The sequence below is a fragment of the Antechinus flavipes genome, chromosome 5 (genome assembly GCF_016432865.1).
Source record: "Antechinus flavipes isolate AdamAnt ecotype Samford, QLD, Australia chromosome 5, AdamAnt_v2, whole genome shotgun sequence".
In the NCBI taxonomy this organism is placed as follows: Eukaryota; Metazoa; Chordata; class Mammalia; order Dasyuromorphia; family Dasyuridae; genus Antechinus; species Antechinus flavipes.
This window is the reverse complement of record NC_067402.1, coordinates 178,667,694-178,805,437: the sequence shown is the minus strand read 5'-3', so window position 1 is coordinate 178,805,437 and position 137,744 is coordinate 178,667,694. Positions and strand designations below refer to the sequence as shown.

Sequence of the window (137,744 nt, the reverse complement as noted above, 5' to 3'; positions counted from 1 at the left end):
AGCAAAGTTGCAAAAAAAAATCCACATAATTGAATACCAAATAGATAATTTTGATTATATTAAGTTAAAAAAAACTTTAAAAGTTTTGTACAAACAAAAACTAATGCAGAGAAGATCAGAAGGGAAACAATAAATTGGAAAAATATTTTTACAAGGAAGCATTCTGATAAAGCCTCATTTCTAAAATATAAAGAGAATTGACTCAAATTTGATAAGAAGTCCAGACATTCTCCAACTGATAAATGGTCAAAGGAAATGAAGAGACTATTTTCAGATGTAGAAATTAAAACCATTTCTAGTCACATAAAAAGGTTTTTAAAATCACTATTGATAAGAGAAATACAAATTAAGACAAGTCTGAGACAGCACTACACACATCTCAGATTGGCTAAGATGACTGGAACAGATAATGATGAATGTTGGAGAGGTTATGGGAAAACTGGGACACTAATTATTGGTGGTGGAATTGTGAATGGATTCAGCCATTCTGAAGAGCAATTTGGAACTATGCTCAAAACATTATCAAACTGTGCATATCCTTTGATCCAGAAATGTTTTTACTGGGCTTATATCCCAAATAGATCTTAAAGGAGGGAAAGGAACCCACAAGTGCAAAAATGTTTGTGGCAACCCTTTTCATAGTGGCAAAAAACAGGAAACAATATTATACGATGATCAGTTCTGGTGGATGCAACTCTTTCCAACAATGAAATGATTGAAACTAGTTTTAGTGATCTCATGATGAAGAGAACCATCTACACCAAGAGAGAGGACTGCAGGAACTGGCTGTGAATCATAACATAACATTCTCACTCTTTTTATTGTTGTTTGTTTGCATTTTGTTTTCTCATTCATTTTCTTTTCTTTTTGATATGATCTTTCTTGTGCAGCAAGGTAATTGTATAAATGTTTATTTATATATGTTGGATTTAACATATATTTTAACATGTGTAACATATTGGATTGCTTGCCATCTAGGGGAAGGGGTGGAAGGAAGGAGAGGAAAATTTGGAACACAAAACTATGCAAGGATCAATGTTGAAAAATTATCTGTGCATATGTTTTGAAAATAAAAAGCTTTAATAATAAAAAATAAAATTCATTAAAATTATCCCATACTAAATCTCCTTGAATAAACATAATGAAAAACATTCTCACAAAAGCAATTCACATATTAGTTGCATGTGAGAACAGTCTTTTTCTGTACATAGATTTTATTACCTCTCTGTTAAAAGGTGAAAAGAATGATCATTAATACTCTAAAATCCTGCTTGGTTGATCATAGTTCTATATTTTTAATCATTGTTTTCCTTTATAATGTTGTAGCTATTTTATGAATAGTTTTCTTAATTATTCTCACTTCACACAGTTCTTTCTCACTGCTACAAATACATTTATACATGTGAGTTATTTCCCTTCTTTGTTCTCTTATTGATTTATGTCTAGTAAAACTGGTATCATTGGGTCAAAGGATATATGAACAGTTTAGTGACTTTGGGGTATGGTTCAAAATATTTTCTGGAATGACTGGACAAGTTCACAACTCCACTAACTGTATTTATCTACCCATTTGTTCTCCCACATCCTACCAAATAGTGTCATTTTTGCTCATCTTTGCCAATCTGGTAAATATGAAGTGGAAGATTAGAATTACTTAATATGCATTTCTTTTTATATTAGGAGCTTTTTTCATATAGTTGTTGGTAGTTTGCATTTTTTTGCTATGAACTGCCTATTCATATCTATTAATATTTTAAATTTTGAGGCATTCATTTTTCAATTGATAAATGGTCAAAAGGTATGAACGGACAATTTTCAGACAGAGAAATTGAAAACATTTCTCATCATATGAAAAGGTGCTCTAATTCATTATTGATCAAAGAAATACAAATTAAAACAACTCAGAGACAGCACTATACACCTCTTAGATTGGTTAAGATGACAGGAAAAGATAATAACGAATGTTAGAGGGAATGTGGGAAAACTGGGAAACTAACACATTGTTGGTGGAACTTTGAACAGATACAATAATTCTGGAGAACAATTTGGAACTATGCTCAAAGGACTATCAAACTGTGAATACCCTTTGATGCAGCAGTGTTTCTACTGGGCCTATATATCAAAGATATCTTAAAGGAGGGAAAGATATCCACATGTGCAAAATGTTTGTGAGAGTCCTTTTTGTGTGGCAAGAAACTGGAAACTGAGTGGATGCCCATCAGCTGGAGAATGGCTGAATAAGTTATGATATATGAATGTTATGAAATATTATTGTTCTGTAAGAAATGATAAGTAGGATGATTTCAGAGAGGCCTGGAGAGACTTACATGAACTGATGCTAAGTGAAATGAGCAGAACCAGGATTTCATTGCACACAGCAACAAGTTTATTTATAGTCAATTATGATGGATGTGGCACTCTTCAACAATGAGATGATTCAGACCAGTCCCAATAGTCTTGTAATGGAGATAGCCATCTACACCCAGTGAGAGGACTGTGGGAACTGAGTGTGGTTTATAATATAGCATTTCACTCTTTTTATTATTATTTACTTGCATCTTATTTTCTTTCTCATTTTTTTCCAGTTTCATTTTATTTTTCTTGTGCAGCAAGATAATTGTATAAATATGCATTTATATATTGAATTTAACATATATTTCTACCATATTTAACAAATATTGGATTACTTGCCATCTAGGGGAGAGGATGGGGGGGAAGAGAGGGATTAGTGTAAAAGAATTATCCATGCATATGTTTTGAAAAATAAAAAGCTTTAATAAAAAAAAATTTGAGGCATACTTTATTTTTTCTAAATCTCAATCAATTCCCTATATGACTTAGATTTTGATGAAGAAATTAAGACTATGTATAGTCATGTGAAAAAATGCTATTGATTAAAGAAAAGCAAATTAGAGCAACTCTGAGGAATTACTTCACATTTATCAGATTGGCTAAGATGACAGGAAGAGATAATAATTATTGAAGTGAATGTTGGAAAAATGGGACACTAATACATTGTGGAGTCCTGAAATGATACAGTGATTCTGGAGAGCCCTTTGGATTTATGTTCAAAGGGCTGTAAAACTGTCCATATCTTTTGATCCAATATTGTCACTACTGGATCTATATCTAAAAGAAATCATAAAAGAAGGGAAAAACACATATATGAAAAAATGTTTGCTCTCTTTGTGGTGGCAAGAAATTGGATATTAAGAGGATGCCCATCAATTAATTTATGATGGAGCAAATTGTAGTATATAATTGTGATGGAATACTATTTTGATAAAAGAAATGATGAGCAGGATGCTTTCAGAAGAACCTGGAAAGATTTACATGAAATGATGCAAAATGAAATGAGCAAAATTGAGACAACATTATGCACAGCTATGTTAATATTGTACAGTGATCAATTGTGAAAGACTGCTATTTTTAGAAATAAAATTATCTAAGACAATTCTGTGAGGGATGTAGAAGACCCTTACCCAAAATGACTACTCAGAAATAACTCAGTAGAAAGCAGAAAGGTTGTTTATTAAAACCTCTGGAGGATGAATCATCTCATCACAAGATAAGAAAGAGAAAGCTAGTGGTAGGAGGGCTAAAGAAGTAGTAAAGATACACAGCTTTTATATAAGTGATTACATCACAATTAAGAGAGCATTGAGAAGGGGAGGGGGAGGCATCTAATTGGTTGTTGCTATCTGGAGAGATTGGAATGGAAGGTTTATGTTTCCCCAAAATCACCTGATTTCTAGGAAACAGAAAATCAGGTCTTCAGTCTTTTAGATAATTAAATAGACAATGGTCAAGCAAATATGGGCCCGTACATATTATACAGGTCATAGAGGTCACAGAAATAATGAAAATAAAATACAGAAAAAGAATTCATACATTCCTGTAATTCATACATTCACCTTATCTCTCTATTCCACACAATTCAGGACTCATGATAAAAAAAAATGCTATCTCCAAAGAAAGAATTGTTAGAATCTGAATGCTGTTCCAAACATATTTTAAGACCTTTTTTTGGGGAGGGGGTCTTTTTATTTTTAATACATGATTAATATAGAAATATGTTTTATTTGACTTCATATTGTAATATATCAAATTGTTTGTCTTTTCAGTGAGGGGAAACAAGAGGGAGGGAGGCAGGAAGAAAGAGAAAAGACAGATACTTTGGAACTCAAAATTTTTTTAAAAAATTTTACATTTAACTAGAAAGATATAAAATATTTGTAAAAGAATCCTACACGGAAGGATAAGCGATTAGACTTGTGATTTCATTGGAATTGGCAATGCCCAGATGAGGAAACTCCATCTACACATGTAATTCAATATTTTATTATTTGAAAGCTTATGACAAGCAAATGAATATTTTTCAACCAAAGAATCATTTGATGAAAGCATTGATGAATAAGGCTAGTATGGTGACTGTGTGAAAGATGTGTTGGAAAGTAGATACACTAGAAATAGAGACTATAATAGAACTATTGAAATATCTCTTATCTGAGTAATGTTTGAAAATTGTGTGTGTGTGTGTGTGTGTGTGTGTGTGTGTGTGTGTGTGTGTGTTAAAGGATTTTGGTGGTTGGCCTGATCACCTGAAATGACATCACCTATGTGAGAGATAGGAAAGACCTACTCTAGAAGACAGAAGAACTGATAAGTGTACATTCCACATTGGCCAATAATGTGGATCTTTCACATTGGCTACTTAGCCAAAATTGGCTGTGCCTTTACAATTACATGACTGCTTTTAGAGGTATAAGCTCATTTATTCACAGCAGGTAATATTATGTGTTTAGGAGAACAAGGCCTGAGGGTCACCTTTCTACAAGCTAACTGGACTTATTTTGTTAACTGTAACTAAGACATTTGCTTATCTAGGATTACTTGTTACTTTAAAATTAAGGAAACACAATCAGTGGGGGCCTTTAGCCAATGATTTAATAGAACCAATTCCTTCTCAGGGTTTCAGGGTCCTGTTGAATTCTACAGGGAGTAATTAAATGCAACACATTTGACTTTCATGAAGGGGAGATGTGGATGCAGAATCATTGATCATATAATTACATACTTCAAAGCTTACCATATTCACCTTATCTGAAATCTGATTCTCTCTTCTGGAGCTAAAAAGAACAAATCAAATCCTTCTTCCAATATGACAACCCTTTAAATATTGATGACCATTTCCCTCTCTCTCTCTCGTGAGTCTTTCTTTTTAGTGGGGTGAAAATATTGTTTCTTTTACAAATATTAATAAGATCCTTAATCTTAAGTTTCTTCTGAACCCTAGTCAATTTTTTTTGGATGTCCTTAAAAATCTTGCTAAAACTAGTACCCAGCAATGAACATAAAATTACAGATGTAACTTAACAAGTGATTCCTTTGGATGTTGTGTATGTTTTTTTTGTTTGTTTGTTTGTTTGTTTTTAGCACAGCCTAAACGTAACGGGTTTTTGTCAGTGCTAAGTCTTATTGAACATAGAACATATAAAACCAATTATACCTGTTTCAGGAAAATGCTATTTACTCATAGTTTTCCCAGTATTTGTCCATGAAGCTTATCATTTGAGCCAAAATGATTCCATTTTATTTGGTCTGATATAGCAGTTCATAAAGATGATTTTGGATATTATTTCTGTAATATAGTTTATTATCTATCCACCTCAGTTCTGTGTAATGTGAAATTTTGATACAGTTACCATGTCATATACCCTTATCCAACCCACTGATAAAATGTCAAACAGAATAGGAACAAGGATGGATTCCTAGGCTAGCTACTTAGAAACTTGCTTTCAAAATGGCACCGAGCCATCAATAACTGCCTTCAAAATACTGCCAAATAGTTTGATAAAAATCAAATGAAACTGGAAAAAAATGAACAAGAAAATAAGATGCAAGTAAACAACAACAAAAAGAGTGAAATGCTGTTGTGAACCGCACTCAGTTCCCATAGTCCTCTTGCAGGAGGCAGATGGCTCTCTTCAACACAGGACCATTGGGATATGAATCATCTCATTGAAGAGATCCATGTCCATCAAAATTGATCATTATATAATCTTGTTGTTGCCATGTACAATGATCTCCTGGTTCTGCTCATTTCACTTAGCATCACTTCATGTAAGTGTCTCCAAACCTCTCTGAAATCATCCTGCTAACTGTTTCTTTAGAACAATAATATTCCATAACACTCATATAACATAACTTATTCAGCCATTCTCCAATTGATGGGCATCCACTCAGTTTCCAGTTTCTTGTCACTACAGAAAGGGCTGCCACAAACATTTTTGCACATGTGGGTCCTTTTCCCTTTTTAAAGCTCTCTTTAGGATATAATCTCACTAGAAACACTGCTGGATCAAAGGGTTTGCAGAGTTCAATAGCCCTCTGGGTAAAGTTCCAAATTGCTCTTTAGAATGCTGTATTAAAGTGGAAAAGCATCCTAGATGGGACCCTGACAAACATAATCTTGAAACTCTGTAGTTAGAAGTTTATTACTAGCTCTTCATACCCTAATGTAGATAGTATTTTTACACCCCCAAATGTGCTGCCCTAAAAAACCCAAGACTTTGACAACTTGATAAACATAAAGAAATACTGTCTTAATGCTGTCTAGAAATGGTACCCTTATCTGATAACCTTTAAAGGCCTTGTGTCTAGAATAGAAATTTCTTTTATTATGACAAATGTATCAAAAACATTTTGATCTCTCTCTTTTCTTTCTATAAATGTGTGGCCCTGAGACCACTCATTCACTGACCCCTCCCATCCTGGTGTTGGGGGAATTAATACTGACCAGTCATTATTTTGGCTGTCCTGTATTTTTTCTCATGTGGGCACTTCATTTGGAGGCTCCCCAGTGAAATAGCCTTTGGCTCTGTTCAATAGCCAGTCCCTTTCCCTGGAGGGCAAAGGGGATTACCATCTCTAGGGGGTGGCCACCTAGAGATATTCCTTGGCCTTGGACCTTGGTAACCAACTTTTGCGGACCAGGTGAGGAGACATAAATTTGACTCAATTAGCTTTGTGCGTTCTGGGAACTGGGTCAGTTTTGGAGTACTCGGGGATAGTAGGTGGTTATGCTGGACACAACCATAATAATGCCTACTGGCCTCCACAGGACACCATTAAAATGCCTTGGCTGGTTGGTTGGATGTTGTGTTCTGGAATTGTTTGCCTACTGTCTCTTTGTGTTTAAATGTACTTGTGTCTATCTGGTTCTGTGTGCCAGTGGCACAACTCTGGTTCTCAGTGCCTTTTGGAACTATCTGGTTCTCTGGGCATTCTATGTGAAGGCAGAGAAATGCACCAACAGGGGCTTGGAAGCCTACAAAGCTGTTTGGATTCTGGGACGGAAGACTCTTGAGCTGCAATAACTTCCCTCAGGGTTTTAAGGTTTCCAAATAGCCCCTAGTCTGTATATGTTAAATATTTTGTTTAATGTTGTAATTGTGCCGTGTATGCCTGTGTGATTTGTGTTCTGTGTTGTGACTTGCCTGTCTATTGTGTTGATTTAAAGAGCTCTGTTAAGGTTTAAGAACAATGATTAAGAAATTTGGCATTTGGTTATTTCAGTGTTGCAACTGTGATGGGTATAAAAATTTGCTTATGATTTTAAACTTTTTAACCTGTTGTACTAATTTGTAAGTAAAAGAACAAAAAAAGCTTGACTATTTTAAAGTGGTGGGGAAGTTTTCCCTGAAAAGCAGATTTTCAAAGCCTGCTAGAGAGGAGTAATGGCACTAAAACCTTATCTGCTTGTCACTGCCTGGGAAAAGAAGTTTTTGCTAGTGGCCTTGAAACACTCAAGCAGAAGGAAGAAAAGCTTTAGAAAAACTATTTGATTTGCTTCTGAAATATTGGATAATTTGTTAACACTATAAATTATGTTTTGCTAGGCATGTGGGTTTTATGGAGTTATTTAGCTACTCACTGTCTTGAGAATCTTAAAACTTCTGAAGAGAAAAGTAAAGGAGAATTAAGGTTGATTTTTGAAAGATTGATTTCTAGGCGCAGTTGTAGGTTTGAAAAGTTTTAGGAGTAAGGAAGAGAAGAGGTGGGGGAAAGAGAAATGGGAGAGGATCTTTTGTCTTAAAAGGTAAAGATTCAACTCACCTTCCCTCCCTCCCCCACTGCTTCTGCTACTTTAGCAATGGAGCATCTAGTAGAAGGGTTATTAGAATTTTTTTTAAGTATGTAGCTGAGGGAAAGAAGTAGGAAGAGAAAAAGGAAAGTTTTTAATAGAAGAATTTCTGTGTGGAGAAACTTGAGTGGGAGCAGGAGGGAATCTTTTGTGCAGATTTAGCTCACCTTCTTTTCCTCCTCCTTTCCCTCTTCCCCCCCAAGTGTGTTCCAGCATTTTTTTTTTATCAATTCTCAGCCAGCTAACAGGAGCAAACTGTGATTTTAAAGAAACAACCTGTGTTTGTTTGGGGTTTTTTTTTTAGATACATAATGGTTTCCTTGGTTGAGGAATATAGTCATAAACGTGACCTATAATTTGGTAAAGTTATTTTTAAAAGTTTAATTGATATTTTTGAGAATTTTTCAGATTCTTTTATGTGGTATTAGGATATTCTGTATAAGTTTTAATTGATTGTACTGATTGTATCCTGAGGTTATGTCCATCATTTAAGAGGCTTCTGAAAATAATAGTTTTTTTTTTCCTTTGTCCTTTTGAAAATGTTTCTGATATGATATGATATGAAAGATAAGTTGTGAACTTACTGGGACAAATTTCTTTCTGTTATCAATATAAGGTGATGGTAATACTTATTTGGGATTTATTTGGAACTTTGGTCAATGAAATTTGTTATTGGAAGTACAATTTCTTGGGCTTATAATTAATATTTATAGGGAATTTTAAAGCTCCACCCTCTGATAGTTAGTGGGACACTTACCTGGAGTAAAACTAGATTATGGCTACTTTATCCTGTGTCCTGTATATGCTGAATAATCAGTTTTTATATTATATTATAGTCATATTCCTGCAAATTTTTTCGCCTATGCCTAATAAGAGCCAATGGTCAATAGAATTTGTTAATGCAATTCAATTATGTTATATCTTGCTGTTTCCAATCTAGTTTTACGTAATCATTATATCCTAAATACTTAGGCAAATGAGGGTTTAACCTGGTCATCTATCTGTTATTAGATATTTGTGTCTGTGGATATTCAGGTTTTTAAAGGTTCCTAAATGAGGAGAGAACAATTAACAGTGGTCTGTGAAACCTAACTGCTGTTTTTATTGGGACTATAGCTGAAGTTGTTTGCTTGACCTGTGAGACAAGCATGTTTCTTTATATGGCAAGCTGCTGGCCAATCTATTTTGGCTTCCCTATATCTTGCAGCAGTCCTTGTGGACCATTCTTTCTACCTCAGACCATTTTTGTCCCTTATCAGCATGAAGCAGTTTTTGAATGAGACACTTCACCCTCTGCCCCTGATATACTGATATGGGGAATTGGAAAATAGTTGATAAATGACTGTTAAACTCTGAATGGGTCATTTATTACTATGTGTTTGAGATTGGGATGGAAATTGTTAAAATTGTGTAACTCTTGCTGTTATGAGTATATTTTTTTTAAAGGAAATCCTACTGTGATGTGTACAGGAATTCACTCTAGGGATTTATATGAGGGGTGGTTATTTGACAATTTATTTGCTTTTTTGGATCATTCCATTTGTCTGAGAGAAAAAGGGAGGAAAGAAGAGATAGGAAATTGGGGAAACTGGTGGATTCTTCTCAAAAATACCTGGAAGAATGGGCACCTCTAGTTTCCTGTTCACTTTGCCCTGGGCACTTCTGCCCCACCCCCTATCTCACTAGTTCAGATTGAATTGGAAGTCCTTTAAGCAGTCCTTTTTCATTTTTACTCCTTGCTTAAACCAACTGGGATGTGAATGCTGGTTATACTTTAACTTTGAAACCCCTTAATCTGTTGGAGTTGCCCTGGCAGACTCAGTTTTAGGAACTTATTCTTTGAAACAACCAGAAATCAGGCACCGTGGGACTTGGTTCCAGTCCTATAACTCCAATTTCTTAATTAGTATTTCAGCATTCTCACAGGACATTGCAGTTTGGTATCAAACCTCTAAAAATCTGGGGTATGCCTGCCTTGATGGTCTAACTGGACACACTCTGATTGTTCTGCTCAGAAATCTATATCCTAATAGCAGCTCTCTCTGTTCCTCTGGATAGGGACAGGTGGAGCTACTCCAGGCCTCATCCTTCTCCCCTGGAGTGGTTTGCCCCTCTGACTGGGCTCCAGCATGAGTATTGAGCCCTGCTACTCCCTATATAAGCAGAAGCTGAGTTAAATGCACAAATGACCAAAGACCACCTAATTCACAGTGAACTGTCCATCTCAAACTGGATTCTCTGGTTGAGATGTTCCCCAACTTCTGAGGACCTGACATGCGCTTAGCAACAGGGAATTTTTGTACTGCTGAAAACTCCAATGTTGTCAGGGAGAGACTTGCCCTTGCCATATAAGTCTTTGCATTTTTCTAGTTCTATTTTGGTTTATTTGCCTCAGTTCCCTGTTTGCAAATCCCCTCCTGTTCATTAGGACTGCTATAACTTAGGGCTACTTACTTGTACATGTGCCAACTCCAGATAAGGGGGAGTTAAACAAAATCTATGGGCAATCAACCCTCCTGTGGACTTCAAGTTCCTCCTGGCCTGGCTGGCAGTGCCCTTCAGAAGGATGTGTGATTCTTCCAAAATCCTTGAGCTATCCTTTGTTTCACAAACGCACTCTCTAACTCACTTAGGGGGGACTCCCTTATAATCATCTGCTTTGCCATTTCTTTTTCTTGCTTGGAATGAACTCCCTCACTGAGACTGCTGCCTGACAATGCCTGACCTGTGCCAAGGTGAACCTTGTCCATCCCCCCACTGTGCCTGTTCTGTGTCCCAAGGACACACAAACACTGGCAAGTCAATTTTATGGACATGGAAATCTGGGTTCGAGGACATTGTTATCTTTTGCTTTTTGTTGACAGCTTCTCAGGTTGGCCCAAAGTCTTTCCTATAAAATCGAAATCTGCCTTGGCCATAGCCTGAAATTATCTCCTGGTTTGGATGCCCTTTCTCCTCAGGTCTGACAATGGCCAGGCTTTTGTTTGTAATGTTGTTCAGTCCCTGGCACAGGGTCTCAGATTCAAGTGGTGCCTTCACTGTGCCTATGGACCACAGAATTCAGGTCAGGTAGAAGGCATGAATAGGACACTTAAGAAGCACATTTCTAAGCTGCATTTGGGAACTGGTGAGATCTGGGTAGGAGCCTATTCAGTGCTCTATTCCCATCCTTCCCCACATGGGGCAGGATGGCTCTTATGATGTTACTAAAGATTCCTTTTTCAAGTCCCTATAGGCTCTCCAGGACATCCAGGCATCAGTCAGAGCTCTATATCCTACCTCTGCCCAGCCTCCCCCACCCCAGTTGCTGGACTGGACCTCCAACTGGGTGATTGGATCGTGACCAGGAAATTTCCTCATGGCTCTGCATTGGAACCCCTCTTGACTGGCCCTCACCAGGTCATCCTCTCCAATCCCTCAGCAGTGAAGGTCACCCACCGTAAAGCTTGGATCTATCGTTCACATATGAGGCCTCGCCCTGCTCCTGACATACCTACAGGACCCGACTCAGGAAAATGATGTTCTCGTATATAATCCTATTTTATGGCCTGCTCCTTTCTCTTGCTTCCCCCTTCCTATTGGGGAAGCCCAGCTACTATTCTCTCTATAGATATGTGTGGAACCCAATAAGAACTACTAGGGGGAGGTGGAGGCCCGAAATGAGACTTATGGGCAGCCATGATTCTATTATCTATGCCAGCTCTTGGGAAGCTCTTGGAATTCCCCTCCCTCCCACTAATGTTGTATTACAGGACTCATGAAAAACAGTCCCTCCAAGTTAAGGAAAGGAAGTGTGGGAACACGGCCTTCCCCGCATACAGATGTGAGTCCTTGAGCATGGAGAAAAGATTGGGGAAAACCTAGTACTATATATGCCTGGTGGATGGACTAAGTTTCAGGGGTTGAGCCAGTACCCCTGAAGAGCATGGGGCTGTGAGACCATAGCAGAGTGGCTCTCTGAGGGAGGCCAGGACTCCTACGTTAAGGTGCATAGGTTACCACCACCACAACAATGCCAGAAGGAATGTGCACTCCCATTGCAGTCACAATGAAAGAATGGTACAATAGAGTGGGGGATTGGGGAGAACCTGGGGTACCAGATTTTATGTGACAGGAAGAGATTTGGGGGCCCTGCTCACAATCCAAAGAAGTTATTGCAGTTATTAATTCCCCTCATTTATCCCTGAGACCAGCCACGACCACTTCTCATTTAGGAGGGGAAACCACGACAGTTGTCCCCACATCCCCTCAGCCTCCACTCCCTGGATGACCGCTGTCTCCCTATGGAACCTTTATGTCAGCCCTTGATGGAATACACCGGCTAATAAACTCGACCAGCCCCATCCTTGCCACAAGCTGTTGGCTCAGACTGAACCTCCCCCCCTTACTTTGTGGGCATAGGTACCATCTGGGGGACAGAGACCCTCTCTATCCTGAATCTTTCACTCTTGGCTGAAAACCTGCCCCCAGGGTGCACCATCCACAGGGTGGGGCATGGTGCATCAAACCGGAAGGCTACTATCTGGGGAGCTCCCCATACAGAAAGCACTGTTTAGCAATTACCAAGGTTCCCCCATACAAGAATACTGTAAACTCTCTAATATGGGCCCGACACGGTTCTATTTTTGCAAGTACCATGGGACTAACCCCTTGTATCAGTGAATTTGCTTTAGCCTTGAAAGAAACCCCGGAGCTTTGCTTGCTTGTGTATGGGGTCCCTCAGGTCTCTCTGTATTCTGAAGAAGGGGCCAAAGGACATTTTGGTCTGACAGATAGGGTAAGGAGGGCTGCTCCTACTCTTGTCCCCCTTCTAGTGGGACTAGGAATAGCAGGGTCCATGGCTGCTGGGATAGCTGCTAGACTAGGAATAGCAGGGTCCATGGCTGCTGGGACAGCTGCTGGATTAGGAATAGCAGGGTACATGGCTGTTGGAACAGCTGCTTTGATCCATGGTAACAGCCAGCTGTTGGCTCTGGGTTCCCAGGTGGACCAGAATTTAAAGGACCTGGAAAATCACAGATCCTTCTCGGAGAACTCCCTATACTCCTTGGCAGAGGTGGTCCTACAGAATCATTGTGAGCTAGATTTACTCTATCTTAAACAAGGAGGGGTATGTATGGCCCTTGGGGAAGCTTGTTGTTTCTATGCTAACAACTCTGGGGTAATAAGAGAGTCCCTCTTTACAGTTAGATAGCGGATCAAGGACCAGGAGAAGGCTCAACGCCAATCAATGTCTTGGTACCAGTCACTTTTCAATTAATCCCCTGGGTAACCTCTCTTGTGACCTACCTGATAGACCCTCTTACCCTATTTCTGCTGGCTTTACTGATTGCCCCTTGTTTGATTAATTGTTTAACCTTGTATATCAGGAAAAGGATCCAAGCTGTTAAGTCGTTTGTCATCAGGGTCACTTACTCTACCCTGGCCTCTGATGAATCCAGTCTCTAAACAGTCTCAAGAAAAGTGGGGAGTGAAGTGGAAAAGCACCCCAGATGAGAGAATGAGAAACATAATCTTGAATCTTTGTAGTTAGAAGTTTGTTACTGGCTCTTCATGCCCTTTTGTAGATGTATTTTTACACCCCCAGATGTGCTGCCCTAAAAAAAACCCTAAGACCTTGACAACTTGATAAATATAAAGAAATACTAGTCTTATTGCTGTCTGGAAATGGCACCCCTAGTGTGATAACCTTTGCCCTCTCTCTAGAATAGAAATCCCTTTTATTATGACAAATGTATCAAGAAACATTTTGATAAATATATGGCTCTGAGACCACTCATTCACTGATCCCTCCTGTCCTGGTGTTGGGGAATCAATCCTGGCCAGTAATAAACACTCTTAAAAACTTTCATTATTTTGACTGTCCTGTATTTTCTCTTGCGTGGGCACTTCAAAATCAGTTCACAACTCCATCAACAATGTGTTAGTGTCCCAGTTTTTCCACATCCCCTCCAACATTTATCATTATTTTTTCCTGTCATCTTAGCCAATCTGAGGTAGTACCCTCAGAGGTGTCTTAATTTGCATTTCTCTGATTAATAATGATTTAAAGCATCTTTTCATAGGACAAGAAATCAGCCAATCACTTCTGCATCAATCTAAACTTGTGTTTGTTCCTACCTCATCTCTGTCTAATTTATTCATAATTACATAAGAGAATTGAGTGAATTCCACTGAATCTATCTCATGACTAAATTCTAGAGTTAACTCAGTTCCCTTTCCATTTAATTATGGGTTAATGCAACTGACTGGTGAGAAATTTTATTCAACTATGGAAAATGTGGAAAATCTTCATTGCATTGTTTGAACCCAATCTATATGGTCCAAAAGTAGGACCTTTTCTATCTATTGCATGAGACTCTTAACTGAGGACTTAAATTATGCTTCCCAGAAACCCAATCAAATTCAAAGTTTGGTGGAAGGAATTTCCTCACAATTGTCCCTCCAAGAAATCCATATGCCTTATCTCAAACTGGCCATGTACTGGACAATCAGTCCCTATTTCTTTGTTCCTTTGATGAAATAAATAGGGGAATGGGGCACCTCTTTTTCTTTCTTTCTCCCTTTAAAATTATTTTATATTTAGGTTGTATGTGTACATTCATTTTTAACATGTTTCCATAAGATTCAAGTTGAGGAAGAACAATCAGAACTAAAGAGGAAATCCATGAGAAAGAATCTAAAAAAGAAAAGAAAAGAAAAATGTTGCTATCTGCATCCAGTCTCTAGGGTTCTTTCTCTGGATGCTGATGAAATTTTACATCCAAAGGTTTTTTTTTTTTTTAATTGTCTTGGATCACTGAATTGTGGAAAAGAGTTAAGTCTATCATAGATGGCCATCATACAAATTCCTTTCCACCATAAAAGAGGTCCATGTAGGACCTTTTCCTGTTGAAAAATATATTTGGGATATAGACTTAGTTGTAGTATTTCTGAGTTAAAGGGGATACACAATTTTATAGAATTTTGTACAAAGTTCCAGATTGTTCTTTCACAAATTTTTACTCTTGTTTTTAGCATTCCAAACCATCCACAATATGTTTTAACATTACCTTTCTAGTATCATCTCTACCCCAAAATCCACTACTATAGGATCTTCTCCTTATTGGTACAGATAAATGTCCTGCATGTATTAGGGGGTGGAGTTGGTGAGTGACAAGCAAGTAAGAAGTAATTTGATGAGCTTCAGCCTTTATTACTATCCAAAGGCAGTTCCCCTTCAATATTTCTTGTGGTTTGTCCTGCTCAGAATTGATGTGTCTTCAAAACACATCAAATCTTCAGAACTCTTCAAGTTGAGATTTTGATTCATGAGCCATTGAGCTGCCCAGAGAAGTAGTCTTAACTACACAAAAGATATAGTCAATTACAAAAGTAAAACACTTGACTTGGACTACATGAACCTCCCCCCCCCAAAAAAAAAAAAAAATTCTGCAGAATGTCCAAATACATTTAGGAAAAAAAATGGAGCAATAAAGGGGAAATAACACTTCCACATCTCAAGCTATATAATAAAGCAATATTGATCAAAAGCATCCAATATTTCTTAAGAATAGAAATCAATGTAACTGATAAGGGAGAATCAGAAACTGTGAAATTCAATAAGCTTTTGTTTCATAAAGTAGAAAACATAAATTATCAGGGAAAAAATTTCTTATTTGATTGGAAAATCTGGGGAAACTTGAAAGCAATCTGGAGAAAATTAGGCTTTGACCAATATTTTATACTACTTTTCACATTATGTTCTAAATGAACATGCGACTTTAATATTGAAAATATTTCAATCAATCATTGATTCAATCAAATCAAACCTGATATGTCCTGTCCAGCAGGACATCAACAGTGGGTCATCGAGTGGAGCCGGGGCCGAGGGGGAGCAAAGGCTCTGTAAGACAACAGTCTGTAAAACACGCCGTGTTTGGGAACAGGATCGGAGAGACAGAGAGGCAACTCAAGATTTAAGATGGTGAATGTCTCTGTTTAATGAATGAAGAGGGTTTAATTAAATATGATTTCTGAGTGGGGGGTTACAATGAGAAGAATGTCGGACCATAGGTGTGGCAGAAATCCTGTTATCTAGATCTTGGGCGGAGATGACCGATTTCTTGGGACACACATTATCTAATCTCAGGAATTTAGGGTGTTTGCTACTCTTCTTAGCTCTTTGTCTCCTGCCTCCAAGGACATGGTCTCTGGCAGTGTTCAAGGACATGGTTACCTGCTTCTCAAAGGAACTCAGTTTCCCTAGAATGGCTTTCTTGCCTTAGAACAGTGGCTGCTCTGACCCTTTAAATTGAAGAAGCCTCAGAACTTATCCTAGCGCATAAGAGCATTTTAGAAGCCAAAGGGCATCAATGGCTTTCTAGAGGATGGCTTGCAATCAATACTACCCTGGAAGCTAAACCATTGCCCACTGGAACTTTTGCCCAGAAGCTGAACTTGTTGCCCTAACCAGATCTTTGGAACTGGGGAAGGGAATAAGAGTAAACATCTATGCTGATTCCAAATATACTTTTCACAGTTTGCATGCTCATGGAGCTATATAGAAAGAAAGAGGATTTCTGACAGCAATGAATTCTCCTATTAAATACACAGGAGAAATTCTACAGCTCCTACAAGCTGTCCACAAACCCAGAGAGGTTTCAGTCATATTTTGTAAAGGAGACCAGAAGGGAGATTCACTTCAAGCCATGGAGAATAGGTTTGCAGATTCAGTTGCTCGAGCTCCTGCCAATTCATCCCTGACTATGGCAACTTTAATCCCCCAGCCTTGCAAAATAAAGAAAAACCCTTTCATCCTTTTTCCTTCTGGATGGTTTCAAAGACCCTCAAACCAATTTTAGTCCCAGAGACAAGTAAGTGGAAACTTATTTTTGGTCTTCATCAGGCTACACACTTGGGAAGAAATGCTCTTTAATCCCTTGTGAAACACATTTTACTGGTCACAAGCTGGGAGAAACAGAGAGGTCTGCCAGGGCTGCCCAATTTGTGCCCAAGTAAATCCTGAAGGAGCTGTTAAACCTTCCCCTTTCCTGAAGCCTGTTCAGAGAAGAAGCACATACCCAGGGAAGATTGGCAAAGAGACTTTACACATATACCCCCTTGCAGAGGTTTCAAGTTGCTTTTGGTCTTTTCTGACACCTTTATTAATTGGATAAAAGCTTTTTCCTGCAGGATTGAGAAGGCTCAGGAGGTATCAAGGTGCTTGCTAAAAGAGATCATACCCTGCCTAAATCTGCCTAGCTCCTTGCAGAGCAACAATAATCCAGCTTCTACTTCTCAGATATTTCAGAATATTCCTGTGAATTCATAGAGGACAAAACTATTTTTAGGTCCCCTGAAAACACTTTGAAGAAGGGTGACATTGTCTGTGTCCTTCTTTCTCTCACCATAATCTCCTTCCTTCCTTTTTCCCACTTCAAGGATGACAATTTTGCTCCTACCGGTTTTTTCTCCTACTTTTCTTGATGTGTTCTATGGTCCCTACCAATAGTTAACTCCTTAGTCTTTCAGCTAGGGAGCTCCATGGTCAGTGGGAGCATTCAGAATTGTTGGGTGTGCCATCAGCCACCAAATGTTGAGGTATGAGAAATGAGGGTTGAGAGATCCTCCGACAACAATGGGTTCCCCTGGCCAGTGTCACAGGCTTTGTGAAAGAATTCACAAACCCTAATGAATGAGGCAAGGCTTGTGGCAAAAATGGTTTTGATACACTGAGAAAACAACTTTCTCAAAGGACTTTTTGCAAAAGTTTGGGCATGCAGCCTTTGATTATATTGTTTGTTTGTTTGTTTGTTTGTCTTTTGCCTCGAGCTGAGGACCAATCTCCAGATGAATTTGAGGGACTAATTTTCAGTTCAATAGAGGGTAGTGATTATGGATCAGAACAAGATGTCCAATTGAATTGAATGAGATTACCATCTTGGAGTTTCCCCTATGAATAGGAGGGGGGGGGGGCCCTCCCAAAGGTGGGAGGGTTTGAGACCCAGCATTACCCTTTCCCCAAAGATCAAAGGGGACACAGTTTACATCATTATGATTACTTGGAGATCTTATCCCATGGGTAAACTTCCTTATATTTCTATCAGGTACCTAAGTATTTATCAGTATCCTAAAGGCATTTAGAATTGCAGAAGGCATTAGATTGAATTTGTTTTCTAAAAACATTTTGATGCTAGTGTTTTTAGTATTTTTCATTTACTTTATCATCATGTTTTGCTTTATGCATTTAAAGCACTTTTCTAAAAAGAGGTCCATAGGGTATCACCAAATTTCCAAAGTGATCTTTGACACAAAAAATTTCACAACATCTTCAGGGGAATCTTAAGAGGAAAAAAACAGTTAATTGTATATTTCTAAGAGCTAAAAGAACTTGCAGAGGCACTATTTTTTTTCAAATTGAAGTCTTTTCTATATTGAACAACTCAAAATAATTAGGAGAATTTGAGAGAGATATTATCTTGGAATAGCAATACAAGGTAAATAATATAACTTGCCAAAACTGACCAGTGGTACTCGATACATAAGTCCTAGCACTAAAGTCAACTCAGCAAGTTTTAGTTAATGCTTATTGCCTTTTGGTCACTGTGTAAATCTTAAGTGCCAAGCTTCATTGTATTTTAATATTCTTTAAAATTTTCAATATGACCATTTTATTAACAAAAATTATAAGTGGAAAAATTTGGAAAACAAAGAAATGTTTATTTTCAAAGTTTTTTTTTAATTAATGAGACATTTTATATTTATTTAGGACTATGGCCAGACAAATAGTTAATGATCACTGGGCTAGTGGGGAAAAAAAAAGACAGAAAAGAAGCTGACTCTTTAAATACAATACATTCTCTATCAGTAGATAAAGGCATGGATGTGGAGTTGCTGAATTTTAATTCTAAATCCAGGTAAGAACCTATGTATTTGTTAATCTAAATATATTTATATCCAACCATTTTGGATAAGCCCTTTAAATGATAGTGGAAAAGTTTTAATTTTATGTAGCTGATATTCCTTTTATAAGTATTTACCCATTTACTTAATACTTTTTAGAAGTGCATCTATACTCTGCTTTTATTTTTTTCCTTAAAATTGAGAATTGTATATGAATCAATCTTGAAGTGACAAGCACAATGTATGTTCTTTATTAGAAAATTTAGAGAGTTATTTTGGGTACTAATTCTAACTCTCCTTGCAAGTGATTCCTAATACATCCAACCACAATCTCCTACATGCATACATTTTATTCAGCTTAATTATTCATAAAAAAGTTCACCCATGGCTTTGATAATATCCCATGTCATATCTGAATAGATTCCAGGGAGTAAAAGCATAAAAGATATGAAGGTAATTATGAGGATAAAAAGATGGCAGGCAAAACCTGAACTCATTTTTCTGGGAGAAAGCAATTTTTTTTTCATTTTGACAGCAGTTAATATGAGCATAAAAATAATTAAAATTTCAAAGTAAACAACACGCAAAAAGTAAGAATATCTCTTTTCCATTCACTTCAACTTCCAGAGATTCAGGGCATTTTCTTTGCGGGATTCTCAACATTGTAATTAAATTTCATCTAGTTACTCTTTGGGTTTTAGGAAATTTTTATATGGGAGTGTAAATGTACAGATGGCATGTTTCTGAAAAGGTATTTAGACTGAAGAAAAAGAATTGAAATTGCTAGGTAACAGTGCAAGCTATGCTGCTAACAAACTATACATACTTGAAAAAGTCATTTAACCTGTCACCTTGAATCAATATGTTTGATATGTCATCTAAGTACTTGCCTAGCTCTACAACTTAAATTGCACACTTCATTTTTTTGAAATTAAATTTAGGAAAAAGGGCTCAGGCGACTTCCGGTTAAGATGGTGGAGAGGAGGCACACAGCTGCATAAGCTCCATGCTTTCTCTCACTATCCATTTCATTACAAGCCTCTGAATTAATGCTTGACTGAAAAAAAAAACCACAAATAGTTACCAAGAGAAGCCATCCTTGAGATTCGCCAAGAAAGGTCTGTCTTTACTGGAGGGCTGGGACGGTTTTAGATCAGGCGCAAGCGGCGGGCAGTGGCAGTGAGAACATGGGAGCAGACTGGAGAGGGGGTGGGGAGTGATCGCAGCCGTCTCTGCAGGGAGAGCTTCGCTACAGGTTTGGATACTTTGCTCCGGCAGCAAGTCAGCAGCCCAGCAGAGAAGCTAAAAACACCGGGGATGAAGAACACAACCCCAAACAGCTGGAGTCTCTCGGGACCTAGCTGACCCCCCTTCCCCCCCCCCCCCCAGTGACTCAGCACGCTCTGGGATCTCAGAGCGCAGGCACAACACAGTCCTGCTAGTGCCTCACTGCTGCCCCCTGCAGTCTGTAGAGGAAGCTCGGTAACATACCCAGCCCCTCCCGCCCCCCCCAAAGAAAGACTTCAGTTTTTTCTGTTTTTCTTTGGTAGTTTGTCTTTGATTATTAGACAGAATGAGCAAGAAACTGAAGAGGACTTTAACCCTTGACAGCTTCTATACAGATAGAGAGCAGACTCTAAATCCTGAGGAGACTAAAAACAGGCAGTCCCCAGGTGAATCCCCAAAGGAGCAGATCATCTGTTCCTCAGCACAGATGAACCTCATAGAAGTGATTAAAAAGGCTCTCACAAGGGAGCTAGAAAAAAAATGGGGAAAGCAGAGTGAGGCTTGACAAAAGGAGAGGGAAGCTTGGGAAAAGGAGAGGGAGGCTTGGCAAAAGAGCCTGGAGAAAGTTAAAGAGAGAGTGGATAAAGAAGTAAAATCCTTGAAAAATAGGATTGGTGAACTGGAAAACAAATTGGTGAAATGGAAAAAAATTCCACAGAACAAAAGAACTCAATGGGACAATTAGAAAAAGATTTTTAAAAAGTGAGTGAAGAAAATACTTCACTGAAAATCAGAATTGAACAAGTGGAATTGAATGACTCGAGGAGACAAGAAGAATCAGTCAAGCAAATCCAAAAAAATCAAACAATGGAAAAGAATGTGAAATACCTTCTGGGGAAGACAACAGACCTGGAAAACAGATCCAGGAGAGACAATCTGAGAATCATTGGACTTCCAGAAAAACATGATGAAAAAAAGAGCCTGGACACTATCTTCCAGGAAATTATCAAAGAGAACTGCCCAGAAGTCATAGGAACAGAGGAAAAAATAAACATTGAAAGGATTCATCGATCACCCACTGAAAGGGATCCTAAAATCAAAACACCAAGGAATATAGTGGCCAAATGCCAGAACCTTCAGACGAAGGAAAAATACTGCAAGCGGCTAGAAAAACCTAATTCAAGTATCAAGGAGCCACAATAAGGATCACCCAGGATCTGGCAGCATCCACATTAAAAGATCGAAGGGCCTGGAATATGATATTCCGAAAGGCTAAGGAACCTGGTATGCAACCAAAAATAACTTACCCAGTGAGAATGAGCATCTTTTTCCAGGGAAGAAGATGGACATTCAACGAAGTAAGCGAATTTCATCTATTTCTGATGAAAAAGCCAGAACTTAACAAAAAGTTTGATCTACAAATATAGAACTCAAGAGAAATCTAAAAAGGTAAAGATTAATCTTGGGAACTATGTTTTGACTATATAGATGTATAAAGAATACATGTATACCTTGTTCTAGAAATTGATGTGGAAAGGACATTGTACCAGAAAAAGGGTAAAGTGGGGGTAGTACTTCTCATGAAGAGGCATAGGAAACCTATTATATCTGAGAGAAAGAATGGAGGGGGATGAATATAGTGGGTATCTTACTGCCTTCAGAATTGGCTTTAAGTGAAAAATCTTAAGACATATTCAATCTATGGTGAAACTTCTCCCACCTCATTGAAAAGTGAGAAGGGAAAAGTGAAAAGGGAAGGAATAAGCTAAGCGGAAGGGAATACAGAAACTGGGAGGGAAAGGGGTAAGATAGGGGGAGGAACTCTAAGGCGGGGGGAGGGATACTAAAAAGGGAGGGCTGTGAGAAGCAAGTGGTGCTCACAACCTTAATACTGGGAAGGGGGGAAAGGGGAAAGAAGGGAGAAAAGCGTAAACCGGGGTTAACAAGATGGCAAGTAATACAGAATTGGTCATTCTAACCATAAATGTGAATGGGGTAAACTCCCCCATAAAGAGGAAGCGATTAGCAGAATGGATTAAAAGCCAGAATCCTACAATATGTTGTTTACAGGAAACACACCTGAAGCGGGGAGATACATGCAGGTTAAAGGTAAAAGGTTGGAGCAAAATCTACTATGCTTCAGGTGAAGTCAAAAAAGCAGGGGTAGCCATCCTGATCTCAGATCAAGCTAAAGCAAAAATTGATCTAATTAAAAGAGATAAGGAAGGGCACTATATCTTGCTAAAGGGTAGCATGGATAATGAAGCACTATCTATATTAAACATATATGCACCAAGTGGTGTAGCATCTAAATTCTTAAAAGAGAAATTAAGAGAGCTGCAAGAAGAAATAGACAGTAAAACTATAATAGTGGGAGATCTTAACCTTGCACTCTCAGAATTAGATAAATCAAACCACAAAATAAATAAGAAAGAAGTCAAAGAGGTAAATAGAATATTAGAAAAGTTAGATATGATAGATCTCTGGAGAAAATGTAATGGAGACAGAAAGGAATACACTTTCTTTTCAGCAGTTCATGGAACCTACACAAAAATTGACCATATATTAGGACATAAAAGCCTCAAACTCAAATGCAGTAAGGCAGAAATAGTAAATGCATCCTTTTCAGACCACGATGCAATGAAAATTACATTCAACAAAAAACCAGGGGGAAGTAGACCAAAAAATAATTGGAAACTAAATAATCTCATACTAAAGAATGATTGGGTGAAACAGCAAATCATAGACATAATTAATAACTTCACCCAAGAAAACGATAATAATGAGACATCATACCAAAATGTATGGGATGCAGCCAAAGCGGTAATAAGGGGAAATTTCATATCTCTAGAGGCCTATTTGTATAAAATAGAGAAAGAGACGGTCAATGAATTGGGTTTGCAACTAAAAATGCTAGAAAAGGAACAAATTAAAAACCCCCAGTCAAACACTAAACTTGAAATTCTAAAAATAAAAGGAGAGATCAATAAAATTGAAAGTAAAAAAACTATTGAATTAATTAATAAAACTAAGAGTTGGTTCTATGAAAAAACCAACAAAATAGACAAACCCTTAGTAAATCTGATTAAAAAAAGGAAAGAGGAAAATCAAATTGTTAGTCTTAAAAATGAAAAGGGAGAACTCGCCACTAACGAAGAGGAAATTAGAGCAATAATTAGGAGTTACTTTGCCCAACTTTATGCCAATAAATTCGACAACTTAAAAGAAATAGAAAAATACCTCCAAAAATATAGCTTGCCCAAACTAACAGAGGAAGAAGTAAATATCCTAAACAGTCCCATCTCAGAAAAAGAAATAGAACAAACCATCAATCAACTCCCTAAGAAAAAATCCCCAGGACCAGATGGATTTACATGTGAATTCTACCAAACATTTAAAGAACAATTAACTCCAATGTTATATAAACTATTTGAAAAAATAGGGATTGAAGGAGTCCTACCAAACTCCTTTTATGACACAGATATGGTACTGATACCTAAACCAGGTAGGCTGAAAACAGAGAAAGAAAATTATAGACCAATCTCCCTAATGAATATTGATGCTAAAATCTTAAATAAAATATTAGCAAAAAGATTACAGAAAATCGTCACCAGGATAATACACTATGACCAAGTAGGATTTATACCAGGAATGCAGGGCTGGTTCAATATTAGGAAAACTATTAGCATAATTGACTATATCAACAACCAAACAAACAAAAACCATATGATCATCTCAATAGATGCAGAAAAAGCATTTGATAAAATCCAACATCCATTCCTAATAAAAACACTTGAGAGCATAGGAATAAATGGACTTTTCCTTAAAATAGTCAGGAGCATATATTTAAAACCATCAGTAAGCATCATATGCAATGGGGAAAAACTGGAACCTTTCCCAGTAAGATCTGGAGTGAAGCAAGGTTGCCCACTATCACCATTATTATTTAATATCGTATTAGAAACACTAGCCTCGGCAATAAGAGTCGAGAAAGATATTAAAGGAATTAGAGTAGGCAATGAGGAAACCAAACTATCACTCTTTGCAGATGATATGATGGTATACCTAGAGAACCCCAGAGATTCTACTAAAAAGCTATTGGAAATAATTCATAATTTTAGCAAAGTAGCTGGCTACAAAATAAATCCCCATAAATCCTCAGCATTTTTATACATCACCAACAAAACCCAACAGCAAGAGATACAAAGAGAAATCCATTCAGAATAACTGTTGATACCATAAAATATTTGGGAATCTATCTACCAAAGGAAAGTCAGGAATTATATGAGCAAAATTATAAAAAAGTCTCCACACAAACAAAGTCAGACTTAAATAATTGGAAAAATATTAAGTGCTCCTGGATCGGCCGAGCGAACATAATAAGGATGACAATACTCCCTAAACTAATCTATTTATTTAGTGCTATACCAATCAGACTTCCAAGAAAATATTTTAATGATCTAGAAAAAATAACAACAAAATTCATATGGAACAATAAAAAGTCGAGAATCTCAAGGGAATTAATGAAAAAAAAAATCAAATGAAGGTGGCCTAGCTGTACCTGATCTAAAATTATATTATAAAGCAGCAGTCACCAAAACCATTTGGTATTGGCTAAGAAATAGATTAGTGGATCAGTGGAAAAGGCTAGGTTCACAAGACAGAATAGTCAACTATAGCAATCTAGTGTTTGACAAACCCAAAGCCCCTAACTTCTGGGAAAAGAATTCATTATTTGATAAAAACTGCTGGGATAATTGGAAATTAGTATGGCAGAAATTAGGCATGGACCCACACTTAACACCATATACCAAGATAAGATCAAAATGGGTCCATGACCTAGGCATAAAGAACGAGATTATAAATAAATTAGAGGAACATAGAATAGTTTATCTCTCAGACTTGTGGAGGAGAAAGAAATTTGTGACCAAAGATGAACTAGAGACCATTACTGATCACAAAATAGAAAATTTTGATTACATCAAATTAAAAAGCCTTTGTACAAATAAAACTAATGCAAACAAGATTAGAAGGGAAGCAACAAACTGGGAAAACATCTTCACAGTTAAAGGTTCTGATAAAGGCCTCATTTCCAAAATATATAGAGAACTGACTCAAATTTATAAGAAATCAAGCCATTCTCCAATTGATAAATGGTCAAAGGATATGAACAGACAATTTTCAGAGGATGAAATTGAAACTATTACCACTCATATGAAAGAGTGTTCCAAATCATTATTGATCAGAGAAATGCAAATTAAGACAACTCTGAGATACCACTACACACCTGTCAGATTGGCTAAGATGACAGGAAAAAATAATGATGAATGTTGGAGGGGATGCGGGAAAACTGGGACACTAATGCATTGTTGGTGGAGCTGTGAACGAATCCAACCATTCTGGAGAGCAATCTGGAATTATGCCCAAAAAATTATCAAATTGTGCATACCCTTTGATCCAGCAGTGTTTCTATTGGGCTTATATCCCAAAGAAATACTAAAGAAGGGAAAGGGACCTGTATGTGCCAAAATATTTGTAGCAGCCCTGTTTGTAGTGGCTAGAAACTGGAAAATGAATGGATGCCCATCAATTGGAGAATGGCTGGGTAAATTGTGGCATATGAACGTTATGGAATATTATTGTTCTGTAAGAAATGATCAGCAGGATGAATACAGAGAGGACTGGCAAGACTTACATGAACTGATGCTAAGTGAAATGAGCAGAACCAGGAGATCATTATACACTTCGACAACGATATTGTATGAGGACATATTTTGATGGAAGTGGATTTCTTTGACAAAGAGACCTGAGTTTCAATTGATAAACGATGGACAAAAGCAGCTACACCCAAAGAAAGAACACTGGGAAACGAATGTGAACTATTTGCATTTTAGTTTTTCTTCCCGGGTTATTTATACCTTCTGAATCCAATTCTCCCTATGCAACAAGAGAACTGTTCGGTTCTGCAAACATATATTGTATCTAGGATATACTGCAACATATCCAACATATAAAGGACTGCTTGCCATCTAGGGGAGGGGGTGGAGGGAGGGAGGGAAAAAAATCGGAACAGAAACGAGTGTCAATATAAAGTAATTATTAAATAAAAATTTAAAAAATGAAATGAAATTTAGTATTTTCCCCCAGTTAAATTAGAAACAATTTTAACAATCATTTTTAAAACTTGAAGTTCCAAATTTTTTCCCTTCCTCTATCCCAAATCTCCATCATTTAGAAGCAAGTAATTCTTTACAATATATACACGTATAGTCATGAAAACATTTTTCCATTTCCATGTTTCCTGTTGTGAAAGAAAACATAAGACCAAAAAAAAAAAAAAAAAAAAAAAAAAAAAAAAAAAAAAACCCTTGAAACCTCAAGAAAAATAATGAAAATTAAAAAAAATAAAAATAAATGTATTCTTTTATCTGTATTCAGATGCTATCAAATCTTTCTCTAAGGTGAAGAGTACTTTTCAGGATAAGTCTATCAGAGTTATCTTAGATCATTGTATGCCTGAGAATTGCTAACTCATTCACAGCTGAGCACCTTATAGCACCGCTATTTATAGAATATATTTCATTTTGCATCAGTTCTTAGAAGTAAGTTCTTTTCAGGTTGTGTGAAGCATCCTGCTAATAATTTCTTTATAACCATTTTAATAGGTTAGTGGTAATACTTGAGTATTGTTTTAATTTGCATTTATCCCAGGGGTCCTCAAACTACGGCCTGTGGGCCAGATGCAGCAGTTTATCCCCCTCACCCAGGGCTATGAAGTTTCTTTACTTAAAGGTCCACAAAATAAAGTTTTTGTTTTTACTATAATCTGGCCCCACAACAGTCTGAGGGACATGAACTAGCCCCCTATTTAAAAAGTTTGAGGACCCCTGAATTCTAATCAATAGTGAGTAAGAGTATATTTTCATGTAGATATAACTAGCTTTGATAACTTCTTCAGAAAACTTCATAACTTTTGATCATTTATCAATTGGGAGATGTCTCTTACTTTTAAAATTGTGACTCAGTTGTCTATATATTTGAGAAATGAAACCTTTATCAATGAAACTTACTTCATTTTTTCCCCACAGCTGCTATTCCTAAATGTATTTCCCTCCCTCCTATTCCCCCGTCCCTGGTTTATTCTCTCTCTCTCCTTTCAACTTGTCCCTCCTCAAATGTGTTTTGCTTCTTTCTCCTTTCTCAAAATCCCCTCTTTTTTTTACTACATCTTTTATCCTATTCCTCTTCTGTAGCATAAGATAACTTTACATACTCAACTAAGTTTTCATGTTATTCTCTCTCTGAGCCGATTCTTACAAGATTCAATCATTCCCCCTTTCTTTCTTTCTCCATTATAAAAGCTTTTTGTTGCCTCTTCCGTTTGAAATAATTTACCCCTTTTAACTCTTCCTTTCTCTTATTCCAAGTACATTCCTTTCTCATTCTTTAATTTTATTTTTAGATATCATCCCTTCATATTCAACTCACATCTAGACTCTGTCTATATATACTCCTTCTAACTGTCCTAGTAACTTAATAATATTAAACTGTGTACATACCAAATGGAAATATTATCTATAATTCAAGGTTCTTATGTGTTAAGGATAATCTTTCCATTTGAAATGTAAACAGTTTAATCTCATTAAATCCCTCATGATTTCCTTTTCCAATTTAGCTTTTTATGCTCCTTGAGCCTTGTCAAATTTTCTCTTAAGCTCTGTTATTTTTTTTTCATCAAGAATGCTTGGAAGAATTTATTTTGTTGAATTTTTATTTTCCCTCTAATGGATTATAGTCAGTTTTTTCTCGGTAGGTGATTCTTGATCTTAATCCTTAGTCCTTTGCCCTTCAGAATATCATATTCCAAGTCTTCTGATCCTTTAATTAAAAAGCTGCTTAATCTTGTGCTATCCAGAATGTGGTCCCATGATACTTGTAATTTTTTTTCTTTCTAGATGGTTGCAAAATTTTATTTTTGACGAGAGCACTGGAATTTGGCCATAATATTCCTGGGAGTTTTTATTTGGGGATCCTTTTCAGGAAATGATTGGTGGATTCTTTCAATTTCCATTTTACTTTATCCCTCTAGAATATCAGAACAATTTTCTGTTATGAGTTTTTGAAAGGTAATGTTTAGACGTCTCTCTCTCTCTCTCTCTCTCTCTCTCTCTCCCTCTCTCTTTCCCCCTTTCTCTAGCTTTCTCTCGCTCTCTCGCTCTCTTTCTGTCTGTCTCCCTCTCTCTCCCATGGCTTTCATGTAGTCCAATATTTTTAAAATTATCTTTCCTGGACCTATTTTTGATGTTAGCAGTTTTTCTAATAAGATGTTTCACATTGTCTCCTATTTTTTTCCTCATTTATTTTGCTGTCCCTCAGTTTCTCATAAACTCATTAACTTCCACTTGCCCAATTCTACAATTTTAAGGAAATATTTTCTTCAGTGAGCTTTTATTCTATTTTTTAAGAAGTTTTTTTTTCTTTAGTGAATCTTTGTGCCTCTCTTTCCTTTTGGCCAAGTTGCTTTTCAAGGCATTCTTCTCATTATTTGTTATACCCTCTTTACTATTTGACAAGTCTGTTTTTAAGTGTTATTTTCTTTAGTATTTTTGTATTTCCTTTAATAAACTCATTTTTTCTATCCCTACTTTTCATTACTCTCATTTCTCTTCACAAATTTTTCTCTACTTCTTATCTGATTTTCAAAATTCTTTTTGAGCCTTCCATGGCCTGAGACCAATTCATATTTTTCTTATAGGCTTTGAATGTAGGAACTTTGATTTTGTTATCTTATCTTGAGTGTTTCTTTTGATCAACCTTGTTGTCATAGTAATTTTCCAAGGTCAGATTTTTTTCTCATTTTTTTTCTCATTTTCCCAACCTATTACTTTACTTTCCCTCCACTTTATTAAAGTACTGTTTCCAGAGTGAAAGATGCATTGTCCCAGGCTTCCAGGAGTTTGTGTATCTATTTTCAGAGATTTTTCTGGGAACCTGTAAGTTTTCAATTCTTCCAAGGTGTATGATCTAAGAAGAAGGCTTTTCTATTCTCTTAGATTTTGCTCTGGTCTGTAAATGAGCACAAGCACTCTTTATTTCCCTGAGACTGTAAGAGGGTTCCCATTCCACTTTGGTTATAAGGTGCTAATGTGTGCTAATACTCACCCTGAAACTTCCACCTAGGATTTAGGCCTGGTCAAAGCAACAGAGTCCTGCTTGAGTGCTGGCAAAGAAATCTTTGAACAGTGGTCCAACTATTTAGTATCTGTGATTTGGGAGCTCCAGAAACAACTACTTCTACTGCTGATTCAATGGCTCCCAAGGCCTATTCCTGGTTTGCTGGGATTGGGGTTATGGTGGCATAATCTGTGTTGGACTATGGTCTACTCTCACCTTTGTGTGATGCATATTTATTGCTGACCTTTTAAATTGTTTTTGGCATATGTGGGCTAGAGTTCTGAAAATTGCTACTGCTGCCACTGATTCAATTGTTTCAAGGCCTGTTCCTGATTTTCTGAGCAGGGCTGAACTCCGCTCTCACCCTGGTGCAGAAAAAAAAAAAAATTCCTACCAATCTTTATAAGTTGTTGGGGGATGCAAAATTGTTTTATCCCATATTTTTTGTGGATTCTGCCCTTCTAGAATTTGTTTAGATTCATTATTTGAAAGTATATGAAGGGATTTGTGAGAGCGGTCAAGAAAGTCCCTACTTTTACTTTGCCTTGGGTTCCAACTTTGTGAGCTCCGAATCTATGAGAAATATTTCCATGTGGTTTTCTTTGTCTTGTTTAATTTTAATTTGCTATGTTACCCAATTTAAATATCTATAAAAATATGTATTTCTCAAATATACAAAATACCTGTTAAAATATGTGCTATTTTAATATGCTCGAAGATCAAATATGAATTTTGCTAGACTAAACATCTCAGCTCTTAACTCAAGAAATTAAATAATGTATATGCCCCTCTTTGTTAAGGTTCTGAATAAAATATAACTTAATTATTTTGAAAAAACATGTTGGGAATTTCAATATAATTCATTAAGCAGCCATATTTAATTAATTGTAAATTACTTTCTGCTTAGTATTTTTTTTTACTATTTGCATAATCAAAAAATTAAATAATTTACTTCCACTAATGTCTTGTTTTCTGGCTTAATATCCTTAAAATATCCCCACAATATCCTCCCATTCCTACTTGTGATCATATTTTATCTTTCATCTTCTTTTGAATCAAAATCCCAGAAAAAAAACCATTTACAATCAATGTCCCCACTTCTTTTTCTCCTACACTTTTCTAATCCTTATCGTCTTACAATCTTGGAATGTAAATATTTTAACCACAATAAGTCCATTATGCTTTATTTTTCCTGTTTATCATTTTTATGCTTCTCTATCTTGTAGTTGAAAGACAAATTTTCTATTTCTATCTCTGATCTTTTCTTCAGAAATGATTGAAAGTAGTCTATTTCATTACATGTCCATTTGTTCCCCTGAATAACTATATTGAGTTTTGCTGGATAAACTATTCTTGATTGTAATACTATTTCTTTTCCCTTCTAGAATATCATGCTCCCAGGTCTCTATTTTTTTTTTCAAATGGTAGTTACTAAATCTTATGTGATCCTGATTGTGACTCCATGATATTTGAATGGTTTGTTTCTACTTGGAGTACTTTCTCTTGTAGACTTTTTTTAAAACTCCATTATCTTCCTCTGAATATTAAATCTGATATTCTCTATCCCTATAATAGCTATATATGGCTAGTTATTTTTTTACTTTGCTTGCTTATTTTTATTTCTTATTTTTACTTTATTTTTAGTAATTATTATAGTGATCATGCTCTAGCATCAAGATATGGGAAATCATGCCCAAAGCCTCAGGTTTTCCTTAGTGTCATTTTTTGAGGTCTGTCTTGGAGCTCCATTTTGGGCAGACAGAACTCCCTGTCATGCTGTCCAACATGTGATCTTACTCCCTGGGCTCCCTCTGGTATCTGCAAACTATATCTGTCCTCTCTTCCCTGAAAATAAAACCAGAGACTCAACTCATCTAAAAGTGTCCATAGCCAGTAAGGTCCCCACTTTTCTGCACTCACCATGTATCTAGTATCTCCTTCTTCCCAATAGCTACAGCCCAACTTTTATCACCTTTCACCAAAACTATTGCAACAAACTGACTATTGCAATAGACTTCCATTTGGTCTTCCTTTCAAATTTCTCTGAAATCTACTCAGCTGCTGAAACAATTTTTCTAAAATGTAGGTCTGATTATGTCATGTCCACCCTGTTCAATGAATTCCAGAGCCTTCCTGTCCCTTTCAGGAATATATTTAACATTTTTTTTTTCCTTTTTGGAGTTTAAAACTTTCTCCCACCTGGACCCTTTGCACTTTTACAATCATTTTATATGTTACTCTAGTACATGTATCCTATGAAACAATACCCTCATTGCAATATAGCCAGAGAAAATACCTGAAGACAAAAGATTGGATGTGCTGTTTAAGAAAAAGTAAGGAGACTAGTATCACTGGACTGAAGAGCACAAGTTGGGGAGTAAGGTATAAGAATACTGTAAAGTTATTTAAAGATTTTTAAGCTTTGAAGCCTAAACAGAGAATTGTATATTTGTTGTTAGAGGAAAGACAAAGCCACTAAAGTTGATTAAGAGGTGTGTGTGACATATGGAGACCAGCATTTTAGGAAAATTCCATTCGTGGTTGAATAGAGAATAAATTGGAATAGGGAGGTTATAGTTTAGATATGTTGCCTTCCCCAAGAGTTTATAAATTTTTTGTAACATGGAGTGTTTTTGTTTTTTCACTGACTTCCTAGTGCTTAACATAGTATCTAAGGATAATACTTAACATAGTATCTAAGTATAATAAGAACTTAATAAATTCTTGTTAATTAATTGCTCTTTCTGAATTGATCCTCAAAACTAGAGACATTTTTTTTTATTGAATATAGAACATATTTCTATATTCAAAACTCTTCTGACTTAGGAAGATGCCAATTACATATGCATATCTATATTTTTAAATAAACTTTGCTTTATCTTAGATTTTTCTTTTCATATTTACCTCATCTTTTGGCACTAAAAGAGACCTGGATGATATCCTCACTTCCAGAATACATGTCTTCTCTATTCTTCTTTTTTAGTATTGAGGGCATCTTTTTTCAAACTCCCTGATGCACAAGTCTAGAAGGAGAGGTGATTATATATATATATACTTTGATTAGAAAAAGGAAAGAAAAAAGTTAAATATGAACATAAAAAATTAAAAAGGTGAACTTACCACCAATAAAAAAAAATTAATCAATAATTTGGAGTTATTTTGCCCAGATGTATGCCAACAAATCTGGCAATCTAATTGAAATGTATGAATATTTTCAAAAATACAAATTGCCCAGATTAACAGAAGAGGAAATAAATTATGTAAATAGTCCTCTTTTTGAAAAAAAAATTAACAAGTTATTAATGAATTCCCTATGAAAAATCTCCGGAATCAGATGGATTTATGAGTCAAATCTACCAAACATTTAAAGAACAATTCCAATACTTCGCAAACTGTTTGGAAAGATAGATAAAGTAAAAGTCTTGTCAAATTCCTTCTATGATACAAATATGGTATTTATACCTAAACTAGGAAGAGTCAAAACAGAAAAAGAAAATTATAGAATAATCTCCCAAATGAATATTGATACAAAATTTCAAAATAAAATATTAACAAAGATTGAATATTTAATAAAAATTTTAATATAATACCCTACGACTAAGTAGGATTTATAATAGAAATGCAGGGCTGGTTCAACATGAGGAAAACTACTGGCATAATCGACCATATCAATAACAAAACAAACAAAAATCACATGATAATCTCAATAGATGCAGAAAAAGCTTTTGACAAAATACGGTCCCCATTCCTATTAAAAACACACTAGAGAATATAGGAATAAAGGGAATTTTCCTTAAAATGATAAGCAACATATATTTGAAACCATCAGCAAGTATTAATTATAATGGGGAGAAATTAGATGCCTTCCCAATAAGATTAAGGTTGGAACATTATCACCACTATTCAACATTGTATGAGAAATGTGGGTGTTAGCAATAAGAAAAGAAAAAGAAATTAAGGGAATTAGAATGGGTAATGATTATTTAAAATTGTCATTCTTTGCATATGAAATGATGGTATATTTAGAAAGTCCTAGAGAATCATTCAAAAACCAACTTGAAACAATAGCAGATTTAGTAGAATTGCCGAATATAAAATAAAGCCCCCAACATTTCTGTGTATTACTGAGAAAACCCAGCAGCAAGAGATAAAAAGAGAAGTTCCATTTAAAGTAACTATAGACAAAATAAAACATTTGGGTGTCTACCTGTCAAAACAAATCCAGGAATTATATAAAGATGATTAAAATAACATTTTTCCCACAATATGAAGTAAATTCTAAACAATTAGAAAAATGTCATTTGCTCAGGCATAGTCCTGGATAAAAATTTGTCTACTTATTGTGTGCCATACCAATCAAACTATCAAAAATTATTTTATAGAGCTAGGTAAAATAATGCAAAATTCATTTGGAAGAACAAAAGGTCAAGAATATCAAGGAAATTAGTGGGGGAAAAAACAGAAAGGATGGTAACAGAGAAGTGCCAGTTCTAAAACTCTATTATAAAGTAGCAGTCATCAAAAACATATGGTAATAAGAATAGAATGGTATATCATTGGAATAGGTTAGATACATATGACACAATAATCAAGGGCTATAGTAATCTAATGTTTGATAAACAGTAAAGCTCCAGCTTCTGGGATAAGAATTCACTAATTCACAAAAATTTCTGGGAAAACTGGAAAATTACATGTCAGAAATTCAGCATGGAAGTATGTGTCATACCCCATACAAAAATAAAATCAAAATCGGCACATGATTTGATCATAAAGGATGCTATTATAAGCAAATAAGTAGAGCAAGCAATAGTTTACCTATCATATCTTTGGAGAAGGATAGAATTTATGTCCAACCTTCCCCCCCCAAAAAAAAAAAACTTGACAACATTATGGAATATAAAATGGACAACTTTGATTACATTAAATTAAAAAGTTTTTACACAAACAAAAAAAAATGCAGAGAATATTTAAAACAAGCACAATGCTTCTTTTTTTCAAATAGGGTGTAAACTCCTCAAATGAAAACTGTATTCAGTGTTTTCTTTGTATTTCAATATCTGGCATGCCTCCCAGCATTTGCATGTGTTTATTAAATGATTAATAATGAATTGATCAATAGATATAAATACAGATATGTAAAACTTATAGGCTTGAACATATGTGAATACTTATATACATACATATTGGAAAGTATATGCATGAATGTTAGCCCATTAAATCGGTATTGTATATCATTCTTTCTACAATATCTATGCCCAACTCTTTTCCTGCCTCTCTTTCACCTTGCAACTATTTATCAATCTGCATACATGCACTTCAGGAACTTTAAGAATCCACAATGTACACTGGCTATACTTTCTTTGGAGTAAGAAACACTGAGTTCATGTCATTTCTAATCCCCACTATGTGACACTGGAAGTCATTTAATCTCCTAGTTCCCAGGCAACTTTCTATATTAATAGAATTTTCTTACTAGACAACATAGGCAGATGTGATTTCACATATCTGGACCAAATATTAAAGTAGATACACGTGAATATACATACAGAAAATTATTTTTACACATTTAAATTCTTCATTGCCTCTATATGTGATCTCATTGATATGCATTCAAACAGATCACAAACCATCCATGCCTTCTTATATATTGCATACTATTTATCTAATAAATGTAATCTGTCTTTAAAAATGTAGACTATATTCTTAAAATGTAATTTATATGAGATTATATTATGTATTATAGAATAAATGAAAATCAGGAACAAACTATGAAAACTGAGATTTAATTTTAATGAACATAGAAATCAAAGCAATTTAATGAACTAAAGATTATTTTGTAGTGATTGAATAAAATATTGGAAAATTCATTTGGAAGGACAAATGGTCAAGAATACTTAGGCATTTAATGAAATAATGTGGAGGATGGAGTCTAACAATAGCAAATCTCAAGCTATACTACAAAGCAATAATCATCTAAACAATTTGGTTCTAGAAAAAATAGTGAAATAGATTAGGCATACAATATGAAGAAGCAACTGAGAACAGTAAATTAATTTGTTTTAAATTAAAGTGTTTGATAAACCCAATGATCCCAGCCAATGGATCAAGATTTAACTACTTAATAAAACCTGTTGTGACAACTGGAAAATAATTTGACAGAAATTAGATATAGATCAAATGTACCAAGACAAGGTCAAAATGGATACATGATTTAGACATAAATGGTAACACCATGAACAAATTACTACAGCAGGAAAAAATTACTTATATCTATAAATAGGGGAAGAATTTGTAGCCAAATAAAAGACTGATATTCACAGGAAGAAAACTGTATATTTTGATTAGACAAAATTTAAAAAAGATTTTGCACGAAACCAGTGCAGCCAAAATTAGAAGAGAATCAAAAACTGAGGAAAAAATTAACAGTAAATGTTCCAAAAAAAATTTCATTTCTCAAATATGTAGGAAACAGAACCAAATCTATACAAATAAAAAACATTTCCTTTCGAATTTATTGATTAACAATTGTCAGAAGAAATCAGAGCCATAAATAAGGAAATAAAGTTCTATAACCCTAATAAATAGGAAAATGGGAATTAAACAACTTTGAGATATTATTTCACACCTATCAGCTTGGCTACAATGACAGAAAAGAAACATGAAAAATGTTGGAAGGGATAGAAGGAAAATAGATAAATTAAGTTACTCTTGGTAGAGCTGTGAACAGCTCCAAAAATTTTGGAGAAAAATTTGGAACTGCTGATCTAGCAATACCACTTCTGATCTGTTTCCCAAAGAGATCAAAGAAAAGGAAAAGGATCCATATTTACAAAATTATCTATGACATCTTTTTGTGGTGAAAGAGAATTAGAAAATTATGTCCAGTGGAAACTGATGAATACACATTAATTTGAGGAGAGCTAAAAAGCAAAGGGATATGATTGTGATAAAATACTATTGGGCTATAAAAATGATTAAGGGCATGGTTTCATAAAAACCTATTTCTAGTGACCTCTTTCTAAGGTCACATCCATATAAAATGTAAGTTCGTTAGGGACAAGGTCACACTTTTCTTTATCCTCAATATCTTTCAGGCAAAGACATAAAAATGATTCAAAGTGAGGTGCTCAGAAGCAGGAGAACAATGTGAAAAGTAACCACAATATACTGATGATAACCAACTTTGAACAGCTTACCATTTCTCATCAATGCAGTGATCCATCACATTTCTCATGATGAAAAATTCCTGATATAAAACTGATGGGCTCTGACTGAAAACTGAAGTGTATTTTGTTTTCTCTTATTTTTTTTAATTGTTCTTGCATGATGTCTTCTGTGGAAATATATTTTGTGTGATTTAACATATATATATAAGATATTTATTTTTTTTGCCTTCTCAATATTTTGGGGAGGAGATGAAGAAAAGAATTTATAAGTGAAAATAAAAACTAAAAAAATTCACAAATTATGAGAATATTCAGGACCAATTCTTTATTGCCCTATTCTTCAATTTGCTCATCTTTCAATATTTCCTTCCAATAATTTCCAATTTCCTTCCCTCATTTCACCTTTGTTGCTTCTCCCAATATAGCCAAGAATCAAAAGGCATAATAATATAATTTAAGAATTAAGCAGAACTTGAGGGTTCATCATGTCTAACCTCCTTATTTCATAAATGGGAAATGAAGTCAAGAGACTTCATCAAAGTCACAGTGTTATGAACATACATACAAATGCACATTTGATTAAATTCCATTTAATAATTATTTAATAAAGCTTTGTAACTCATAGATTTCCAAGCATAAAGCCTAGAAGGAAATAGTTAGATATGATAATTTCTGCATAATAGGCACAATCTAGTATGGCATTATTTCACATACACACATAAATAACTTCATTTGAGAATTGCAAGTAAATTGCTTCAAGAACTCTAAGGAGACAAAATGCTTACTAAATGGGATAACTAGAGCTTCAGAAGAGATGAGAGAGAATATTTAATTGGCACTTTAAAAACTGAGGAGGAATTCAAAAAGTTGAAAAGTGTGTATATGCTGGCGAGTGAGGCAACATTATAGGCATAAAGCTAGTGATACATAGTGTTACATAGGAACAATATGTAAATAAAAAACCTATGTTCGATACAGTCTGAAAAAAGATTGGCAGTCTTGGAAAATCAAGGGCATCAAAATAATCAATATTGACTAGCATTTATTTGGACTTCACTTTGGGCCTATTATGGATACAGTTTCAGTGCAGTCTTCCTCTGAGTGTCCTACTCTGAGTGTTCACAGTGTCCTCCCTCTTTTCTAATTATTCAAATCTTACCCAAAGGCTGAGGACCAATTAAAGTCCCATTTCCTCTATCAACTCTACTTTATCCAATAATGATCACCCCTTCTCTGAATTCTAGCTTTCATTATGTAACTCAACATATTTATACATTTTTGTGATTTTTTTTTTGTTGTTTCTTGTGTACGGGTATGGTCTTTCTATCTCCATTATACATTACTCTAGGAAAGACATGCAATTTTATAGTTTCCTTAAATCTCTTGATAAATTCAAGAACTGGAGTTAATGTTGTTCAACAAACATTTATTATCTACCCACTGTGTGCAAAGCACCATGTTTGGTACTGGGGTTAAAGAAAAAAATATGACTCTGTCCCTAATGAACTTATATTTTATATGAAAGTGACCTTAGAAGTAGTTCATTTAACCTAACTTCATCATTTTTTCAGATGAGGAAGTAGACTCAAAGATATCAAGTACCGTTGTGTGTGGTACAAGGTTACACAAGTATTGACAAATTTGGGAATAGAAACCAAAGTTCTTTCCCACTGTTTATTCTCTATCTCAAATTGTTTCAAAGTAGGCCCTACAAAAGTATTGAATAGATGGCAGCCTTTCCAGAAATTCTTGGCATTTAAAATGTTATGGAGATAATAATTACAGCAATAGCAGGGAAAAAGCTGTGTTTCATTCCAGCTATGTTAGTAAGATTATCTATCTGATCTACTCAAGCCACTTTACCTGAGACTTAGTTTTTCATTTATAAAATTAAAGAGTATGATTGGATGTTGTCAAACATCCCATGCAGTATTCATATTTGTTGTTATTATTATATATGGAAGTGTATCACAAGCTGGGTTTGGGGAAACCCCAAAGTATTTCTCTGCCTTCACACATTAAAATTATAATAAAATGGTATCTTCCCTCTCCAGGTAATAATTTTAAGACAAGAAAAAATGGCAGCAGAAACAAGTATCTCAGATTCCAGCAAAGGCTCAAGTCAAAATTCACCTACGCAAACAAATGTGGATTCATCCATCAAGGAAAAAGCAAAATGCAACAATGGCTTTAAGGTTCAATGGATTATATTCTTCCAGGAAACAAATAAGTATACCTTTAATTTTAATTGAAAGAAAAAAAAATAATTATAATTAAAGAGAATGATACTTTCTGGGAGAAGCATATTGCAGAGTGAATTGAAAGTTAGTGTAGGAGTCCAGAAGTTCTGGGTTCAAGTCTGACCTCTGAAACATCCTGTCAATAGGACCCTGGGCAATTTATTGAATCTCTTGTGACCATAAAATTAATTCTAAGACTAAGGCAGAAAAAGTATTTAATTGAATTATTAGGGGTCACCAGATTGTACCTTTTTTAGAGTAGTGAAACCTTAGGTTTGGGGAGTGGGTAGAGTGGAAATGAAACTTTCCACTATATTCTTAATTTAAACTAAGTGTCCAAACTCCAAAATCCTCCAACATATTTCAATTTAATGTAACATGTTTTTCAGAACTTTTAGATAGACTTAGAAACCATTCACTGATGGTTTTTTACTTAGACTACAGATTTAGAGTTATTTAAGATTAGAAAGTTGAAATTAAGCATTTATGCTGATATTTAGAAAATAAAAAAGATATTTTTGAGGGGGAATTCAAGATCCTTTTTATTTTAATAGATCAAGTTGAAGATGTCTTTGGATGATTTTATTCACTCAAGCAAAAACTGACCTTATCAAAAAAGATGCAATACATATTATCCTTAAGATTTTCTTAATAGGAGCAGAATCCTCTCACAAAGAAGAAATTTTGTGCTCCAAACAAGAATGTTACAGACTCCAAAGTGGGATTGAATGAAAGATCAGCAATGGACCAAGGAAGAAATAAGAAATTTTTTTGTGTTCACTCCTTATTTAGGGGTTCCAAGATATCTATAGCTGGATTAGACACAACAAACTTCCTGTCTTATATGAATCAATCAATTAATTCATGAAGTGAATAATGGAATGAAGGAATAAAAAAGTGATGAACACATTACTATGTATCAGCAACTATTCTAGTTAGTGGAGATATAGGTATAAAAGTGAAACAGTCCCTATCCTCATAGCTGAACTAATAATTACAAACAACACATACAGGGCAGTGGGTCCCCTGAAAGGAAGTTCTAGTCTGGTGGTAGACACTTTATGCAGATTGCGCATTCAGCAGATTGAATGGTGGAATGTGATATAAAGCCTACTCTAGTCTGAGGTCAGCTAAATTGAGACTAGTTGAGTTTTCTCTCAGTTATCAATCAAGACAGCTCAAGCCCAAGGCAGGAGTTACAAAATTTAGTGGATTAAGTCCATCAGGGAATGGAAATATAATATCAATGGCAGAGTTCTATCCCATATGGGAGGGGGAAGGAAAGCAGTTTTAGAAGGAGCAATGTGATGGAGTTACAAAAATCATAATTGATCTAGTGGATTTGGGAAGGAGGAGCTATAATGTCATAGTAGAAGAAGCAGTACAACTGAACTCTCCCAATATTTCCTTTCAATTTTAAAATAATATCATATCTCAAATTCTGTAATAACACAAATAACAAAAGGCCAGAGTGAGATATACCAATGCAAGAAAACTTAGAATCTTGGAAGAAGATTTCTGAGACACTGAGGTAAGAGTCAGTCTAGAATCCCTGTGAGTCTATCACTGGTAGTGAATTTTGTAGTTACAGAAGCAGCAACAGCTTCAGAAGCTCTCAAGACAGAGAGATTCCACTGCAGAGAAGAACAAGAAAAGGTCCATGTAGTCATAAAGCACGTAGGGACCTAGAGAGTAGTATTGCTTACAGTCACAAGGGATTAGCAGTAACAAATGTACCTCCAAGGCAGCAGGGGCTCTTTCTGAGTAAGGATGAGAGTAGACCAGAACAGTGAACATGCCTTAAAAATGAATGCTATTATTTTGAGAGGTAAAGATAAGTTAATGTATGCAAACACAGAAACTCTTCTGAGTTTTATTCAAACATATTTTCCTTTCCATTTTATACTTTGCACAGATATTCATGGTTGCCCTTATCTGCTGCTTTTTTTCCAAAGCATTAATGGCAGTTTTCTTGAAAAGTTCCATCACTCATATAGAAAGAAGATTTGGCATAACAACATCTAAAGCTGGTTTAATTGATGGAAGCTTTGAAATAGGTAATTTTGATTTAATTAAAATTGGTAGGACCCATCAGTTCTTGAAAAGAGAAAGAACTTTAACCAATTATGTGTTGTCTAATTTTGAATAGTGTCTTATAATTTTTTTTCCTCTCCTGATTTCTTTCTCTTCCTCTGATCTTTCTATAGCTCCTGATATGCAAATAAGCAACTGCTGTCTCAGACCTCTGAACAAGTCAACTCAAATCCCTTAGGAGGTTTTATTTTTACTCTAAAAACTGAAGAAACTGTTTCAAACAATATATTGTTCCATTGTTCCTCATTGCTACCTCTGATTTTGTGTATTATCCCATCATACTTTAACCAGATATGACTGATTATTGTCCAGCCATATCTTGTTCATCTCAATCAGTTGAACTAATAGGCCCCTACAAAAAAGTAATGTCCTGTTCATATTGTCTTTTTTGCATGAAACTTTGCTTATTATCTTTCCTTTTTCTTAAGTTTCATATTTCCCAGTTTTATTTTCTTAATAACTTCTCCCTGATCTGATCTTTGATTATGTAATATTATTATACTTAGAATGAGATTTGCTTCATCTGTGTAAGTTCTATGTCCTCAACTGGGTGAAGAAATACTTGTAGATGAAAAAAATAGTCACCATATTTTGTATTTCATCAGTGTTCCTTTAGTGCTGACCAAAGTAACAGCCCTACATTGAGTAGGGTTTCAAGACATACTATATTTCATGAATTGCCTTATATTAAAATTCAATTACCTTTCTTCTAGGCAATTTGCTATTGATTACGTTGGTAAGTCATTTTGGAGCCAAATTACATATACCAAGAGTAATTGGAATTGGGTGTTTCATTATGGGAACTGGAAGTATTTTATCCTCATTGCCTCATTTCTTCATGGAATAGTAAGTATTAAGCAATTATAAAAATAACCTTTAAATACAGCCTTAGGATGCCAAAATCTTTAGGCTTACTGCAAAGCAGTTTCTATTAAAAAAAAAAAAAGCTAAATTTGTAAAAAATGTGGATTAGGATTTTTTTTGTATTTACATGTTTTTAGAGCCTACATAAAACTTATGAAGAATAGTGAATTAGATATTTATAACTTTCTTATTTTAAACTTTTAAAATGTATTTATTTTTAATACACATTGCTTTATGAATGATGTTGGGAGAGAAAAAGCAAAACAAAAGGGAAAAACCATGAGGGGGGTGGGGTGAGAAAGAAGTGAACTGAACATGGGTTACTTTGCATTCAATCTCCCCATAGTTCTTTTTTTCTGGATGCAGATGGCATTTTATATCCAAAAATCTATTTAGATTGCTTTGGATCACTGAAATACTAAAAAGAACCAACTCTTTCTTAGCTGATCATCACACATTCTTGCTGTTATTGTGTACAATGGATTCCTGGTTCTGCTTATTTCACTCATACATCATTCTGTCTAAATCTTTCCAAGCCTTTCTAAAATTAGCTCATTCATCATTTTTATAGAACAATAATATGCCTATACCTTCATATACCACAACTTGTTCAGCCATTCCCCAATTTTCCAATTATTTCCTATCACAGAAAGAGCTGTCACAAACATTTTTGAACATATGGATCCTTTTCCCTCCTTTATGATATCTTTGAGATATAGACCCAATAATGGCTCTGCTGGGTCAAAGGGTATGCATAGGTTGACAGCCCTTTAAGCAAAATTCCAAATTGCTTTCCAGAATGGTTGAATTATTTCACAATTCCACCAACAATGTATTAGTGTACCCATTTTCCCACATCTACTCCAATATGCATCATTATCTTTTTCTGTCATTTTAGCTAATCTGAGAGGTATGGTACTGCAGAGTTACTTTAATTGACTTTTCTCTAATCTATAGTGATTTAGAGCATTCTTTAAATGATTTTGGATGGCTTTAATTTCACCACCTGAAAATTATCTGTTCATATCCTTTGACCATGTATTAACTAAAGAGGTGTTTATAACTTTCTACTTAATGTATATTTCTTTTCAGCATTTAGATATCGGTAATTTTACCAATGAGAGGGGAAACTTTCAGTTTCCAGGTTTCAGGGAAACTTGAGAAACCAAATCAATTGACTAAATGAATATTGTTTCTAGCTTACAATATGTTATCTGGGACAAAAGGTAAATGGCTGAGGTTCAGACTTAATACTGGGTATTTTAAATTCCAAATTAAATATTTTCTATGTAGCAATTTTCAAAACATTTAATTTTTAAGAATATATATAATGTCATTAGAGCGGGAAATTTCTGATGAAGAAATTCCCTCAAACTGAGGCAGTTAGGGTGAAGTGACTTGCCAATGTCACAGAGATAGTAAATGTCTGAGATCAGGCTTCACCTCAGAAAGATGAGTCTTTCTAATGCCAGGCCCAGCACTGTATCTACTGTGTTACCTTGTGTTCCCAAAAAATCAAAGAGTAAGTTCTGATGTTTCCCTCTATATTACTAAAATAATTCTGGGGCCATATTATTTACTAAATAAAGTAGAGAAACTTTTTTGCCTTTTAATCTTTTGTTCCAATTCCACATATGTGATAATTTCTCTAATCTTCTAGTTTTTGGTAGACATTAAAGTTCTTGTATATGTAAGAACTTATGTCCTCCACCTGTTCTGAACTATTTTTTTTAAATAATAGCTTTTTATTTTCAAAATATATGCAGTTTTCAACATTCACACTTGCAAAACCTTATGTTCCAAATATTTTTCCTTCCCTTCCTTCCACTGCCTCCTCTAGACAATAAGTAATCCCAACAAAAATTGTGAAAACACTATGTTGTGACCCATATTCTGGATGCAGATGTCCTATTTTTGGATGTATATGGATCTTTCCAATACAAGTCTGGCCTGAATCACCTATTATTGAAAAGAGCCATATACACTATAATTTATCATCACATAAACTTGTTGCTGTATACAATGTTCTCTTGGTTCTATTTACTTCACTTAGACTTATGTAAGTCTCTTCAGACCTTTATAAAATCATCTTGCTAATCATTTCTTATACAAAAATAACATTTCAAAACAATTATATAACATAACTTATTTAGCCATTCCCCAACTGATTGACATCCACTTAATTTCCAATTCCTTGCCACACAAAAAGGTCTGCTACAAACATTTTTGCATATGTGCTTCCTTTGCCCTTTTTAATGATCTCTTTGGGACACAAACCTAGTAGTAATGCTGCTGCAACAAAGGGAATACAGAGTTTGATAGCCCTTTGGGCATAGTTCCAAATTGCTCTCCCTAATAGTTGGATCAGTTCACAACTCCATTAAAAATGTACTAGTGTCTTGATTTTCTCACACCCTTTCCAATATTTACCATTATCTTTTCCTATCATCTTAGTCATTCTGAGAGGTATGTAGTAGTAGTAGCCGCAGAGTTGTCTTACTTTTCATTTCTCTGATAAATACTGATTTTGAGCATTTTTTTTCATATGACAAGGAATGGTATTAATTTCTTTACCTGAAAATTGTCTTTTCATATCCTTTGACCAATTATCAATTGCAGAATGCTTTGTATTCGTATGAATTTCAGTCAGTTCTCTATATATTTTATAAATGAGGACTTTATATCAGTACCCTTGGATGTAAAAACATTTTCCCAGTTTTCTGTTTTCCTTCTAATCTTGCCTCTCTTGATTTTGTTTGTACAAAAACTTTTTAAAGTAATATAATCAAAATTATTCATTTTGCATTTCATAATGTTTTCTATTTCTTTTTTTTTAGACATAAATTCCTTCCTTCTCTGCAGTTCTAAGAGGTAGATTATTCCTTGTTCTCCTAATTTGCTTATAGTATCACCTTTTACATCTAAATCATGAACCTATTTAGACCTTATTTTGATATAGGGTGTTAGTTGTTAGATGTTAGTCAATGCCTCTTTTCTCCTATGCTATTTTCCAGTTTTTCCAGCAATGTTTTTTTCTGCATCTTTTGAGATAATGATTTAATTTCTGTTAGTTCAGTTATTGATGTAGTATTTATGCTAATAGTTTTCCTAATATTGAACCACTCCTGGATTTCTGGTGTTAATTCTTCTTGATCATAGTGTATTATCCTGTTTATAATTTGCTGTAATCATTTAAAATATCTTTTTAAAGATTTTTACATCAATATTCATCTGGAAAATTGATCCATTATTTTCTTTCTCTGTTTTGACCCTACCTGATTTAGGTATCAGCACCATATCTGTGTCATAAAAAGAATTTCATAGGACTACTTCTTTCCTCACCTTTCCAAATATTTTATATAGTATTGCAGTTAATCTTTAAAATATTTGGTAGAATTTGTAAATTTATCTGGCTCTGGAGATTTTTTCTTAGGGAGTTGATTAACAACTTGTTCAATTTCTTTTTCTAAAATGCTTCTATTTAAGAAATTTATTTTTTCCTCTGTTAATGTGAGCAATCTATATTTTGTAAGTGTTCACCAATTTCACCTAGGTTATCAGATTTAGTGATATAGTTGAACAAAATAGCTCTTAATTATTTCTTTAATTTCCTCTTAATTGGTGAAAAATTTACCCTTTTCAGTTTTGATACTATTTGCCTTTATTCTTTCCTTTTTCTAATCAAATTATCTAAAAGTTTGTCTATTTTGTGGGTTTTTTTTTCATAAAACCATCTCTCAGTTTTCTTTATTAGTTCAACAGTTTTCTTACTTTCAATTTTAATCTCCCCTTTTATTTTCAGAATTTCAAATTTGGTATTTATTTGAGAATTTTTAATTTGTTTTTTTCCCCCCTATCTTTTTCAGTTGCATGCCCAATTCATTGATCTTCTCTTTTTCTATTTTATGCCATTAGGCATCTAGAGAGATAAAATTTCTCCTAAGAATTGCTTTGGCTGCATCCTATAAATTTTAGTATGTTTTCCCATTATTGTAATTCTCTTGGATGAAGTGATTGTCTATGATTTGTTGCTTCATCCACTTATTTTTTAGGATTAGATTATTTAATTTCCAATTAATTTTTGATCAGTTTTTCTCTGGCTCTTTGTTAAATGTAATATTTATTACACCATGGCTTGGAAATTATGAATTTATTATTTCTATCTTTTTGCATTTGATTTCAATATTTTTATGCCCTAATTAATGGTTAATTTTTGTGTAGGTTCCATATATCACTGAGAGAAAAGTTTTCTCCACAGGTATATCATAACTAGCTTTTATAAAAATTCTGTTTACCTCCTTAACTTCTTTCTTATTTTGTCATTTGATTTATCTAGTTCTGAGAGAGAAAAGTTGAGATCCCTCCACTAATATAGTTTCCTGTCTATTTCTTCATTCAGTTCTCTTAATTTCTCCTCTAGGAATTTGGATGCTATACCACTTGATGCATATATATTTAATATTTATATTACTTCATTATCTATGGTAACCTTTAACAAAATATACCTTCCTTATCTCTTAATTTGATTTATTTTTGGTCAGGATCTGATCTGATTTCAGAATCACTATCCTTATTTTTTTTCAATGCAGATGAAGCCTATTAAATTCTATTGTAGTCTTTTACCTTAACTCTCCCTTAAATGTGTTTCTTGTAAACAACATATTGTAGGATTCTGGTTTTTAATCCAGTCTGCCATCTACTTCCATTTTATGGGAGAGTTGATCCCATTCACATTCACATTTCAAATGACTAACTTTGTATTTCCCATCATCTTATTTTCCCAAGTTATATTTTTTTCTTTCCTTTGCCCCTTCCTGCCTCATCAATGCTTTGCTTCCGACCACCATCTCCCTCAATCTTCCCACCTCTTTTACACTGCTTCCCCTTTCTTATGCCTTTTCCCTTTTACTTCCATTCTCCTCTCTATTAGCCTACCTCTTTCCTTTCCTCTTTCCCCTCCTATTTTCCAATAAGGTGAGACAATTTCCTATCTAAAGCTACATTTGTCTGATATTCTCTCTTTGAGCCAAATTCAACAAGATTAAGGTTCAAACAATGCTTATCCTCTCCCTTCATTCTCTCAACTGTAATAGGTCTTTTTGCCTTTTCATGTCATGTAATTTACCAGATTTCACTTCCTTTTTAATTTTCTTCTACAATCACTTTTCCACTCTTAGTTTCTTTTTTATATTATCACAATAAAGTCAAATTAAATCTATACTCTCTAAGTATATGCCTAACAAAGATATAGATTTCAGGTTTTATACATGCCATCTTCCCAAAAAGGAATGTAAACATTTTAACCTTTAAAAACATAGTTTTATTCCCTTTTTACTTTTTTATGCTTCTCTTAAGTTCTGTATTTGAAAATCAATTTTTCTCTTCAGCTCTGGTCTTTTCATCAAAAATAATTGAAAATCCCCTATTTCATTGAATGTTAATCTTTTCCCCTGAAAGATAATGCTTAGTTATACTAGGTAGTTGATTTTGGCTGAAGTCCAAATTCCCTTGCCCTCTGAAATATCATATTTCAGGCCCTTCAATCCTTTAAAGTGGAAGCTGCAAGGTCCTGAGTAATCCTGGTTGTAGTTCCTCAAACTGAATTGTTTCTTTCTGGCTGCTTGTGGTATTTTCTCCTTGATCCGATAATTCTGGAATTTACCTACAATATTCCTTGGAGTTGGTATTTTGGATTTTTTTAAGGAGGTAATCAATGTGTTCTTTCAATGGCTATTTTATCCTCTTATTCTAAATCATCAGGGTAGTTTCCTTGAGTTATTTTTTCAAAGATATTATCTAGGCTTTTTTTCATGGTGGTTTTCAGGTAACCCAATAATTCTTAGAGTCTCTCTCTTCAACCTATTTTTCAGTTCACTTGTTTATCTAATGAGATATTTTCCCACTTTTCCCCATTCTTTTTTTTTTTATTTTTTGGTTTGTTTGATTGATTCTTGATGTCTCATTGAGTCATTCATTTCCATTTGTTCAATTCTAATTATTAGTGAATTATTTTCTTCAGTTAACTCTTTTTAAATTTCCTTTTGAATTTGTCTGATTGAACTTTTAAATGAGTTGTTTTATTCATTGGATCCACCCCTCCCCCCCATTTTGCCAGTTCTACTTTTAGACGGTTGTTCTCTTTTTCCATTTCATCAATACTGTTTTTCAAGGAATTGTTTTCTTTTTCCATTTTGCCAAATCTATTTTTTGAGGAATTGTTTTCTTCAGACAATTTCTGTGTTTCCTTTTCCAAAGCTCTCATTTTCTTTCCCCATTTTTCTTCTTTTTTTAAAGATTCTTTTTGAATACTTCCAAGAGACCTTTTTGAGTTGGAGAACTTATATCACCTTTGAAGCTTTATCTGGAGATCTTTTGCCTTTAGTCTCATCGGGATTTGAATCTGTATTTCCCTATCTCCATAATAGCTATCTCTTGTTAGAGCTCTTCTTTGTTTATTTATACTTTTTTTAAGGTCTGCTCTTAGGACAAAGGAAAGATATTCTCAAATTTCCTCCACAGATTACAGTGGCTTCACACTGTCCTGGAATCAGCTCTGCCAGCTTCTTTCCCATTTTGCGTAGACCTGACCAAGTCTCATTTGTTATACCAGGGTTCAGGGGCTCACTATTTTTCTTCTGTAGTTGTGTTGCGTCACTCACAGCTTATCTGCTGATCCACTGGCTTCTCAATCAGGACAAAGCAGCAAATGCTACTGTATTTTGGCTGAGAGCTTTGCACTAGATTCCTTTTGCACATTGAATTATGTTTTCTCTGGGCTTCCCTGTGCTGCACTTGCACTGGGCTGCATCCCCCCTACCAAATTCAGACAAACTTTTTCTGAAGTTCTTCCAAAATATCTTCTGCTGGTAATTTGTTATACTCCAAATATTTGTGGGTTCTGCCACTCCAAAACCCATTCACTGGTTTGATCTGCTGTTAATTCTGAGATAAGCAAGGAAGAACTTAGGCAAGTACCTGTCTACTCTCTATCATCTTGGCTCAGCCCCCTAAAGCATATTTTTAAAATACAGCAAGGGAAAAAAATATGAATAAGCATTTGTAACATATGAAAGGTAAGAATAATCATACCAAATGTACTTCTAAACATCAATTCCAAATATGAAGTCCCACTATTCAACTCTCTCAAGATGTTCCAGAACCAATTTCTTAACAACTAAATTAATCAGTTTCTCAGAAAGTTCTGTTAGCCCTTCCCTACATGCTAAAATATTCTTTTATTTTAGCAAGAAAATCAATATTCATGAATTAAAGTTGATATGCCACTTGCTTTACATACTTTTCACAAAGGAGAAATAAATTGCAATTTCACAAGAGTCTAATCTCCAGCAGAGTGGGCAGATGAGAACAATTTGTTCCAAAGCCATGTAACCATCCAAAGCAGCAACAGTGGAGTTCTTAGATCTTGTTCAGATATTAAAGACATTAAAATTATCTACTGGAACCCAGGCCATCACAAGCTATCTTAACTTTCATCCAAAAGTGTGACTTCGATGACTTTGGAAGAGTGAATCTAATGACTTTATGTACTTTTACCTCAAGTCAAAACATCACTGTGATATTATTTGTTCTCTTTAAAAATAAAGGATGAACAATAACAAATTCCTTGTTACAGAAACAATATCTATAGTCTCTCTGAGAGCTACTTTTGAAGCTGAGGATACATATTTTTTGTCTTTTTTATTATAGCTTTTTATTTACAAGATATATGCTTGGGTAATTTTTCAGCATTGACAATTGCAAAACCTTTTGTTCCAATTTTTTCCCTCTTCTCCCCAACCCCTCTCTCAGATGGCAGGTAGACTAATACATATTAAATATGTTAAAGTATATGTTAAATCCAATATATGTATACATATCCCATACAATTATTTTGCTGCACAAGAAGAGTTGGACTTTGAAATAATGTACAATTAACCTGTGAAAGAAATAAAAAATGCAAGCAGACAAAAATAGAGGGAGTGGAAATGCTATGTAGTGGTTCACACTCATTTCCCAGAGTTCTTTCACTGGGTGTAGTTGAGTCTATTCATTATTGAACAAATGAAACTGATTTGGTTCTTCTCATTGTTGAAGAGAGCCATGTTAATCAGAATTAATCATCATATAGTATTGTTGTTGAAGTATATATGATCTCCTAGTCCTGCTCTTTTCACCCAGCATCAATTCATACAAGGCCTTTCTGAAATCATCCTGTTGGTCATTTCTTACAGAACAATCATATTCCATGACATTAATATACCACAATTTATCCAGCCATTCTCCAATTGATGGGCATCCACTCAGTTTCCAGTTTCTAGCCACTACAAAGAGGTTTGTCACAAACATTTTTTACACATATAGGTCCATTTCCCTTCTTAAGATTTCTTTGGAATATAATCCCAGTAGTAACACTGCTGGATCAAAAAGGTATGGGCAGTTTTTTGACCATAGTTCCAAATCGCTCTCAAGAATGGCTGGATGTATTCACGTTTCCACCAATAATGTATCAGTGTCCCAGTTTTCCCACATCTTCTCCAACATTCACCATTATCTTTTCCTGCCATCCTAGCCAATCTGAGAGGTATATAGTGATATCTCAGAGTTGTCTTAACTTGCATTTCTCTGATTAATAATGACTTGGAGCATCTTTTCATATGGCTAGAAATAGTTTCAATTTCTTCGTCTGAGAATTGTCTGTTCATATCCATTGACCATTTATCATTTGGAGAATGGTTTGATTTTTTTATAGATTAGAGTCAATTCTCCATATATTTGGGAAATGAGGCCTTTATCAGAACTTTTGATTGTAAAAATGTTTTCCCAGTTTGTTGTTTCCCTTCTAATCTTATCTGCATTAGTTTTGTTTGTACAAAATCTTTTCAATTTGATATAATGAAAATTTTCTATTTTATTATCAATAATGATCTCTAGTTCTTCTTTGGTCACAAATCCTTCCTCTTCCACAGGTCTGAGAGTAAATTATCCTATGTTCTTCTAAATTATTTATAATGTCATTCTTTATGCCTAGATCATGAACAAATTTTGACTTTATCTTGGCGTACGGTGTTAAGTGTGTGTTAATGCCTAGTTTCTGCCATACTAATTTCCAATTTTCCTAGCAATTTTGGTCATACAGTAAATTCTTATCCCAAAAGCTGGGGACTTAGGGCTTATCAAACACAAGGTTATTAAAGTTATTAACTATTTTGTCCTTTGAACCTAACCTATTCCACTGATCTACTAGTCTATTTCTTAGCCAATACCAAATGGTTTCGGTAACCACTGTTTTATAATAAAGTTTTAAATCTGGTACACTAGGCCACCTTCTATTTGATTTTTTTTCATTAATTCCCTTGAAAGTCTTGACCTTTTGTTCTTCCAGATGAATTTTGGTGTTATTTTTTCTAGGTCATTAAAATAGTTTTTTTGGGAGTCTGATTGATATAGCACTAAATAAACAGATTAATTTAGGTGGTATTGTAATTTTTATTATATTTGCTCAAACTATCCAAGAGCACTTAATATTTTTCCAGTTGGTTAGATCTGACTTTATTTGCATGGAAAGTGTTTTGTAGTTTTTCTCATATAGTTCCTGACTTTCCCTTGGCAGATACATTCCCAAATATTTTATATTATCGGCAGTTACTTTAAATGGAATTTCTCTTTGTAACTCTAATTATTGGATTTTGTTAGTGATATATAAGAATGCTGATGGCTTTTGTGGGTTTATTTTGTATCCTGCAACTTTGCTAAAGGTATGGATTATTTCTAATAGCTTTTTAGTAGAATCTCTGGGGTTCTCTAAGTATACCATCACATCATCTGCAAAGAGTGATACTTTGATTTCCTCATTACTTTAATTCCTTTAATCTCTTTCTCAACTCTTATTGCTGAAGCTAGCATTTCTAATATTGAATAGTAATGGTGATAGTAGGCAACATTGTTTCATTCCTTATCTTATTTGGAATGATTCCAGTTTATCCCCATTACATATGATACTTACTGGTGGTTTTAAATAGATGCTACTGACTATTTTAAGGAAAAATCCATTTATTCATAAAGTCTCAAGTGTTTTTTAATAGGAATAGATGTTAGATTTTATCAAATGCTTTTTCTGCATCTATTGAGATGATCATATGGTTTTTGTTAATTTGGTTATTGACATAGTCAATTATGCTAATAGTTTTCCTAATATTGAACCAGCTCTGCATTCCTGGTATAAATCCTACTTGGTCATGCTGTATTATCCTGGGGATGATTTTCTGTAATCTTTTTGCTAATATTTTATTTAAGATTTTAGCTATTCATGAGGGAGATTGGTCTTTCATCAGGGAGATTGGTCTTTCATCAGGGAGACTAGTCTATAATTTTCTTTCTCAGTTTTCAACCTACCTGGTTTAGGTATCAGATCATGTCTGTGTCATAAAAGGAATTTGATAGGAGTCCTTCATTACCTATTTTTTAAAATCATTTATATAACACTGGAGTTAATTGTTCTTTATATGTTTGGTAGAATTCACATGTAAATCCATCTGGTCTTGGGGATTTTTCTTAGGGAGATGATTAATAGCTTGTTCTATTTCTTTTTCTAAAATGGGACTATTTAAGCAATTTACTTCCTCCTCTGTTAATCTGGGCAGCCTTTATTTTTGAAGGTAGTCATCCATTTTACTTAGGTTATCAAATTTATTGACATAAAGTTGAGCAAAGTAACTCCTAATTATTGCTCTAATTTCCTCTTCATTAGTGGAAAGTTCTCCCTTTTCATTTTTAAGACAAACAATTTGATTTTGCTCTTTCCTTTTTCTAATCAGATTTAGCAAAGGTTTATCTATTTTATTGTTTTTTCATAAAACCAACTCTTAGTTTTATTTATTAGTTCAATAGCTTTTTTATTTCAATTTTAGCAATTTCTCCTTTTAATTTTAGAATTTCAATTTTAGTATTTGATTGAGGGTTTTTAATTTGGTCTTTTTCTAGCTTTTTAATTTGCAAGCCCAATTCATTGATTTTCTTCTCTATTTTATTCAAGTAAGCCTCTAGAGATATAAAATTTCCCTTTATTACTGCTTTGGCTGAATCCCACAAATTTTGGTATGTTGTCTCATTGTTGTCATTCTCTTGGGTGAAATTATTAATTGTGTATATGATTTGCTGTTTCATACATTCATTCTTTACGATAATATCATTTAGTTTCCAATTACTTTTTGGTCTATTTATCCCTAGCCTTTTGTTTAATGTAGTTTTTATTGCATTGTGATCTGAAAAGAATGCATTTATTATTTCTCCTTCTCTGCATTTAATTTTGTGGTCTTTATGTCCTAATATATGGTCAATTTTTGTATAGGTTCCATGAACTGCTGAGAAGAAAGTATACACCTTTCTGTCTCCATTCAGTTTTATCCCAAGATCTATCATACCTAACTTTTCTAATATTCTATTTAACTCTTTAACTTCTTTTTTATTTGTTTTGTGCTTTGATTTATCTAGTTCTGAGAGTGCAAGGTGGAGATCTCCCATTATTATAGTTTTGATGTCTATTTCTTCTTGCAATGCTCTTAACTTCTCCTTTAGGAAGTTAGATGCTATACCATTTGGGTGCATATATGTTTTAGTATTGATATTGCTTCATTGTTTATGCTACCATTTAGCAAGATATAGTTTCCTTCCTTATCTCTTTTAATTACATCAATTTTTGTTTTTGCTTGACTCCTGCTTTTTTGACTTCACCTGAAGCATAATAGATTCTGCTCCAGCCTTTTATCTTTATTCTGTATGTATCTCCCTGCTTCAAATGTGTTTCCTGTAAAGAACATATTGAATGGCTTTTGATCTGGTCAGCTATCCACTGCCTCCCTGCCTGTGCTGGCCTGCTCCCACTGATCAGGACAAACCTTTTCTAGGGATCTTTCAGATTATCTTCAGTTGGTAATATGTTGTACTCCCAATATTTGTGGATTTTATCAGTCAAGCACTATTTCTGAGGATGAATTTGGTAATTAGTAGTGAAGTTATAAAGGGAGCTTAGAATGACTCGTGTGTCTTCTCTGCCATCTTGGCTCTGCACCGCCCCCCCCCCATATTATTTTTTAAATAGCTTTTTATTTTCAAAATATATGCAAAGATAGTTTTCAAATTTGCCATTTCAAAATCTTGTGTTCCAAAATTTTCTCCCTCCTCCCAGTCCTTCCTCTAGACAGCAAGTAATCCAAAATATGTTACACATGTGCAGTTCTTCTATTTCTACATTTATCATGCTGCACAAGAAAAAAACAGATCACAAAGGAAAAATGAGAAAGAAAAGAAAAAGAAAGAAAATAACAAAAAGGGTGAAAATATTATATTGTGATCCACATTCAGTCCCAACAGTCCTCTTTCTGGATGCAGATGGCTCTCTTTATTACAAATCTAATGGAATTGGCTGAATTGTCTTATTGTTGAAAAGAGCACATCTGTCAGAATTGATCATCACATAATCTTGTTGCTGTGTACAATGTTCCCTTGTTTCTACTCACTTCACTGATTATGAGTTCATGTAAGTTTCTTCAGGCCTCTATAAAATCATCCTGCTATTTTTTTCTTATAGAAAAATAATATTCCATAATATTCATATACTATGATTTATTCAGCCATGCCCCAAGAGATAGGCATCCAGTTAGTTTCTGCTTCCTTGCCATTATAAAAAGGATTACTACAAATATTTTTGCATATGTGGGTCCTTTTCCCATTGTTATGATCTCTTTGGGATACATGCCTAGAAGAAATAGTTAGATTAAATGGTATACACAGTTTGATAGCCCTTTGGGCATAGTTCCAAATTGCTCTTCAGAATTGTTGGATCATTCCCGACTCTACCAACACACAATGTATTAGTGTCTCAGTTTTCCCGCATCCCCTCCAACAGTTATCATTATCTTTTTCGGTCATCTCAACCAATCTAAGAGATGTGTAGTGGTACCTCAGTTAATTTGCATTTCTCTGATCAATAGGGATTTAAAACATTTTTAAAGTATGACTAGAAATGGTTTTGATTTCTTCATCTGAAAATTATTCATATCCTTTGACTATTTATCAAATTGGGGAATAGATTGTATTCTTACATATTTCAGTTAATTATATATAGATATATATTTTAGATAGGAGGTCTTTATCCAAATCCTTGGATATAAAATTTCCCCCAGTTTTCTGCTCCCTTTCTAATCTTGCCTACACTGGTTTTGTTTGTACAAAACATTTTAATTTAATATAATCAAAAGTGTCCATTTTTGCATTTCATAATGTTCTCTAGCTTTCTTTGACCAAAAATCCCTTCCTTCTCCATAGATCTGAGAGGTAAGCTAGCCTTTGTTCTTCTAATTTGTTTATAATATCACTCTTTATACTTAATCATGAACCCATTTTGACCTTATATCTTTGAGAACTAATGAAGTAATCAATAAAAAATATAGAAAGAGGAAAAAAGACCAAGAGATAATAGATATGAATATATGTTATATTTATTATGAAAATAATAATGGTTCATGAAACAAATAATAGAAATAATTAATACAATATAAAATACTAAAATTTATGGAATGCTGCTAATTCAACAGAATGAAAATTTATCTCAATTCACTTAATATAAGAGATCAACAAATTAAGTATATATTCAAAAAACTCTAGAAAGCCAAAACAAAGTTGTTTTTTTAAATACATTCTACAACATTGCTAAAGCTATTAATTGTTTCAAGTAGGTTTTTAGATGATTTTCTAGGATTGTCTAAGTATATCATCATATCATCTGCAAAGAGTGATAGTTTTATTTCCTTGTTGCCTCTTCTAATTCCTTTCATTTCTTTTTCTTTTCTTATTGCTGAAGCCAACATTTCTAGTGCAATGTTGAGTAATAATAGCTATAAAGGGCATCCTTTTTTCACCTCCTGATGTTATTGGGAGCCTTCTTCTCTCCATTACAAATTCTCTCCTGCTCTCTTGTAATGGATTACAAATAATGATTGCTGTGGATTTTAGATAGATAATGTTTATTTTAGGGAAAGCTCTTTTCCCCTATGTTCTCTAGTGTTATTAACAGGACTGAGTATTATATTTTATAAAAAGCTTTTTTTCTGCATTGATTGAGATTATCATATTTCTGTTGGTTTTGTTATAGATATGGGTTGATTGTGGTAATAATTTTCCTTTTCTACCTCTTTGTCTTTTTCTTTGATATCACATACCTTCCTTTTCAAGTTGTTGACTGTCTCTTTCATATCTCTGATGTCTTTTCTCATTTTTTTCTTCTAACTCTCTTATTTGACTTTTAATGCCTTTTATGAGCACTTCCAAGAAGCCTCTTTGGGCTTAATGCCAACTCATATCACTCTTTAATATGTCCTCTATGGATATTTTGTCCTCATCTGAGTTGGTAATTTGGTCTTCCTTTCACCATAGTAGATTTCTATGGTCAAAGTGCATTTCTGTTTCTTGCTCATTTTCTTTTATTTACTTTAAATAGTTCCTCTTTTTTTACTTTTATGGTTGAGCTCTGCTCCTGGGGTAAAGAGGCTACTGTCCCAAGCTTTTTATGCAGCTCTGAGGCTTGGCTTTGAGTCAAGGGCCCTTGTGTTTGCATGGGGGTTTCTCTTTAGGAAACAGTCTGGCTTCCCAGAGTTTGCTTTCTGAGCTGAGACTGGAAACTGCCCGACTAATCTGTTCCTCTACTGAGCCAGGACCAAGGGTCTTAGTGCTGATTTGCTGTGATTAAGACCCTATAACTGGAAATGACAACTTTCCCAGCTTTCTGAGCTGGGCTAAATGCCCTTTTCATCCCAATGAGACTGACTATTCTTAAAGTTTTTCCATTCTATTTTGAACTGAAGAGTGGTTTCATTCTATCAGACTCTGTTCAGAGACTTGGTTTCATGTGATTTTCAAGGGAAATTAGGAGAGCTTGAGCAGCTTCCTGGCTATCACTCTGTCATCTTGCCTCTACTTCCAGAAGTGTAAAAGGAAAAAAAAAGTTAAAATCAAACCACATAATTAAACAACAAAATAGGAATTCTGAAAACCAAAGATTAGATCAACAAATTAAAAATTGAATTCTATTGAATTAATAAATAAAACAAGGATTTTTTTTTAAAAGCAACAAATTAAATAAATCTTTAATTTGATTTAAAAGAAGCAAAGTCAATTTTTAAAAAAAATATATGAATTTGTAGTTAGTGAAGAAATTAAATAACTAGGTACTCTTTTGCCCAAATAAATGCCAGTGAAATTGACAGGGGGAAGTTTGTGCTCTGTCCGATATAAAAAAATATCAAAAGAAAGATGACTGAGTAAATCTGGTTTAGAACATTAAGGGCCTAAGAGAAAACCCCCTTAGATTATTTAACTATAGCATTTACTGATAGCAGACTTTCTAGTAGTCATATAAGAAGAGAAGGGGGCAGCTAGATGGCATTGTGAATAGAATACTCATCCTAGAGTCAGGAAGACCTGAATTCAAATTAAGTACACTTAATACTTAACTATCATTGTGATACTAGGCAACTTATTTTATCCCATTAAAAAATTAAAAGATAATGTACAACCTTACTTCAGTGCTATTCAAACTCTTAACTTAGATCTGATTTGAGGAAGTTAAGTTGCATGTATGTATGGGATTTGACAAAAATTGATAGAATTAAAGCTGATATTGCCTCACATCTATACTCTTCAATTACTCTATATGTATGTATATTTATGGGGGTGTGTGTATTTTTTATTTATATATATTTATATATATTCAGAGTGAAAATTACATACTAATAATGTATAATACTGAATACTTATAGGTGAATATGGTTCTTATTATGTGCCAGGCAATGTGCTAAGTGCTTTATAATCATCATTCCATATGGTCCTTACAACCCTGAAAAGGAGAGGTTTTTAATATTCCCATTTTACTAAAGAGAAAGCATATGCAAAGTTTAAAAGACTTGACCAGAGACACAGAGTGTCTGAGGGTAAATTTGAACTTAGCTTTTCCTGATTCCAGGACTAGCACTTTATCCACTAAGCCAACTAGCTAGTCTAACAAGAATATATGTTGCTTCTCCTAAAATCATTTTAAATCCTGAAGTCAAGGACGGTTTCATTTTTGCTTTTTTAGGACTTGAAATATATCATAAATTAATCAATTTATGTTGACTAGCAAATGAGGGCAACACTCATAAATATACATCCAGTTACATTATCTCTCACTCTGCATGTGCCTTCTCATTTTGTAGATAAAAGGGCCTAGGTCCAATGCTCCTGTAACAAGTAAAGAAACTTATCTTATGGAGAAAGCATCATCTATTTTCCCTTCTCTTTTTAGGGTTTTAGAGGTTTGGGTTATTTATGATCTCTGCACAGGAAAAAGTGCTTTGTTCTCCCAAAGACTAAATAATTGATCAATTTGATGTTAAATAGGAACTAATCTACTCCTATACTAACTTGCAGATCTCTATGTCCTTGAACTCATTTTTGCATATGTTATGTTAGAAGAACACGAGAAGAACATAATTACAAATTTTACAGAGAGAAATTTTTTACCCTTTTAACTGTACTTAAGGATTTCTTTAACCTTTAGCTGCTTGTGAAAGATTACATCGTTATTCCTAAGAGGTATTCTTGGCCATCATAACCCACTTTGAAAAAGACAAACAAGTAGAATAAAGTCCACTGTAGGGTGAGAAAAGTGTAAAATAAAATTGGTCTACAAGATGAGAGTATGTAAAATTATGAATACTTGATTTTATAAATAATTTTATTATTGCAAATATATTATTCTAGTTACACATATGATCCAACAGTAATTGTGAAGGCACTTGACAACTCAACAGTTCCTTGCTCCACTGATCAACATTCAGCCAGAAATAAGACATCATCAATACTATTGGAATCAGGTGAGTATCATTGTTCATGCACTAAACATTGTTTTCTAATGAAAAAAAAAACCCTCTAGGAAAATGTTCAATAAGAGAAGCAATGTTACTACTGGGCTTATATCCCAAAGAGATTTTAAAGAAGGGAAAGGGACCTGTATGTGCAAGAATGTTTGTTGCAGCCTTCTTTGTAGTGGCCAGAAACTGGAAACTGAGTGGATGCCCATCAATTGGAGAATGGCTGAATAAATTGTGGTATATGAATATTATGGAATTTTATTGTTCTGTAAGAAATGCCCAGCAGGATGATTTCAGAAAGGCCTGGAGAGACTTATATGAACTGATGCTGAGTGAAATGAGCAGGACCAGGAGATCTTTATATACTTCAACAACAATATTATGTGATGATCAATTCTGATGGACATGGCCCTCTTCAACAATGAGATGAACCAAATCAGTTCCAATAGAACAGTAATAAATTGACTAGCTATACCCAGCAAAAGAACTCTGGGAGATGACTATGAACCACTACATAGAATTCCCAATCCCTCTATTTTTGCCCCCCTTTATTTTTGGATTTTCTTCACAGGTTAATTGTACACTATTTCAAAGTCTAAATCTTTTGTACAGCAAAATAACTGTGTGGACATATACATATATTATATTTAACTTATACTTTAACATATTTAACATGTATTGGTCAACCTGCCATCTGGGGAAGGGGGAGGGGGCAAGGAGGGGGAAAATTGGAACAAAAAACTTTGCATTTGTCAATGCTGAAAAATTACACATGCATATGTCTTGTAAATAAAAAGCTATAATAATAAAAATAAAAAAGACATGATAGAACCAAAATAAAAGGAAAAAAATAACCTAACTTCTTGTGTTTAAAGGTTGCAAAAATGAATCTGGTTCAACCATGTGGATATATATAATGATGGGCAACATCCTACGTGGGATTGGAGAAAGCCCAGTCTTACCCTTGGGAATCACATATGTTGATAACTTTGCTAAAGAAGGACATTCTCCTTTTTATGTAGGTAATGTACTTTTGTGATCTTTGGACCTGCTTTATCCTTTCACCCCATCCCTTTTTTCTAAAAATAAAAAATACATTTGTCTCATCAGAAGTCATTTTTGTGATTAGCTCATCTCAATTTTTTAATTCATCATTTATTTAGTTTAAAAATCTTTGAGGTCCATATTATCTCTCTACCACCCACCTGTCCCCCACTCATGGAGAAGAACAGTAATATATATTACTTATACATATGAAAGCATACAAAACATTTCAACATTAACCATACCACAAAAAGCAAGAAAAATCTCATCTTCCTTGACTCTGCAGCTCCAAAAATTTTGACTTGTAATTTTAAAGTTGTTTAGAAGGGAATGTTTCAAGATTTTGGCTAGGTTGCTGCCTCTAATCTGTTATCTTAGTTTTGTTTTTAGTAACTTCAGTTAAGTTTTGGAAAACATACCCTTATCACCTATCCTGTCACCTGATTCCTAGGTTATTATTGATGTTTAAGGGACTTTATTACCAAGCAAAGTAAACCAAGCAATAGTTAAATTAGCAAAGATGGAAATTATAGGAAGTATAATTATCCATTCAGGTCCTTTGTGTATAATTAGAGAAATAAGGTTGTTCTTTTTCATTTCCGTTTAATTTTATTGATATTAACTAGGGTCAGAGAGCTTAATTTATATCGCTCAGATTTTAAGCACAATTCTAGGTTTTTAAGAAATGGAAAATCAGTTTGATAAACCTGCTAGGCATCTGACTTTGGGTATGAGAACCCCAAAATTGTAGAAGATGAATTTTTAAATCCTTTTAACTATAGGCAGGTGAGCTCTAAGTTTCTTTGGATAGTTGATTGAATTGGAGCCTGAGATATTATTTTGTTGGTTGTCTAGTCTTAAAAATCTAACAAATACACCTTAAATTTTAATGTGCACATGCATATATTTTCCCATTGAGATGTAATTGTTAAATATTTACCAGCATAGTACTTTATAAACATTGTTTCAGCTAAGCAGGAGTAAATAGAAGGTTTAAGGAATGATGGCATCTCCAGACTGGAAGCCTGGTGACTATATCTATATAAACAACAGGAATGATAAATGACAATGACAACAAGGATAAAAATAATAATGATGATGATGATGTGATGACTAAGTGCATTTATATAACTTCTTATGATTTGTAAAATCATCTTATTTAAGCCTCACAATATCAGTGGCTTTAAACTTACTGCCCAAACTTCTAATAGTTATCTCCTAGTGAGTCCTTTAATTTTTTCTGTCAGAGATGCAGGCATCTTGTAAATTGGCACATGGACCCCTTATTATGTATGCGACCCAAGATCTTAAAGTGATTCTTTTGATGGCATGAATGAAATGCTTATTTGACACCCCTTATGTTGTCTTATTATCTTCCAATGTTCACATCATTAGCCATAGAGTAACCAATGTCAATTAATTTTCCACCACTAGAAGGACATAGCATTATTAGAATATGTAACAATAATCATTTTTAAAAATCTTTTTTTCTTGACTTACCTTTATAATAATATTCCATTAATATATTTCCATTTTTCTATAATCCATTTCCATTTCCCGTATTTTGTAGTTTCATCAATATATTTTGGTGAAAAAATAATTATTTTAAAGAAAGCTATTTCTTCAACAAATTGCCATGTTACATACATGTATATATATACTATTGAAACCAATAAAATATTGTTTCTTTTTACTGATTGAATTATTTTATATTCCAGGTCTTTTGCAATCATTGAGTTTGACTGGGTCAATAAGTGGCTTTCTCCTAGGAGCACTTTGTTCAAGAATATATGTGGACATTGGATATGTAGACCTAAGTAAGTACAAAGAATCAAAGTAATTTTTGAAGAACTTTATTCCCTGTTTATCATGTTTTGAAACAATTCATTTCTGATTAAAACTTATAATATAGAGATATTGAAAAATAAGATGAAAAGATATTTTCCCACTTTGCAAATATAAAAAGCATGAATAATGCTAACTTAAATAAATTTTAGATTCTGTATATATACGTTTAACAAATTCAAGTGAAAATAATACATTCAAATAATCATTTGGCATTTCCATATGTTACCAAATAACTAGTTTTGATAACTTCTCCTAACCCAAATTCAACAGAGATTTATATAAATAGTTTTTTGAAGAATCTAATATGATAGATATTAACTTAGTATTTGACAATATAGACAAAATATTTCATTTAAGTAATCATATAATAATTATCTGTCATGAAATTGAAGGACATTGACTAAATTGAGTAAATAAAATTGTTTTGTAGGTTTTTTTTTCCATCTAAATTTTCTTGTAATTACTCATTGAGTAATGTCTGGTGCTGATTGACAGGTACACCTGTGTTTCATGTTTTTAAATTTCTGTGGAGAGTTTTCTCTAGAAGTTATTCAAGGAAAATCATAGGAGTCATATTCAAATCAATGTAGCTATAGCTTATTTGGATACCTGCTTTCTCTGGTGTTCTTTATGAAACAACTTCATTTTGAATAGAATCTCATTTAAACCATAAAGAAATCATATTTTATCAAATGTCACACTCAGAATTAACTCCCAGAGTCCTTTCCACAAAAGCCCTCTTTCACAATGGGCTTTTCTTGAAAAGCAGTTTCACAAGAGTGTCTCTGTAAAACAACATTGGAAAAATTGTTCTTGAAGTTTTAAATAAAATACTAGCAAGGAGATTATGGCAATTCACTGTGAGGAGCATTAATATCAGCAATGCAGAGTTAATTATATATTATGAAAACAGCAAAATGTATTGATCAAATCAGTAGGAACAACAATAAAATATATGATTCTATCAACAGATATAAGGAAAAAGCCTTTGATGAAAGCCAATTCATCTTTAATAAAGCACTACAAAGCATAGGAAACAATAGAATCTTTCTTAAAAGGATAAATCATATCTATCTAAAACATACACATAGTAACAAATAACTATATTAATCTAGTATTTGATAAACCCTCAAATTCATGCTTCATGGGTAAAAATTCACCATTTAACAAAAAATTCCTGGGAAAACTGAAAAGTAGTTTTGCAGAAACTAAGCATAGACCAATATCTCATATAGTATACTAAGATAAGGTCAAAATGGTTTTATTATTAAGACACAAAGAGTGATATCATAAGTAAATTGCGAAAATATTAATCCTAATGGATACATTAGATCTATGGATAAGGGAAGAGTCTATAACTAAATAGATAAGATCATAAGAAGTAAAATAGGAAATTCTGGTTACATGAAATTAAAATGCTTTTAGACAAACAAAAGTAATGCTGCCGAAATTAAAAGGAAAACTGAAAATTGAGGTGGGATGAAATTTTAGAACTGATTTCTCTAATAAAGACCTCATTTCTCAAATACATAGGAAACTGAGTCAAAATTATAAAAAATAATAGCCATTCCCCAGTTGACAAATGGTTAAAGGATATGAACAGGAACTTTTTAGAAGAAACTAAAACTATCATTAGTTCTTTACATTACTACTGATTAGAGAAATGCAAATTAAAACAACTCTGAGATGACAACTCATACCTATCAGATTGGTGACAGACCAGAAAAGTAAAATGACAAATGTTGGAAAGGATGTGGAAAAATCAAAACACTAATTCACTGTAAGTGGAGTTATATACTAATTCAACAATTCTGGAGAACAATTTGGAACTATTATATTGGATGATATGTCTGTGAATCACTTTTAACCCATCAATATCATTTCTAGGTCTGTATCCCAAAAAAGATCAAGATAAAGGGGAAAGAACCTATTTTAACAAAAATATCTATAGCAGCTCTTTTTATAGTGTCAAAAATTGGAAATTTTGGAAAGGCTTATTAATTGGAGAAGGGCTAAACAAGTTGTGGTATATGATTGTTGTGGATAAGACATGGTGAATAGAATGGTTTCGGAAAAACTTGGAAAGATCTATATGAAATAAGAAAAACCAGAAAACAAGCACAGTAATAGAAATATTGTATCATTACCTGTGAATGTCATTATATTCTAATTAAGACAATGAAAACAAGGTCAATGATCCAAAACAATTTCAAAAGTCCCAAGACAAAAAAATATGTACTTCCAGAGTGTTGATGAGCTCAATATAGATTAAAGCATATTATTTTTTCATTTTCTTTATGTTTCTTTCTTTTTTTGCAACATGACTAAGATGTAAATGTATTTTGTCTAACTTCAGAAGTATAATTGATACATTGCTTGCCTTCTCAATAGATGTGAAAAGGGCAGGAGGGAGAGACTTTAGAACTTAATTTTTTTTAAATGAATGTTTAAAACAAAAATAAAACAGTTGAACTAAGACATTGATCCTGGCCTCATTGATCTTGTGGATCTGTGGAAAACAGGAAGATCTTCAATGAACTTTTTCTTTAAAACCTTTTATTTTTTTTTATCTTGGTAGAATCTTCCACAGTTGACATAGATAGTAAGAGTCCTGAGACACCATGAATAACTAGAGCATGACTAAATCTGACTGCCTGATATTGTGAGGCAGTCTTCAAATATTATATAGGTTCAGTGTCAATTTTGCCTTTCAGAGTCAATTAATAATCACCAAAGTAATAGTCCAAAGAACTGATTAAATAAGTCCTCAAAGGCAGGTAGTGAAATTATAGCAAATATTTAATGATGACAATTACTCTTTAGAAATTTTCTTCAATTTCTGCCATGGTAGAATAAGAAAAGATCATTTAATTATGCATTAAAACATGTGGACTCTACAATACTTGGTATAATCTACCATTCTAGATATCAATTTAGGCAAATCAATCTCTGAGCTTTTGTGTATTCTAGCAACAGAGCTACATTAGGTAACATTAGGCAACAAATTCCTATTTTGTTGTGATCAGGTATAGGTCCTGGTATTGCCTCTGAAAGAATTCAGGCTTAGACTGTCTCCAACCCAAGCAAAGGTATTTTAATGAGATTTACACATTCAGCAGGTGGGCAAAGCTCCCTGAAGGAGTCAGCAGCCCTGCAAAGAAAGACAAGGAATTGTATAGAGTAAATGGTATTGATTACATATCACAAGATATTTACCTTTTGAAATTACAGGAGGAGTTTACTAATGTGAGAAAGTCCTAAAGCTTTGGTGAAACTGCATGCAGTCATATAGAATGCATACCAAAAAAGCCCATTTAGAGGGATATTATTGTATGCTAATGATATTATAACTAGCATATGTAGAATTTTTTCCTGTTTACCTTTTTATGCTTCTCTTGAGTTCTGTATATGGAGATCAAATATTTTTTTGTTCAGCTCTGGTCTTTTCAGCAGAAAAAAAATGAAATTCACCTGTATATTGAATGTCCATCTTCCTCTCTGAAAGATATTGTTCAATTTAGCTGAATAATTGATTTTTAGGTGCAATCCAAGTTTCTTTGCCTTTTGGAATATCAGATTTCAGGCTCTTTCATCCTTTAAGGTGGAAGCTGCTGGATCCTGGATAATCCTGATTTTGTCTCCTTGATATTTGAATTTTTTTCTGGATGCTTGAAACATTTTTCCTTGATATGATCATTTTGAAATTTAGCTATGACATTCCTTGAAGCTTTCATTTTGTGGTCTCTTTTAGGAGGTGATTGATAAATTCTTTCAATGGCTATTTTACCTTCTGGTTCTAGGATATCAGAGTAATTTTTCTTGAAGACTTCCTGAAGATGATGTCTAACCTCTTTTTATCATCGTGGTTTTCAAGAAGTCCTATAATCCTTAGATTGTTTCTCTTTGGTCTATTTTTTTAGTTCACTTGTTTTTCAAATAAGGTATTTTACATTTTCTTCTTTTTTTTTTGTTTTATTTGACTGATTATGCCTCATTCAGTCAATCATTTCTATTTGTTCACTTCTAATTTGTAGTGAATTATTTTCTTCAGTTACCTTTTTTTTAGCTCTTTTTATATTTCGCCAATTGAATTTTTAATTGAGTTGTGGAGCTCACACCACTCTGGAACTGTGTGCTGCCTTCCCTAAATGCCTGTGCTCAGTCCACCTGTGCTTGATCTACCAGGACTCAGCCCACCTGCACTTGGCCTGCCTCCTTCCATGCCTAATTGAAACAGATCTTTACTGGAGATCTTCGATATTATCTTCTGCTGGAATTTTGTTTCACTCTCAATAACCATGGGTTCTTTCACCCCCAAAACCAATTCAGAGGTTGGATTTTCTGTTAGTTTGAAGGACATAAGGAGAGTTCAGAAAAAAGTCTTGTCTCCTCTCTGCCATCTTGGCTGTGCTCCTCGGAGTTTATGTGAATCTTTCTAGGTTTTTCCTAAAATCATCCTGCTTGTGTTTTCTTATAATACAATAGTATTCCATTGTAATCACAAACCACAACTTCTTCAATTATTGTCTAATTGAACAATAATTGAGGATGTCTCCTCAATTTTCAATTTTCTGCCATGACAAAAATAGCTACTATAATATATCCTGGTACAGACAGGTTCTTTTACAATTCTTTTTTTTTCTCTGTGAGATACAGAACTCATATTGATATTTATGGATCAAAGTATAGCCCATTTATAATATAATCCATAGGCATAGCTTCAAATTGCTTTCCAGAATGGCTAGATTAATTCACAGTTCCAGTAACAGTGCTTAATTCTCAGCATACCTAGTTAACACAGTGGATAGAGGACCAGCCCTGAAATCAGGAAGACCTGAGTTCAAATCTGGGTCAGACACTTAACACTTTCTAGCTGTGTGACCCTGGGCAAGTCACTTAACCCTAATTGCCTCAGCAAAAAACAAAATAGTGCTTTATTCTTCCAATTTTCACACATTTTCTCCAGTACTTATTATTTTGCTTTTCGATTTTACCCAATGAATATTATAGACTCAGAATGATATCTAAGAGTTGCTTTACTTTAATTTGCATTTCTGAAATTAATATCGATTTAGAGTAATTTATATTTGACAATATGCCTTGCATTTCTTCATCTGAAAACTACCTATTTATATCCTTTTACCATTTATCAAATGGGGAATGATTGGTATTATTAAAATTTTGACTTCTAGATATTTGAAATATAAGGTCTTTATCAGAGATATTGGCTGTATTTTTTTTCAGTTTACTGCTTTCCTTATATTCTAGGTTGCACTAATTTTGTTTATGTAAAACATTTTAATTTAACATAATCAAGTTTATTTATTTTACATTTTATTATACTTCCTATCTTCTGTTTGGTCCTAAATTCTTCCCTTATCCATACATATGATAGTAAATTATTTTGCTTTCCTCTACTTTGCCTAGAATTTTACCTTTCATGTTTAAATCACATATCCATTTTTACCTTATCTTGGAATACAGTGTGAGATGTTTGTCTAGATTATGATGTAATTTTTTTCCCAATTGTCCCAGCATTTTTGTACAATAGTGAGTGCTTGTCTAAAATACTTGAATCTTTGGATTTATCGATCACTAATTAAGCCAGCATTGACATCTATTACAATGCCTTGTGTGTCAAATCTATTCCACTGATCTTTTATTCTATTTATTATCCAGTACCTGATTGTTTTGATAATTACCACTTTATAATGTAATATTTATTATGGTGAGGCCACTTTCCTTCACATTTGAAAAAAAAATTTCCTTGCTATTCTTGACCTTTTCTTCTCCCAGATGAATTTTTTTAAAAAAATGTTTTCTCTCACTTATAAAATATTTGTGATTAGTTTGGTATGGCACTAAATAAGTAAATTAATTAAGATAGAATTTTCATTTTTATTATAGCTCATCCTATTTATGGGCAGTTGATATTTTTTTCTGATTGCTTAGATCTAAGTTTATTTTTGTTAAAAAAAAAACATTTTTCAGAGGCACCTAGGTGGTATTGGGGAGCAGTTAGGTGGTATTGGGGGCATCTAGGTGGTGCAGTGGATAAAGCACCAGCCCTGAAGTCAGGAGGACCTGGTTTCAAATTGGCCTCAAACATTTAACACTTCCTAGTTGTGTGACTCTGGGCAAGTGACAACCCCAATTGCCTCAGGAAAAAAAAATTCAATTGTATTTGTGTAGTTCCCAGTTTTCTTAGCAAGTAGACTCTCAAGTCATTTATATTGTCTGCAATTGATTTTAACTAGGATTTCTCTTCCTATGTCTTCTTTCTGACTTCCAACAATTTTTAGGGATTAATAGTTTAACTTCCAACAAGCTTGAAATTCAAACTCTTAAAGATAGAGTCTGGTTCTTATTTTACCTTCAGATATTCAAATTTGATAATTTATTATTATAATACAGTTCCTTGCATATGGCAAGCATAAGTTTTTGTTGTACTATGTTTTATTGAATTAAATATCAGATATAGAATGATGCATTCTTTTACAACATGGTTTTGATATGTTAAAATATGGCAAAAAAATAATAAACTATTAATATTTTCTCAGTGCTTTGTTGTATCCCTCATTAATCTATTGCTTATATATTATTTTTCTAGTATGAATGCATTTTCTCATTGTCTAAAGATAAATACGCTGATTTTAATTTCAATGAAAGAAAATGTTAGCAATTTTTGCAATCACATGTTTGCATTGTGAAATTTATTTCTAATTATATTTTTAATATGTTTTTTTTTATTATAGGCACTATTTCAATAAAACCAACTGATTCCCGGTGGGTTGGTGCTTGGTGGCTTGGTTTTATCATAGCAGGTATTCTTACTATTCTTTCTGGAGTGCCATTCTTTTTCATTCCTCAGTTCCAGAAAAAATCAAAAATGGAAATGCAAGTTCCAGCATCTTTAGATACATCCAATACAAATGACAGAAGTAGCCAAAAACTGAATTTTAAAAATCCTGAGCAAACAAAGGATCTTCCAGAATTATCAGGTGAATAATTAACAGATGGGTCTAACTTACTTATCTATGCAAATTAAGGATTTTAAAAAATAATTCCAAATTACAACTAATATAAAAATCAGTAATTTTTGTGAAATGGAATTGAATTCCAATAATGCTGTTCAAACTCATTTCATCTAACTACAGCGGCTTCCATTGTAGTCTTATTAAATTTAGTGTGCATGCATAATGGACAGTAAAAATTCAATCATTAATGTCAGGTTTAAAAAAGTCCATCATATTAAGTGTGCAATCCTTAGATGTTAGAAAGTGTATAATCCTTAGATAGATGTCAGAAAATGAAATCACAAAACTGAAAATTATATAAAGATCATGTCTTTTCATTGTAATACTTTGAAACTGAGTTCCAAAGGGTTGAAATAGTTTCTCCAGACATGCAATATTCATAACAAATTGAGGACTAGAAATAATGAAGATTGAACTGAAGGTTACTGGGGGAAAAAAAAAAAACAAAGAAGCATTATCTCAGAGTCTGTAGATTGCCTTCCATACTAACAAGAGGTTTGCCCTATGTCCTCTCTGTTCAGAAATATATCTTTTTTCATAGAAATTTGTGAAAGCCATGGAATTTGTTTTAATATGTATTATGCATATTATCTATTTAATGCATCATAGGATTTAGAGTAGAAAGAGACTTTAGTATTCTTATCCCATAAATTTTACAGATTAGGAAATTTAGGATCTGAGAACTAAAGTTACTTGTCCAAAGTCATATTAATGATATGTAATAGAACTGGATTTAAATCTAGCCTCTAACATCAAATCTATGGATAATTTTAACATCATTCCTAATTGCAATATTGTTAAAATTTAACAGCAATATAGTGAGTCAACATCTGAATATATATTTATTAATTCTTACTGTATCATATACAATTATCTACTACTAGCTGAATAAAATCTAAATATTTTTAGCTGATATTCAAGATCCTCCAAAGCTGATACCACTTTATCTCTAACTTTACCTCAAATTATTTCTCACCAAAAAGTTTAAGTAATAGCCAAAATATTATTCTTTTCCTGACAGATACTTCCCACACTGCCTTGATAAATCTACACTATATATATATATACATATATATATAATATATATAAATATAGCTCTTCCCCATTCATATAATATATTCCTTTACTCCCTTTTAATTAATTGCAATCCATTTCCCTTATCACAGTAAATAGGAAGATTTAAATATATCTAGATATATTTGTTCAGTATACTTAATTATTTCTCTTTCTCCCTATTTTCTTCAAACACCAATATATTTAAAAATCAATTCCCAAACTCCCTCTATTTTTGTCCCAAATGTAATAATCCCATAGATCTCTATCCTCCCACTATTCCTTTTCCTCATTATTCCTTTCTCCCATACATACATGTTCTTGATAACTACGTTTGTGACATTTAGCAAATAAAAAGACCCTATCTGGTTCTTTTAATATTAGGATAATAATGAGTGGCCATATGAAAATAAAGTTATATTATGGATATACTTGGGCTTTGGTATATTACCAGTAATTAAGAAGTGGAATAAAAGATATCATCAAGGAAATATATACTCCAAAACTAAAGGGAACAAATCATATGGTGAAACACAATGAATGACACATGAAAAGTAAACATGCTTCACTAAGCTCCAAAAAATGGAAATGGCCAGAAGAAAATCTGTAGTGTATTATTGGCTAAATACTCTGTAGAGAAGCTCTGGAAGAGCATGACTAAAAGCTCATACAATAAGAAAGCCTCCCCCACTATGCTCTTGAAATATTAAAGAAGTAAAATGGCATAATTACCAATACTTTGACACTATTTTAATAACTACCCCTGAGAAATGACAGAAAAATCCGATTAAACAACATGGTATAAGCCAAGAGAAATGAATATTTTAAAGCCATTCTGCCATAAACTAGCATTGTGATCTAAGATAATTCACATTATCTCTTTGGGCCTCAGTTTTGTCTTCTGTAAGATTAAACTGCTTTGTTTTTAGCTCTAACATTCTATGATTAATTGTTTAATCCAAAAGTCTAGTAATATTTACCCACAGAGCAACAAAAACTATTTTTGAATATGTTGAATTATATTTTCTCAAAAAGACTTTTATTTTTTCTTCTAGGATATTTTCATTCCTTGAAATGCCTTCTTAGTAACTGGGAGTACATCATCTTTTTGACTTCTTGTTTATTTTCATTTATTTGCATAATTGTTGATCTGACATATCTACCAAAATATTTAGAACAGGAATATGGTCAGTCAATTTCTAAAAGTAATTTAATATTTGGTAAGTCTTATTGTTTGACTTTTACTATATCAGATACAATGAACAATTTTCACTAAAATTTAAATGTGTTTCTATTGGTATTCAATGTCTTTTAAAATGGATACGATCCTGAATCTTTCTGATCTTGTTTCACATTATTAACCATCAAAAAGTTTAAATTCTAGCCAAAATGTATTACTCTCTTCCCAACTATCATTTCCTGTATTGCCTTGAGCTATACATTTGCCTCTAGCTCTTCCCAATGCCTATAATATTCTTTTTTCCTCCTCTAAATGTAAGGAATTCCAAAGTATCCTTTATAGTCCCATTTCAAGTACCATTCCTTGTAAGAAATTTTATTTCCTTGGTCAATAATGACTTCTCGGTTCCAATCTCATATAGTACTCTGCTTAATACCTCTCTAATTAATTTACAAGATATTAAGCAAAATAGCTATCTATTTCCATGAGAAAGTCTAAGCTTCATGAAACAAGAAATTAAATTTTCCCTAAACGTTTATTTTCCCAGCCCTTACAGAGTATTTTTTTGTATATCAGGTACTTAATAAATATTGATTGACTTGATGGACTACAAAATGATCTTGTCTCTCATCTTCTCCAAATAATTGCTTTCACAATCATTCCCCTTTCTCAGTGCATGGAGAACTGGAATTGAAATCAGAAAGACTCTGCAAATTTGAACTCAAACTCTGAATAGCTGTAGGATTCTAGGCAAGTCACTTAATCTAATTTGACTCCCTTCTTTATCTGTTAAAAAAATTGATGAAGCATATGGAAAACCACAAATGGGTTCATGGAGAGTTGAATATAACTGAAAAATTACAACATCTACTGATTTCTTCCTTGGAGCATAACAAAAAGAACTGTGATTCACACATTTTGTAAATAGCCCCTTACCAATCCCTCAAGTGTATTTGTTCTTCATCTTTCAGCATTTTCACAACCAAACTATCGAGGGGAAAAAAGCTATCTACTCTTTTAACAAACATTTCCACTCTTCATTTTCCCCACCATTCTATGTAATTTGCCTTCTGATTCCCTCACTCAAACAAAATTGTACCCTTCAAAGTGATCAGTGGTTTTTTATGGACACATAAGATGACTTTTTCTTTATCCTTATCCTTTTTGCCCTCTCATTAGTATGTGAAACTTTTGAAAATCCCCACTGCATGGATATTCTTCAAACATTCTTTCTTTTTTTTATTACCTCCTACATGACCAAATACTTTTTCAATCTTGGAGGGTTCACCATCAATAATATTCCTATATCTGTGGATATACTCAAAGGCCTTTGGGGCACTGTTCTCTTATCTCTATATGTTTTTATTAAATGATTTCACCAAGTCCCCGTGTTTAATTTTTATCTCTATGCAGACAACTTTTAGACCTATATATCTAGTCCTTGTCTTTCTCCTGAGTATCATGTGTATTTTGAGATCTTCCAAATGGAAATTCCAAATTAGATGTCTGCCAAGGACTTGAAACAAAAAAGACCAAGTTTTTATCCCCCAAGAACTCCAATAATATATTACTTTTTAAGGCCAACATCATCCCCATTATTAAAATTCATAACCATGGCATTATCCTTGACTCCACACTTTCTTTCATCCTACATATCCAATTAATTGCCAAAAATGTCTCATTTCTACTACTACAATATCTCTTGTACCTCCCTCTTTCTTTTTATTCTCATTATCACTACACTAATACCTTACCCTATGTCTGGAACATATTTTTCCCACATATTCACCTCACAGAATCTCTTGTTTCTATCAAAACTCAGGTCAAATGCATTGTCCTACACAATATGTTTTATGATTCTTTCAGCTGCTGGTATTCTTTTGATAAATAAAATAAAATAAAACCCCAAACCACTCTTTTAATATATGTTTCTGTGTATGTTTAACTTGGTCATATTGTCTCTTCTGATAGCATACAAACTTTTTAAGGTAAGAACTTTTTCATTTTTGTCTATTTATGTAACTAATACATTATCTGCCATATAATTGGAATTTAATAAATATGTTTTGATCATATAGATATAAAAAAGCATAAAATGTTTCTTTTTAAATAGATATGTACTTGAAAAGATCCAAGAAAGTTGAAAATTTATATATTGAACTAATATGTTTATGACAAAACTTAAAAAATCTTTTTTGGGGGGAAGTAACAAACACTTTCTAAATTATGTTTTGAAAATAGACATCCTCTATACATAGGTAATGAAGAATTTTGAAAAGATGTATCTATCTCTCTATCTTTCTCTCTCTCACATACCCACACATGCATGCATGTACATATACAATCTGAGGTAACTATTTAACCAGTTCTTTTAAATATGTTTGCTCCCTTAAAACAGCATTTGTCCCAAAATATCTTACAAATAGTTTAATTAATGAATTCATTTTTTCTGAATACTTTGAGATACATTTATGAAAAGTCACCTCATTTCATGAGTGGAATTTCAAGGAATATTCACAAATGGCAAATTATTTATAAATTATTAACTAGAAGAGCTCTGTAGCTATTCAAAGTTTCAGAGATAGTTTCGGCTTTCAGATAAAGCTGATTTTCTCACTACTTAATATTCCAACAATTTCTTTTCTTCAACACTCACTTTTATCACCAATATCTTTTGCTTGAAGGTTTCATAGATGAATAAAACAAAAGATTCAGCTCAAAGATCACATATTAACTTTCCCTATTTTCTCAGCCATTAATATTTTCATCTCTAAGAGATATTTGTATTTTCAATTCAATCTTAGATAATGATTCTTAAAATATTCAATCATTGATGAGTACTTCTAACCATACTTATTAGCAGTCATAGGTATAGTGGAAATCTCTGTTTTACAAGTCAGCATCAGAAATGTAGTAACACAAAAAAAAATGGAGTCAATGAAGGTTTAATAATTAAATCAACACAAGATTTTAATTTCAAAAAATCCTCCTAGGCTAACAGATATTTTATTTCAACTGTTTTTACAATTCATATTTTTTCAGAGATTAACAATACTAGCCCTTTTAAAAAAATATCAGAAGTACATTCAACTAGAAATAATTTAACTTCCAAATCTATAGACAATTATTGCAATCAGAATTATCAGCTCTTTCTCCTAGTGATTAAGGACACCAGAATGACTCAGTAATCAAGTTAGTTCAATGACCATCTTGAAAAAACAGCTGTTTTTTTTCCCCTAAGCAGGAGACAACTAAGCAGGGTATCTTTGGAAGGAGTAGCATGACCAGATCCCATAATAGGAATAATTTAAACCAGAAATAATCAGACAAAAATTGATAAATGTAAAAATGATCTCTGAATTATCAAACCAAAATTACTGAGTAACCTGTGGAATCCCTCAAGAAATGATTGTTGACCATGAATTTTTAATATCAGTCTCAAACAAAACCAAAAATTTTTCCTTTGTTTTTAATGTCTACAACATAGTAATTTGGACCAATATGAACAAACAGCAATCTGAGAGATCCTCCCCAAAATGCTGTCCAACTCTCCCAATGTAGAATTAAGATTTATATCTGATTTGTAATATTGTAACCAGATCAGACCAGCTCATGCTATAAGTCAAATCGATTACTGACCACTCAAATCAGAGGTTTGTCAGTTTTAAACTGTGTCAAAATTGTATTACTCACAAATATAGACAGAGAAGATAGCAAAATAATACAATAATGACAAATAATAGACAGATCAAACTTGTTGAATATCCATGGTACAAGAAACAAATAAATAGATAATACAGGCTGGCAATATAGGACAAAGAATGCTAACTTGTCTCCATGGTTTTCAGTATTTCAATTAAGAAATGTTGATGTTGATCAACATTTGTCAATGAACTAAGGTTAAAAAGTCAATTATTTTTCTTTTTTCTTTTCTAGGACTAATTATATTTCCTTTCACTTGCATTTCACTTTTCCTGGGAGGATATATTTCTAGAAAATTGAAATTGGACATCATTGGAGCTGCCAAATTTTTACTCATTTGTAATTGTTGTGGCTTTGTTGCACAAACACTGATATTGACATTAAACTGTGGAAGCAGACCAGTAGCTGGGTTAACAGTAGCCTACAATAGGTATGTATCTATTATTGATCAACCATATAATTGTCCATGAGCTTTGCATTACAAAATACTATGTAACAATCAAGGGAAAGATTATTTTTCTACATTAAACATTTTATATTAAGTTAGATTTTTAAAGATTCCATTGCTTAAACACCCAATTATACAAATGGATAGAAGTTTGAAAAGTCATTCCTTTTATTACTTTCCTTTCAAGAAACCATTGCAGTCATATGAATTACTGTGTTATTTTGAAAGTCCATATAAGTACATTCCCTAGTCTCACTCTTAGTCTACTCTAATGTTTAACAACTTGTTTTATAAAAATAACCTTCATTATTTGGAGCCAAAAAATTTGAAACCTAAATAATTATATAGAACTTTAAACTTTTAAACTTTAAACTTTAAAGTTTACATATAACTTTAAATATTTCATATTATTTTATTCTCCCAACAATCTTATGAGTAGATGCTATTATTCTCAAAATTTCAAAGATGAGGAAACTGAGACTGAAAGAGTTTAAATGATTTACCAAGGGTCATACAATTAGTAAGTATCTGAAGCAATGTCTAAAATCATGCTTCAGACATAATTTAATCTCAAATGATTTATCGAGGATGTCCCAAAAGTCTTGATGAAGTTTGAGCTATTAAAGATTTTCAAAAAATTAAAAAGAACTATTAAAGCGTAAAACTGCACCAAGACTTTTTGGGACATACTGTAAAATTATCCTGCAAAGATCTAAAAACAATTTTTTAAAGTTACACATCTGTATTGTCTTTCATAAGCTAAATCATTTGTTTGTGTGTATGTGTATATGTATGTGTGAAACGATCCTAACACACTTGTCTCTGCTTCAATCAGACTTGCCATATCAATATTTACTTACTTGTTAAATTTACCCTCCCCTCCCAGCAAAGATCATTGGCTGCTTTCATTGATATTAATATTTAGTTTGTCCTTATGCTTGCAGTGAAAACTACTCCTTTTTCAGGATGTATGAATGATAGCTTAACTGCTGAAATAGCCCAGGGTTATTTTCCACAAGACATCTTATTTTCTCTTTGCAACTCAGAGAAGAACAACATCACTATTTTGAGAATGTATAAATTAGGCATAATATTATACTACATCAAGAGAATCAACTCATATAGACCTGTACCACTCTATTTACAAAAATTTGGCTCCATATAAACATCCTTGATTTTTCAAGATTGATGTGATGCAGCAATATGATACAGAGAGCTTGATCTGGAATCAGGAAGAGCAAATCTAGCATAAGAAAACAAATCAATCTATGAAACCTCCAGTTATTTCAATGTCCAAATGTAAAAATGAAGATAATAACAACATTTATATCCCACAATGCTGTAAAGATAAAAAGAGACAATCTTCATAAAAGACTTCAACTCTAAAGTATCGCAAATGCTATTAGAGATATAATATTAGGAAGAAAGAAAATGTTTATTGAGCACCTTTAATGGGCCAGGTACTGTATTAAGTATTTAAATATGACAATGATAATATATAATTTAGAATGATATCTAATATGTTTGCATATATGGTGCAGTGCCACCTATTTTAATATTATATAATATATTCATATTTTCCATTCATATATATAATAACCTTCATCAAATAAAGTTGATTCCTGGGGAGGAGAATTGACTTGTTCAGATTGAGATTGCAAATTAGCAACAAAATGGAAACCTGAAGCTAACCGTGTCACTACAACATTCTCTTCTGGGAAAATAGTGTCTCTTCAAACATATCTAATTAATGCCATTGTTTTTCCTCCTTAAATTACCTTTGATAACTACAATTAGTCCCAATATTTTTAAATACAGAAATAAATTACTATTTTAGTTTTCTGCATCTCTTTAGGATATAACTTTCTCTTAGCGTTCCTTAATTCTGATAAATGTCTACATTTTGACTACAGAAATGACCCACAGGGAGATCTTCAAAACATCTCATTTTCAGAGTGTAACTCAGATTGTAATTGTGATGTTAATCTATGGGATCCTGTCTGTGGGGATGATGGACTCACTTACATATCCCCCTGTTCTGCTGGCTGTAAATCTTCAGCAGGTTATGGAAAAGAGATGGTATGTATGTTGATTATTGTCCTTTCTTCTGCATTGCCAGATATCTCTCCCCCTCCTTTTGCAGAAATTGAAGTGTAATCAAATAAATACTGTCCTAGTTCCATGAAAATGAATTTCAATCTATTTCAATATGGTTCTACTTAAAATTCCCATAATTTTCTAAAACAAAATACCACTCCTACATTACATGTGTTGTGAACCACTAATAGAATATAAACTCTTTAGGTTCAGAGCTGGTTTTACATTTTTGTCTCCAACTTTACTATAGTGTTAGTTATATTTGTTTTGTTTTTTTAATTTATTTAATCACTATAAATGTATAAGAAATATAAACAATATAAATAGAAGGTATTTTGAGAAAGTAGGAGGTTATAAGACACATAGAAATATAAAATGTCCATTCTCATTTGAATGCAGTCATATCACAATTCACTTTTATACATATATAACATGCAAATATATGTGTGCACATATATGTATTCATAAGTTTACACAAATGCTTACTAAATCTTGATTCACATTCATAACTATTTGAACAATAAATAGAAAATAGTAAGTTAATGTTATTTCATAATAGTGGATAAAAAGATATGAATAAATGATGAATAAGTACGTGATTAAGTTTCCATGAGATTGGAGCATATGTTATTTTAAAATGATCCTAATAGCTCTTCCTTGTGTGTGTGTGTGTATACATAAATATATACACACATACATATATATATATACATATGTGTACACACACACACACACACACACATATATATATATATATATATATATATATTGATGGGAGGCTTCTTTTTGAGGCAGAGTTAAGTGACTTGCCCAAGGTCACACAACTAGGAAGTATTAACTGTCTGATGTCACATTTGAATTCAATTTCTCCTGACTCCAGGATCAGTACTCTATCTATTGTGCCATCTAGTTGCCCATTGATGTTTTCTTTTTAATATAAAAAGCACAAAAGTAATAGTTGCTTCCAAATATTTTTCATTGATAGATCAAACCATAAAGAACATAGAAAGAGCACAAGCCATAATAGTAGCAGGAAGAGCACTGAACTTAAATCAGAGGACCTGAGTTCAAAGTCCATTTTTGTCATACTCTTCAACTCTCTTCCTCTCTTTGGATTTTAGTTTCCTTATCAGAAAATGAGGGGTTTATGTTAAATAATCTCCAGACTCAAAAATTGTGATCAAATGAAGACATAAAAGATATTTAAAATTCTCCAATATTTTGTTTAGTTGCTTGTTGCTTCATTCTTTAAATACAAAGATTTTCGTGTATTCTGCATTGTGCTTTGTAAATTGCATTTTATAATAATTCAAAAAATTTTTTCAGGTTTTTCATAACTGTAGCTGTGTTGAAGTTAATAATTTCCAGTCTCAAAATTCCTCAGCTCATTTGGGTGAATGTTCGAGGACAAATGATTGTTCAAGAAAGTTTATTTATTTTGTGGTAATACAATCTCTGGCTAACTTTTTTTATACAATGGGATATTCCCCAGGAATTATGCTAACTTTTATGTAAGTAATATGAAAATCTTTGCTGTATATGAATTACCAAGTAATTCTTTCATTAAGAATCAAACAGATAAAAAGGTAACACTGATTTTCTTTAGGTTCATATAAATAGGAAAATGCTGAATTTATAAGAGTAAATCATTCCCAAGAGTTATATGCCGGTTTTCCCCCCATAAAACTACAATTCTTGTTTTCTGTTTAAATTTCTTTTTCATTATGGCAAATATCTAAAATCTGATGCCAACTTTAGATGATATAATTGCTTTTTTTAAAAAAAAAAAAGAAATAAAATGTTGATGTCTTGTTATATCACCTCCTGACATATATCTCCCTTAAGAAATGCAACTGATCAAAGATGTAGACTACCCAGAAGGGTATTTACGTTATTCATTTTTCAAGAAATAAATAGTGAATATAATGATGAATACATCATTAAGAATAAAACTGAGGGGTTTTTTGTTTGTTTTGGGTTTTTTTGTTGTTGTTGTTGTTGCTGAGGCACATAAGATTAAGTGACTTGCCTAGGGTCACACAGCTAGGAAGTATTAAATGTCTGAGGTCAAATTTGAACTCAGGTATTCCTGACTTCAGGGCTGGTGCTCTATCAACTGCACCATCTACCTGCCTCAGATTGAATATATTTTACCAGAAAGGAAAAGTCTGATTACTGATTTGTGACTTTCTTCAAAAGAAATCAGAAAACCATTATAACTTATCTTCAATATTTGAAGAGTTAAAATGGAAGACTGCTTAGACTTCTTATCTCTCAGAATATGGAACTAAAAGCAATTGATACAAAGTAGCACAGAGGCAGATTTGAACTTGGTGTAAGAAAAATCTTCCTAACAATTAAAATTGTTTGAAAGTGGATTTTTAGAGTCAGCTAGTTGCACAGTTTATAGAGTGTTGGGGCTGGAAGCAAGAAGACTCATCTCCTTGAATTTTAATCTGGCCCCAGACATTTAATAGTGTTGTGACTTTTGGCAAATAACATAACCCTGTTTTGCCTCAATTTCCTCATCTGTAAAATAAACTGAAGAAGGAAATGGCAAACCATTCCAGTATTTTTAACCAAGAAAACTACAAATGGGGTTATAAAATGTCAAACATTACTGAAATGACTGAACAACAAGGACAAAAGTAGATTTGGTAGAACCCAGGAAATTGCCATATTCTCTTCACACATATTGACTATATTGTAGAAAAAATTATCTAGATATTAGAAGACTTTCCAGTTCTTAGTGATTCTGTCTATATAAAATTATTCTTAATGGCTTATGAAGATAAACATTATTTCCAACTTAAATGTGAGGACTGATAAATTAGCAAATACTTATTTAGCATTTATTAAATGCCAGAAGTTTCAGAACTATGAAAATATAAAGGATAAGCAAAAAACAATCTTTGCCCTCAAGGCGGTCATTTTCCAATAAAAGAGACAAGATAAATCATATTGCAGAAGGATAGAGACAGAGACAGAAAAACAGAGAGAAAGAGAGAGAATGAGAGAGAGAGAGAGAGAAAGAGAGAGAGAGAGAGAGGTATTAAATAGAAAATAGTACTAGACAAAAGGAACCAATAAAGACTTCTTTGGAAAAGATGATGCTTATAGCTCAGTTTTGAAGGAAAGTAGAGATATGAAGTAAAAGAGAGCCAATTTCAGGCCTGAAGAACAGTCATTCTAAGGACTTCAAGATGGAAGGTGATACTTTGGGGAAGAAGAGCAGCACATGGGCTAGTATAGCTTTATCATAGAGGGCATTGAGGAGAGTAGAATTCAAAAGATTACAATATGATAAGAATTTTATAAGAAATGCAAATATTAAACCAACAAAATCTCATCCTGGAGATAATGGAGAGACATCAGAATTTATAATTTAGAAAGCTGGGCATGGGAAGAGAATGACATAATTAAACCTACAATTTAGGAAAATCACTTTAGCAGCCCAGTGATGAATGAATTGAGTGAGGAGAGACTAGAGACAAGAAGGTCAGTTAGAATAATATTATAGCAATCCAGTCAAGAGCTGTGATAATAATATACTGTGATAATAATAATAAGCTGTGAATTAATGTTAGGTACTTATGTGAGTAGAAAGGAGTTATTTGTGAGAGATATAGCAGAGAAAGAAATTATAAAATTTGGCAAATGATTGGCTATGTGGGGTAAGTATAAGGAATCCAAGATAACAATGAGATTCAAATCTTGGGTAACAAAAAAGATAATGAGTCCACAATAGAAATAAAATAGTTAAGAAAGGGAAAATATTTGGAGTAAAGAAAATTATTTCATCTTTGGATACATTGAATTCGAGACCAATTAAATGATCCAATTTTAAATGTCTCCAAGGCAATTGATACTGCATGACCTTGGAACTCAGAAGAGAAACTAAATCTTTTAAAAAAAATTGATTCTGAAATAATCTGCATAGAAATGACAATCACAATCCTAAAATATGGTGAGAATTGTGTGACTAAAAGCCTTGGGGATATTCAGAGTTAATTTAGAAAAGTAAAGGAAGATTTCACAAAATAGACTAAAGATGAGTCAGGCAGGAGGAGATGTGGAAAAAGTAAATGACAGGGGGCAGCTAGGTGGCACAGTGGATAGAGCACCAGCCCTGAAGTCAGGAGGACCTGAGTTCAAATCTGGTCTCAGACACTGTCTAGCTGTGTTACCCTGGGCAAGTCACTTAACCCCAATTGCCTCAGCAAAACAAACAAAACAAAACCAAACAAAAACAAAACAAAAACAAACAAACAAACAAACAAACAAACAAACAAACAAACAAACAAAAAAGTAAATGACAGAAAAAGAGAAAAGCAGAAGAAGAGGGATAGGGAGAAGGGGAGGAAAAAGGAGAGGGGAAAAAGAATCACAAAACAGCCTAGAGGAGAAGTTGGGGATTAACATTGTCAAATGTTGCAGCAAAGTCAAGTAATATTATTATGAAGAAGATGACATTAGATTTGCCAATTAAGATATTAATGATAAATTTAGAGAGATCAATTATGTCAGATTTGCTGTCAGATTTCACAGAATTAGAAAGAAAGTAAGAAAAGAGAAACTAGAGATATTGAGGGCAGATTCCTGTCTTAAGGGTATTAACTGAGAAAATAATGGGAGATGGGGAATAATTACTGGCAGACATGGTAAGATATAATAAAGATATTTTCAAGGATGCAGAAGACAGAATTGTTTGTAGGCAATAGGAAGAAGCCAAAATATAGAGAAAGTAGATGATCATGCATACAGTCTACTGCTGATAAGAAAAGTGTATAAGTGTATTGGTACTTGTATAGAAATTGTATAAAAGTGCCAGAGTATAGGTATTGACTGACAAATAGAAGGACCACTTTATTATCAGAAATTGGTATTAAGGAAAAGATAGTGGGAAATCATGTCAGAGAAATATGAGATGAGTAGAAGGGCCAAATAAGGTGCCTATGTGGATATCCTCCTTATTTTGGTCAAGTACAAAGGAAGGTCCTTATTAGAAGATACAGTGGAGGAAGTTGCAGGTGGAATTCTACTAGAGAGAAGTAGTAAGATTGTGTTGCTATAGTAGCATTACCATCAAAAATGAATAGTATATAGTTAAAGAAACCACAGTTACATGTAGCTTTTTGAAAGAAATGTTAGACTAGAAGACAAAATGTCTGACAATTCCATCTGGGTTTTTGTAAGAAATTGACTATTGAGTACTTTCAAGTGAGTTACTTCCAGAACTATTTCTTCTGTATGTATTTGTTCAGACCTAAGTATTGTCCAAGATTTTATTTTCATAACTGTTGTGATGCTTTTCTTATGTGGCATATTATATATTGTAATAGTACAATAAAATGTTTTGGGATTCCACTATTGCTGCTGATGAGAAGGGGTCATTATAGAAATGCCTATATGTTATCTTCCAATACTCACCTGCTTCTTATTTCAGCAACAAATAATGTCAGAATGATTTTGCTTGGCTGGGTCTCAAGCTATTTTCTCTTGTTCATTTTTCACTCTGCTCTTCTTACTGTCATTCTTAGAGATGTCATAGTGAATCATTTAATATATTCTAAAATAAATTTGCTTTTGGCTCTTTTCTACACAAAGCAACATTAGCTTTTGTTAGAGGAAATCTCTGGGATATTTTCACCTCTACATTACAATGAGTAGTTTATAACAATAAAGCATCTCTAAGAAATTTTGAAACAAACCCCCTATACTATGTCCGTGACAGATAATATAACCTATTTTTAAACACTTTTATTATATACAGGAAAAACCTATTCCATTTTACTTCACTTGCAATTATTGGAAATTTCTTTAAATTGAGATAAATTCTACACCTTTGTGATTTCTATCTGTTTTGTCATTGGAAATGACATAGAATAGATCCAATCCTTATTTCATATAACAGTTCTTGTTTGTACTTTCTCTTGCTAAATATTCTCAATTCATTTTCTGGTGATAACCATATCTATAATCAGTCAATTCAGTCTTTATGTAATATTGTGTTATTTAATCCAACTTCAAAAGATTTTCAACTTATTAATATTTACTAGTTTCATGTTCCATATATTATCACTTTCAATTGTCTTTAAAAGTGAACATTTTAATCCTTGTGCAAAGTTTAAGGAATTTTGAACTATTGCCTACATATACTAATGGGAATCAGCATTTCAAAACATTACATCAGAAGATTCACCAGTATTACAAGCATGTGAAGTACACCACAATTTGTGTTTGTTACATAAGGTGATAATCTGGAGATTCTTTACTATTCTTTTTCTGTATTTCAGGATTGTTGAGCCTCAATTGAAATCGCTTGCGATAGGTTTTTGTTCACTGACTTTACGATCAATAGGTATGAAAAATTTTTTTATTGCAAACTCAAAAATGTGTTTATGAAATTAAACGCAAAAATTATTAAATGTGAGGAGTTACATTTGGAATTAGAGATACTAGCTCTTGATATGTCTTGCCTTTAAAGAGCATACCAACTAATAAGATGAAGGCAATAGATTTACATAAATATAATACAAAATAAAATGAGATAGGGATAATGAATTGATCCAAAGTATCCTGGGAAAATATAAGTGGCAAGTTATCCTTTTTGAATGGGGAAATTAATAAAGCTTACACAAAGATTTTTTAATAATAGCTTTTCATTTTCAAAATACATGCAAACATAATTTTTAACATTCACCTTTGCAAAAACCCTGTGTTCTGAATTTTTCTTCCTCCCTCTCCCACCTCTTTCCCTAAATATCAAGTAACTGAATATAGTTTAAACATGCACAATTCTCTCTATATATTTAAATATTTATCATGCCATACAAGAAGAATCAGATCAAAATGGGAGAAAATGAGAAAGAAAACAAAAAGAAAGCAAACAAAACAATTTAAAATGTGAAAAAAACTATGTTGTGATTCATATTCAATCCCAACAGTCCTTTTTTTAGATGCAGATGGCTTTCTCCATCACAAGTCTATTGGAATTGTACCAAATCATCTCATTGTTGAAAATACCTGTGTTCATCAGAAGTGATCATCATATAATCTTGTTTCTGCCTTCATGAAGTTCTTAAGTTTCACACTGAGGAATGATTCAAATAATCTAAATAGGAGAGATGGAATCTTAACAGGAGTGGGAAAATGTGAGCAAAATTAATGGGCAAATAAGTGTTAAACTTGGCTAAATTTAAAAAGTGTTCAAACAAAGGCAGTATAAACAAGGATGCAAAGTTTGATTGAAGTAAAATTATGGAAGGCCCTCACATTTAGACTTAGTATTAATTATTTTTCTTTAAAAATCCATTGAATTTTTTTTTGGGGGGTGGGCAGAAGAGTGAAATGGTTAGATCTATATACTGAAAAGTTTATTGTGGCAACTTTGTATTGGATATACTGAGGATTGAAGACATTAGATGAGGAAAGAAGAATTAGGAGGTTATTGTGGTAGTCCAGGTTTGAGAAAATGAAGTTCTAAACTTGGATTGTTGCTGAGAGTGAAGATAAACATTATGAATATGAGAAATCTGTGGCTAAAAACAATAAGCATTTAGAGTTGAGAAAGATGATAGAATATTCAACAATGAAAGAGCTTCAAAATGGGATGATTGGAAATGACTATAACATCAAACAAAAAAGAAATTGTTAAAAGGGAGTAGAATTAAGCAATTTCAAAATGTCATACCTTACATGGAGCTTAGAGATCATTTAGATCAGCATCTATAATGGCTTTAAAATAAATATTTTTTCTGATTTTTAATATTTCCAAAAGACTCTCCAGTGCTCCAAAATAAAACCATCTCTTGTACCAAAGATAACCAAAGCAAGTTATGCATTAACCTTCTGCACCCATAGTCCATTCTTTCTTCTACGAGAAAGAAGACTTGAAGTTATACATTTATTAAATCATAGAACTTTAAAGTTGAATCAGTAGTCCTTTAGCTAAGCTATACCCACCCCCCAAAAACCTCATTAACATATACCTGAAAAGTTATTATCTAATTGAAGATATCCAATGAAACTGAAAAAGCATGATTGTCCCCCGTTTCACTTTTGGATAATTCTAGTTCCTACTTAACACAGAACTGCCCAAAGGATATGAAGCAAAGTGAAATGTAATTGGGAAATATTTAGAAAAATAAATATACAGTGTAATATAGATAGTGTCAATTTGTGATTTTCTAAGCCAATATTCTACCTGTAGGAATTCTTTTCCATTTGACTTTGATAACACTGATCTAGCATTCCTTTATATCAAACTCAAATTACATCTTTGCAATTTCTTCCATTTGCTCTCAGTTCTTCTCTCAACAGTCAAAGAAAAACAATAGCTCTCATACTTTTCCCTCTAATCACCTGGCTTTTCTTCAGACTAAAGTTCCTAAATCATGATTATTCACTGAATTCATCAAAATTCTGAGCACCTGAGCATCTTTCAAGATCTTCTTTTTCCTTTATATGGTTTTGTAATTTTTAATATAAAATGTTCTTCTTGTTCTGCATCAGTTTATATATATATGAAATAGTCCCTGAATTTTTTTATATAGTCAAATTACTTTTTCAGAGTCACACAGTCAGTATATATCAAAGGCACGACTTGAGCCCTAATCTTTCTAGTTTCAAAACAACTATATATTCAGTATAGAATTTCTATTTCCATTATTAAAATTAATGGCCATAATATAATTTTTTATTTTCATAAAATTATAGTCAGTTCCTGAATAAAAAAATCTTATCTGCATAATCCCTTGCATTATGAATAGTGTCCTGTGAAATCTTATCTTTTATGCCTAATGCAACTAGATCTGTAATCATTGCAATGGATAAAAGGACAAAAATAAAACAGCCCATGCTCTCAAACTACTTCTATTTTATAGGAGAAGAGAGTATGTATAACATATATACATAAATTATAGGTATAATAAATGCGTGTATGTTTAACTCAATACCTCTATCGATCAGACATATATCACTGAGAAGAAAGCTACCCATCCCCTCTTCAATGACCAGCAGTTTTGAAATATAAGCACAATGTATAGGAATAAGTATGGACTTGTGTCCTTATTTGCTTTCTTTCATGCAGTGTGAATTCTTCTCAACTCATACCCTCCCCCTTTCATCACAGATTAGAATAGATTGGTTTTTATCAATACAATTTTATCTAGATGGCATTCAAACTAAAAAGAAATTACAAATGCAAATACAAGAATAAAGAAAAACCTTGGACAAGAACCTAAACTTCTTGGAAGGAACAGAGGAGAGAAGAAAAGGATAGCATCTAAAGCAATACCATCATATTGGACAACCTTGATTAGCCAGTCTCTATTGCTTCTATTTTTAATGATTTTCACATCACTTAGAGACAATTAAACATGATAGGAGCAGTGAATGTGCTCTCAACTCTGTCACATCTCACATCATCTACCAATATATCTTTCCAACTCCTGTGTCCTTGGCACCTTCAACTTCACTTGAGTTTCTTTTAGGTTTTTCCAGAGTAGGAGAAGCATACCACTCTCTCTTTAAGACAGAACTTCTGTCTTAAATACAACAGTCTTCATTCTCATTCTTCCAGAAGAATTGCATTTTAGGGCTCATGATTCAATTTTAAAGAGGTACAAAATTGCACATAAAAATATATCAGTGAGTAGAGGCAAGATGGAGGCATAGAGGATGCAGCCCACCTCTCCAATCAAACAGATTTTTAACATATTTAGTGGAATACTTGCCATCTAGGGGAGAACATGAGGGGGAAAGGGAGGAAATTGGAACACAAGGTTTTGCAAAGGTTAAAGTTACCAATTATCTTTGCATATGTTTTGAAAATAAAAAGCTTCAACAAAAATTTTAAAAATAAAAAAGCTGATAAAGAAAAACTTCAAAAAATACAACTATTCCTATTAAAAACTCTACAAAGCATAGAAATAAATGGAGATGTTCTTAAATTGTTTGAATATTCTTAAAATTATAAAATATATCTATCTAGAACCAAGAACGAGTGTTATTTGTAATGGATATAAATTAGAAGCCTTCCCAACAAAATCAGCAATGAAGCAAATATTCAATTTCTTTATGATTATTCAATTTTGTACTGGAAATGCTAGCTATAGAAATAAGACAAAAAATGAGAAGAATGAAAATATGTAATGAGGAATCAAAACTATCTCTCTTTGAAGATGATATATATATAGTATGTATATAGTATAGTATATATATTGAAGATGATATATAATAGTATGCTAAGAGAATTCTAGAAAAATCAACTAGAAACTTATTAAAATGATTACTATTATTAAAAAAAAAAGCAAAAAAAAGCAGAATATAAAATAAAGCCACATAAATCATTACCATTTTTAATATCACCAAAGTATAAAAAGGAAAGATATTATGAGAAAATTCATTTAAAATAAGTGTAGATGTTATTTTTTAAAAAACAGGGGAGCCTACTTGCAAGACAAATATAGGTAGAAAAGACAGAAATCTAAAACAATTTCAAAGGTTTATGATAAAAGATGATTCTGAGTACTGATGGAAACTTATTTTTAAGCTTTATTTTTCTTCATTTTTAGTGTTTTCTTTTTCAATATGGATAAATGACAATATATCTTGTATTATTAAACGTGTATAATGGCTTGCTTTTTCAATAGGTAGATGAGTGGAAGGAGGGAGGGATAAAATTTGGAAATCAAAATTCTTTAAATGAATATTAAATAAATGGATGCACATAGATAAATAAAAAAGGGGAAACACAATAAATACAATTATATTTCAAAAGGTACAACTATAACTTCTAGGAGTTTTGGGAAAGGTTTTACATGAGAAATTGCATATAAGCTGAAATTTTAAAAAATCTCAGTATATAAGAACTAGAAGGAGATAAAGGAGGTGGGGGAAGAAGAAGAGGGAGAAGGAGAAGGAGAGGAAGAGAGAATGTCTTCCAGGAATGGGAAAAATCTGCTTAAGGACAAGGAGTTGAGAAAAGTGTGATAACAATTAATAAGTAGGAAGTGAATTTTGTTTGAATCATAGAGTGAATCTATGTAATAGAAAGGGGAAAGTAAATTGAGGTCAGATTTTAAAATGTCCTAAATATTTATAGTTTATCATATAAATAGATATATATACATATATATATATATGTCTAGAATCAAATATAAACTATTTTAGAAGGTTGTTGTAATACTTTAGGTGACTAATGATGAGGTCCTCATGTAAAATTGTTGCCATGTGAGTAGAGAAGAGGAATTGGGACACAAGAGATATTGTAGAGGCAAAACAGACAAAATTTAGCAACTGCTCAGATATATGGTATCAAGGAAAATGAGAAATCAGGGGTGACTCTGAGATTGCAAATCTAGCTTATTGGAAAGATAAAAGTTCACTCAGTAGAAAAGCCAAAGTTCAGATATTGGGGAATTTAAGAGGATAATAATTAGTTCTGTTTTGAAATACCTACAGAATGCTCTGATTAAACTGTACAGAAGGCACTGAGGAGATAACCTTAGTCAAGAAATATACATTTTGAGATTTATTTGCTTAAGGGTAATAATTAACCCTATAAGAAATGCCACTATGAGAAAATTGTAGAGAGAAAAGAAATCCAGAATAGAGCTTTGGATCCACCCAAGAAAAAGGAGATAAACTCTCAAAAATGAGACTGACAAATGGTCACATAATGGACCACACAAATGGTCATAGAAAACAAAACAAGAGTAAATGTTATAAAAACTCAAAGAAGGCAAAATATCCAGAAGGATAATTTGTTTAACATTATCAAAAGATGCAGAAATGTTATGAAGAAATGTCAACTGATTAAGGTTTCTCAGCTTTATGGCATTTATGAGTACTGAAATCATCAAGCAATAAAGTTGGAAGGTATTGAAAAGAATTGAAAAGTGAGAGAAGATGAAGTAAACAAAGACAGATAATTTCTTCCTTATTAGTTTGGGTCTGATGAGAGAACAGAGCTGTAACCTCTTGGAATACCCCTATTTATTGTCCTTCATTACATAAGCAGCTATGATATCCAACTTCTTGTTCCAGTATTTGTAGTTTAGTTTCAAGGTGGGGGACTATTGTTTCTAGAACAACAGATAATCTCTATATTTTCTTCTAGTCAGACTACATATATCATGCTGTGTTATATATACATTTTCAGAAAGTCATGAATGAATTATATGAGTTCATGCAGAAGCACCTAGCTGTGAGCATCATATTGCACATATGGTCTTGCTAATCATGGTCCTACTTATATTGAACAAATTTAATGATTAACTTGGGATCTGTGAATATTTTTCAATATTGTAATAATATTTTTCAATCATTTCTTTCCTTTGTAATCCTATGTTTTTTTTTTTAATTTTATGCTTTAAAAAATTCTGAAAAGAAGTTTATAGGTTTCATTAGGAAGCTAAAGGGGACAATTACAGAAGAAAGAGTTAAGAACCCTTGTTTCAATTTGACATTTGGCTGTTTCATATTGCAGGAGGATTGTTAACCCCTATTTATTTTGGAGCTATTATAGATTTAACATGCCTAAAATGGGCAACTAATAATTGTGAAGAACAAGGATCTTGCAGAATATATGACCCCATATCATTTAGGTAAGTTGCCATAAAGTGATTTCATAAACTATTTTTTTCTGTTAAACTATACACCTTTCAAAAGAATGCAATCCCATAATTTTATGTTGGATATTATGATTAATAAGTTATATCTTGTTTTGAAGAAATGATAATGCCATGATTCATTCTAGCTTTCATTGTGTCCAGCAATGATAGATAAAAGGACAAAAATGATGGTAACAGAGAGGTCCATTTTCACATTTATTGCTCGAAGCCATTTTATCATGGTAGGAACAAGATGCGTAGCTTTATTTTTTCTATCCAAAGAAATATGTTCCAGCAAAAATATAAACAAAATTTATTTTTGTACTTTATTCCATGCAAAAGCATTTTCTAATATACATGATCTCATTAAAAATCATGAGAAAGACACTAGGAGTCAAAATATCAAAATTTTGGTCTGTGCTCAAAGCTACTTGAACAAGTACTTAACTTCTCTATATTTTTTCCTTCATATGTGAAAATGTACCTCCTGTACATACCTCAGAACATTGTAAATTAATTAAATTTAGTTAAAAACATATAGTAGGTATCATATATATGCAAGACACTGGTTATATAAAGGTAAAAATGGCAAATTCTTCTGTAATTGTGTCTTAAACTTCTTTATCACCATAGTACTTCTATACAATAAGGTTATATTTTTTGATTGCTCATTTTTCCAGCTGTTAATATTTATCTCTCCTCACTTTAGTGGCTAGATGGAAAGAGATGTATGGGCTTCTGTTGTTTTATTGTCCTTCTGTTTTCACAGCTCAGTAAGGGGATTTACAATTTTTGTCCCTTCCAAGATAGAATGATCTATTCAGAATTTTATTCACTGTCTTTCACGAATAAGTTCTGCAAATTTCTGCCCTTTGTTTAGTTCTGTTGGATTTTGAGTTCTCAGTCCCCTATGATGAATCATTCTCTCTCTGTTGCTACCTCATTATGAGCATTCACAAGGCTTTTTTTTTTCTTTTTGCATTCCTTTGGAGGATCTTTTTCCATCCTCACAGGTTTCAGGCAGGTAACTACCAAAACATTATGTGTAAAACCCTAATTTCATTTCTGGACTCCAATCACATTAAGTCCTTGCACCTAGTTCCTGAATCACAGAGTGTCTGTATTGGAAGATTCTTCAATGCCTCTCAAGTCCAACTTCCAATTTATAAAGAAATCCTTGCTATAACATATCTTACAAATGTTCATCACAATCAAGAACAGATAGGAATTATCACTAGCTAAACTTAATATAAATTAAACTTAAATAACAGGGTTGTGAAAAATTTGCCAAGAGGCATTTTTTTGCCTACTTTTATTGGATTTTAAAAAATTGTTTCTAAGCAACAATATAATAAAACTCTTGATGTTTCTTTGGGGAAACATCTAATTCATAATCAATCACTTTACAAGTCTTTGATGCTTTTATTTCTTATGCATGATAAATTCTAGAATATACTTTTTCATTTTAAATATAAAATACTAGAAAGTTACTGAAAGTCAGAGACTTTAGAAGTAGAAAAGGTTGTGAACCCTGAATGTTCATCCAAACATTTTCCTCTGAGTTTGACAGATAAAAGGTCTATGCTCTAAGCTGAGTATGATGACCATCTAGTATCTATTTGAAATCTTCCAAAGAGGAGGAAGTTGCTATGTCATGAAGCAAAGTTTTTGCTTTTTTTTCTAATATCAGATGTAAATTTGACTCTGAAATCTCCAATTGTTGCTACTAGTTCTACATTTGGGATCAGACAAATCAAATATAATTCTTCTTGCACAATGACATTTTTCCAAATCCTGAATATACCTATCATGTCCCCTGAATTTTCTCTTCTCCAGTCAAAATATCTATTCCTTTTGTCCCCAACAAACTATCAAATGACACATATCTTCATATAGTATTTCCTAAATATATCACTGGAATCTCAGTCTTAAAAGTCTTAACAGATAACTCTTTTCCTCTGAACCTTCCCAACCCATGTACAACCAACCCTTTGAACTTCTTCATCACTTCTCTCCTATATTATTGTTATTCTCTCCTGTACGAGTTGTTTCTCTCTTTTGTCATTCTCTTTTCTCTCTAATTCATTCTTTTTTTTTTTTTTTTGGCTGGAGCAATTGGGGTTAAGTGAGTTTCCCAGAGTCACATAGCTAGGAAGTGTGAAGTGTTGTGTCTGAGGCCAAATTTGAACTCAGGTCCTCCTGACTTCAGGGCTGGTTCTCTATCCACTGCACCATCTAGCTACCCCACAGCAACAGATAATATAAACTATAGTCTCCTCAGGATTTCAATTAAAGTCCTAGGGACTTCTGACTATTATGTAATATCAAAATTACTTCTGGTTCTTTGTCTTTGGGCAAGACCTTCACCATATACATTACATTTGTATGCCTCCATCTTTATGAATTCTTCTCTTCCTTCAAGGGTCAGTTCATTTCTTTTCCTAATAATGGAACCAACCCTTCAAAATTGTTCATATTTATTGCTTATTAGAAAATATCAAATTTTCTCATTTTTTATCTGAAAATTTGTTGTATGCCTGAATAAAATTAAAGTTAATTGAGAATAGAATATGTTTGCCTTTGCATACCTCTTTCTGTGTAATGTGTATCCAACTATTTCAAATTGAAAGTCCTATAAAAATCTTAAAGTCAGCAGTCTCAATTTAAACTCCTTATCTATCTTGCTTTCCCCCTTTAAAAAAGTCACCTTTTCCTAGCTTCTCAATTACTATCTAGGGCACCACCATTTTCCCAGTTACCCAGGCTCTCAATGGAATTGTCATCCTCAACTTCTTCCTCAATCTAATGCTCCATATTACAATGACAATATTTGCCAATTCTACTTTTGAAATGTTTCCTATATTTCTTTTTGCTAACCTTGTCATCAAGCTGATTCAGGGCTCCATCAATTCCCATTTGTCTTATCTCAATAATTTACTAGTTGGTTTCTTTGTCTCAAGTTTCTTCTTACTCTAGTCCATCCTCCACTTATTTATCATTTTGATATTTCTAATTATCTATTTTATATTTCTAGTTTCTAATATATGTTTATATAATATCTAATTCTATTTATCCAAACATTATTATTTTTCTATTTATTGATGACCAGTAGATCCCCAACAAAAATGAAATACTCTTTTTTGCCTTCTTTAAATTTTTATTTTTAAAAATTTGATTTATTATAAACTATTTCCCCAGTTACATTCAAAACAATTTTTACATTTTTTAAAAATTTTTTGAATCTTAGGATTTTTCCCTTATTCTCACACAATTAAGCAACCACCTGTGAAGTTATACAAAGCATTTCCATAAGTCTAGTTGTGAAAGAAAACATAGATCTCCCTCTTTAATGAAAATTCTCCTGCAGGATAAGATAGATTTCTATGCCCATATTAAATACTCTATCTTTTAAAATCCTCCATAACCTTTCAGTCTTACTTCTTCAACTCATATATAAATACATTATGATTCAGTAATACTTCCTCTTCCTTGCATAAGACTCTCCACTTCCAGCATTGTGTATTTTCACTGACTTTCTCATGCTTAGAAATATTCTTAAACCAATGCCTAAATAATTGAAATCATCTGTCCCCTACTACCTCTTGTTTCTGTTACTGTATTCATTTTTATACATTTTTTCTTCTTTCTAAGTGGATTAGATCATATTTGCACCATGTTATTGTTTCTATTCCTCCTATAAAAGTGTCGTATATAATAAGCCTCAAGGATCCCAGATGTATATAATATCTTAAATTGTCTCATGTATTCTGAATTAATAGTCTTTGTAAACAAGTATCTTCTGCATAAGCACATATCTATTAATGTAAACATCTTTAGCAAACCCATTTGTCTGTTTTATGCTTAGCAAGTTGCCTCTTTTGTTTGTAATTCAATAAAAAGCAGCCCATCTAGGACTAGGGAAGGAGCTGAAGTTGCCAGCTACTGTTGGATCTGTCCTTCCCTCCTTCAGTCCTGGCCTTGTTATGAATCATCTGACTTAACCACCTTGATTTTTTTTTTCATCTTCTGCATTCAATTGGTTCCTTGGTTGTTGTCCTTTCCTCTCAATGAGAACCAAAATGACATCACTATGTTAGAGTTGAGTTACAATATGTCCAAATGTGGCTGATCAGAACAATATGAGTACTACACAAATAGTACTTTTGAATGTTAGGGGTACCTTCAAAGAACCATGGACAACCTTCACCCAAGAAGGGCAACTTTAACTCATACTTTTTGATTCCATAAGACTATTTTTGTAATTGTAATTAAGTCATTCTCTACCACCCCATGAAATATCCATGATATTTCATCCTCCAATATCTCAAAAGTATTCAGGTTATTCTCATCTACTACCAACCAGAAGACCCAAGGAAATGTATTTATTAAGCCACCCCAAGCACAGTGAAGCTGATTCTTTTCTTGTAAGAGAATATTTTCACAATATTCAGAAGAGGTGAGATATTATTAAAATCATTTAATTCCTTGAATTAATAGCAATTAGTATGAAAATGTATATGCAGGCACAATGGTAAGAATTGCAAAGAATATGTTTGCTTGTTTTTAAATCAGAAAAATCTGGGTATGAAATCCACCTCAGTATATGGTCCCCAAGAAGTGATTTAACTTTTGCTGAGCTTCAAATTTTGATACACAAAAATGAAGAAAATAAGATAACAGAGAAGATAAGATTACTGTGAGAATCATGAGATAATAAATGTAAAGCACTTTGAAGTCCTTAAAGCCATTTATAAGGTGTCTAAAAGGTCTTAATGAAGTTTTAAACTATCAGACACATTAGAACTGAAAAGTGCAACAAAGATTTTAGGATTTTCTGTATAAATGTTAGCTATTATTACACATGCACACTCACACAATCAAAAATCACCACACTGATTTATAACACCACTTTTTTGTGTCCAATTACTATAGGATGGATGTGAGATTTACATTTGAAGGGGGAAAACATGACTAATTGTATTTTTTCATATGCACACTTGAATTATTTCCAAAGTTAGCAATTAATTGTTAATCTTATAATTGCTGCATAATTGCTGCATTTCAAAATTTATGACTTTTTTTTATCTTTTTACAGAAAGAAGTTCTTTGGCTTCCTTATAGGAATGAGAGCAGTAGCATATACCTTTTTAATCTTTTTCTTCATTGCTGTAAAGAAAAAATATAAAGAAAACAACACTGGACCTTCTAAAAGTGAAGGAAGGGATGCAGTTGAATTAAACCTTAGAGAACCTCTAAACAATAATGAACACCTGGGACTTTCTGCTAATGTAGATAATGAAACACATATTTAAAAAAGGCTACATGTTTCTCATTCACAGTTTTATCTCCTTTAATGAGATCCAGGAGGACAAGAAACCTGAATATAAGCTATGATTCTTTCAGTTACCATCCTTCTTTTAATTTCAGTTGTTTTGAATTCCATTCCCTGAGAATTTTGACATTTTTATCTCATGGCATATTAATTGGCTAAAAATATAAAACTGATAATGGCACAAAATCTAAATAAAAATGGGGTATTGAAACATGCCTTGCTTCAGCATAGCTCTTTGATTATAATGAAGATACATTGTGCGCATATCATGAATCACTTAAAGTAATTTTGAGATTAATAAATATTTTGAGGTTAAGGGTTTTCTCAATTAATGTGTTGCATTAATCAAACAACTAGAAATTCTGGGCACAATTTAAAAGAGAAAAACATTTCAGGTAATATTTAGCACTTGAAACAAAAAGAAAATGCTGCTGCTCTCTTACCAGAGAAACAACCCATTTGCAAATGTGTGGAATTGTGAAACTATAGCTTTCATTAGGATAAAATCATTCAAAGATAGGTATTTGCTATTTGCCAGGCATTTATTAAAGCTCTGGGAATAAAAATAAGAAAAAATGACATTCCCTGCCTTAAAGTGGTTTATGGTGAAGAGGAGGAGGAAAAAAAAAAAACACAAAAGGAGTATGCTTAACCAGTGGTTAAGTGGTATGAAGATATGATTTTCATGGAATTGAAAACAAGAGAAAAATTCATGGAAAAGTATTTAGTTAATAATCTTTGAGCATTTTAATAAAGGAAAATTAAGAAAAGTATATTGCTTCAAACACTTAGTCTCTAATCAAGGAAGCAAGGCATCTGAGAGGAAAGTGAAATATCAAATTTCCTGTCAAAGTAGCAATAAGCCAGGTTTCAAATGACTTTAAATGAAAAACAGACAAGTTTGTAACTGATATTGAAGGCAGTACTGAACCAGCAGTATGGGCATTAGGCATGATGAAATTTACATTTTAGAAAAATCACATTGGTAGTTTGAATGGTTGTTGGGGAGATAATGTCCATGAGAAGAAACTTGTGTCAGGGAGACTAGAAAAAAGCTGTCAAGGAAGGGATACAGTTGAATTAAACCTTAGAGAACCTCTAAACAATAATGAACACCTGGGACTTTCTGCTAACATAGATAATGAAACACATATTTTAAAAAAGGCTACATGTTTCTCATTCACAGTTTTATCTCCTTTAATGAGATCCAGGAGGACAAGCAACCTGAATATAAGCTATGATTCTTTCAGTTACCATCCTTCTTTTAATTTCAGTTGTTTTGAATTCCATTCCCTGAGAATTTTGACATTTTTATCTCATGGCATATTAATTGGCTAAAAATATAAAACTGATAATGGCACAAAATCTAAATAAAAATGGGGTATTGAAACATGCCTTGCTTCAGCATAGCTCTTTGATTATAATGAAGATACATTGTGCGCATATCATGAATCACTTAAAGTAATTTTGAGATTAATAAATATTTTGAGGTTAAGGGTTTTCTCAATTAATGTGTTGCATTAATCAAACAACTAGAAATTCTGGGCACAATTTAAAAGAGAAAAACATTTCAGGTAATATTTAGCTCTTGAAACAAAAAGAAAATGCTGCTGCTCTCTTACCAGAGAAACAACCCATTTGCAAATGTGTGGAATTGTGAAACTATAGCTTTCATTAGGATAAAATCATTCAAAGATAGGTATTTGCTATTTGCCAGGCATTTATTAAAGCTCTGGGAATAAAAATAAGAAAAAAATGACATTCCCTGCCTTAAAGTGGTTTATGGTGAAGAGGAGGAGGAAAAAAAAAAAAACACAAAAGGAGTATGCTTAACCAGTGGTTAAGTGGTATGAAGATATGATTTTCATGGAATTGAAAACAAGAGAAAAATTCATGGAAAAGTATTTAGTTAATAATCTTTGAGCATTTTAATAAAGGAAAATTAAGAAAAGCATATTGCTTCAAACACTTAGTCTCTAATCAAGGAAGCAAGGCATCTGAGAGGAAAGTGAAATATCAAATTTCCTGTCAAAGTAGCAATAAGCCAGGTTTCAAATGACTTTAAATGAAAAACAGACAAGTTTGTAACTGATATTGAAGGCAGTACTGAACCAGCAGTATGGGCATTAGGCATGATGAAATTTACATTTTAGAAAAATCACATTGGTAGTTTGAATGGTTGTTGGGGAGATAATGTTCATGAGAAGAAACTTGTGTCAGGGAGACTAGAAAAAAGCTGTCAAGGAAGGGATGCAGATGAATTAAACCTTAGAGAACCTCTAAACAATAATGAACACCTGGGACTTTCTGCTAACATAGATAATGAAACACATATTTTAAAAAGGTTACATGTTTCTCATTCACAATTTTATCTCTAATGAGAGAGGACAAGAAACCTGAATATAAGCTATGATTCTTCTTTCAGTTAAGCAGAGTCAAGAGAGCAGAGTGAAGCCAGAAAGCTGCCTGAGCTTTCCCTGCTTCTCTCAAAAACCATATGAAACCAATCCTTTGAAGAGAGTGTGCAACAGCAGAGGCAAAAAAGAACTGGAACAAAACAATTTTACAGCTCAAGATAAGTTGGAAAGACTTCAAGAAAGTTCAATCTCACTGGGGTGTAAAGAATGCTCAGTCCAGCTCAAAGTGGGCAGAAAAGCCAATGGGAGAATCTTAATCACAATATATCAGCAAATGAGAACTTTGGTCCTAGGTCAATAAAACATTAGCAGAACAAACCAGTGAGGCAGCCTCCAGTCCCAGCACTGAAGGCAAATTATCATTCAGATAGGCAACAAAAGGTGAGATAATGTTGAGCTACCCCCAGTACTGTGAGCAAGATACAGGCAACCCCTGTGCTTAAAGCCAAGACTCAAAGCTACAGAAGAAATTTGGGACAGAGCCTCCCATGTCTCAGAGAGCAAAGTTCACTTCAAAAATGATGAAATAGAAGGAAAAAAAAGAAAATGAGCAAGAAGCAGAAAGGAACCGTAACCATAGAAAGCTGCTATAGTGAGAGAAAATATCAAAATACCAACTCAGAAAAAGACAAAATACCTACATGTAAAACCTCATAGGATAATATGAATTTATCCCAAGCCCAAAGAACCTTCTTAGAAAAACTCTTAAAGAATTTTAAAAGTCAAATAAAAGAGGGAAAAGAAAAAAAGAAGAGAAGATGCAAGAGAGAGACAATAAATTAGAAAAGGAAAAACAAAAATTGACTGAAGAAAATAAATCCTTAAAAAAATACAATTGTCCAAATGCAATAACAACAAAAAAAAAAGCCCCTGAAGAAAACACCTTGAAAAGTTAGAATTAATAAATTGGAAGAGGAGATACAAAAGCTAACTGAAGAAAATAATACATTTAAAAACTGGAAATGGACAAATGGAAGCAAATGATTGAAATATCAATAATCAGACAAGCTAAAAAGAATGAAAAATATGGAAGAAAATGTAAAATACTTTGCTAGAAAATAGATCCAAGAGACAATTTAAAAATTATTTAACTACCTACAGTTCACAACCAAAAGAAGATCCTGGACAGCATTCTTCAAGAGATCTTCAAGGAAAACTTCACTAATATACAAGAAGTAGAGATCAAAACAGTCACTGAAAGAATTCATCAATGACCTCTGGAAAGATATCTCACAAGGAAAACTCCAAGAAACATCATTTGCATCACTGCAAAACTCTCAAGGAAAAAAATGCTGGAACCTACCAGAAAAAAAAAAAATTCAAATATTGAGGAGTCACAGTCAGGATTAATCAGGATTTGGCAACATCTACAATAAAATATTGGAGAGTTTGGAATATTATATCTGGAAGAAAAAGGACTTTACAACACACAAGGGGAAAGCTGGGTGGCTCAGTGGATAGAGCACCATCCCTGAAGTCAGGAGGTCCTAAGTTCAAATCTGGTCTCAGACACTACTTCCTAGCTGTGTGACCCTGGGGAAGTCACAACTCAGAAAAAAAAAAAAAAAGATTACAACAAAGAATCAATTTTCCCACAAGACTAAGCATTATCTTTCAGGGGAGGAGATGGAGCTTCAGTGAAGTAGGGGACTTTCAGGTCATTTCTATTGAAAAGACCAGATCTAAACAGAAAATTCTATCTGCAAACAGAGCACTCAAAAAAAAGCATAAAAAGGTAAATAGGAAAAGAAAAAAACATTATTTAAAGGCTAAAACTGTTTATATCCCTACATGGGAAAATGATACTTGTAATTCTTGAGAACTGTTTCTTTTATTAGGGCAGTTAGAGGAGGCATACATAGAGTGGGTAAGTATAAATTGACTCTAATGTGAAAAGAAAAAGACATTAATGGGAGGAATAAGAATTTGAAAAGGGGAAAGGTAAATTGGGGTAAATTGGATCACAAGAAGATTCACAAAAGACCTATAACAATAGAGGGGAAGAGAATAAGCATTGTCTGAAGCTTAATCTCATCAGTTTTGGTTCAAAGAAGGAATAACATATATACTCAGGTATGGAAATTTATATTGCACTACAGGGAAGCATGAGGAGAAAGGGAAAAGAAAAGGGAAAGGCTGGATAAAAAGGAGGACCGAAACAGTAGGAGAAAAGTGAAGGGAGGAGGTGTGATAGAATGGAGGGCAGCTTGAGGAAGGGGTTCATCAGAAACAAAAGACTACTAATGAAGAACAGGGTGGAAAAAGAGGGGAAAGTATATATGGGGAGAAAATAGGATGGAATGAAATACACAGATGATAATCATGATTATAAATGTGAATGGGATGAACTCCCATATAAAGTGGAAATGGATAACAGAGTGGATTTTTAAAAAGTACTCCTAGAATATATTGTTTAAAAGAAATACATTTGAAACAGATAACTACACACAGAGTAATGGTAAAAGGCTGGAGTAGAATATATTATGCTTCATCTGAAACAAAAACAAGCAAACAACAACCAGTGATAGCAATTCTGATCCCAGACAAAGCAAAAGCAAAAGTAGTTCTAAATTTAAAGAGATAATACAGAAAGCTACATCCTTTAATGCACATTCCTTATGAATCATGTTGGAAGAGAAAAAAACAAAACAAAAGTGAAAAACCACATGAGAGGGAAAAAAAAACAGAAAAAAAGTGAACATTGAATGTGTTGATTTACATTCAATCTCCATAATTCTTTTTCTGGATGAAGATGATATTTTATATCTAAAGTTTATTGGGATTGTCTTAGAGGAAACTGCATCCTGCTAAAAGGTTCCACAAGTAAAGAAGTGTTATAAATACTAACTATATATGCACCAAGTGTTATAGCATCCAAATTCTTAGAGAATACAAGCCACCTACAAGAAGAAATAGACAACAACATTATATCAGTGGGGGACCTCAGCCTTCCCCTCTCAGAATTAGATCAATCTAACCACAGAATATACAAGAAAGAAACTAGGGATGTCAATAGAATCTTAGAAAATATGGAGATAATAGAACTCTGGAAAAAATCAAATTGGGTAAATATACTTTTTTCTCAGCAACACATGGTACCTATACAAAAATTAATTATATATTAGGTTATAAAAACCTCACAAATGAATGCAGAAAGGCAGAAAAAGCAGATACATCCTTTTCAGATCAAAATGCAATAAAATTACATTCAATAAAGGGTCAGGAAAAGATATATTAAAAATCAATTGGAAACTGAATAATATAATCCTTAAGAATGAGTGGGTTAAAGAACAAATTATAGAAATGATCAAGAATTTCTTCCAAGAAAATGACAATAATGAAACAGCATTCCAAATTTTTTTGGGATGAAGCCAAAGGAGTTCATAGAGGAAATTTTATATCTCTAAATTCTTACATGAATAAAAAAGAGAGAAAGAAGATAGATGAGTCAGGCATACAACTAAAAAAGCTAGAAAAAGAACAAATTAAAAACTCCCCAATTAAATACCAAATTAGAAAATCTGAAAATCAAGGAAAAGATTAATCAAATAGAAAGTAAAAAGTAATTGAGTTTACTAATAAAACAAAGAGTTGGTGGTATGAAAAAAGAAAAAATAGATAAACCTTTGATTAATTTGATTAGAAAAAGAAAGAAAAAAAAACTAATCAGCACCAAAAATGAAAAGGGTGAACTTACTGTAATTTATGAGAAAATAATTAGGAGCTTTTTGCCCAGTTGTATGCCAATAAGTCTGAAAACCTAATTGAAATAGATGAATATTTACAGAAATATAAATTGCCCAGATTAACAGAAGAGGAAATAAAATACTTAAATAACTCCATTTTAATAAAATAAATTGAACAAACCATCAATGAACTCCCTAAGGAAAAAAACCAATGCCAGATGGAGTCTACCAAATATTTTAAGTGAGTTTTATCAAACATTTAAATAATAATAAATTCCAATGCTATGTAAACTATTTGGAAAAATAGGCAAACAAGGAGTTCTGACAAATTCCTTCTGTGATATAAATATAATGCTGATACCTAAACCAGGAAGAGCCAAAGCAGAAAGAAAATCATAGCTCAATCCCCTACTGAATATTGATGCAAAAATTTTAAGTAAAACATTAACAAAGAGATTGCAATTTATCAGCAGAATAATACACTATGATCGAGAGGGATTTATACCATGAATTCAGGATTGGTTCATTATCAGAAAAACTATTGGCATGATTGACCATATCAATAACAAAACTAACAGAAATCATGTAATAATCTCAATAAAGGCAGAAAAAAGTTTTTGAGGAAATACAATACTCATTCCTATTAAAAATGCTAGAGGATTAAAAATAAATGGAATTTTCCTTAAAATGACAAACAGCAGCTATCTAATACCATCATGAGGTATTATTTCTAAAGAGAAAAAGCTAGAAGCATTCACCATAAGATCAGGGGTGAAACAAGGTGCCCATTATTACCATTATTATACAATATTATACTAGAAATTCTGGCTCTAACAATAATAAAAGAAAAAAGAAATAGAAGGAATGAGAGTAAGCAACAAAGAAAGAAAATTATTAATCTTTGCAGATGATATGATGATATACTTAGAGAGTCCTAGAGAATCAAGAAAAACAACCTACTCAAAATAAAGAATACCTTTGGCAAAATTGCAGGTTATAAAATAAATCCATGTAAATCAATAGCATTTCTATGTGTTAACAATAAAACCCAGAAGCAAGAGAGAAAAAGAGAAATTCCATTTAAAATAACTATAGACAGAATACAATATTTAATGTCTATCTGTCAAGAAAGACCCAGGAATTATTTAAACACAACTACAAAACACTTTTCATATAAATAAAGTCAAATCTGTGCAATTGGCTAGACTAATGAAATAAAAATTGCAATTCTACCTAAATTAGTCTAACTTATTCAATGCTATACTAATCAAACTGCTAAAAATTTTATTTTATAGAGCTAGAAAAAGTAATAAAAAAAATCATTTGGTAAAAAAGGAAAGGTAAAGAACATTAAAGAATCAACTTCCGGGGCAAAGTCAAGATGGAGGAGATGACACACATTTCTCTCTGATTTTCTCTACATCCCTCACAATAATTATGGAATACAGATATTGGACAGCTTGGACCAGCAGAACCCACAAATATTGGGAGTGCAACAAATCATCAGCAGAAGATAATTTCGAGGATCACCAGAAAAAATCCATTTCTTTTTTTTTCTGAGATTTTTGGAGTTTTTTGTTTTTCTTTTGTCAAGGCAGTCAGGGTTAGATGACTTGTGGGAAAGTCACAGCTAATAAATGTCAAGTGTCTGAGGTTGGATTTGAACTTGGGTCTCCTGGCCCCAGGACCCATTGCTTTATCCGTTGATCTAGCTGTCCTCCCAGAAAAGATCCATTTCAATTGGAAATAGGAAAGAAGCAGCCTAATACAAACAGCTGACCACAAACAACAGCACATACAGCTCAGAATTCCAAGACGTTGCTGACTTCACCAGCATTGCTGACTCTACATAGCAGAGAATCTACAAGAGGAAACAAACCAGAAAAGGTTTGTTTGAATTGGAAATGGGAGAGGGGCAGTCTAAGAAAAACAGCTGACCACAAACAATGCAGAGTCCCAGGGTGTTGCAACAGTCCCCTGCTGACTCTGTGTGACAGAGAAACTATGGGGAGGAATCTACAGGAATCTACAGCAGTGTTGGCCACTCTGCCCTGGTTGCAAGCCAGTAGATCAGCAGAGAAGTTATAAAACATCCAACACAAACACAAAAGATTAATAATGAACCCCAAAAGACCAGAATCTTACAAGACTTGGCCATGTCCACCCAGAACCAAATATGAATCAGCACTGACTCAGCGCAGATGTGGCTGCTTGGAAAACCTTTCCCATCATAAATGCAGACCTTTTTAAAAAATATATATGAGTTAAAAAAAGTAAAGAGGATCTAACAATTGACAGCTTTTATGGTGAAAGAGAAGAACAGATTTCAAATCCTGAGGAGACTAAAGGCAGATTGTCTCGAGATGAAGCCCCCAAAGGTGATATAACCTGATCCCCATCACACAAGGCTCTCCTAGAAGAAAATAAAAAAGATCTTAAAAGAGAGCTAGAAGAAAAATGGGGAAAGGAAATAAAAAATTTGCAAGAGAGTCTGGAAAAGGCAACACAGAAACAATCTGAAAAGAAATTTGCTACAAAATAGACTTAGTGAAATGGAAAAAGCATAGAACTCATCAAAAGATAAATTTGTTAAAATGGAAAAAGAAAGCAGCTCCCAGAAAAACAAAATTTGTGAAACAAACAAACAAAAAAAAAGAAAAGAACTTTTAAAAAACAGAATTTGTGAAATGGGTGGAAAAAATTCCATAAAACAAAACAGCTCAATTAAAATTTCAATTGGACAAATACAAAAAGAAGCAAAAAGTAAATGAAGAAAATAACTTGCTAAAATTCAGAATTGAACAAATGGAAATTAATGATTCCCTGAGACAACAGGAAACAATCAAGCAAAACCAAAAAAATGAAAAAAAAAAAAAAAGAAAAATGTAAAATACCTAATTGGGAAAACAAATGACCTGGAAAATAGAACTAGGAGAGACAATTTAAACATTATTGGACTCCGTAAAATACATGATGAAAAAAAGAGCCTAGACACTATCTTTCAGGAAATCTCATCAAAGAGAACTGGCTGGATATCATAGAAACATAAGGTAAAATGACCATTGAAAGAATTCACCAAATACCTCCTGAAAGATATCACAAAATTTAAACCTTAAGGAATATCATGGCTAAATTTGAGAACTATTAAACCAAAGAAAAAATATCACAAGTAGCCAGAAAGAAACAATTCAAATACCAAGGAGACACAATAAGGATTACTCAGGACCTAGGAGAATCCACTTTAAAGGACTGAAGGGCCTGGAATCTTATATTCTGAAAGTTGAAGGAACTTAGAGTACAGCTAAGAATAAATTACCCTGCTAAACTGAGCATTTTCTTTCAGGATAGAAGATGGATATTCAATGAAACTGGTGAATTCCATTTATTTTTGATGGAAAGATCAGATCTAAACAAAAAAATTTAACCTCCAAATAAAGAACTCAAAAGAAGCATAAAAAGGTAAAAAAAGAAAAAAAAAACTCTTGAGAATTAGTTCTGTTATATGTATACATTGAGAGTACATGTATAATCTGATTTTACTGTTATGATATAAAAAAGAAACTAGAGCTGGAAAAGGGATTGTAACAGATAAAGAAGGGGAAATTGGAGGTAAAATGAGGGAAATTACATCTTAGGAAGAAGCAAAGAAAACATAATTGAGGAAAAGAAGGGAGAGTGATGAATATTGTGTGAATCTTACTCTCATTGGATTTGGTTTCACCAAGAAACATTTATCATCTTATAGAAAAGTGGGAGGAGAAAGGGGAAAATGGAAGGGGTAAGCTAAATAGAAGGGAAAAGAGAAATAATAGGGGAAAGGTTTAAGAAAGGGAGAGGTTCTCTAAAGGGGAAGGGCTGCTTAAGGCAAGTAGTGATCATAAGTAAAATACTGACGAGGAGGGAAAGGGGAAAAGAAAAAAGAAAAGTATAATTTGGGGTTAATAAGATGGCAGGAAATATAAAATTAGTACTTTTAATTGTAAATGTGAATGGGGTGAACTCTCCCATAAAATGTAAGCAGATAGCAAACTGGATTAAAAGTCAGAATCCTACAATATGTTTTTTATAAGAAACACATTTAAAGCAGAGCAATACATACAGAGTGAAGGTAAAAAGCTGAAGTAGAATCTATTATGCTTCAGGTGAAATTAAAAAAAAAAAAAAGCAGGAATAGCCATCCTGATCTCAGATCAAGCAAAAGCAAAAACTGATCTAATTAAAAGAGATAAGGAAGGAAACTATATCTTTCTAAAGGGTACAACAGATAATGAAACAATGTCAATATTAAGCATATGCACAAAATGGTGTAGCAGCTAAATTCCTAAAGGAGAAGTTAAGAGATTTGCAAGAAGAAACAGACAACAAAACTATAATAGTGGGAGATCACAATCTTGCTCAAATCATGAAATAAATAAGAAAGAAGTTGAACTAATAAATAGAATACTAGAAAAACTAGATATAACAGATCTTTAGGGAAAACTGAATGGAGACAAAAAGGAGTATACTTTCTTCTTGGCAGTTCATGAAATCTATACAAAAATTGACCATATCTTAGGACATAAAGACTCAAAATCAAGTGCAGAAAGGCAGAAATAGTAAAGGCATTTTTTTTTCAGATCATGATGCAAAAAAATTACATTCAATAAAGGGCTAGGGGAAAATAGATCAAAAAGAATTTAGAAACTAAATAATCTCATCCTAAAAAATGAGTGGGTGAAACATCAAATCATAGACACAATAATTTCATTCAAGAGAATGACAATAATGAAATAACATAACAAAATTTGTGAGATGCAACCAAAGTGGTAATAAGGGGAAGTTTATTATCTCTAGATGCTTACTTGCATAAAATGGAGAATGAGAAGATCAATAAATTGGGCTTGCAACTAAAACAAAGCTAGAAAAAGAATTAAACCCCTCCAATCAAACACCAAACTTGAAATTCTAAAAATAAAAGGAGAGATCAATAAAATTGAAACTAAAAAACTATTGATTTGATAAATAAAACTAAGAGTTGGTTTTATGAAAAAAACCAACATAATAGATAAAATGTAGTTAATTTGATTAGAAAAAAGAAAGAGGAAAATCAAATTAGTCTCAAAAATGAAAAGGAACAACTATCCACTAATGGAGAGGAAACTAGAACAATTATCAGAAGTTACTTTGCCTGACTTTATGCCAATAAATTTGACAACCTAAGTGAAATGGAGGAATACCTATAAAAATATAGATTACCCAGATTAACAGAAGAGGAAATAAATTACTTAAATAGTCTCATTTAAAAAAAATAGAGCAAGCTATTAATCAACTCCCTAAGAAAATATCCCCAGGACCAGATTGATTTACATATGAATTCTGCCAAAAATTTAAAGAACAATTAACTCCAATACTATGTAAACTATTTGAAAAAATAGGGAATGAAGGAGTCCTACCAAATTCCTTTAATGCACAGACATGGTATTGATACCTAAACCAGGCAGGACAAAAACAGAGAAAGAAAATTATAGACCCATCTTCCTAATGGATATTGATTTAAAAATCTTAAATAAAATATTAGCAAAGAGATTACAGATAATCATCCCTAGGTTAATATATCATGACCAAGTAGGATTTATACCAAGAATGCAGGGCTGGTTCAATATTAGGAAAACTATTAGCATAATTGACTATATCAATAACCAAATTAGCAAAAACCATATGATCATCTCAATAGATGTAGAAAAAGCATTTGATAAAATCCAACACCCATTCCTATTAAAAAATACCAGAGACTATAGGAATAAATGGACTTTTCCTTAAAATAGTCAGTAGTATCTATTTAAAATCATCAGAAAGCATCATATGTAATGGGAATAAACTAGAACCATTCCCAATAAGATCAGGAGTGAAACAAGGTTGCCCACTATCACCATTGCTATTCAGTATTGTATTAGAAATGCTAGACTTGGCAATAAGAGAAGAAAAAGGGATAAGGAATTAGAGTAGGTAATGAGGAAACCAAATTATCACTCTTTGCAAATGATATGATGGTATACTTAGAGAACCCCAAAGAATCAACTAAAAAGCTATTAGAAATAATCCACAAATGTAGCAAAATTGCAGGATACAAAATAAAGCCACATAAATCATCAGCATTCTTATACATCACTAACAAAATCAAACAGCAAGAAATACAAAAAGAAATTCCATTTAAAATAACTGTGGATGATATAAAATATTTGGGAATTTATCTGCCAAGAGAAAGTCAGGAACTATTTAAGCAAAACTACAAAACACTTTCCAAACAAATAAAGTCAGATCTAAGCAATTGGAAAAATATCAAGTGCCCATGGATAGGTTGGACAAATATAATAAAGATGACAATACTCCCTAAACTAATCTATTTATTTGGTGATATACCAATCAAAATCTCAAGAAACTATCTTACTGAACTAGAAAAAATAACAACAAAATTCATCTGGAAGAACAAAACATCAAGAATTTCACAGGAATTAATGAAGAGAAAAGCAAATGAAGGTGGCCTACCTGTACTAGATTTAAACTATATTATAAAGCAGCAGTCATCAAAACCATTGGTACTGGCCAAGAAATAGAGAAGTTGATGAGTGGGATAGGTTAGGTTCACAGAACAAAATAGCCAATGATTATAACAATATAGTATTTGGGATAAGAATTCACTATTTGATAAAATCTGCTAGGAAAATTGGAAATTAATATGGCAGAAAGTAGGCATAGACCCACACCTAACACTGTATACCAAGATAAGGTCGAAATAGGTTCATCATCTAGACATAAAGAATGATACTATAAACAAATTAGAAAAACATAGTAGAGTTTACTTCTGAGATTTGTGAAGGAGGAAATAATTTGTGACTAAAAAAGAACTAGAGATCAGTATAAATAATAAAATAGGTAATTTTGATTATATTAAGTTAAAAAATCAGAGAGATGCAAATTAAGACAACTCTGAGATATCACTATACATCTGTCAGATTGGCTAAAATAATGGCAATTGTTGGAGGGTATGTGAGAAAACTGTACTGATATTGTTGGTGGAACTGTGAATGGATCCAACCATTCTGGAGAGCAATTTGGAACTATGCTAAAAAAGTTATCAAACTGTGCTTACCTATTGATCCAGCAGTATTTCTACTGGAATTATATCCCAAAGAGATCTTAAAGAGGGAAAAGGACCCACATGTGCAAAAATGTCTGTGGCAGCCCTCTTTGTAATGGCAAGAAACTGGAAACTGAGTGAATGCCCATCAATTGGAGCATGACTAAATAAATTATGGAATATGAATACTTATTTTTTCTCATTTTCCTTTTTGTTCCTATATTTCTTGTGCAGCATGACAATTGTGGAAACATGTATGGAAGAATCATACATGATTAATGTAAATTGAATTACTTGCTGTCTATGGGAGGGTGGGCAGGAAGGAAGAAAAGAAATTTGGAACACAGTGTTATGCTGGGGTGAATGTTGAGGATTATCCAAACGTGTGTTTTGAAAATAAAAAAAAATCATAATAAAAATAAATAATAATAATAAATGAAATTTTTGCATCAGTATTTATTAAAGAAATTGTTTTATAATTGTCTTTCTTTTGGCTCTTTCCCCATTCAGTTTTCCCCAGAAATTTCCCCAATTTTCCACAATTTATTGTACCATTATTATCCTTCCTTCTTTTACTGCTTTCTCCTTGTGCTACTACCTCCTTTCTATCCAGCCCTTCCCTTTTCTTTCCCCTTTGTCCTACTTTTCTGTAGGGTAAAATAAACAGCAATATGTTACTGAGTCTATATATTATTCCCATTTTGAGCCAAAAGTGATGAGATTAAGCTTCAGAAAATGTTCAACAACCCCCTTCTTTTCCTCAACTACAATAGGTCTTTTGTGCCTCTTCAGGTGAACTAATTTATCCCATTTTACTTTGCATTTCCTTTTCTCTCGGTACAATCATTTTTATACTCCTTAATGTCTTTTTCTTTTATATTATCATATTAGACTGAATTTATACCCACATCCTCTGTCTATGTATACTCCCTCTAACCACCCTAATGAAAGATACAGTTGTCCAGAGTTACAAGTATCATTTTCCTATCTAGGAATGTAAACAATTTAACATTTAAATAATAGCTTTTCTTTTCTATTTACCTTTTATACATCTCTCGAGTTCTGTGTTGTAAATCAAATTTTCTGTTGAGTTCTGGTCTTTTCGATAGAAATTATTTGGGGCAACTAGATGGCACAGTAGATAGAGCGCCAGCCCGGAAATCAAGAGGTCCTTGTGATGTTATCATTGGTTTTCTGGAAGTCTTGGAGCAGCCTTCTTTTCAGTAGAGTAATAACTACAAGAATAACCAAGTATTAAAGTCCAAAGTCTTTATTTTCTCCTTCACAATCTAGTTTCCTTGCCTGGGGCCCAGACTAGCTTTCTTAGAGTCTTTCAGACCCAGTCTTGGTCTCAATGGGAGAAGTATAGGAGGCCAGCCCCAACAATGGTGGGAGATTAAATGAATGAATCTGTCTCTCCTTGGCTCCCAGAGCTTGAGCTCTCACTTCCAGTCCTTTTATCTTCTCTGGCTCTGTCTTTGAGCCTCTCAGTTCCCCAGGAGAGCCACCAAGAGCTTGACTGAAGATGGAATGAATGTATCTCTGGGTCTCTTCCAAGTCTGTGTCTGGCCCTTTTGGGTCTTTCTCTGAGCCCTTTTGAGTCTGTCTCTGGCTCTGACTCTGGCTGAGTTTGTTGCAGCTTTATATGCTCTATTTTGAGTATAAAACAATCATTATGTCACTAGGAAACCATTATTTGTTATAAGATTAAACACATCATACTGAACTTAGAGAACTATTAATCACTATGCTGAACTAGATAACCATTTTCTCATCAATTCCACTGAATTAGCATCTTGTAAGAATCCTTGTTTTAGGTATAGAGTTCTGGCACATAACATCTACTTTCTTTTGTTTTAGAACATATATGGTCATGCTCTCCCTTACTTCTCAGGGAGATGAAAACCCCAAAAAAGAATGTGATCAAGCTTTCCCTGACTCCTCAAAAAGGGGTGAAAACAACAAAAAAGGAGGTGATCCCACCCTCCCTGATGTCTCAGGAAGGGAAATGAAAATACTAAAGGAAATGAGAAATCAAACCAGATTAGTGGGTTTCTGAAGGGTCTCACTTGAAAGAGGTATACATAAATCCATCAACATGGGAGGTATTATACAACAAACAACATGAATCAACATGAGGAATTATACATGTTCATAAGTCCTAGAAATAGTCCAAAACTAATCTATTGTCCATTACTTCATGTGTCAGAGAATGCAATGATTCCTGTGAGTTTTGAAGTCTTGGATCAATCTTATCATGTGTAATGGAATCCATTAATTCCTGCAAGTTTTGAAATCCTGCAATAGTCTCATCAGCACTTTTTCATCTCAGGGAATCCAATGATTGCTACTGTTTTTAAAGTTCTGTAACAGTCTCATTATCAGCCATGCTTTTTCAGTGTCAGATGTTTCTTAGGTCTTCTCCTTTGTTTCAAGGTTTTTTCTCTTTTTCTGTCTCTCTCCAATAGACAAGGTGAATATAGCTCATTGGCACCCATATGATTCCTTCTCCATCTGTAGAGATACAAGAAAACCTTCTCCCCCAAACAGTTAACCTATCTGATTCCTTCCTTCCATTCACCACTTTCTGGATCTCTCCACATCACCTGGTGATTATCAAAATATAGTGGAGCTGCTCACATTGGACACTGCCCTTCTGGTGGGTTATAAAACCAATCTGCCAGAGCTGGTGCATATTTGTCAAAAATCAAGAAGCTAATTGTATAAAGAACTAAATTTAAAAGTTCTTTAGGGTTAACTGTGGCTCCCCCTTTTTTTGTTTTTGGAGGAGTGTCTTAATGTCTCTGTTTCTCCTCTCTACTATTGCCTGACCTTGAAGATTAAAAGGTATACTGTGCACAAAAGTGTGCAAAATGTTTAGAGTATATGCAGGTCCATTGTCTGTTTTTATTGCTTATGACACATCCATCACTGCAACAGCTTGTATAAGGAATTCAGTGACCACTCGGGCTGCCTCTTTTGCTGCTGGTATTGCAAAAGTAAATCCTGAAAAGGTGTCTACTACAACATAGATAAAAGACAGACAACCAAAAGATTTATAATGGGTCACATCCATTTGCCAAATTTCATTGGATCTTAAACCACGAAGGTTCTTCCCTGGAGGGTGCATAGGAGTGTGGAAAGGAAGGCAAGCTGCACAGCTTTTTACTATGCTCTTAGCTTCCTCTTTTGTTATCCCAATTGTAAATGTAAAGCTCGAGCAGCCTGATGATATTTATGATATTCTTGGGCTTCCTGAAATAAAGGAGTATTGGCTAACATGGTCAGAAGGCTATCTGCCTTTGAATTTCCATCAAAAATAGGACCTGGAAGTCCACTATGAGAGTGGACATGCAAGATATAAATCTTTTCTGGATGCTTTCTCACTTGTTCTTGAAGTTCCTTAAAGAGCTGATATATATTAGAAGCTGCAAATTGTATTTGGGCTATGGCAATTCTTTGTACCACACCTACAGAATAGGCCGAATCAGATATTATATTTATATCTCCTGGATAATATGTAAGAGCTAGAATGATTGCATATAATTCATTCTGTTGAGTGAACTGAAAAGGAGTTATGACTACTCTATAGTTAAGTCATGAGAGTATACAGCACAAATGTTATGTTTGGATGCATCTGTAAAGATAGTTGGTCCTTTAAGAGGAACTTTAGAAATCTTTTCTTCAAAAATTCATTGCCAATTATGTAATAGCCGGGTTATCTTTAATGGAGACCTGTGAGTAAAATTTGGAGCTGTGGCCAACAAAATTTGCCATTCTGGGTTGGTTTCATGGCATACATTGTAATGTTCTTGTTGGTTTTCTGGAGGTCTTGGAATAGCCTTCTTTTCAGTAGAGCAATCACCACAAGGACAGCCAGGTGTTAAAGTCCAAAGTCTTTATTTTCTCCTTCACAATCTAATTTCCTTGCTGGGGCCCAGGCTAACTTTCTTAAGAATCTTTTAGACCAGAGGTAGAAGGAAAAAAAAATGGGAAAAGAAATGAGAAGTATGAAAGAGAGAATCCACAACTTGAAAATGAAAGCACAAAAAATGACTGAAGAAAACAATTCCTAAAAAATAAAATTGGCCACAGAGGGAAAAAAAACAACTGAAGAAAATACCTTTGAAAGTAGACTTACTCAAATGTAAAGAAAGATGCAAGAGCTAACTGAAGAACATTATACATTAAAAACTAAAACCGGCAAATGGAAGTTAATGACTCTATGAGACACCAAGAATCAGTCAGAAAAATTTTTAAAAAAAGAAAAGAAAAAAGAAAAACTGGAAGAAAATATAAAATACCTCATTGGAAAAAATAGCTAACCTAAAAATAGATCCAGGAGGGACAATTTAAAAATTATTTGACTGTCTGAAAGCATGGATAGCATCCTTCAAGATATCATCAAAGAAAATTGCCCTTAAATGAAGAACTAGAGGGCAAAATACTCATTGAAGATATCCATCAATCACATCTTATAAGCTCATCCAAGAAGGCTCTTTGAGCTTCAGACCAAATGATATCTCCTTTTGAGATATCACATGTAGGCATTTTGTCTTCTGAGTTGGTGTTTTGGTCATCCTGTTGTGAGGGATGTAGAAGACCCTTACCCAAAATGACTACTCAGAGATTTCTCAGTAGAAGGCAGAAAAGTTGTTTATTGAAAAACCTCCGGAGGATGAGCCGTCCCATCGCAAGATAAGCTCGCGGTAGGAGGGCTAAAGAAGTAGTAAAGATACATAGCTTTTATACAAGAAATTACATCACAAGTAAGAGAGCATTGAAAGGGGAGGGGGAAGCATCTAATTGGTTGTTGCTAGTTGGGGAGATTGGAATGGAAGGTTTCTGTTTCCCTGAAATCTCCTGATTTCTGGGAAACAAAGTCAGGCCTTCAGGCTTAATCAAGCAGACAGTGGTCCAGCTAATAGACTAAATATTGATAAATGTCAAATACCAATAAATGTCATCAGTTCAGGTTAAGTAAATATGTTTCTAGCTGGCCAAGGCTCAAGTAGATATGAGCCTGCATATATACAGGTCATAGGGGAGACACAGAAATAATAAAATACAGAAAAAGAATTCATACATTCCTGTAAGTTCTTCACCTTATCTATTCCCCACAGCTCCCCCTTCTAACATGTAAATGATTTTTATCATATTTCTATGAAGAACTTACACACTTTTCAAAATCAGTTAATATATCTATACATTGTTTATCAAGTTCACAATCAAGATCATCCCTCTTTAATACATTCCAGTCTTTTCTCTGAAGAATTATCATTTTAATAGCATCTTCTGTATGCAATATTTTGATAGGGACCACTGAATTATTCTGGTTACTAATGTAATTATACAGGATAGACAAAGTAGCAACAGGATACCATTGATTGCAATAAGTTCATACCATAAAAATTGCTTCCACCAACTATCTTAGAAACAGTTACCACAGAACAGATTGGCATTTGGCAAACATAAAAATAAAAAGACAGATAAAGATGACAATCTAGGGGAACTGAGGCACAACATTACACACTCTTCTTCTGAATATTTGAATTATTGAATTACCTCCCTAAGATACCTGGGAGGTCTCAGCACCATAATTTTGACCAATCCAATGTGAGGCAAATAAATCAAAATGAAACTAGAAAATGCAAGGACTTATGGCAAGGACAAGTCTCTTCCTGACAACCCCAGAGTTATCAGCAGTACAAAGGCCCTCATCTCAGCCAGAGAATCCAGTTTGAGATGGACAGTTCACTGTGTTAGGTGGTCTGCAGTCATTTGTGCACTTAACTCAGCTTCTGCTTATATAGGGAGTAGCAGGGCTCGAGACAGTCATGCTGCCCATTCATAGGGGCAACCCACTCCAGGGGAGAAGGGTGAGGCTTAGAGTAGCTCCACCTGTCCCCACCCAGGGGACAGACAGGGCTGCTACTAGAATACAGATTTCTGAGCAGAGCTATCAGAGCATGCACAGTTAGAACATGAAGGCAGGCAAACCCCAAACTTTAGAGGCTTGATCTCAAAAGGGCAATGTTATTAAAAATGCTGAGGTACCAGTTAAGAAACTGGGGTTACAGGGCTGGAGATTGCCAGTCCCAAGACAAGTGTCTTAATCTTAATCTTCTTTAAAACAGAATAGTTCCCAAAACTGAGTCTGCCAGGGCAATTCCACAGAATGAGGGGTTTCAAAGCTAAAACATAGTAAAAACAAAAAAGATTGCTTAAGGACTTCCAATTTAATCTGAACTGGTGGTATAGGGGATGGGGCAGAAATACGAAAGGCAAAAGTGAAAGAAAACTAAGGGTTCCCACTCTTTTAGGTATTTTGAGAAAAATCCACCAGTTTCCCTAGTTCCCTATCTCTTCCTCTCCTTTTTTTTCCTCATGGAAAGGAATCATCCAAAAAAAAAAAAAAAAGTAAATAGTCAAATAACCATCCACATATAAATCCCAAGAGTGAATTAAAGTTCCTATACATAACAGTCTAGTACAGGAGTTTCCTAAAATCAATCAAATCAAATCAAATCAAATACCTTAAACAATTACATATTCTGAAGTGAACATAGATATTATAAACATTTTATAGCTTCCTTAACAGCAATAGTTACCATTTTTAATAATTTCCATCCCAAATCTTAAACACACAGTAATGTTTGCATTTTTTTCTAACTCTAGTAATAGAATTGTAATTTTAACAATAATTCATCAACCACTTTCCCACTTCCCCCATATCAGTCCAAATTACATCAGGAGCACTGGCGATGGTCTCGATCTTAGCTGCTTCAGGCTGAGAAATGGGCGAAGGTGCTCAATTCATGCAGGGGTGTGGGTGTGGTGTCAATCTAAGCTTCAGATGGGCCGATCCATGTCTCAGAAGAGATTCAATAATCTGTAATTTGACCAAAATCTAGAACAACAAAAAACTAAATCTAACAAAGTTAGAACAGTCTGGACCTGCAATAACATGTGGGGAGGCCAGTATAGACTGGCCAGCAGTTCCTGTGTGAAGGAATAAGCTTGCTTCACAGGATAGGCAGACAGCTATAGTTCCAATAAACAGCAGTTAGGTTTCACAGACCATTGTAAATTGTCCTCTTATCATTAAAAAAAAACATTTTAAAAATAAAACACAAATATCCTGTAACAGACAGATGACCAGGCTAAATACTTATTTGCCTAAGTATTTAGGATATAAAGATTACATATAACCAGATTGGAAACAGCAAGGTATGACATATTTGAATTACATTAACAGTCCTTATTAACTATTGTTCTGATCATAGAAATCAGTCACAGGAGGAAAAAATGCAAGAACATAACTATAACATAATATAAGCAGTTAAAACTCAATCTTCAGCACATCGAAGAGTGGAGCTTTAAAACTTCCAAATAGCATTAATTACAAGCCCAAAGAATTTCGTCTCCAAAGTTTCAAATAAATACCAGTTATTTACCATGACCTTATATCAATAACAGTAAGAAATTTATCCCAGAAAATTCACACAATTTTTATATACCCAAGTAGATGTTGCATCTTGATAAATTTAATATACCAATCATTTTGCTTTTAAAATACCCAATATACAGAAAAATCCCAAACTACATATGGTTCACAACAAAAACATTTTCAAAAGGAAGAAGGCAAAAACTATTATCCTTAAAGTCCCATTTCAGATAATTGGCATCAATACAGTTAATTAAAACTTCCTATTTTCACATAAAAAGAATCTGAAAAGTTCTTGAAAACATCAATTAAACTTTTTGAAATAACCCTTTCAAACTATATGCCACATTTCTGATCATATTCTTTAATATTCATAACCATTATGTATCCAAAGAAACAAATATTCAATCAATTAACATCTTGTAAGAGCAGTTTGTCTCTTTAAATAACCATTTGTTTTCTTCAGCCAAAGGAACCAAGCGGCTGCCGCTTTCTACTGCTGCTCACTTGCTCTCCTCCCACAAAAACATCCCTTCTCACAGCCATCTCTCTGTGACTACCCTTTCCAACCAGTTCCTTCTTTTTCCCACTCACGACTTCTTGAAATCATTTGTTTCTACTAATCAATCCTTCTTAAATTACTTTCATTCTCCTATCCCATCTCTCTGTCTCTCTCTCTTCCCAATGCTTACTTGCTCAAAATTTATTACATACTTTAAACACTCCTAAACCAAAAATCCTTCCGACTAGATGCTCTATTTAAACTATTAATTGCTTTTGTAAATCAATCTCTTTTCCCTTTCTTTAAATCATCTTTTTTTTTAAACTTTAAACTTCAAGATTCACAATTAATTTTGAATCAAATTTCATAAAACTTATAATATAGTTTACAAATTACTCAATACTTTTAAAAAGCAACATACCATTTAAGTAGGGAGATACAAACACAAGCCCCCCCTAAGGTAAGCTACTGGCATTTTGTTTAATAACCTATATTTCAATTTGAAGTTCAACCAAATAATAAAAAAAAAGAAAAGTTTTTCTCTTCAGTTGTAAAGGCCACAATATTCGAAAAATTCTTAAGATTTTATACTCAGAATAAATCTAACATGTGTAAGGCAACAATAAATTATTTCCCCCAATTTTAATTTTATTCCAATTTCAAAATTATAGTACCTCTTTAAAATATAGTAAATTCCCAAAACTCTTAATCAAATATTGCAAACAATTACCCAGTTTAGTCTTCTTAAACTTTCTGTTCTCTAATTCCATGAAGGCAAATTTACTAATAATGATTTTTCTTTCTTTTCCTGCAAATTTTTTCTTTAGAAGTATGCCTAGTTTTCCCACAGGTCCAACAGGTCATTACGCTCCTGTGTTCAACTATTTACCTCTCTGACTCTATATTTATTCCTCCCTTCCAATATCTGCAGTTTCTTATTTCTGATCTTAAATTTTCCAGTCTTAACACACACACCAATTTAAAGTTATTTTACTTCAGTTTGTGAAATTTCTTAAAATTTACCTAGATACTTTATTCCCATGTCTTTTCTTTAGTAACCAGGAAAGAGTTAAGCACCAATCCTTGCTTTACCTTGAGAATTCTTTTCTCTGGCTGAGTCCTGATAACAGGCTCCTTGTTTACAGTAGTGATAGCCACTGTTCTTCTATTTTTCTCAAAACTTTCCAAACTTTCAATCTATGTTTTTATTTTTCCCCCTTCTCTCCCCCTTCCTGCAAAGCCACTGCCAGAGACAGAGGGAGAGAGAGAAAAATGATTTTCTTTTCTTGAGAAGCCCAAAACTAGTTCCCAAATTCTAAGACCAATACATTCTGAGCCACTCTGAAAGAATTACTACTCTGAATGAATTCCAGTTCCCACAATTCAGTCTGATATTTTTCTAAGCCTGTAACACAGAGCTGAATTCTTATCTTTTATGAGCGTTCTAACTTTTAACACAGAACAAAGGCAATGCAAAGCAGACATACACACAAGACATTCACAAAACTCTATTTTCACCTTTTACATACAGATTTAAGTCTGATATACCCAAATAATCCTGGGATATACATCTTCCCAGTTTTCTTCCCTTATATATCTGGAAGTTCATTCCAGTCTTGAATTTCCTAGCTAACGTCCTGATACAAATTTTCGGACTGCTTCTATACCACCCTGGACCCGATCCAGGTGTTGGCGGAGGCCCTATGTTACCCTCACGCCCAGGCGGAGGCCCTATGTTACCCTCACGCCCCCACAGCCACCCGAGAGCTTCCTTGGGAAAAGTCCTTTATCGTTGGGGTTAACAGCAGTCCACACCAAAAATAAATTTAAGAGGGCTAATCCCTCAGGGTCTCCCTTGACCCAGCCAATAAACCCCCAGACTTCCCAAGAGCTTTACCTCGAGAACATATGTTTCTTTTCAGGCTGCAAATGCGGCCATCAGGACTCTACTTCTTTCAATCTTCAATTCTGCGTTCCACTGAGTATCCCTGCTTCGGGTTGTTGTCTAAGAGGGGAGGGAGGCTGCTCACCCAGAGCCAGAGACCATGGAGAAAACTACTCCGTGGGCGCCTGTCCCTGTTCGGGGTGCACATAGCCGTCTCCCCCAAAGACCCCATCCCGGACGAGCCCCCATCTGCGAGGGATGTAGAAGACCCTTACCCAAAATGACTACTCAGAGATTTCTCAGTAGAAGGCAGAAAAGTTGTTTATTGAAAAACCTCCGGAGGATGAGCCGTCCCATCGCAAGATAAGCTCGCGGTAGGAGGGCTAAAGAAGTAGTAAAGATACATAGCTTTTATACAAGAAATTACATCACAAGTAAGAGAGCATTGAAAGGGGAGGGGGAAGCATCTAATTGGTTGTTGCTAGTTGGGGAGATTGGAATGGAAGGTTTCTGTTTCCCTGAAATCTCCTGATTTCTGGGAAACAAAGTCAGGCCTTCAGGCTTAATCAAGCAGACAGTGGTCCAGCTAATAGACTAAATATTGATAAATGTCAAATACCAATAAATGTCATCAGTTCAGGTTAAGTAAATATGTTTCTAGCTGGCCAAGGCTCAAGTAGATATGAGCCTGCACATATACAGGTCATAGGGGAGACACAGAAATAATAAAATACAGAAAAAGAATTCATACATTCCTGTAAGTTCTTCACCTTATCTATTCCCCACACTGTCACATTAGTAGGCTTCTGTGGTCAAGGTTCTTTTCTGTTTCTTTCTCATTTTCTTTCTTCCTTTCACCCCCTAGTTAGTGACTTTTAAAGTGAGATCTGCTCCTGGGGCACAAGAAGTTCTGTCCCAAGCTTCTTGTGCAACTTTGAGTCTTGGCTTTAAACACAAGGGTCTCTTGTGTTTGGTGTCTTTCTTACAGCACTAAAGATAGTCTGACTTAGTCCCACCTGTTTTTACCTTGTTTACTGGGCTGGCCATTTTCCTTCTTCAATGAGACTGCAGGCTGCTTCACTAGTTTAGTGAGCCAGGACCAAAGATAAAGATCCTCCCAGTAGGTTTCCTAGAAAACATCTGAGTGGAACTGAGCATCTCTTTCATCCCAGTGAAACAGCCTTTTTTTTTTAACTTTTTGCAACCTATCTTGAACTTCTTTGTAGGCTCTATCATTCCAGACTCTGTTCTGAGGCTTTGTTTAATGTGTTTTTTGAAGGGAATTGTGAAAGCTAAAGCAACTTCCTGGCTTCACTTTGTCATATTTGGACCAAAATTTTGTCTATTCCTTTGTTACAGATTAAAATTTCCCCCAGAGGAGAGCTGGGACTTTCCCCATGTGAAATGGTGGTTGCTTTAGTAGGGGTAAGAAAATAACCTTTTTTGAAATAAAAGATAAGTTTTTAAGGAATTATATACTGGCAGTGTCCTCATCCCTTTCAGACATTAGAAAACAAGGATTGCTAGCCCACACAGTACTTTGGAGCTTGTAGTTCATCAATTCAAGCCAGAAATCTGGGTGTTTATTAAGTTCTCAAAGGAGACCAAAGCCAGATTTGGAAGGATCTTACCAAGTGTTACTGATGACCAAACCTATGGTCTGGATGGCTGAAAAGGGGTGGACTCACTATATCAGGATTAAAATGCCTGTGGAGGAACCTCAAGGATGGATTGTTAAAAACAATTCACAACCTCTAAAATTGAAATTGCCCTGGAGAAATAAGAATATTTCAGTAGGAGAATTGACTAATTTTGCTTGGAAGAATTCTAATAACATTGGTGTTGTACTTATTATTTCCAGAAAAGTTTATGGGAATTCCTTCATTGAAGGAAGCTGAATTAATACTTATAGAGTGTTATTGATTCTGATAGGGTTCTTTACCTGGGAACTAGAATACTCCTGCCCACTCTTCCACTTAATAAATTAATGCAACAAGAGAACTATTCGGTTCTGCACACATATATTGTATCTAGGATATACTGTAACCTATTTAACATATATAGGACTGCTTGCCATCTGGGGGAGGAGGTGGAGGGAGGGAGGGAGGGGGAAATCAGAACAGAAGTAAGTGCAAGGAATAATGTTGTAAAAAAATTACCCTGCCATGGGTTATGTCAATAAAAAGTTATTTTAAAATAATAAAAAATAATAATAATAAAGTAAAAAAAATTTAATGCAGTTGGCAGAGGTGGTGACTAGTGCCTTTGATGTTAACAGAATGCTGGATCTCTGAAGGTCCTAAGGCCACTGAAATATGGCCATGGTACTCTACATCTTTTAAATCTGGTCTAGCTTTTCAATAACTGGTCAGAAGTAAAGAGATGGTACTGACTCCTGGATTGGTTTTGAAAAGCATTGTTGGCCCCTTGCTAAACAAGTATGAGGTAATCAAAGAGAAATAGGAAAGAAATAGGAAAAAGTGGGAAAAAATTATATTATTGTTTTTATTTTTCTATGTTTATTGAGTAACTTTGTTAGTGTTATTTTTCCTAGGTTATACAGCTTTTAATTTAAAGAAAAATATTAAAGTGAGAATAGTAATTTCTAAGAAAGACCAAAATATAGATGAGGAATGTGAGTCAATGTTAACATGATTTGAGGAGATGGAACATAAGGAAAAAGTATATAAACAAAATCCCTATTAAAAGAAGAGGGGGGAAATTTTGAAAAGTAATATTGTAAGGTTTTATTTCACATTGTCAAAAGTTTCAGAGTCTAAAAGCTTTGCTTTCCATTTCCATGGCAGAAAAGAATGTGATGTAAGCTTTAAGATCAGTGTATCCTGGCTGAAGGGAACTAAAGGACATCTTCAGAACTTTTCATAAACTCATAATTTTTGAGATTATGCTCCAGACAAATTAAACTTTTAATTCATAATGCTTAATAAGCCTTATGTGTGCTAACTTTTCCTTTAAGGAGTAGACATCCACTATTTTTGAAAATATGATGATGTGGCAAGGAGAGGAGGGAACATGAAAATATATCAAGAAGTATATGTAAAGGGAGTGATATGAGATGTTAGACATCAGAAGAGTCTCCTGAAATGGAAACTGAGGAGGAAGAGTTGGAGTTAGGACAGGATTACAAAATATAAATACTAGTTCTGGCTTCTGTGAACTTTGCATGTGTGCTCTTAAAAGGGAATCATGCCTGCTTCTTACAAGAAATGTAATAAAGCCTTTGCCCACTCACTCCTGTAATGTTTTGGTTAGATTTCTGGAGGACTAGGGACCAGCCTTGTTTTCAGCAGAATAATCACCACGAGAATAGTCAAGAATAAAGTTCAAAGTTTTTATTATCTCTTAGACAATCTGTCTCCTTTGCCTAGGGCCCAGCTAGCTTTCTGGAGGTCTTCTGGACTGGGTCTTTGTTTCAGTAGAGGAAATTCAGGAGGCCGGAGAGCCACCAGAGGCTGGTCCAAGATGGAATTTCTTTTCTTTCAAATTGCAGGAGGCAGGAGAGTCACCACTATGGCTGATCAAAGATGGAATCTCTCTAGTCTCAGTGGAGAGATGAAGGAGTCAGGGCAGCCACCAAGAGGTTCTTTATCTTTGAGTCTGTCTCCCTCCCAGATTGCTTAGCTCCTATATACTCTATTATAAGTATTTCATTATAAGTGTCAATCTTGTAGAATAGGTGTCAACTTGTAGAACTATACTAAGTACTAAGTACATGTAAACTAGAGAGTCATTATCTCAATTCCACTGAATTAACACCTTGTTGTAGGATTAAATCAATCATACTGAGCCTTAAGTTCCTGCTGTTTTTCACACTCCAAGAATTGGAACCTGAAGTTGTCATTTCTAGCATCTGTGAATATGCAAATTACCCTCAAGCATCAGTTTTTGTAAAAGTTATTATTGATAGCTTTTGATGCTTAATTATTGATGCTCAGTTCATTCCAGAGTCTTCCTGATTTGTGTAAATGGCTAAAATGTAATCATTTAAATAGTTTAAATTTAAGTAGATAGTTTCAATACTATTCTTTGGGCAAATGGGACTTCATTAAAAACAGTGCAGTAAACCGTAAAGTAGTATTGTACACATTCTAATCATTTCTTTCTTGTTCAGTGCCATTTTATTTTCTATCCAATATTTAGCACACCCAATGCCCAATATCCAATTTTCCCATATCCCCAGCACATTTTTGCTGTACAAATATTGGTTCATTAGTGATCCCAAAGGCAGTAAAAGAACTTGGAAAAAACAGATTTAGAGAAATTATTTTAAAATCACCACAGCCTCTATTTGGGAAATTTATAGAAAATTTAAAATTTTGGATTTGCCCAAGGAGATATATAAAAATTGTTTTATATCTTAGCTTCAGTGGAAGCAATAACAGGAAATAACAGGAAAAGGCAGAGGAAAAGAAATCACTGTAATTTGAAAGAGAAATAATTTTTAAATATATGTATAGAATAATTGTACGTGTGTGTGTTACATGATAACTTTCTCATTTATTTAAAAGGAATAGCATTTGTACACAACAGGTTTGCAAATTTTTGTGTGTCTTTTTATTATACTATGTTATCAAAATGTTTGTATTATGTCATAAATTAAAATTATTTTTATATATGAAGGGATTTGGTACAGTAAGGAATAATCAGAAAAGATATCAGTTCTCTCTTCTCAAAAATTTCTATTTTAAATACTATTCTTTATGCCATTTGTTTAGCAGATCTGTATTATAACACTCAGTATAAATCTTTGAGCAAATTCTCAAGATTACAGAGGAATATATTTTGCTAATAATTGAAATTTGAATTGTGTGACATAGTCCTATTCTAAATCACTGATCTTATGATCCTCTGCACAACAGTCTAGGCTTCTTCACATTATATGCCTCTGGTTTTCATTGTGCCTAATTGGTTCTCACTTTTGTCAGTCTCTCTCTTCACCAATCCTTTCTCCTTACTCTACTTATATAAGTACTGTACTTGAATATCTTTAGGGGCTATTCATTGCTTTTAGATCAGTAGTTTAAAAATGGCTTTTTTTTGTGAATTTTTTTTTCTTTTTCTGCAAATGTTTTCATAATTGAGCTAACTGGTTCAATGGATAGAGCAATGGGCCTACAATTGGGAGGACTCCTTTTTCTGAGTTCAAATCTGCCCTCAGACATTTACTAGCTCTGTAATCTTGGGCAAGTCATTTAATTCTACTTACTTCAGTTCCTCATTTTAAAAAAAAAAAAATGAGCTGGTAAGGGAAATCGCAAACCCCTTCAGTACCTTTGCCATAATAGAATCACAAAGAGTAGGACAAACTGAATAACGACTTCTCATATACATGCATACAGACACACACACACACACACACACACACACACCTGAAAATTGATGTAATTGATTCCCTTTATAAATCTATGTTTTTTTTAAGTTTATGCATCAAAAATATTCTAAGAAGAGGTCTCTAGGTTTTATTAAAATGTTGGTATGACACAAACACGTGCAAAAAAATTGAAAATCTATTCTCTAGAAATTAAATACAAATTTTTCAGGATTTGACAACTTGGCATCTAACTACCTCTCTATTCTCATTTCATATGTGTATTCCCTTTTAAGAACTTCATATCCAGGCCAAAAAAGACTTCTGGTTTTTCTCCAAATTCAACTTTATTGAATTCCATTTGTTTGCATTTGGACAGGATCTCTCTCAGCACTTGTACCCCTATTTTTCTAAATCATTGCCCCTTTTCAGGACTTGGCTCAGGTATGCCCTCCTTATCTGACTTTGGACCACCCCTTCCAAAATTGCTCAGACTCTTTCCTTATTACAACATCTCAAATTATCCTGTATTTCTTTATCTGAAAATTTATTACATGTCTGAATAGAACGAAAGTTCATTAAGAACAGAATGTATATATTAAGAATATGTGTGTGTGTGTGTGTGTGTGTGTGTATCAAAGCACAAAATAAAGCTGAAGTTACATTCATCCTATGCACTGGTGTCTACTTCATATTCCTAGCACAGGTACATGATCCACATAAGAAATGGCTTAGCATTCCTGCAAACACAAAAAATATAAGTTAAAATATTTGTGATCATAAAAGTATTTAAGTTTCAGAGCATAAAATTATGTGAATTTATTTTGGGTATTGTTTAAAATTTTATACTTAAAATTATAAATGATTAAATCTATTAAGTTAATTACCAAGTGATAGATGGAGTCCAGGTTTCCATTTTCCATTAATCCCCCTTAACATGGTGAATTCATAATGCAAAGTTCTCTTTATTTTGGCCAAGTTCCTGTGAATTGTTCCTTTATAATTGAAGAGCAAATCACATAGCTAAAATTCAAGGCTACCCAGTATTTATCAGCATGAGACTAGGCTTTGGAACTGTGTTTTTTAAGTCCTTGACCAGAATTTTTTAAAAGTTGAAATAATTTAATTCCTTTATAATAGCATATATTTTGTTTTATTTGTTTAAAGGCATTATTCAAGATGGTTTCACCAAACTGTAAATATCCATGATGCAAAAAATTGGTTAAAATACCTTGCATTTTAGTATTGAAGGAAAAAAGAGAATTATGTCTTCTTAAAATCTAAGGGAATATGTAAAAGTATTAGTTTTGTTGTAGATTGTCTGGAGTTCTTTTCTAGGCCCACCATACATGGTAAAATCTAAGTGAAACATAATTCTAAAGAAGAAATATATGGTGACTATCTCAAATTATCATACCACTTAACCAGACTACACATCATTCCTAAAGGTGAAGTCAAGTCAGCATTCTTTCCAGTGCTAACTTTAAATATACTTAATTTAATTTTGATGATATCAATATAATTTTAAAACAACTAATATAATTTTAAAATAGTTTACAAGAAATGTAAAAGAAAAGTTGGTTTTCTGAAAGTTTATGTTGACATAGATATTTACTTCTATTTATCTAGGACAATGAGCAGATAAGATAGTTAATCATCACTAAAGTGATAAATTTTTTTTCAAAAAAACCTGACTATTTAAGGACCATTCTTTCAGTATCAATAAATAAGGAATGTATTCGCTGAAGTTGGATTATAAGTCTAGGTAAGAACCTTCTGAATTTGTTCATTTGAGTATTATTTTTCAGCCTTACAAAACTGAACAAACATTTTAAATGGGCAGAGGAAAATGTTACCATTCTATTTATTCAAAGCTTGTTTTACACATATTGATGTTCTGGTTTACTTTTTAATTAAGATGATTTTGAGAATTGTGCATCTTTTCAGGCAAGAATTAGACTAGAGGTCATTGAGTCCCTAATACATTTAAAATTCTGTTTAAAATTCAGATTTTCTGTTTCAAAACCTGATATTCTTTCTCACTCTACCATACTTACAACAATTAGGATCACTAGAATGGCTGCCCCTATTGCAATCAGAGATATTTGTTTCTACTTTTATATAAATACAGTTCATAAAAAAGGTATGAAAATATATACTAGTGGCAGCCAATGAAATCTAGGTGGTCATTTTCTGTTCTTGTTATCTTTATATTCTTTTACTAATTAATAGAATTCTTGTGTTTCCATTTTCACCAAATAAAAAATGAAGCTTTCAAGTTTTTGGTTTGTATATTTTGCCTTTCATGAATATATGTATTACATATATATGTATTATGCATTATGTGAAAAGGCAAGTATGAATAGTGATCAGATTATTTAAACTTTATTGAGATCACAATTAGAAATACATAAATATTGTAACATATAGTTATTAAGATATACTATAACATCAATCATTAATATAAATATTAACTTTACAATATAATTGATATAATCATATTAAGAAAGTATAATATATTGGCTCATTTGTGTAACCCTGGGAAAGTGATTTAATTCAGTTTGTCTCAGTTTCTTCATCTATGAAATAAGTTGGAGAAGGAAATGGTAAGATCACAAAAATGTGAGACACAGCCGAAACAACTAAACAACAAATTATTTCCTAATGTATATAGTTATAAGTATTTGTAGAAATGTGATGTATACTCATAATTGAATATTTTTTAGTTCCTATGTGCATATACTTTACATACTGATATACATAAATATACAGTTAGAAGTCATTATTTATTTATATATGAAGTCATGTTTCTAACTCAAATATACTACATATATATGCTTCAAATTAGTACCTCCTTTATGATTTAAAATTTTAGAAAATTTCCTGGGACACCGAGAAGTTAAATGGCAGGTCCTTTGCTAAAGAGTCATCAATAGATGACAGATGTAAGATTCAAACCCAGATATTCCTAACCCCAAAGCTTGTACTTTATATATTGTTTAATAGACAGAATATTTTACCTCTCATTTTTAAAAAAATCTAATTATATTTCAAGACATAACAGAAATGTTATATATAAGCTTATAGATTTTAATTGAAAAGGTTCACACACATTATCTAGTTCAATGACACTTCATTTTAGATATGAGGAAACCAAGACCCAAAGCATTTTGTAAGGTTGTAAGTAGCAGAGTGGGGATTCTTTTTAAAATTTGTCTTATACCTTTTCATCATGGGTTCTTTGACTTAATTTAGGTCATTGTTTTGATTTCAGTAGCTCAATCTTTCACAACTGATCATGCTTACTTACAGTGTTATTTTTATTGTAGATTATAATGTCCTCATTCTACTCATTTCATTTTGCATCGTAGCTACATCATCAGTCTTCCTGAGTTTTTTTTTCCCCCTGAAACTACCCCTCATCAATTCTTATTGAACAAAAGTGTTACAATACACTTGTTTTATTGAACAAAAGCATTCCAACACACTTGTGTACCAGTTTGTTCAGACATTCCCCAACCAATGGTAATTCCCTCAATATCCAACTCTTTATCACCATAACAAAAATTTCTATAAATATTTTTGTTTGTAGAGATCCTGTTTTCTTTTCTTTGATCTTTTTGGTATATAGACCAAGTAGTAGCATTATTGAGTCAAAGAGTATGTACAATTTTATAGTTTTGAGGACGTAAATCCAAATTAGTCCTAAAATAGACAAATCAATTTACAACTCCACCCACAATGCATTAGCCCCAATTTTTCCACATCCCCTCCAGCACTTGTAATTTTCCTTTTATATCATTTAGCCAATCTGGTAGGTAACAGGTGGGAACTTAGAGTTGTTTTGATTTGCATTTCTTTAATTATTAGTGATTTAGAGCATTTTTTTCATATGACTAGACAGGGCTTTGTTTTTTTTCTTCTGAAACTTGACTGCTCATATCTTTTCAGCATCTATGAATTATTCTTGCAATTTCCAATATATTTGAGAAATGAGACCTTTATAAGAAAAACTTGGTAAAAAGATTTTCTGCAGATTCCTGCTTGTCTTTTAATTTTTCCTACATTGGTTTTCTTTATGTAAAATCTTATGAAATTTCATATAATCAAAATTACCCATTTTACTTTCATGATGCTCTTTTTCTCTTGTTGGCCATCAATACTTCCCTTATCTATATATAATTGACTTTAAATTTGGACCCATGATATATAAATCTTCAATACAGAACCTTCCCCCTGATGAATGTCCTTAATGTCCTCTACCATTTTTCTACTTTTTAAAATTTACCCAAATGTCAAAGACCAATTGAAGTCTCACCTTCATTCTTAAGTCTACTTAAGATAACAGTGATAGTCTTCTTCTCTAAATTCCCATAAGATTTCAAGTCTTCATTACACAACTTAGTATACAATATTATACATTGTTAAACTGTTCTGTTGTTTTTTGTGTATGATAAGCATTTCCTTTCCATCTAGTTTATGAATTACCCAAGATCAGGAATGTTATCTTATAGTTACCCTGAGTTCATTGAGTCATAGAATTTTAGGAGCTGGCAATCTCTTTTTTTCAATAATTATTAGCTATCTACTATGTGCAAGGCCCTATTTTTGGCTTGAAGGATGCACAAAGGGCAGACCCTAAACCAAAGGGCATTTTATTTGGAAGTACCCTTAGAAACAAATCAGCAGCAGTAACAGCAACAGCAGCCCCACAACTAGTTTTTAAATAATGCCTACACAATGGCACATCTTGCTGTAAGTTCTTCACAAATATAAGCTTATTTGAGATAATTTAACTCTATTACTTTATAGATATGAAAACCGAAATTCACAGAAATCAAATGTCATTATATATGACATAAAGTCACATAGTTAATGACAAATCACAGAAAAGAACACAATGTTCTTTTACCAATGTTCTTTCTCAACATCCCACTATTCACCAAATGGATGAATGAAGATAGTTCTGGATATTTGATAAATGTGTAGACACAAATTACAGCAAAGTCTAGTGAGGGGAGGAGGATAAGAAGTTCTGGGTTTCCTTCCAATTTTGTTGGGAACTAGCTGGGTAATTCATTTCAGTTACTTCATCACTCTCAGAGTTAATTCTTTTTTTATAAAATGAAAGAGTTTAGGTAAGTAATCTCAAACATTCCACTCGGTGCTAACATTTGCAGTTTCTATGACATAAAGCATCATGTCACAAGCTGCCCTGGGAAATTGGGAAAGTCATGATCAGTTTACACATTAATAAAATAAATAAAATTGATCTTTTCTCCCAGATAATGAACTCAAGACAAGAAAGCACAGCAGTACAAGCAGATATTTCAGAAGCCAGTAAAGACTCAAGTCAATTTCCAATCAAGGAAACAGATAGGAAGTCATCAGTCAAAAAGAAAATTCTGTGCAACAAAGGCTTTAAGGTTCATTGAATTATATTTTGTAAATATATAAATAATTAAAACTTTTGGGCATCATGGTGGCATATTGAATAGAATTATGGGCCTAGAGTCAGGAGGACTCATCTTCCTGAGTTCAAATCTGGTATCAAATATTTGCTATCCATGTAACCCTACCCCCTACCCCCAAAAATAATTTTCATTGCATTGGTTTTGCATGTTGAACTCCAGTCTTCACCAATAACCAGCCCTAATCTCCATGACACATGCTTTATAATAAATAGTCACTTCCCGCATCTAGAAGGAAAATAAGGAGAAGAAAGATCTCATTGTCAGATATATCTTCTTCATTAAGAGTCCTAGTTTATAATACCTATTGCCAATTCTTCTTTTACAAAAATTTCCAGAAACAAATGTAAGTTTAATTTACAAGAACATAAAATCATACATAAGTTTTTAAACTATTTTTTCATGTATAGTTGACATTTATATTCAAAGGCAAATAGACAATATTTGTTTTATTACATATATAAAATTTTATTATTTCTATACCTAAGAATTTATTGTAGCTCAAGAATTCAGAGAAAAGTCAGGAAATTTCCTGAAGTCTCTCCAGTTTCTCTCAGAAAGAAAATTAAAGCAAGCCTCTATACAAATTCTGGAGTGACAGAACCCACCAAAAAAGGGTAAAATAATACCTTAGCTTAAGATAACTTAGAAGGATAACAGGAAAGTGTTTCTCATTTGGATAAAAGGGGAGCACAACACAGAGTATAAAGCAGCAGGTTACAGGCAAACCAGCTGGAAGTAAGTAGCCACAGAACAGGTAAGCTCCTGAAACATCTCAGTCCTGACTTAGAAGGCCAGTGACACAGTAAGAGAGCTGTGAAACCTTCAGATTCAGAAGAGATGGCAAATTGCCATCCCATGAAGCATAGAGGGGAAACTGCTAATAGTTGAGAGCCCAGAACATAAAGTCAGTGTCCAGACCCTTATCAAGAAGCACAAGAGCTTGGAAGAGTGCTCCCTGTGCTCCAGAAGCATATTTCAACTTTAAAAGTCACCAAACAGGCTAAGATATGAATAAAGTACAAAAAAGAGCCCTAATCATAGAAAACTAATATGGACACAAGAAAGATAAAAACACAAATTCAGAAGATGACAATAATGTCAAAATACCTACATGTGAAACCTCAAAGGGGAATATGAATTGGTATCAAGCCTAAAAAGCCTTTTTGGATGAACTCAAAAAGTATTTTAAAAATCAAATAAGAGAAGTAGGAGAAAAAGTGGGAAAAGAAACGAGAGGTATGCAAAAGAGAGGCAAGAGCTTGGAAAAGGAAAAACAAAAACTGATTGAAGAAAAAAATAACTTAAAAATACAGTTGACCAAATGGGGAAAAAATTAACCAAAGAAATCAACTCTTTAAAAAATAGAATTGGTCAAATAGAAAAGGAGGTAGAAAAGCTAACTGAAGAAAATAATTCCTTAAAATTAGAATTGGGCAAGTGGAAACTAATGGCTCCTTGAGATTTCAAGAATCAGTCAAACAAACAAACAAAAAATAGAAGAAAATGCAAAATACCTCACTGGAAAAACAATTATCTGGGGAAATAGATCAAGGAGAGATAATTTAAGAATTATTTTATTAACTAAGGCATGATCAAAAAAAAAAAAAAAAAAAAAAAGAGCCCGGAGAGCATCTTTCAAGAAATTATTGATTTCTGGCCAAGATGGCAGAGAGGACACACGCATCTATCTAAGCTCTTTCTTGCCCTCAGAATACCTTTTTTCATGCAAGGCCTTTGAATTAGTGCTTGACTGAAAAAACCCACAAATACATTACCAATAAAAGATATCCTCAAAATTCGCCAGAAAAGGTTTGTTTTTCTGCCCAGGAGGTGATGGTTAGATCAGGCACAGACTGCAGGCAGGCAGTGAGAGCATGGGAGGCAGTTCACACTGAGCAGACCAGAATCAGGGTGGAGAGGGGATATGATCTCAGCCAGCAGAAAATCTGCAGGGAAAACTTTACCACAGTGTGGCTACTTTGCCCTGACAGCAAGCCAGTAGAAAGGCAGAGAAGCTATAAACACAGGGATAAAGACTGTAATCCTAAAATGCTAGGGTCTCTCAGGACCTGGCCACACCCACCCAGCACCAAGAGTCACTCAGTACTGCTCTAAAAGTCTCAGAGTGCAGACTTAGCGCAGCCATTGCTGGGCTGCTGCTGCTTCAATGCTACATCCTGCAGTCTGTAGAGGAAGCTTGGTAATACCATATGCCCCAAAAAAGCAGACCACATTTGCTTTTTGTTTGTTTGCTTGCTTGTTTTCTTTGAGTCTTCTTTGACAAAATGAGCAAAAAATTAAAGCACGCTCTAACTATAGATAGCTTCTATATGGATAGAGAGCAGACTTCAAACCCTGAGGACTAAAAACAGATTGTCTCCAGATGAATCCCCAAAGGGGATATGATCTGGTCCCCAACACACAAGACTCTCATAGAAGAAAATAAAAAGGATCTTAAAAGAGAGCTAGAAGAAAACTGGGTTGTCTGATCCAAGTATATCTATTCAAAGTTTCAGCCTTCTACATACCCCATTTTCTTTTGTTTTAGAAGACAGGTGGTCATGCCATCCCTGACTTCTCAGGGAGGGGAGAACCTCAAAAAGGAGGTGATCACACCCTCCCTCACATCTCAGGAAAGGAGGTGAAAACACTAAAAAGGAGGTGATCACACCCCTCTTCCTTTCTTCTCAGGAAGGGAGGTGAAGGCACTAAAAAGGAAATGATTGTGCCCTCCCTGACTTCTCAGGAAGAGAGATGAAAAACACCAAAGGGAAGTGGGGAGTCAAGCCAGATATTGTTAGCAGGTTTCTGGGCTGAAGGGTCTTACTAGAAACAGTTATACACAAACCCATCAGCATGGGAGGTATTACACAAGCACATAACAATAAAGCACAAGCTAGCAATGATGACTCTCCCCACATCTGGTACAGGCTCAATGTGATGTAACAAACATGAATTGTACATGCAAGTAGTAATATAACAAACAATATGAATCAACATGGTATTGTAAAAAATTTCCAGAAGTCTTAGAAGAAGGGTAGGTAAATAACAACTACACATACACTTCCTTCTACAACCAAGAGATAGTCCAAAATCAATCTATTGTCCATTATTTCACATGTCAGGAAATCCAATGATCCCTGCAAGTTTTTGAAGTCTTGCAACAGTCTTTTTATGTGTTAGGGAATCCAATGATTCTTGCAGATTTTGAATTCCTGCAACAGTTTCATTATGTCTCAGAGAATCCAGTGATTTCTGAGGGTTTACAAGTCAGACAACAATTTTATCATGTCTTTTATCACCTATCTGATCATTCACCACTTTCTGGATTTCTCCACATCACCTGGTGATTATCTAAACATAGTGGAGCTGCTCACATTGGACACTGCCTTTCTGGTGAGTTGTAAAACCTATCTGCCAGAGCCAGTGCATCTTTGTCAAAAATCAAGAAATTAAATGTATAAAAAGCTAAAGTTAGAAGTTCTCTAGGTTACCTGTGGCTCCCCCTTTCTCTTGTTTTTGGAGGAGTATCTTAATGTCTTTGTTTCTCCTCTCTACTATTGCCTGTCCTTGAGGATTAAAAAGTATGCCAGTGGTGTGTAAAATCTAATACTGTGCACAAAAGTGTGCAAAATGTTTAGAAGTATATGCAGGTCCATTGTCTGTTTTTATTGCTTGTGGCACACCCATAATTGCAAATGCTTGTATAAGGAATTCAGTGACCACTCAGGCTGTCTCTTTTGCTTCTGGTATTGCAAAAGTGAATCCTGAAAAGGTTTCTACTACAACATGGATAAAAGACAGATGACCAAAAGATTTATAATGGGTCACATCCATTAGCCAAATTTCATTTGGTCTTTTTTTTTTTTTGCCAAAGTTTTTTTTTTTTAATTTTTATTTAATAATTACTTTATATCGACAGAATCCATGCCAGGGTAATTTTTTTTACAACATTATCCCTTGCACTCATTTCTGTTCCGATTTTTCCCCTCCCTCCCTCCACCCCCTCCCCTAGATGGCAAGCAGTCCTATATATGTTGGATATGTTGCAGTATATCCTAGATACAATATATGTTTGCAGAACTGAACAGTTCTCTTGTTGCATAGGGAGAATTGGATTCAGAAGGTATAAATAACCCGGGAAGAAAAACAAAAATGCAGATAGTTCACATTCGTTTCCCAGTGTTCGTTCTTTGGGTGTAGCTGCTTCTGTCCATCATTTATCAATTGAAACTCAGGTCTCTTTGTCAAAGAAATCCACTTCCATCAAAATATGTCCTCATACAATATCGTTGTTGAAGTGTATAATGATCTCCTAGTTCTACTCATTTCACTTAGCATCAGTTCATGTAAGTCTCGCCAGTCCTCTCTGTATTCATCCTGCTGGTCATTTCTTACAGAACAATAATATTCCATAACATTCATATACCACAATTTACCCAGCCATTCTCCAATTGATGGGCATCCATTCATTTTCCAGTTTCTAGCCACTACAAATAAGGCTGCTACAAACATTTTGGCACATACAGGTCCCTTTCCCTTCTTTAGTATTTCTTTGGGATATAAGCCCAATAGAAACACTGCTGGATCAAAGGGTATGCACAATTTGATAACTTTTTGGGCATAATTCCAGATTGCTCTCCAGAATGGTTGGATTCGTTCACAACTCCTCCAACAATGCATTAGTGTCCCAGTTTTCCTGCATCCCCTCCAACATTCATCATTATTTTTTCCTGTCATCTTAGCCAATCTGACAGATGTGTAGTGGTATCTCAGAGTTGTCTTAATTTGCATTTCTCTGATCAATAATGATTTGGAACACTCTTTCATATGAGTGGTAATAGTTTCAATTTCATCCTCTGAAAATTGTCTGTTCATATCCTTTGACCATTTATCAATTGGAGAATGGCTTGATTTCTTATAAATTTGAGTCAGTTCTCTATATATTTTGGAAATGAGGCCTTTATCAGAACCTTTAACTGTGAAGATGTTTTCCCAGTTTCTTGCTTCCCTTCTAATCTTGTTTGCATTAGTTTTATTTGTACAAAGGCTTTTTAATTTGATGTAATCAAAATTTTCTATTTTGTGATCAGTAATGGTCTCTAGTTCATCTTTGGTCACAAATTTCTTTCTCCTCCACAAGTCTGAGAGATAAACTATCCTGTGTTTCTCTAATTTATTTATAATCTCGTTCTTTATGCCTAGGTCATGGACCCATTTTGATCTTATCTTGCTATATGGTGTTAAGTGTGGGTCCATGTCTAATTTCTGCCATACTAATTTCCAATTATCCCAGCAGTTTTTTATCAAATAATGAATTCTTATCCCAGAAGTTAGGGTCTTTGGGTTTGTCAAACACTAGATTGCTATAGTTGACTATTCTGTCTTGTTAACCTAACCTTTTCCACTGATTCACTAATCTACCACAAGAGTTCTTCCCTAGAAGGAGCGTAGGAGCATGGAAAGGAAGGCTTTTACTATGCTCCTAGCTTCCTCTCTTGTTATCCCAAATTGCAAACATAAAGCTCAAGCAGCCTGATGATATTTAGAATGAGATTCTTGGGCTGCCTGAAATAAAGGTGTATTGGTCAACACAGTTAGAAGGCTATCTATCTTTGAATTTCCATCAAAAATAGGACCTGGAAGTCCTCTATGAGAGTGGACATGCAAGATATAAATCTTACCTGGATGCTATCTCACTTGCTCTTGAAATTCCTTAAAGAGCTGATAAATACTGGAAGCTACAAATTTTATTTCTGCTGTGGCAATTCTTTGTGCCACACCTACAGAATAGGCCAAATCAGATATTATATTTATATCTCCTGGATAATAAGAGCTAGAATGATTGCATATAATTCATTCTGTTGAGTGGACTGAAAAAGGATTTCTGACTACTCTCTTTATAGTTAAGTCACAAGAGTATACAGCACAAATGTTATGTTTGGATGCATCTGTAAAGATAGTTGGTCCTTTAAGAAGAACTTTAGAAATCTTTTCTTCAAGAATCCATTGCCAAGTATGTAATAGTTGGGCTATCTTTAATGGAGACCTGTGTGTAAAATTTGCCACTCTGGGATGGTTTCATGGCATACATTAATTTGTGCATTGGTATAAAAGATGTCAGGTCTTATCCCAGATAATTATTCTTCTCACTTAATGACCTTTAATAAAATTCTAGCCACAAGCATTGGTTAAGGAGTAAGGCTTTGCTCTGGTTGTGCTAGGAGGTTCATCCACTCTATCACACTGTCTCCTTGTTGAAGGACTGCTGTGGGTGCCTCTGTTGTAGCAAAAACTGATATTTCCAAGGGTTTTTGAGTGACTCTTTCAACCACATTGGATAAAGCCAGTTCAACTTCTCTCAAAGCCTCTTGAGCTTCTTTTGTACACTGGTGTGGTGAGTTTCAAGCACTGTCTCCCCTTAAAACATCATATTATGCTTGCAATCGATAGGTAGTCAAGCCTAACACTGGATGCATCCATTGGCTATCTCCTATAAATTTCTGAACATCGTTTAAGGTATTTAGCTTCTCTGTTCTTAACAAAAGTTTTTGTAATGCAAGTACCTTAGGGTATACTTCATATCCTAAATATTGAAAAGGAGCATGTCTTTGAATTTTTTCTGGAGCTATATGCAATTTGTAGTTCCTTAGTGTTTCTATGTTTCTATGGTCTTTTGTAGACATGCTTCTAACATTTGTTTCTCAGGTGCACATTCCAATATATCATCCATGTAATGTAATAACTTTACTTTTGGAAATTCTTTTCTTACTGGAGTAAGAGCAGCAGCAACATACATTTGACACATAGTGGGGCTGTTTTTCATTCCCTGTGGCAAAACTGTCCATTCATATATTTTATAAGGCTCAGCTAAGTTAACGCTGGGCACTGAAAAGGCAAATCTGTTCATATCCTCCTTATCTAGAGGGATAAAATAGAAACAACCCTTAATGTCTATAGCCCAAAGAGGCCATTCTCTAGGCAATTGAGTAGGAGATGGAAGTCTAGGCTGAAGAGTTCCCATAGTTTCCATCTGTTCATTTACCTTTTTTAAATCAGTCAACATCCTCCATTTTTCAGATTTCTTTCTTATAGCAAATACTGGGGAATTCCAAGGACTAAGAAAAGGTTGTAAGTATACTTGGTCAAGTTGCTCCTGTACTATATTTAACAAGGCCTGAATTTTAGCGCTAGCTAAAGGCCATGTAAGGGTTCTTTAAATGAGCCAGCACAGTGCAACAGGAGATTTTAGTGCCCCAGAAGTAATTCTCTATGGTTAGGGACTGCCTATGGGTGGGATCTTAATCATATTGAGATAGCTTCTTAACTGGAGAAGGCTCCCTTTCTGATTGGTTGTATGTGTTACCTCATAGATGCTTTTTAAGCCCACTGTAAGCAGCAGGTCATGCTCTTTATCCTGGAGTAGCTGAGCCAAGTGGATGGATAGACAAGAGAGGTAAGGAGCTTGATAGTGAAGACATGGGTCTTCAGACCAGATGTTCACTAGGGAGTTAATGAGTCAAGGCATTATGTGAGGTAGTATAATAAAGGCTTTAAGTTTGCACATGGCTATTCTTGAGCCCACTATCGGTTATTAAACTACGATTCAAGAAATCATAGCCAGAGATCTCTGAAGGCCTCAGAGAAGGCATGCTAGGTAGAATTAGTTGACACTGCAAAGATCAATGGCCAGAGATATCCTGACATTCTGGGAATTAGGAGAGATTGGCAATGTGAAATATTGGTTAAGTAATAAAACGATATTTTACAGGCCACTGTTCTATCCACACAATTGTATCAGTCTTCCATTGAACAGGAACAGATGTTGGCAATCCTTCAATAGCAGTCCTGCCTAAAAAAATTAAATACTCATTTGTAATCCTAACTGTTGTAAAATGTCTCTTTCCCACAAATTGATGGGAATTTTTTTAACTACAAAAGGAGTAAAAACTCCTGTTTCACCTTCAAATGTTCATCTCAAAGGAGTAGCATTAGCATCAGCTGCTATTGATCCTCCTACTCCAGACAGACAAAGACTGTCTTAATCTTTGGCCAGTGATTGGGCTAGTTGGCACTTCTAATGACTGTATGATTTGTACCTGTGTCTACCAATTCTTCTAATGGTTTGCCATTTATATAGATAGTGAGCATAGGATGGTCAACTATAACTGAATATTCCTGAATTCTGTTACTTAAGAGTCAGAATCTGGGCAACTATCACCAGATTACCTATTGGGAATCTGTATCAGTAAACCTGATGCTACTACTTCTCCTGGTTGATAACTCACACGTTGTTTACCTGTATTAGTGACTGGGATATTATCTACACATTCCCCAGTTTCCCACATCAGTTTATGGAAGAACACTGTTCTCAGGAGGTGAAATGGTCAAGCCTACTATGCCTGGTGGCAAGGGATCCAGTGGCTGGAGAGGAATAGATTTCACCTCTCCAGGGGGTATCTCAGTAGTTTAAGCTGCATACTCTATTCTCCCCAGTTGTAAACAAAGTTCATATGGAAAAACAAAAGGTCAAGAATTTCAAGGGAATTAATGAAAAAAAATCAAATGAAGATGGTCTAGCTGTACCAGATCTAAAATTATATTATAAAGCAGTGGTTACCAAAATCATTTGGTATTGGCTAAGAAATAGATTAGTTGATCAATGGAATAGGTTAGGTTCAGAGGACAAAACAGCCAATAATTTTAATAATCTAGTGTTTGACAAACCCAAAGACCCCAATTTTGGGGATAAGAACTCAAACTCACTGTTTGAGAAAAATTGGAAATTAGTATGGCAAAACTAGGCATCAATCCACATTTAACACCATAC

The 137,744-nt window shown here is 33.6% G+C and overlaps 1 protein-coding gene across 1 annotated transcript; it reads left to right on the top strand.

The window, feature by feature from the left end:
- Positions 1-18,950: 18,950 nt before the first annotated feature.
- Positions 18,951-95,385, top strand: LOC127537971 (solute carrier organic anion transporter family member 1B3-like). Its single transcript, XM_051961390.1, has 15 exons — positions 18,951-19,044; positions 38,652-38,792; positions 40,753-40,894; positions 41,645-41,777; positions 58,590-58,702; positions 59,575-59,721; positions 61,462-61,560; positions 68,347-68,592; positions 70,737-70,901; positions 74,798-74,993; positions 76,925-77,090; positions 78,435-78,619; positions 83,405-83,469; positions 89,602-89,719; positions 94,821-95,385. Exons 2-15 carry the CDS (start codon positions 38,676-38,678, stop codon positions 95,035-95,037), a joined length of 2,109 nt encoding a protein of 702 aa, XP_051817350.1. The 5' UTR covers positions 18,951-19,044; positions 38,652-38,675; the 3' UTR covers positions 95,038-95,385.
- The last annotated feature ends 42,359 nt before the right edge of the window (positions 95,386-137,744 follow it).

Excerpts from the sequence above, each read along its gene's own strand:
- LOC127537971 (XM_051961390.1), top strand. The coding sequence starts at position 38,676 with ATGGCAGCAGAAACAAGTATCTCAGATTCCAGCAAAGGCTCAAGTCAA. Across the intron at positions 61,561-68,346 it reads CATTGGATATGTAGACCTAA|GCACTATTTCAATAAAACCA; the intron begins GTAAGTACAAAG and ends TTTTTATTATAG. Across the intron at positions 74,994-76,924 it reads TTAACAGTAGCCTACAATAG|AAATGACCCACAGGGAGATC; the intron begins GTATGTATCTAT and ends TTTTGACTACAG.